We start from the raw sequence: 137,040 nt of genomic DNA on the forward strand, positions 1-137,040 counted from the left end.
GAAGGCTCTGTGGGGAGAGGAGGGTTGAGGGGACATTGCTGCTGGGAAAAGCACAATCCAGCCCTGATGGCAGAGGAAGGACAGAAAGGAACCTCCAGGCAATGCTCTTTATTTCCCCTGGTTCCACAGCACAGACAGAACTGAGCAGCATCACAGAGACACAGGAGGGCTCTGACTAAGGCCACAGGGCTGCGGCTGGCTGTGGCAGCATAGGGCTGGGTGGCCATGCCCCCATCTCTGGGCAAGCCTGCGGGCCCTGGGTCACCCTTCTGCCTCTGGCCAGGCAGTGGTGGTGCAGTGGTTACCCAAGGCACAGGCAGGAGGGGCTCTGGCAAGGATGGAGGGATCTCCTGGCTGTTGTTGGGGGAACATCTCCATTGCAGATTCTGTCTGGGACCTCTGCGGACACCGGGCTGCTGGGCATGGGGACCAGCAGTGCCCAGCCAGGACTGGCAGATGGAGGCTCCAGGCTCCTGGCAGGAATGACAGGCTGGGCACACGCTGGGGACCGGCACACCAGGCTGAGGTGCTCACACCCAGGGCTGCTGCATTCTGCTGGCACCAAGCAGAGCTGTCCTACAGGCTGAGCACCCACACCCCAGTGGGGATGGGGCAGGGGAGATGGGGATTTGCTCCTGCCTGTCCCTCAGCAGCCGCCCACACAGGATCGCCGGCGGGGAGGAGGAGGAGGAGGAGGAGGAAGGCTTTTTTGGCACCATCTGCTGGCTCTGCCTCTGGCTGCCTGGGGCAGGAACCACGTACCCTGCTCCAAGCAGTGCTGCTGTGGCAGGATCAGGCCACGCTCACGCAATGCAGACGTAACAGCCTGCCCGGGGCACAGCCTGGCAGGGCCACGCTCACCCTCCCCAGCAAGGGTGGACTTGCAAATCAACAACAGGGCAGCCCCGTTCCCACGGGGCCAGGGCTGCATCTGGCTCTGAGCTCGGGGCACAAGTTCTGCTGACCCTGCCTGCCCACAGCACTGCAGCTCAGGACTGGAGCCTGCCTTTCCTCCCCACCCAGCCTGTCCATCCTGCACACCCTGCAGCTGGAAGGGAGCTTTCCCCACCCAGAGAGCGAGCGGGGCTGTGTGACACAGGCAGGATGTGCTGGGCAGGGCAGGGGCACTGGGCAGGGCAGTGCCAGGGACGTTGCAAAGTGCTTTGCAACGAGGGTTCAGACTATGTACAAGAGTCCCTTGGTGTGCACCAGGATGTGGCCCTACAGCGGGGCATGGCAGCTGCTCAGCCACTCACAGGACACGACGTGACAGCGTGGGACAGGACGTGGATGGATCTGCAGTCTGGGCAGTGTCAGCGGTGCAGGGCAGGGGCTGTCGGGCCCCTCTCGAACCCTGGCATGGCCTGGGGGTGCCACACGCCGGGTGTGGACGTGCAGCAGCACTCATCAGAGCTTGTGGTCCAACGAAGGCTGAGCCAGAGCAGGCTCGTCCTGAGGGCAGCTGCTTCCCTCAGAGCCAGCCTGAGAGGCACTGGGCTGCTGTGACCCCTCACAGGCACTGCTGTCCTGCACGGGGAGCTGGAGGAAGTCGGGCAGGACCAGGTCCTCCTTAGAGAGCAGCCCACGCTGGTCGTTGGCCCGGCAGCTCTGGGCACGGTTCAGCAGCTCCACCAGCCCTGGGGAAATGCAGATCATGCACCTGAGCCAGGCACTGGGGCTTTGTCCCAGCACCTCAGCTGCCCCCTCCACCTGATATGACCCTGAACGTGTCCCAGGCACAGCACTGGCACCTTCTCCCCGCTCCACACCAGACCCCAAGTTCCCACAGCCCATTCCCATCTCAGTGGGACCCTGCAGCCGTCCCCAGCACACCAGGAGGGGCTCTGCATCCCTCAGCCCGTGCTTTGCCCCAGCCCCTCAGCATTCAGACATGCCAGCTCTCACCTTCCAGGTCGTACGTGCGGCGGTTGAGGTTCATGGCAGCTGAAGATTGTGGCCTGGAGAAGGAGGAGGGCATCTCCCATCGTGTGTCAGGCTCTGCTCCTGTTGGGCTCCCCTCCTGCAATGAGCAGCCCAGGCCTCAGCCATAGGCAAGGAGGCACCACAGCCTGGGCTGTGTCCCCATCGCCCTCCCACAGCCTGGCTCCTGCCCTGGCACCACTGCCCAGCCCTGTGGCAGGTGCTGGGGCCACAGCAGGGCCCAGCTTCCCTGTGGAGCATGACAGCAGTTGAGAGGGCATCTCTGACCAGGGCTGGTGGGATTTGATGCTCACCTCACTCCGGAGCAGAGAGCAGGCAGCCGCAGCCTCAGCGCTCCCCACCACTCGCACGTCTGCAAGGGAAGGGATGCTCAGGGCCCCATTCCAGCATCCTGGTGCTGGCCAGGCAGGGACAGGATGGACCCTGTCCCATGGCCAGCAGAAAACAGCCTGACCCTCTGGGTGCCCTTCAGGGTGATGTGGCTTAAGGGGACATAGTTTGGAGGACACTTTACCTGCTGGTGTTTCCAAGACAAGTTTCTGAGCAGACACTGTGCTGACCAGCTTCTCCAAGTCCAGGGTGGCTGGCTCACCTTGCTGCAACAGGAACAGCAGCCAGTGTCACACTCACTGTGGCACGGAAAGGCAGCCAGGCTGAGCACCCGTCTGGCCAGACAACACCCCCTGGTCCCTCCCAGCACAGAGCAGGATGTCACAGCCCATCCCAAAACAGGGCTTGTAGGAGCTCACAGGCACACAGCGCTGCTCCCCACTGCCTGCTGAGAGCCAGCAGCCCCTGGCCTGACCCCAAAGGCAGGGTTCCCCCAAAGCAGGGGGCTGGCCGTGCCCCCAGGCTCCTCACCCTGCGCAGCAGCGCCTGCTCCACGCTCACACCGTACTTGCCCAGCACGGGCTGCAGCGCCTCCCGGATGCGCTTGGTTGACTTGGCTGTGATGCGGATGGTCTTGTTGAGGGAGGAGATTTCCAGGCTGCAGAGGGGGACAAGAGGTGGCTGCAGGCAGGAGCAGAGCCAGGGCACACGGGACTGCCTGGGGGACTGGGTTTGAGGCACTGTGCGTGGCCAACAGCATCAGCCCCAAAGCTCCCTGTCACAGACATCTTTTATGAAAAGTCCTTTCTTTAGGATTTTTCCTCCTGAGAAGCTGAGAGGCTTCAAGAACAAAATTTAAACAATGCTTATCTGCTGCTGTGAAATGCAACAAGTAGATCTTTGATTAGCCCATGTTAGTTGTTTTTAATTAACAGCTAATCACAGTCAGCTAGCTCGAACAAAGAGTCCAAGCCACAAGCATTTGTAATCATTCTTTTTTCTATTCATAGCTGGCCTTCTGATGAAATCCGTTCTTCTATTCTTTTAGTATAGTTTTAATGTAATATATATCATAAAATAATAAATCAAGCCTTCTGAAACATGGAGTCAGATCCTCATCTCTTCCCTCATCCTAAGACCCCTGTGAACACGGTTACAGCTCCCACTCACTCAAAGCTTATCCTGTTCTCCAGCTTCACCTCCTGGTCTGCCAGCACGGAGCACTCCTGGTCCAGCACCAACGCTTTCTGCAGGACACAAACCATCAGGAGAGAGCCAGCACGGTGGTCCCGGCACAAGGATGGCTTGGCTGGCACAAACCCTGCTCCCCCCTGCCGGCCCTACCTGCTCATTGCCCACCAGGAACACCTTGATGTCGGGCAGGCTGAAGCCGCGTTTCTCGCACAGCCCGGCCAGCATGTCCCGGATGGAGTGGCCGGGCCGGACAGAGGCCAGCGAGGCCGTGCCATCGGGCAGGTACACACAGCAGTACTTCATGGGCTTGCCTGGCAGCTCTGCCTCGCTGCCCCCCAGGCTCTTCTGCTGGCCCTGAGGGAGGGATGTGGCAGGATGAGCCCAGCCAGCGGCAGCGTGGTGCCCTGGCAGTGCCGTGGTGCCCACTCACCTCCGTGCAGGGGCTGGTGGCTGTGCTGGCCGAGGACAAGAAGCCGAGGTCCAGGCTGGCTGAGGAGTTGAGTGAGCCCTGGGACTCCCTCCACAGCATGGCGCTCCTGCTGCCTTCTCCCCCCTCTAGGACAGACAGAGGGACGGTGGTGGGGACATGAACACCCCTGAGGCCCCTCTGTCCTGCTGAGCAGAGCACCCACCTGCCCAGGAGGGCTCTCGCCGCTCTCCCTTCCTGAAGGAGCGCTGCAGGCTGCGGCTGGCACTGCTGCCCGCCGTCTCCACGCCCATGGGCAGCGACTTGCCCAGCTTCAGCTTCGTCTTCTGGGGTGAATTGAGCAGCATCTCAGCATGGCAACACCTGAGGGTCCCCCTTCCCTTTCCCTGGTGCCCTGGCTGCTTGTCTGTGCCCAGCCTGGGGCTGAGCAGCAGGGAGGGGACCCAGCACCTTGGGGATGTGTCCCCATTGCCCTTTGCCCCTGACTCACCTTGCTGAGGTCAGGAGGGGGGCTGCTGCTGCGGGAGTGGGGCCGCAGGTCAGGCAGGGGCTGGCCCTGGCTCTCTGCCTGCAGGCAGGCCTGGTACAGGGGGGATTTCACAAAACGTGTGTAGCTGTCAAACTTCATCAGGTTGAAGATCTGGAAAGGGAGGATGTGTGTCCTTCAGAGCCCTGCACAGCTCCAGGCTCCGGGCACTGCCCCATGGCACAGCCCCACGGTGACAGCAGTGATGCTGTGTGACGTGTGGGGTGGTCCCACAGCCGCCCCATCCTGTGGGTGCTGCCTTACCTGGAGCTGCTGGATGCGAAACATGTCTGGGGAGGGGGTGGCCAGCATGTCCTCCCCAATCCAGGCCTGCTTGTCAATGTTCACAGGACTGACCGAGTGGCTGGAGAGGAACTCATCGTAGATGCGCCGTGCCTCCTGGGCCAGCTGGGGGGACAGGAGGCCAGGCTGGGACCAGCAACCCCCTCCTCTACACCACACCAGGGGAGCCCCTGCTCACCCCACAGAGACACCTGAGCCCTGAAGAACCAACCTGCCCTGGGACCAGCTCAGTACCTGGATTTCAGGACCGAGCTCTGGGCACAACACAGCAGTGTCTCCACAGAGGCACAACCTGAGGGAGGAACCATCCCCTGCAGCTACCTGGCTCTGCCCCATGGTCCCCTGTCTAGCTCTGCCCTTGGTCTTGTTTGTCTCCCCAGAAACACTCTCCACCCTCTGGCAGGGGAAGCACATCCTGCTCTGTGGGGCAGGCAGTCCCAGCTGTGGCTTTTCAGATGCACATCACATCCATCTCCTTATTCCTTCTGCAAGAGCCCCCAGCCTGCTCAGGCCCCCAGAAGAGGGGACTGCCAGGACCCCTGGACAGCTCTGCCCACATCCCTCCCAGCAGCTGTGAGCAAAGCTGCCCAGAGCTGGTACCTGCTGCGTGTCACTGGCTGGGATCTGCTGGAAGCGCTCACATGCCTGCCAAAAGTAGACATTTTCAGCACTGAACTCCTTCTTGAGGAACTCCTGCAGGGCAGAGAGAGCTGCTGGCCTGGTGGCACCGTGCCTGTGGGACAGTCGGTGTCCCAGGGTGGACGGGGCAGGGGCTGAGCTCTGGGCTGTGACACTCACAGTGAAGTAGGTGACAGCCACACGGTCCTGCAGCAGCGTCTCGAAGGATTCAGCCCAGCTGACCACAGAGCCCTGGGTGGATCCACACGAGGCTGGTGGCCCTGGCAGGCTGTTCACACTGTGGTTGCTGCCACGGGCCCGGGAGGCATTCAACTCTAAAAGAGAAAAAGTGTCACTTCTGGCTGTCTCCCTGTCCCCCCTGTGTCACCCCCCAGCACCAGCAGCCTCCACCTGCCCCATCTGCATCAGACCTGGTGAGTGCTGGGTAGGGAACATGAGGAGCACCACCGTGGCATCCTTGGAGGATTGAGCACCAGGATGACACAGTTGGCACTTCCTGGCATGACAGCCCTCCCTGCCAGGGCTGGCAGTTGTGCCCACCCTGGGTGTCACTGTGACTCCACCCGTGACTCATCTCCTGGGGTAAGACAGCCATGGGGAAAGCAGAGTGGAAGGGGACACAGAGGGCACACAGAGTAGAGGGAAGCTTGGAAGATGGGCAGAGGTGCCTGAGCCCACCTTCTCTACTCCTCTGGCCAAGATGAGGGACAAACCCAGCATGTGGAGGGCACAGAAAATGTAATTTCCAGCTCCCAACCCTGAGGAAACCCCACTTTGGGGAAACCCAGGGTGGCCATGTGCTCACAAAGATGGAAGTTCCCAGGGGCAAGCCCAGCTTTGGAACTGGTTTGACTGGTGTACAGCTGAAGCAGGGGGTCATTAACAAGAGAAGATGAGGCTATGGAAGCAGTGCTGTCCTGGCAAAGCTGGCAGGAACAGAGGAGGTGTGTCAGGCTGCTCCTCTGCCAGGCCTCCTGTACTTATCCTCCTGGTGGGCTAAACCACGAATAAATGGGGCCAATACAGCTAAATAAACCATTTGAGATATCCAGTGCACAGTCAGACCGACAGACAGACAGAGACTCCCTTAGGGAACCTGGGCCTGGCTGGTACCCAGGTTCTCCTTGCCCCAGGAAGCCACTCAGCCCCCTGCACCCCAAAGTGCCAGCTGAGCATCCAGAGGGAGGGACAGGCATCAGGGGCCGTGTGGGAGGGATGGGGGGACATGGCCAGTGCTGGGCAGAGGGCTCAGCCCTGCACCCTCCCATGGCACAGCCCGTGCTGACACAGGACCTCGCTGCCTGCTGGCTCCCTGCCCCTGGCACCCCCTGCCTGTGGGCTTCCCCCTCCCCTGAAGGTGATGCTGGGCTCCTGTCCCAGGGCAGAGAGCAGCCTTACCTCCATCTGACACGGCCGGGCCCTGTGGGAGTGGAAAGAAGAGAGGTCAGAAGGGCTGCGTGGCATTGCTGGCCCGGTGGAGTGGCAGCAGCACCAGGGCAAGCCCAGCTGAGCCCAGAGCGAGAGGCACTGCCAGCAAACACTGCTCTGGTGTTACCTGCCCTGTGGCAGGGGCAGACACAGCACTTCCAACCCAGGGCAGCCAGCAGAGACCTACAAAGGGGGCACAGCCTTTCTCCTACCCCTCCATGGCCCAGGGCCAGGCCAGCAATTGGGGAAGGGCAGCTGCTATCAGATGTAACCTGCCACCCAAACAAGAAGGGAAGAGAGAAGCAGCCTCCACGGCACAGGAAGAGGAGGGGAGGAGGGGAGGGAAGGAAGGAAGGACAACCACAGCCCCAAGCAGGCAAACTGCCTGTTCCCTCCTTCCCTGGAGCCTGGAGCTACAGGAGGAGATGCCCAAAAGAAGGGACCAGGTGCTGACAGTGCAGGGCACAGCAGGACAGGGTGTCTGGGCCACCCCAGACAGCAGCCCTGGGGTGGAGCGGCCAAACAGAGAGATGGGCAGAGCCTCCATGGCCAAAGCCCAGCCACGCACTCGCTGCAGGGTGCTGTGCCTCATCCCCTGCTTGGGGCCACTGAAGGGGTGCCCACATTGCAGTGATGCCCCTGGAAGGGGTGCCCACATTCCATGATGCCCCTGGAAGGGGTACCCACATTCCAGGATGCCCCTGGAAGGGGTGCCCACATTCCATGATGCCCCTGGCCCAGCTGGCCGTGCCCCCCACACAGCTCCCAATTGTCTCCATCCCAGACCCACCATCCCAGCCCTGCCTCTCGCTGCCACCCCACCCCACATTCCTCTGCCATGTCCCTTACCCCGGTCCCACGTCCCTCTCTCCTGCCAGCTCCTTGCTCCTCCCCATCCATCCCTGCTGCCCGCATCCACACGGACACCAGCGCTGCTGACTCCTGTGACCCCATCCCCATCCCCCTGTCCACCACCCAGTGCCACACATCCCCTACAACGCTGCCAAGCCTCACACAGCCCTGCTGCTCACCGCCCCGGCCCCACACGCGTTACCCACCCCGGACACCGCTGCCTGCCCTAAACCCTACACAGCTCCGCCTGCTTGGGATGCCCATCCTGCCCTTCCTGCCCAGGAGCCCCACACCTCCCACCTGCCGGTTTCCTGACTCCACACATCGCTCTGTGTGCCCGTTATCCGCTCCGCACCCTCTGCCCGCCCGCTCCGCACTCCCGGTACCGAGTCCCCGCCGCGCCGCCGGCCGGGGCAGCCCCGGGGGATGGGCACGGGCGCCCCGGGCACTCACCATGCGCCCGTTGTGGACCACCAGCAGTTTGCCCTTGCCCTGCATGCCTGGCTCGGCCCGGCCCGGCCCGGCCCGGCGCGCTACGGGCGCGGCCCGCGGCCCCGCAGCATCCCCGGCCGGCGGCGCGGCTCTCCCGGCCCGGCCCGGCCCGGCGCTCCCGGCACCGCCACACTACCGCTTTCGGCTCCCACAGGAAGTGTCACCATGGGAACCGAGACCGCAGCGGGGGAGCGGGGCCGCCCCGCGCCGCCGGCCCCGCCCCGGCGGACACCGGCCCCAGCCCCGGGCCCGGAGCCGCCGCGGCGCCGCTGCGCCTCCGTGCCCGTCCCCGTCTCCATCTGCATCCGCATCCGTTATCCCAGTCCCATCTGCATCCCCGTTTCCCGTCCCCATTCCCATCTGCATCCCTGTTTCCCATCCCCATCCCATTCATTCCCCATCTGCATCCACATCCGCGATCCCGTCTCCATCTGCGTCCTTGTTTCCATCCCCATCCCTGTCCCTGTCTCCATCCACATCTACATCCGTGACCGCATCCCCATCTGCATCCCTGTTCCCAAACCCATCCCAGTCTCCATTCCCAGCTCGGCTGGGGTCACCAGCCCTTTGTCCCCTCCCCGCAGCCTCCCGGCCATCACATCACCCCGGGGAAGGGGCTGCAGGGGCAGGGGGACATCAGCAGGCCCAGCCTGGTGCCACCAGCCTGGTGCCACTTGCCCTGGTCACAGAGGGTGTGGGGCTGGCCCCAGTGACAGCGTTTGGGGAGGGCTGCCTGTGGTGTGCGTGCCAGCAGAACCTGGCAGGGAGGAGCAGTGGGCATGCAGCTTGGAGTCACCAAAGTGATGCCTAAGCAGTTTTGCCCATCTCCTAAGGCTGGGATTCCATGTTGATCAGCAACCACAAACCAGTGGAGGATATTTTGGGTTATTTGTTAGGAAATCTCAGTAACTAAGAGCGCAGGATAAACCACAGAGCACCATGGCAACCTGCTCAGGGAAATGCTAATAACGGGGATGTAAGGTGGGTGATTAACCTAGCAAAAGCAGAACCCTAACATTAAGTTGGATGCAGATCTGTGCAGAAAAAAATGAAGCTTTCCCACTGTGAGCAGGCAGAAAAGCAGAGCACTACAAGGAGCCAGAGGGCTGGCAGGGTCTCTGGGTGAGGGGAACAAAGGGTGGCACCTCTGGCTGCCCCTCTGCCTCCTGCCATGCATGGAGCAGCAGCGGGATGAGGGGTGATCGTGCTGCTCCCCTCTGCTTTGTTGGAGTGTGGCTGTGTTGTTTGGCTTGGCTTTGCCACCAGAGTTATAAATAAAAATGTCTCTCCAAGAGTGCGTGACTCATGGTCCTCACCACAAGGACAACCTCTCTGCTGGGAAACCTGATCTGAGGATGGAACTGCAGCATGCAGGAATCAAAGACATTGCTTAATTAATGCACTTAATCCAAACGGAGAACAGATGAGCCCCTCACCCCACCTGGGCTGGGGGTGGGCTGCTGGAGAATGTGTCTGAGCCCCTCTGGTCTTGTGTCATCCCCAAGCTCCAGCTGCTGCCAAGCCAGCCTCAACCTGCTCCAGGGCCTGGTGGTTTCCCTTGGGCAGCACTGGGGAGCTGTGGCAGGCGCTGACGTGGCCCCAAGCAAGCTCAGCAATTTCCTCTGCCACCCTGCAAGGGGACAGCTTGGTGTTGCCTCCATGTGAGGTATCCCAGCGTGTGGAGCTGTGCCAGCCCTGTGCCTGGGCACGGCATCCTCTGTGGGGAGAGGGATGGCCTGTGCCCCAGCCCGGGGGCACCTGGCTTATCCCGGGGGTAGGCGACGGCGGGGCGACAGCTGGCTGGAGGATTTGCCGAGGGCATTATTTAACACTGTGGGTAAATGGAGGAACAGCAGCTAATTCCGGAGCCCGTAATCCTCTTCCTCCCCCGGGAACAACGGGGAGCGTGCCAGTCACGAACCCACCGGCGGGCCCCGGGGACGAGCCCCCGGCAGCTCCCCAGGCGGTGCCGCGGGCCGGAGCCACTCCCGGACCATGGGGGATGTGCAGAAGGTAAGCGGGGTCCGTGACATCCCCCCGGCTCCAGGGGGGAGCACAGCACCAGCACTCAGTGCCGCCAGGAGGGGCTGCCAGAGCAGGGCTCTGCCTGGGGCATGGCCTTACTGCGTGCCCAGAAGCTGGGAGTGGTCCCACACCCGGGGAGGGGGGAATTGGGGCTGGGCAGATCTGTGGGGCCACCCCGAGCCTGAACACCTTGGGAGCCGGGCCTTGATGCTCGCTCAGGCCATAGACACAAGGTACCCAAAGCCAGCAGCGTGCCCAGCTCCCCCCTCCCAAAGAAGGGACCCAGCACCCCAGAGGGCTCCCCCAGCACCCCCTGCCCCCAGGGGCTGCTCTCCGTCATCCAGAGGCTGAAGGGATCCCCGGAGCAGGAGCTCCGCATCGTCCTGCTGGGGCTGGACAACGCGGGCAAGACCACGCTGCTGAAGCGCCTGGCGTCTGAGGAGGTCAGCACCATCACCCCCACACAGGTAGGGGCTGCTGGGGCCACGGGCAGGGCAGAGGGCGCAGGGCACACCCATCCCTTGGGTGACACTGGGGTTTGTGTCCCCATGCAGGGATTCAACATAAAGAGCGTGCAGTCCCACGGGTTGAAGCTGAACGTTTGGGATATCGGGGGGCAGCGCTCCATCCGCCCCTACTGGAAGAAGTACCTGGGCAGCACAGACCTGCTGGTGAGTGGGGCAGCACCCCCAGGCCTGTGCAGGCTGTGTGGGCCCCACAGAAGGGCTGTGCAGCCAGGCAAGGAACCCCTGACTGTCCCTTTTGTCCCCACGGCAGATTTATGTCATTGACAGCGCTGACCAGAAGCGTTTCGAGGAGACAGGGCAGGTATGAGGGGTGGCTGTGGGGTGCTGGGGCTCAGATCTGTATGGCACCAGCTCTGCGGGGATGAGGGGGAAGCAAAGCTGCTCTGAATTATGGGGCAGTGCTGCAGGAGGACTGTGCTGTCCTCAGAGCTCTGAGGGAAGACTCAAGATCTCAGCAGGCAGAGATGCCCCACTCCATGGCCCTGAAGCTCCCCCTGAGCTGGGATGCTCCAAGCACAGGGTGACAGTGCCTGGTGAAAGTGACCCCTCAGTCCCCAGCCCTCACCCTACCCAGCACCCAGTTAGTGATGCGGCCAAACAAAGGTTTATGAGCAGCAAATTCAGCTACAAACGCTGGGATTGGAGCTCTGAGAGGGGAAGGTGAGACTCCAAGTGCCAGCCCCGGCTGTGAACAGCCGGCCGTGTGGGTGTGCCAGACAGCTCGGCACTGCCAGGAGCCTCCTGCAGCTGCCCTTTGCCCAGGGCTCTCAGGGCTGCGAGGATTTCAGTGCTCAAGCAGCCCTGCATGGGGCTCCTGGGCTGATGGAGCTGCAGGAGGTAAAGCTCCTTTGGGAGCTTCTCTCCCTTGGAATGTCAAGATTCCTTATCTGCCATGAGCACCAGAGAGGAGGAATTTGGAGGGCTGAGGTGTCCAGCTCCATGGAGGGGGACAGCAGCCCTGGGAGAAGCTTCTCTCTTGGCAGGAGCTGGCAGAGCTCACGGAGGACGAGTCCCTGACGGGGGTCCCGCTGCTGGTGTTTGCCAACAAGCAGGACCTGGTGACTGCAGCACCTGCAGCTGAAATCGCAGAGGGGCTGAGCCTGCACACCTACCGGGACCGGGAGTGGCAGATCCAGGCCTGCTCGGCCCTGTCTGGGGAAGGGGTGCAGGTAGGGATGGGGCCCTGTGGGCTCTGCAGAGCTGGGCCCAGGGCCTGTGCTCACATCCTTCTTCCCTCCAGGATGGGATGAACTGGATTTCCAGCCAGATCATGAACAGGAAGAAGTGAGAGCTGCCAAGTGCCAGACGGGACTGAGCTACAGGTCCCTACGCCACGGCCAACCCCTCATGTCCCTCGACTCCCCCAGAGCCTCGGCTGGGCCCTGAGCCTTAGACTGCCAGGCCCGGATGATTTTCCCACCCAGTCTTCCACAAATCAATCGGCTTCCCCTCTCCCTGCCTCTTGGGCTTCCACGGGCTCCTCACAGCCCCGATCCCCGATCCCCTGCAGCCCCCGTGCTGTTGGAGGGAAGCACGTGTCCCACCGTGCTGAGGGCGTGCACACCTCCAGCATGAGAACCTGCCCAGGACTTGTGCATCCACGCTGCTATCACACCCCACAGGGGCTGCTGTGACCCACACACTGCCCCGGGCAGCCCGGGCACCCCAACACGGCGCTGGCTGCACCGCCAGGCACCCGAATGTTGTGTCCCCTGTGCTCCCGCAGGATGGGACCGGTGCTGCCCCAGGAAAGCCTCAGTTCAGCATTTCTCGCTGGCCAGGGGAGCCCCATGTGCGCACAGGACTCGGGACAAGCATAAAGACAGGACCAGCCACCACCGGAGGGATGTGCCCGGTGCCGCCCAGGGGTCCCCGCACCCTGTCCCTGTTGGTACCACACGCGTTGTGTCCCAGCCGGGGCTGCTGTCGCCGGGCGGAGGTGCCCATCCGGAGGGCCGGGAGGTTCCGCTCCACGGCTGCTGTGGCGGAGGGACGGAGGGAGACCTGCGGGAGCGGGGCGGGGGCTGCCCTGCAACCCTCAATAAAGCGGCTGTGACCTCCTCCATGCTGCCTCGGCCTGTCCTTCCTGAGCCCATTGTTCCGGTTCCCCGTGCCCATTGTCCCCGTTCCCCGTGCCCATCCCGGGGCCGTTCCCGATCCCATTGTCCCCGTTCCCCGTGCCCATCCCGGGGCCGTTCCCGATCCCATTGTCCCCGTTCTCCGTGCCCATCCCGGGGCCGTTCCCGATCCCATTGTTCCCGTTCCCCGTGCCCATCCCGGGGCCGTTCCCGATCCCATTGTTCCCGTTCCCCGTGCCCATCCCGGGGCCGTTCCCGATCCCATTGTTCCCGTTCCCGGGACCCGTCGGGGCGGGTCACGTGTCCCGTGTCCCGTGGGAGGCACGAGCCGCGCACGTGAGGCGGCCCGGGGAAGGCGGGCGGACTACACCTCCCGGCACGCCCCGCGCCGCCGCGCACGCGTAGAGCACGCCGCGAGGCCGTTCGGCCCCCTGCTCCCGCCTCCCGCCGCACTACGGGACCTTCGCGCCCCGCTAGCCCCGCCCTCCTCCCCTGCCATAGGCGGGCAGTGATGCCGCTCACGCCTGGGGGTGGGATCGCAGTGAGCGCGGGTTTCTAATTGGCTGCTGCCGTTGCGAGAAGGGCCTGAGGGCGGGGCGGGGGAAGGCGGAAGCGGAGCATGGCGGCGGGTGCGGGCGGGTTGGTGGCGGCGGTCGCGCTGCTGTTGACCCTGGCCGGGCCGCGCCCGGTGCCCGCCGAGCTCACGGATGGCAACAGCGAGCACCTGAAGCGGGAGCACTCTCTGATGAAGCCGTACCAGGGTGAGCGCGGGGCCGAGGGGACGCTCGGGGCGCCCCCCGAGCAGCCCGGGCTGATCCGCGCTCTGTCGGCCCCTTTGCAGGCGCGGGCTCCGCCGCCATGCCGCTGTGGGACTTCACGGGCAGCACCATGGTCACCAGCCAGTACGTGCGCCTCACGCCCGACGAGCGCAGTCGGGAGGGCTCCATCTGGAACCGCGTGGTGAGAGCCGGGGCGGGACGGGCGGGGGTCGGTGCGGGCCGGCGCCTCCCGCCTGACGGGGCTCGGTGTCTCCCACAGCCCTGCTTCCTCAAGGACTGGGAGCTCCACGTGCACTTCAAGATCCACGGAGCCGGCAAGAAGAACCTGCACGGGGACGGGCTGGCGCTGTGGTACACGCAGGAGCGCCTCACGCCAGGTCGGTGCCGGGAGCCGCTGGCCCGCAGCACACGGGGCCCGTCCCGGGCCGCAGCTGGGCAGGCACGGCTCGCAGCTCCCCGCTCTGGTTTCGCTGGCCAGGCACGGCTCTCAGCTCCCCGCTCTGGTTTCGCTGGCCAGGCACGGCTCGCAGCTCCCTGCTCTGGTTTCGCTGGCCAGGCACGGCTCGCAGCTCCCCGCTCTGGTTTTGCTAGGCTGGGCTGACGTGTCCCGTGTGCTCTGCCCGGGCAGCAGGTGCCATCAGCCACCTGCTTGGCAGCCAACAGCTCGTACAGCTCAGAACTCTCTGAGCACAGATTCTCACTTCCTTCTGTCTCTTCCTCTCTCCACTCCTCTGCCCTGTTCCAGGTCCTGTCTTTGGCAGCAAGGACAACTTCCATGGGCTGGCTATTTTCCTTGATACCTATCCCAACGATGAGGCCACGGAGGTGAGTGCTCCAGATAGCTTGTGCAGTGTCTAGCAGGCTGTTCCCTTCCTGCTCCGAGTGCTTCTCACCTGATCCAAGGAAAAGCCTCTCCCTAGTTGGGCATGGTCTGCTCTTCCTGTCTGGGAGTTGGGAAAGAGAGGAGTTTGTGTGCATTGATGGAGATAAGAAGCTCCTTGCTCTTTCTTGTGCTGCTCTTGGCTACACAGATGTTTCCAAGGCATCTTCTCTGCACCGGAGAGCAGGCACAGAGCTGGTGTAAACCCAGCACCACCTGCCAATATTCATCCTGAGTGCTATTCCCTGACCTCTGGGCTTTGGATACTCATCCCATGATGTTTCTGCCCTTATTTTCTCTTTGCAACCTGTGTATGTCTGAAAGAAACTCCTGGGCTGCCTTTTTGCTCCCGAATTCTCCATGGCCACAGGACAGATCAGTCCTGTGAGGGCTGGGGATCCTTTTCTTGTGTCCTGCTCTGTGTTTGTGGATCCCGTTACGACACAGTCAGAAAACAAAACTCTGCTTTTGGGTCTGTACCATCAAAACCATGATAAAAAAAAGTAATGAAGCATCTGGAAATGACCCATCTCCCTCTTGTCTTTATGCTCATGGGAGGTGAATTCCTGCCTCCAGTTGTCCTCTCCTGGTGTAGGTAATCCACTGATCACAAAACCCTGTGTGGTTTTGCTGCTTATGTAGATTTCTGTCCATTCTGGGTCTTGTGCTCAGGGAGCAACTGGATGTGGCAGTCAGGGTAGCTGACAAGGTGGGGATTGGTCACAGGTTGGACTGAATGCTCTCAGAGGTCTTTTCCAACCTAAATGATTCTGGGGTTTTTACCCAGCCACTCTGCACGTGTGGGACACTCTGGTTGCCCTGGCCATGGAGTACAGGGTGGGTTTGTTTACAGAATCACAGGATGGGGCTCTTGAAATGGGAGCTCAGGAAGGGAGGCTCTGCTTTAGGCAGCTCAGACTTGGTTCAGAAGCAGCTTTAGGTGGAGCAGCAGCCGTGCCCATCCCATGCTCCGTGCCTGACCAGGGCTGTGGTGCCGCGTCCTGCTCCCACCCTGCGGGCTCTCTCTGCGCCCCAGAGCTCCCTCAGCGTGTCCCCTGTCTGTCCCCACAGCGTGTGTTCCCCTACATCTCAGCCATGGTCAACAACGGCTCCCTGAGCTACGACCACAGCAAGGACGGGCGCTGGACGGAGCTGGCCGGCTGCTCGGCCGACCTGCGCAACCAGAACCACGACACCTTCCTGGCCGTGCGCTACTCCCGCGGCCGCCTCACGGTGAGACCACGGGGGGAAGCTGCTCAGGGGCAGGGCTGGCTCCACCAGGGGCTGGAGATGCTGTTCCAGGCTCAGCCAGTGCTTCTGTGGCACTTCCATCTCCAAAAGAGGTGCAGCCAGGCAGGATAGTGGCGTGCCAAAAGTGATTGATTGCCTGGAGAGGGTGTGCAGTGTCCCTCGCTGGAGATGTTAATGAATCATCTGGACACAGTCTCTGTGATTTGGGGTGATGGTGTTCGCAGGGGTCTTAGGATGAGGGAAGAGATGAGGATCTGACTCCATGTTTCAGAAGGCTTGATTTATTATTTTATGACATATATTATATTAAAACTATACTAAAAGAATAGAAGAAAGGATTTCATCAGAAGGCTAGCTAAGAATAGAAAAGGAATGATAACAAAGGCTTGTGACTGACTGAGAGAGTCCGAGCCAGCTGACTGCGATTGGCCATTAATTACAAACAACCACATGAGACCAATCATAGATCCACCTGTTGCATTCCACAGCAGCAGATAATCATTGTTTACATTTTGTTTCTGAGGCCTCTCAGCTTCTCCGGATAAAAAATCCTAAGGAAAGGATTTTTCAGAAAATATGGCTGCAATTTGGGATGGCCCTGCTTGAGCAGGGAGGGTGGAGCCTGTCCCATGGTTATGAACATTCCTGGTGTGACTCTCATGGTTTTGCAGGTGATGACTGATGTGGAAGACAAGAATGAATGGAAGAACTGCATCGACATCGCAGGGGTGCAGCTGCCAACCGGGTACTTCTTTGGTGCTTCTGCTGGCACTGGAGATCTCTCTGGTGAGAGGGGCTTTGCTCAGGGGAACACGTGGTGGTTGGAGCCTGGATTAGGTGGCACTGTCTTGGCAGGGGAGTTGGATCTCCAGAGGTCCCTTCCAACCCTAAAAATGTAATTCTGGGATTGATGCACTGGATAGTTTCCATTGATTCCTTGCTCTGGATTGCTCACCGGGCTCTTGAAACCCTTTTGGGACCTATGGCTGGGGAAAGGAGGCACCTGAGAGCTAAGGAACCTCTTTGGATTGCTGTTTGATACCTGGGGCTGAGGGTGGCTTGAGAGGGAAGGAGACTGGACCTGGCAGAGGATGCTCTGAGGGGTGCTCTGAGTGTGTGGACATCTCAGAGCTTCTGATGGTGTTTGCTGCTCACGGTTGTTCCTCAGACAATCACGACATCATCTCGATGAAGCTGTTCCAGCTCATGGTGGAGCACCCTGTGGAAGATGAGGCCGTTGACTGGACCAAGATCGAGCCGAGGGTCAGCCTCCTGAAATCTCCCAAAGGTGAGCCTGTGAAACCTTTTGTGGGGGATTTGGAAACCTTCCGTGGGCGATTGGGAGGTCTGGGAGGCACTGAAGGCGTGACACCTGGCAGAACTGCCTGGGACCCGAGGTTCTGTTGGTGTCTGTAGCTGTTCTTTCCCTTGCAGACAACGTGGATGACCCGACGGGGAATTTCCGGAGCGGGCCGCTGACGGGCTGGAAGGTGTTCCTGCTCCTGCTCTGTGCCCTGCTGGGCATCATCGTCTGCGCCGTGGTGGGAGCCGTGGTCTTCCAGAAACGCCAGGAGCGGAACAAGCGTTTCTACTAGTGGAGCACCTGTGCCCAAACCCATCTTTTGTTATGGGGAGCTGTAAAAAAAAAACTGTGGTTTCTAAATGCTGTTTCTGAGAAATACCAGAAGTATTTTCTTACCTGTCTGTTTGGCTGTAACCCCTGCCTGGCCCTTGGCCTCCCGCGGGTTGGACTGAGGGCAGTGATGCCCGCTGGCTCCCCAGAGCTCTGGTGAGGGAGCCTGGAGGTTGCTCCCCGGTTTTTCCAGCGCTCCCCCCGCCTTGCTGGGACTTGCTGTGCTGCCTGGGGCAGGTGTGAACATGAGGGGCTGAGGGGAGGGGGTGCGAGTGGGGCATTAAAGGACTGACACCACCCGAGGCTCTGGCTCTGTGTGCTGAGGAGAGAAGGGAGCAGGGTGGGCAGTGCTGAAGGGACTGGGGGGATGGAGAGAGGCAATCCTGGGAGGATCCCCAAGGCTCCGCGGGTGGCTCTGCGCTCTCGGCATTGGCGGGGTTGCGGCGCGGGGTCCCCGCGGTTTCCGGCGGAGCCCCGGGAGGGGGTGGCGGTGGGACGGGGCGGAGAGGATGGCCCCGGCGGCCGGTCCCGCCCCTTCGGCGGAAGAGAGCGGGGCCGTGTTTCCGGGGGAGCGGGGGAGCCGCCAGCGTGTCCCGGGGCCGGGGGCGATGGGCCCGGCCCGCCGCAGGGACGCGCTCCGGCTGCGCGGCGGAGGGTGAGCCCGGCCGTACCGGGGATGAGAGCCCGGCCGTACCGGGCGGTACCGGGGGCTGAGCCCGGCCGTACCGGGCGGTACCGGGGATCGCACCGGGGGCTGGGCGGGCTCGGGGGATGCTGTCCCGCTGCAAGGGCGGGGGTCCCACGGTGCGCTGACCCCGCTCCATCCCGCAGGTCCCCGCCGCTCCTGCGGCTCTTCCCCGGCCGGCTCTCCGCCTTCCCGCTGTTCCTGCTGGCGCTGCTGCTCGGCTTCGCCTCGCTGCTCTGGCTCCAGCTCAGCTGCTCGGGCGAGGGCCCGGCACCGGCGGGGCAGCCCCGGGGCGCTCCCCGGCAGCCCTGCCCGGCCCCGGCCCCGCCGCTGCCGCCCCACGAGGAGCCGTCGTGGGCTCCGCACCGGCTGGCGCTGCTGGTGCCCTTCCGAGAGCGCTTCGAGGAGCTGCTGGCCTTCGTGCCCTACATGCACCGCTTCCTCAGCAAGAAGAAGATCCGCCACCGCATCTTCATCCTCAACCAAGTGGATCATTTCAGGTATGGCGTCTCCCTGTGCCGAGGGGTCCTGCCCGAAGCTCTGGGAGTGCTGGGAGGGTGCTGCAGAGAAGTGTAGGACCGGAGCAGCGGGATGTCAGGGCAGTGTGTGATGCACTCCCCAAAGCTGCTCATTCTAGAGCTCAGAGATGGACAAAGTGCTGGTTTGCTTCTTTCTTGCTTAGCAAGAATAGAATCTGAGCATAGAATCCTTTATCCTCGTGTATTTCAGCTTTCTCCCCAGTGTCACAGGTCTGCAGCGGCAAACATATGGGGACTGTGGAAGTGAAAGACAGGCCATGGGGTGTTTGGAAGTGCTGTCACCCCCAGCTCACTGTGCAGGATGCAGAGCTGTGTTTGCATGTGTCCCTGTTTGGGGACCGGTCAGACACTGAGCATTGATGATTGTGGCAGGGGGATGTGGGGACAGTGGCTGCTCTGCTTGGTGGCACTGAGAGCCCCCAGTCCCTGGCAGGTTTAACAGGGCATCCCTGATCAACGTGGGCTTCCTGGAGAGCGGCAACGACACCGACTACATCGCCATGCACGACGTGGATCTCCTGCCCCTCAACGAGCACCTGGACTACAGCTTCCCCGAGGCAGGGCCCTTCCACGTGGCATCCCCCGAGCTGCACCCCCTCTACCACTACAAGACCTACGTGGGTGGCATCCTGCTGCTCACCAAGCAGCACTATGAGCTGGTGAGCTCCTAGGTGGCGTGTCCTGGACAGCTGGGGCAGGAGCTATAACATTATCATGGTCAACTTGGGACGTGGGGACAGGAATTAAAATGGTTTGGGGAGAGAGGCTGTGGTCTGAGCTGCTGGGGGCTGGACAGGGGAGGCTGGGCTGGTGCCAGCTCCTCTGAGGCTGTGGAGCTGTGCTGGGCCTTGGCTGCTATGGTGCTGCTCTCGTTGCAGTGCAATGGGATGTCCAACCGCTTCTGGGGCTGGGGACGGGAGGACGATGAGTTCTATCGACGTATCAAAGGAGCTGGTCTCCAGGTAAGGGGTCTCTGCACCCTCCTGCCTTGAAATTGCCCTTTTTTACATCTCTTCACCCGTCCCTCACTGTGACCACCCAGTTTGGGCTGTGGGCAGCCCTGCGCTCCAGCAGCAGGTGCAGGAGTGTTCCAGTAGCTGTAGGGAAGCTCTGCTCTTCTCCCAGGTCCGTCGTCCCTCTGGAATCACAACTGGATACGAGACTTTCCAGCACCTGCACGACCCAGCCTGGAGGAAGAGAGACCAGAAGCGCATTGCTGCACAGAAACAGGTGAGAGCTGTGGTCCAGGGGAGCCACAGGACCTTGGGGCTGTGGTCACCATGTGCTCTGAGCCCTCCTTGCTCGTGTCCTTCTCTGCCAGCTCTGGCTCCCTCCCCGGGCCCTGGGTGCTTCTCCCTTCCAGCCTGGGCCGAACAGTCTCTCTCTCCCTCAGGAGCAGTTCAAAGTGGATCGGGAGGGAGGCCTGAACAACGTGAGGTACAGAATCGAGTCACGCACAGATCTGAGCGTGGCAGGAGCCCCTTGCACCGTCCTCAATATCCTGCTGGACTGTGACACGAACGAGACCCCGTGGTGCACGTTTGGCTGAGCCCATCCCCTGTGCCAGTCGTGGCTCTGTGCTGGTGCCAAGGCTCCCTGGCTGCCGTGCAGCTGCCTGGAGCAGGCAGGGGTTTGCAGCGGATGAGCGTGGCAGTGCTGGCGAGACACAGAGGAGCAGAAGAGGCTGAGAACTGGACTCTGCTGGGAGCTACAGAGAGGAGGCTGAGAGTGGGACGCGCTGGTGCTGCCTCCCAGGGCAGTGCAGGACGTGGCTTTCCTGTGCTGGACATGGCTGAGCTGCCACGCAGCTCTGAGGACAATAAAGAACTGTCAGGACACCTGTGAGTTGTGAATGCCCTGGGCTGTGCTGGCATCACTCCATTTTCCTGTTCCCTTCACCTTCCTTCAGCACACCTGTCCTGGCTTGGCCCCAGCTCCTCTCTGTGTGACAGGTGAGCCCTGAGCTGCTCTGGCTCCGAGGCCAAGCCAGTCTGAAACGGGCTCTGAGAGAGATGGTGCCTCTTCAGTGCCCCCAGGGCTGGGCTGTTGGCATTTCAGTGCAGGAAGTGGTTGTGGTTGAGCCGTGCCCGAGCCCCAGCATCCACAGCCCTGCTGGGCGTCAGCACTTGTAGGCCAGAACCTCTCTGGGGTGAGGAGGAGAGTTCTGGCTGTGCTTCCCTTGCCTGCCTTCCATGTGTGTGCTCCCTCAGCCTTTCTGGGGGGTTGGAAAATCGGATGTCTCCTCTGGGGTCTTGGCACAGGTTGTGGGTGCTGCTGCCTCCTCAGGCTGGGCAGACCCAGCTGAACAGCCAGTACCTCTCTGTTCAGCCCCACCACTAGCACTGGCACCAGGCCCTCTGCGCTTCCTGGCCCCTTCTGTCCTCATCTCCTGCCTGCCACTTCCTGGAGTGGTTGCTTTGCATCCTCAGAGAGAAGCTGTTGCCATCCTGGGAAGACGAATAGCTCCAGAGAGGAGGGAGGGAGGGAAAAAAGCATCAGAGCCAAGTGCAGGGCTCATGTACCCTGTAGGAGCTGTGGGATGGGGTGTCTGGAGGGATCTGGTGCCCCCTTTCTGTGCTGCTCTGGAGCTGGGAGAGGAGTCTGGAGCCCTGGGACAGGGTGTCAGGGTGGTGCAGGATGGTGAGGATCTGCTCTGCAGCATGGAAGCAGCAGGCTCAGCCTTGGGGCACTGTGGGGCTGTGCTGTCCAAGAGCACCTGATGGCCTCTCCAGCCTGCTGGCTCCAAAGCAGTGCTGGTATCTGGTATCAGGTATCTTTGTGCTGGTACCTGGCATGAAGGTGCTGGTGAACTTGGACAGCTGGTGCACTTCTCCACAGGTGTTCCAGGACCAGCCATGCCCTTGCTGTGGGCAGCCAGGGGGAGAGACTGGCCCAGCAGCCCCACTCTGCCTGTCCATGGCACGGCTTTGGGATCAGCCATCTGTGTGGCAGCGCCTTCCTGGTGCCTGAACCGCAGCCAGGGCTGGTGGAGGCACATCAAAGTATTTCTCTATGCCATTCAAAATAGATGACACAAATCGGGGCAGGTTTCATGGAGACGTGGCTGTGCAGAAACAGAGAGCATATGTGCACCTCGCACTTGGCTCAGCGCTCCAGGCTCCTCTCCCGCTGCCTGGCAGCTTTTTCTCAGCTCTGCTCGCAGCCCCCTCATCCCCCGGTTGCTTTTGTGGAAGAGGCACCCTGCTGGAGACCCGGCTTCCTTTTATAGCCCTGAATGTGACTCGGAGGTCGCTCGGCTCTGCTCCCCCCCACGCTTCGGTTTCGGCAATGGCCCAGCAGGAGGGGATGGAGTTTTCCCCATTGCCTTTCACAGATATATCACACCCTGCCTGCCGTCCCAGGAGCCCTGCAGAGCCCAGCCAAAGCCTCCCGGCGTTCTCATGCTCTCAGCAAGCCCGAGGAGAACATCAGGATGATCAGGGGCAGAGAGGGCCCCTGAAGGGCCAGCCCTGCCCCTCTGTGACCCCCCCATTCTGGGGTCCCAATTACTGTTCAAGCAGGGGCAGCAATCAATGGCTTTTATTGCCAGGTTGTTATAAAGTGGATTGTTCCAGAGCTGTTTGCTGGTGGACTCGTGGAATTGCTGTAGTATCTTAGAGGGGAGCACAGGGTGGGTGAGGCGAGCAGAGAGAGGGGACTGGGGGAAAACTCAGAGGAAGCTGAAGCATCTCTGCCTGGAGGAGGTGCCATCCCTGGCTGTGCAGTGACCCGGGCAGGGCCAGGCTCCCTGTGGAAATTCCAATCCAGGCAGACGTGCTCGGGGTGTGCAGCCCGAGGAGGAGCAGGAAACGGGGCAGACGGGCAGAAGGGTGCGGCCGTGAGCAGCATCACCCTGTGAGCCTCTCGGCATCGCTGAACCCACCCGGTCCCAGCCCGTGGGGCGATGCCAGTGGGGCCCTTTCACAGCTGAGCTCCCGGCAGAGGGCCAGGGCATGGCAGACAGCCCTGAGGCCAGCAGGGTGGGACAGGGCACCGCTGGGAAGGGCTCCCGTGTTCAGAGGCCGCGCTGGTGCCACAGGAGCTGCGGGGAACGGGGGCTGAGGCCCGAGGGAGCGGAGCGTGCCTTGGCAGCGCACCGAGCACGCTGCCAGCTTGTGAGCCCGGCGAGCAGGGACCGGGACAGTGTGTGCGTGTGGGAGAGCACTGGCAGCACAGCTTGAGGACTCGGGTGTGCGGCGGAGGGAGCTGGCAGCGAGCGGGGAGCGGGCACGCCGGGCTGGGGACGGGGCGGTCCCTGCCGGGCACAGACGGCACCGGAGCAGGGCTGCTGCTGCAGTGTCCTTCTCCCAGCGACACCGCTGACCCGGGCCACCCCGTGCCGGGATCCTCGCTCCCTGCGGCTGCCAAAACCGGCTCCAGGATGTGATTCATGGGGATAGAGCGTGTCCCGTCTCACTGGCGCCAGGCCAGCGGGAGCCCCACGGGGTACGCCGTGTCCCCGGCTTTGTGAGGCTCCTGCCCACCCGCGGGTGCTGCTGCGAGTGGGGGACACGGGGTTAAACCTGCTGGAGGACGGCACAGATAGTGTCCCGTGGAGTCGAGACCCCTCTCCACGCCGCAGGTACGAAGCAAAATATTTCTCTCCGCCCTTGGTGGGCGATACTCGGGAATACCAGCCCGCCTGTCAGGGGTTACCGGGAGCCCACCGGCGCCGGTGCTGCCGGTCCCGGAGCTGCAGCTGGGGGGATTTGCGGGGCTCTCCCTGCCATTGGGAGGTGGTTCCGCGCAAGCGGCGCCGCACGCAGCCAGCGCGCCCTGCCCTGCCCCGCCCCGCTGGTGGGCACGGCCGGGCCGTCCCCCTCCTTCCTCCTCCTCCTCCTCCTCCTTCCTCCTCCTCCTCCTCCTCCTCCTCTTTCTGCTGCTGCTGTTGCTGCTTCCCGCCCCTCCCGTCCCGCCGCCCCCGCGCCGCGATTTGCCGGTGCCGGCTCCGCCCGCCGCCCCGCGCGGCCGCGGCCGAGGGGCGCGTTCAAACGCGGCGAGGGAAGGAGCGCGGAGCGGAGCCGAGCGGGACCGCAGCGCCGCCGGCATGGTGAGTGCGGCCCGGCCGGCCCGGCCCCATCCCCCTCCCCGCGGCCAGCGGGGCTTTGTCCCGGGCTCGGGCCCGGGCACCGGCTGCCCCCTCCGCCCTCTCCGAGCCGGAAATTCCGGCGGGGCTGCGGGAGGCGCGGAGGGGCTGCGCGGGACCCGCGCCCGCCTCCCTCCAACCCTGCCGTGCGCTCCCGGGTGGAATGGGAATGGGAAAGGGTAAAGGTTTGTGGCCGTATCCTGCCTGGGCACGGCTGGGATCGGGAGCAGAGCGCGAAGGAGCCAGGCTGGCCGGACCGGTGTTTTGCCGCCTGGAGGGTGCTCCCCTCCCTGCCGCGGGCAGGACACCCCCGGGCTCCCCCGGCGCTTCCCAAACCTCCCACAACCTGACCTACTTCCTCGGCCGCCTGTGCCGGGAGGAGCCGCTGCGGGGCTCGGCCGAGCTGCTCCCCAAAGCCGGGGGCTGGATGTGCATCCTTCCCCCTCCCCAGCACGGGAACATCCCCGTCCCCCATCCCCGTGCACGCCCGGTGGCGCCGCAGGCAGCCCCGATCCTTCCGGAGGGTCCATCCCCGGTGCCCTTGGTGGGGTGCCGGTGCCCGGAGCAGGTGTTGGGCTCGCAGAGGGAGGTGACAGCGCAGGCCGGGAGCTGTCAGACAGGTTTGTGCGTGGCAGCAATTAAAAGCGGGGTGTTTGTTTACCCGGCGCGTGGTGCTGAGAACCAGGGCAGCTTCCTGGGTGTAACCCGGCCCCGGAGCCCTCGGCGAGGCTGGGAGCGGTGCTGGGGGCTCTGCCTCGCCCCTGCCACACTCTCTGTGTCCCCTGCACTGGTGTGAGGCCATCGTCCCCTCCCTAGCGCTCCCAGAGCCGAAGGCATCCTCTCATCCTTTCTCCCCCGGCCACCTGCGCAGGAAGCTGCATTGTCCCGTCAGCATCCTGCCCCTTCCCACCGCCCTCCCTCGCCATGTCCGGCCGCGGGGTCCCCGGCACGCAGCAGCAGCAGCTGGGCTGTGGCCGCCTGCTCCCTGCCCGGGCTGGGGAGGGAATGCTGTGGATGGAGGATGGAGGGGGCTGTGTGGAGCTCCCCTGCGAGCTGCAGAGCCCGTGCTGTGCGGGAATTGTCCCCGTGGTGCCGCAGAGTGCCCATCCCGGGGAGGCCAGGCTGGTGGGCATCCCAGGGGCATTTTGGGGCGGTCTCCAGAGGGGGTCCGCAGCCGGAGGTCCCGGCGGGGAGGTTGGTGCCGCCGGGCCGGGGCTGGCGCCAGGCCTGGGCAGGTGCTGCCGGATCCCGAACCCGCCCGCCTGGCTGGGCGGCAGGTGCCTGTTCTGGTGGCGGCCCCGGCCGCGGGCGGGAGGTGGGGCTGGGTGTGGGAGGAGGCGCTGCACCGTGGTGGGGGCAGCGGCGGGGAGCCCCCGCCCCGTGCCGGCTGTGCCCTGTCCCCCGGGAAGCCGCACGGGGGGTGGCAGATCCATCCCGGTGCCAGGGGCCCGTGTGGGCCCTTGGGGCTGGCCGGGAAAGGGGGTGCCGGGGGTGTGTCCCGGCTGCCCGGCATCGCTGACTCTGTCTCTTCCCCGGCAGCGCTGGTTCTGGGCTTTTCTGTAATTCTCCATGGCAGCAGCACAGGGTCCTGTGACCTGTGAGCCCGACACGCGTGTCCTCGGCACCTACCTCTCCTCGGAGCCCGTCGGCGTGGTTGGCAGCATGGGCAGCGTGGGCAGCCTGGTGGAGAAGCAGGATCTGTCCCCCCTGGAGCTGCGGGCCCCGCTGGGCGGCTCGCGGGGGCTCCGGCAACCCGACGGGCTGCTGCGCAAGGGGCCGAACCAGCGGGAGCTCTTTGGGTACCTGCACGGGGCCAAGAAGGAGACGCGGGCGGAGCGGAAGCACCAGACATCGGGCGCCTGCTACAAGCGGGACTACGAGAGCGACCGCGAGAACCGATCCCCCGAGCGCTGCTCCCGCGAGCATCACCGCGGGGCCGACTTCTCCAAGAGCTCCCTGCCGGAGCGGGGCCGCTTCGACAAGGTGAGGCTGTGGGGCCCTGAAATACAGCCTGGTCTGCGAGAGGGTGGGGGATGGAGCAGGATGATCTGCACCCTCGTGGATGGGACGTGGGGATTTGAGAATGCTCAGGGATATGAGGCTGGGAGTGTGGGGGTTCTCTTTGGGTGTAGAGGCTCATGCTTGACCTTGTTCTTGTTTTTCAGTGTCGGATCAGGCCCTCAGCCTTCAAGGCAGTGGCTGGGAAGGGGCTGGTGTCCATGCAGGGCTTGTCCTCGTCCAAGGGGCAGAAGCTGTCCAAGAGCAATGGGAGCCTGCACACGCTGCTGTCGCAGAGCAGCACCGCGGCCCCGCAGCACGGCCCGCTCCGCACCCACCTGCTCCACGCCATCAGCCTGGACGAGGCCTCTGACTCCAGCCACAACTCCATCCAGAGCTTCCCCTCCTACGGCTCCCGCCTCAAGCCTGCTCAGAGCCAGTTCAGCGCCTCCATGGGCCACATCAACCACATCGGGGGCTCCCTGGACAGGGTTTCCCGGAGCCCCAGGGATACCCTGGCCCCTGAGAAGATGCCCCTGTCCTGTAAAAGCATGGCCACCCTGAGCAGGCTGCAGAGCCCTGGCGAGCCCCCGCCGCCCTACGAGTTCTCCTACTCGCTGGAGGACGCGGTGAAGCAGCTGGAGGACCGGCTGCAGGAGACGGGAGGGGAGCTGAGGCAGCTCAAGAGGAGTCTCAGCGAGACTGAAGACCCCTTCACACAGGTGAGCTGTGCTGGGTGCCCCACGCAGAGACGTGGGGGTGGAAGGAGCAGTGAAGGAGCTGCCGTGGTGGGTGATGGGCTTGGAATGGCCCAAGCGTGGGAGGATCAAATATCACAGGACCTCTTGGGATCCCTCCTGGGGCTACAGCCTCTCACCAGTGTCCTCCTGTGCTGGCAGGCATTTGAGGACAAGCAGCGGCTGTGGCTGGACGAGCTGGAGGACCTGAAGCAGATGTACATGGCCCGGCTGCAGCAGGTGATGCAGCAGGCGCAGCGCGGGCAGCGGGCGCTGCAGCTGCAGCTCTACAAGGCGCAGCAGGAGAAGAAGCGGCTGCAGGAGGAGCTGAGCCTGCAGCAGTGCCAGTGCGAGGAGAGCAAGCTGCGGCAGCCCCAGGGCGAGCATGGCAGCCCCAAACTGGAGGAGACCAAGTGGGAGGTGAGTCCCCTTCCTTTCCTTTTCCTTTCCTTTTCCTTTCCTTTCCTTTCCTTTTCCTTTCCTTTCCTTTCCTTTCCTTTCCTTTCCTTTCCTTTCCTTTCCTTTCCTTTCCTTTCCTTTCCTTTCCTTTCCTTTCCTTTCCTTTCCTTTCCTTTCCTTTCCTTTCCTTTCCCTTCCCTTCCCTTCCCTTCCCTTCCCTTCCCTTCCCTTCCTTCCCTCCCTTTTGCCACCCTCCTGGCTGTGTTCCCTGCTCTGGTGTTACTCGGGGTCACAGTACGGGAGGGATGAGCCACGTGTGGTGCTTGTGGTCTCCCAAGAGGACAACTTGGGGTGCTGCCACCTCTGGGGTCCTGCTCCCCCAGCCCTTCCTCACTGCTCGCTGTGCCCTGCAGGTGTGCCAGAAAGCAGCAGAGATCTCCCTGCTGAAGCAGCAGCTCCGGGACACCCAGGAGGAGATGGCTCAGAAGCTGGGGGAGATCTTCAGCCTGAAGACGCAGCTGCGGGAGGCCAAGGCAGAGGTCCAGGCCAGGGACTCGCAGCTGGCACAGCTGGCAGACTCCTTCCAGAGCCCCCCCGAGCCCGGCTCCTCGCTGCCCCTCGGTGATGACCCCATGCCGTCGTGCCAGGACTTCCCTGGCTGCGAAACTGATGACTCCAAGTGCCGGGGCCTGCAGAGCGACTCGGCCGAGCCCCTGGAGCGGCAGGTGGAGTGGCTGTGGGCAGAGCTGCTGCGGGAGCGGCGTCAGGGCCAGCTGCAGGCCGTGAACTTTGAGCTGGAGAGGAAAACGTGGCAGGAGGAGAAGGAGAAGGTGCTGCGGTACCAGCGGGAGCTCCAGGCCAGCTACATGGAGATGTACCACCGGAGCCAGGCGCTGGAGCGGGAGCTGCGGCAGCTGCGGGCGGAGCCCAGGGATGTCAGGATCGATTCCCCCTGGATCGAGCGGGTGGAGTCCTCCAAGATCTGAGGGCCGGGACGCCAGTGGGACTGAAGGGGGAAGGTCTCTTGCCGCTGCAAAGGGACGATCTCAGGGTGTGCACAAGGACTGGCCCCGCTCGGCGCTGCCCTGGCCTGAAGGACCCATTGCCACAGGGGAGCTTCTCCTTCTTGCAGCACCTCAGGCCCTCCTGGTGGGGTCTCTGGAGGGCAGGGGGGTCATCTGTGCCAGGGTGGGGGTCTTGCATGTGCCCCCTGCTCTGACTCCAGGAGTGTTTGCCCTGTGATTCCTTCTGCCATGAGGGCAGAAACCAAGCACCCTGTGAGACATTCCCTGTCCCTCCTGCTCTGCTGCCCCCGTTTCTACAACCCATAACCTAATGTGAGGAGAAGCTGAAGCCCTATCCCCCACCCCACTGCCTTGCTGCTCTCTTGTCAGCAGGGCCCTGGGGCTGGTGGTGCCTCTGGGCAGGCAGAGGAGGAAACCCCGAGGAGTTCTGGTGCTGCTGGGAGGGGGCAACTGCCCCCAGGTGTGGAGCTGCTCTACAGTGGAGGTGGTTGGTGCAGCTTTCTTCAGGCTGAGATAGGGGAATGCCTTGTGCAAGGAGGGATGGGAACTGGTGCTCTGCCACACTGGGAGGAACTGGGGTGGGAGAGAGGACTGGGGCATGTGCCTGAGGTGGGGCAGAGCTGGGGTCCCCCCTCCCAGGGGATGTGAGGGGGAGCTGGGGAGCCCAGAGGCGCTGGAAGGAGAGCCCCACACTCTGTGTGTGTTACAGCAGAACCACGTGAAGGCCGGGCCTGGCCCCACACTCCGTTCCTGCAATAAACTCGTATTTCTCTCTCCCAGCCTCTGCTCTGTTTCCCTCGGGGTCGGGGGGCTCCTGGTCATGAATGTGGGATTGAGGGGAATGGTGTGGGGCCGGGCTGGGCGGTACAACGGGCGGGGCATGGCCGTGAGTCACGGTGGGGCTGGGCGGGCTCCCAGAGCAGCCTCACCCCTGTCCCCGCTGTGCTTTAATCCAGCCTGGATTCCCCAGCCCTCCCCCGAGCACCAGGACCACTCTGTACAAACCCGCAGACCTTTATTGACCCCACAGCGCTCAGCATCCCCCCATCAGTCCTCTGGGCAGAGTCCCCAGAAGCAGCCGCGTGGGCCCGGGCAGGGGGACAGGGCCCCGCAGGGCACAGCCCGGCCCCGGCTCTCACAGCGGCAGGGGAAGGGCCGACACCTCCTCCAGGCACTCGTCGTAGGCCTCCTGGTACTCCTCGTGGGGCTTGATCAGGATGACACAGGTCGGGCGCTTGGAGCCGGCTGCAGCTCCCAGGTCCTGAGGGAACACAGGGAGACAATGAGGGGCCAGCTCCCTTCCCGAGGTGAGAACCTCAGCAACCTTTTCCCAGCTTGTCTCCTACAAGCTGGGCTGGCAGAAGGGACTGGCATTTGGCTCATGTGCCATAATTCTTCCCCAGAGTGGGTCTGCAGAGCTGCCTGCACCGGGGCTGGAGCTCCAAAGACCCGACTGCCCCCCCCAGAACTCCCTGTCTGCAAAAGAGCCGGCCCCAGCCCACAGAAGCCTGGCAAAGATGTGCTGGCTCTGTCCCGGAGCTGCTGCAGGAACTCGATCATGACAAACAGCTCAGTACACCTCGCCCAGTCCCTTCTGCGCCTCGTTCAGGGACAAACACCGAGTTCTTTATTCAAGCACCGAATGTGCACCTCCTGGGAAGGCTCCGGCCACAGCCCGGGCTCCTCACCGTGCTCCCTGTCACCAGGGCTGGTTCCTCCCCCGCCCCACACTCACCGTTTTGGAAGGGACGTACGCGTACGGGAGGCTCCTGTCCTCGCACATGATGGGGATGTGGCAGTACACATCGATGGGCAGCGTGTCCCCGGCCAGCACCGTGATCCTGCGGGCACAGCCGTGTCAGCGCCCGGGCCGGGGCCGCGCGGGCCCAAGGGGCCAGGGCAGCACTTACCCCTTCTCGCCCTTGTTGATGAACTTCTGCACCTCCTTCACGCCGCGGCGGAGCTGCTTGTGCTTGGTCGCTGCAAGAGAAGGACGGCGTGAGGGGCTGAGTGAGAACCGAGCGCGCGGCACCGCACCGCGCCACCGCCATCACCCGGCCCCTCCCCGCCGGACCTTTCCTGATGCACTTGAGGAGCTTTCGGGTGAGCTTGCGGGACGCGAGCGGCTGCGCGATGGGGTTCAGGAAGTCGAGCTGCTCCCGGTACGAGAGCTCCGGTGTCGCCTCCGCCTCGGCCGCCGCCTCCGGCTTCTCCCGCGCCATGGCCGCCACAGGCCGGATCCGCTTCCGGGGCGCGCGCCGCGCCGCGGCCGGGACACACGCCGGCGAGCTCTCCGACAGCCAATCGGAACCGCACTGGCAGTGACAGACAGCCGGGACGGCCAATGGCGAGCGGTGTTTGGAGCATTCCCGGCCGCGCGCTCCATCCCGCGTTGCCCACCCCCGGTCCCGGTTCCAGTTCTGGACCCGGTCCCGGTTCTGGACCCAGTCCCAGTCTCAGTTCCAGTCCCGGTCCCAGTCCCAGTTCTGGCCCCGCTCCCAGTCCCAGTTCTGGCCCCAGTTCCAGTTCTGGACCTAGTCCCAGTCTCAGTTCCAGTCGCGGTCCCAGTCCCAGTTCCACTTCTGGACCCAGCCTCAGTCCCAGTTCTGGCCCCAGTCGCGGTCCCAGTCCCAGTGTCAGGCAGGCCGGGGCAAGCTTCAACACGGGCCTTTATTGGGTGTGGTCAGTGCCGGTAACGCCGGACCCACCCGACCCAACACAACATCAGACCAACCTGAACCTGGGAACGCTGCAGTGCCCGATGTGCAGCCAGCCACCCTCACGGGCTGTGCCCGCCTCATCCACCTGGCCACATGCAGGATTCTCTCCCTTGCTTTTCATCCCAGGGAACTCTTCTCCCTGCAGGGCTACATTGCTGCTTTTCCCAAAAACAATGGAGGCTTCCAACAGGGTACCCTCCCAAAAACTGCTCTGAATCAACCCATCACCCCAGCAGCCAGCACTGGGGATAATGAGGTCTACCCGAGGCCATGGCAGCACATCCCCTGAGCCCAGGAGATGCCCTGAGCCACGGAGACATTGCTGCTCCAACTAGAGAGGCTTCAGGCAGGGCTGGTTACCTTCTGCCTCACTCCAGCCTGTCCCTGGACAACAGGAGGGCTTCAGCCAAGACTTGCAGTTGCTCCAAGACCTCTCGCTGCATCTCCACAGCCACGTGGAACACGTGATGGTCGGAGCTGTTGTACATCACAGCGTTCTGGAACATGAGCATCAGGTCACACTGGAACTGCATCACGGACTGAATGTGTCCCTTTGAGAGCCTCCTCTTTATGCTGCTTAAATCCATGGGCCTACAAAAGACAGAGAGAAGAAGAATGAAATTGCAACCCAGGCCCTGGCATCCTTTGGGATCTGCATGAATGTGCTTGTTCTCATTTCAGGGTGGCCCTGAAAGCACAGCTATTTTCAATCAATTTTATTGCTCAAGACACACAGGGGGAAGTGAGAAAGGCTTTTCTTCTGAGCCAGACAAAAGTGAGTTCAGCCAATGCGACACTTGCCATCCAATCAACTTGGCAGGTCATTAGCAGTCACCTCTGGAAAAAATGGGATGCTGAGCTCCAGAGCAGGCAAGCAGTAATTAGTCTTCAGGAAGTCAGTCCAGGTCTTAGTGGAGAAAGAAAAGTTACTAAAATAGGTATCTATTAAACCCCCTAAAGATCGAATGGTGCCACCAGCAAAAATAGCAGTGCTGGTAAGGGGAACATGATAGGGAATAAATATTACTTCCCTTACTTTGACAGAATGGGAAAAAGAATGGCTGCAGAGAGGACAACTGTGACCAGAATAGAACATGATTCAGCTCTGAAAAAATGCCATTAATCTCTCTGGGAAATATTCTTATGACCCACTTCTGTGCTGGGAGTGAAACATCTGGGGCGCTCGCAGCGGGTGAGGAGGGGGCACCTCCTGAGGCACATTCCAGGCACGGGGAGAAGGGACTGCAGAGCTGCAGGGCCTGGATCTGCCCAGGGACTGCCCCTGGGATGAGCCAGCCATGCAATGCCTGCACAGGCCAGGCACAACTCCCACCAGCTCCAGAGTCAGTGCAAGCTTCCAGAAGGGAGTTTTACTGAAAGAAATCAGTGGGAGATGCTGGTGACAGCCAAGCTCTGGAAAAGGAGGAAGGAAACAATCCCACTGGCCCTTTGGAAACCAGAGAAGGCAGAAAACAACCTGAGAGAAATCAGCCAGTGAGCACTTCCTCCACAAACTCACCTCTTTACCACATCCCTGTATCCAGGGGCTTGTTTCTCTGACACTGGCTTCAGGAACGGGCTGCTGAACCTGCAGGGACAAGGACAAGGACAAGGAATGCTCTCTGCCTGCCCCTGCACCACAAACATGGAGCAGGGCTTGCCTCTCCCTGCTGGCCCTGATGCCACAGCCAGTGTTGTGCCAGCTGTGTAGGAAAGCAGCATTTGGGCTCTGCCACATTAAGCAGAGGAAATCAATATGCAGTGTTCTCTCCAGCTCTGCAGCAGGCAGCTGTTCCCAAAGCAAAGTCCTGGAACAGCTTTGGGAAGCTCCCCTCCCTGGGAGGGGAGGGCTGGGACAGGGGACACAGGAGCTGGGACTCAGGGCAGAGTGTTCAGGACATGCTGATGCAGCCCTCTGCTCCCACATACCTGTGGCTGGCTATCATCCTCCAGATGGACAGGAGCTTTTTTTTGAGGATCAGGTGCTGGAGGGGGTTATTCCAGCTTGGCTGCAGCCTGTGGAGTGAAGATACTGCCAGATCATCACACTCGAGACAAAGTAGGAGGTGACAATTCTGCTGGCTCCCACCACATCCAGGTGGATGAAGCTACAAAAAGCCTCTGAGTGTGATGGTGGGAGTGCTCTGCATCACAATGCACAACTGAACATCCAGAGTGCAGGAAGATGCAGGACAAGGGTAAAAGCAAAGCTGAGATAAGGAACAGGACCAAATTGGATAGAAAACCTCAAGCTGCTCTGCAGTTCAGAACTTTACTGAGGTGGTTTTTATGAAGTTTCTCTTCCCAAAATCCCACGTTTTCCCTTGAAAGGCAGTGCAAGTTATCACATGTGTGGCAGAGCCTGCATGTGACTGACACACCTGCACCTGCTCAGAGGGGTTGGAAATGCTGGGCTGTGCATTGCCTGACAGAGCCTGGTGTGCAGCTCACACCAGGCCTGTTTGACTTGAGAAAACATAAAACATGTATTTTCCATTTAATCTCTACTCTTCTCACTTCACCTTAGGATCAATGCCCTACAATACCAGCAAATCCAGAGACAGCACAAGTTACCTCCTTCCCTCCTGCTCTGCTTGGCTCTCTCACCTTTCTGGATGTGACCTGGCCATGCACTTGTTCTCACGTGTGCCAAGGGAAAGAAACGACTCTGTTCTGCTGCATCTGCCAGAGTGCAGAACCAGCTACTTACAGGTGCACGTTGGGAGAGCCTGTGGAGTCCAGCACTGAGGCTGCAGAGCTGCTGTCACTGCCATCTTGATCCAGGGCCTGAGCACTCATCTCAGGTGAATGCAGCTCATCTGAAGGGGGTTCTCCAGATGAGTCTTCAGTCTCTCCCTGAAGAGCACAGAGGACACATCTAAAATGGCAGCACAGGACCTGAATCCCTTATCTAGCAGCCAGCCTGCTGTAAATCCCTCTCCTGCATCCAGGCTCAGCTGGGAGCTGCCTGCTCTGTTACTCAGAGGATGCTGTTTGACCTCACTCAGACCTTCCAGCAGGAGCTGTGTCTGATCTCCTGGATGCCATCCACCCCTAGCTGACACAAACCTGTGGAGATGAGTGGTGCCCAGTGTTGTGTCTGCTCTCTGGAGGAGTCATGGATGTAGAGAGGGCAATCAGGAGCTGAGGTAAGAGCGCCTCAGGCTCGTTAAAGCTGCAGATACAGATAACAGGAACCCCCAGAGTTAACAAGGTTGTTTCCTCACAAACTCCCACGTTAAAATGACAGGGAATAGACTCAGCCAGGAAGGAGAGTGGTGCTGTTGTTGTAGTGGTTTGCCAGTAAAAAGCTCAGTGGGATTTCATGCAGGAGCACCTCGGAATCCTCAACAGATCTGAAGCACGTGCAGAATTCTCAGAAAGAAACTGAACACTGTGTGTTTGGCTGTGAGCACTGGGAGAACAGTGAGGGAGCTGCTGGGAGTAACAGCAGCAGAGAGCAGAGTGACTGCTGGGAATACACTGTCCTGGCTGAACAGTGAAGTCCTGGGGGTTATTTGTCTCCAGTGTCCTGAGTCTGCAAGAGAACAAGTGTGGAAAAATAGCCCTGTTCCTCCAGTGCTGTGCTGCTTTCCCAGGAACACCCAGCAGGCTGGTGGGAGCCCACAGCCCCCAAACACAGGACTGATGCAAACCCAGGCTAGACAGTGCCTGCTTCTAAGACATGACAGTCCCCAGGGGCAGATGGTTATTGCTGGCACAGCCACGTGGGCCTGAAACCAGCCAAGCTGTGCTGCAAAACACAGCAATTAGAGCCAGGCAAGTATTCCAACCTTGCCTTAAACCTGAGAGCAGCCTGCCAGCTCTCATGAGTCACCTTTACACTGCCAAGGAGCAATTCCTCCAACTCACATCTGAGGGTTTCATCTGTAACAAGCTTCCTGTTTATAAAGATACACAAAAAACACCCTTCCCTCATACATTTTTCTGTGTTCCTCATGTGTTTTATCTCCCCTCTCAGAACCTGGGGCTCCCCATCTCTTCTAGAGCTGGTTTCCTTCATTGTCTAATCTCTCACCCAGGGCTCTTTCAGGCCCACCACTCTCCTACCTCTCTTTCCAGGAAGAGTTCTTCCTCATCTTTTGCCAGGATGTCCAGCTGACTTTCCCCTGCTCCTGAGGTCTGTTCCTGGCACCTCTCTTCCTTCCCATCACTCTCCTTCCCCCCAGAGGCACAGTAATCCCACGGAGTCTCTGGTGACTCTGTGCTGCCAATGCAGCAAGATTCCAACATCTGGGTTACCTGCAAGACAGGGATTTATTACTTCAAATTGTGAAGGCAAAAAGGAGAAGAAATAAACAGCAGAGATGCTATTTTTGCAATCCCTCACGAATGCCTTTCCATTTTTAGGAATCCTTGCAAAATCAGAAGAAGCCCTGTGTTATTATTACAGTGTCAGTTCACTGACATTTCTGTGCTTAAGGGTGAGCTGGGTTTTGGCAAAGCAGCTGCTTGAATGCAGAGGGAGCTCCAAATGGGAGGAAAGGCTGGGGGAGAAAGTGAACCCAGAGCTTCTGCTGTGCCCCCAGACTGTTTCTCTTGGTGTGGATGGTGCAGGCCCTGCAAAGCTCAATGTTTCAGGAGAGCCTGAACTATGCTGCCCACCCTCCTGTAATCCAAACTGCCCTACCTCCAAGAGGAACTGGAGAAGACTGTCGTTTTCACATGGCTCCTCTGCCTCGTGGTTATCTTCACTGTCATCCTTCCAGAGGGGCTCACTCAGCTCCATCTCAGGATCTGCTTCTTGGCTGCTCCCCTCCAGCCTCCCCATGGCCTCCTCTTCAGTATTTCTCCAGCTCATCACATCCAGATCCAAGCTTGAATCCCAGTCAGGAAGGGACTGGAAATCACTGCTCTCTGACTTGATGGGAGATTCCAACTCAGACTTCCAGGCATGGCCCATCTGCAAACAATGAAAATACAACAATTTCTTTGCACCCTGATCCAGAACTGCCAAGCCCAGCTCATTTCTTGCCACCCTTGGAGAGCCACAGCATGGGAAGGACTCTGAGGTGAGCAGCCTCCACCTGAGCTCACACACAGCACATGGCAGGGCTGCTACACAAACTGGATTTCAGGTTTTCTGCTGCTTTTGCTGTGCCCTGGTCAGTGGGTCACTCTGCTCAGGGCATGCTGAGCTCTCTGGGAGCCTGGCTTTGCTGATGCTCCATATTTCAGGGGCTGAAGGCACCCAGCAAGCTCAGACCGAGCCCTGCTGGGGCTCCTCAGCTGCTGAGTGTTGGGAACAACTGGTGACTCCAAGGGCAGCTTACTGAAATTCCACTGAGAACTTTTTATACTGGAGATAACTTACTCCAAACCTTACAGAGAGAGTTTTGAAAGTGACAGGTGGGATTTATCTGGATGTGATATCTCATGTACCTGAGCAAGAAGAATTATAACCACACAGTCATACCAACAGGCACAGTTTATCCACTGCAGAAAATAAAAGTTTGTATTCTCTTAAGAAGGAAAAAAACACTCATTTAATCTCTGTTCATTAGTCCATGCCTAAATAAATGTTTTCTACTGCATGAGTACACTCTGAGTCCTCTAAGCCTGGGGAATTGATTGCAGAGCCACAGTACAACAGTAAAGGATGTCACAAAATCCTCATCTTGCCACTGAATGGAGTTGCCTAGATGCTGCACCTATGGAGAATTCTATGCATTAATTAACACTGGCTTTAGAGTCAGTTAATTATGTACAACCTGATTTTTTCAGAGTTTTGAACATTTCTCACTGATTGTCTTTTCCATTCTCAGGACTGCTAGCACAGCTCTGAATTCAGCTTATGGTGCATAACAGGGAGAAATACAGAATCCACCGGGTCTGGGATGAGAAAACTGCTTTGCTGATTTTGTGAACTTGCAAGCAGAGCTGGGATCTGCAAGTCTGTCCTTCTGAAACCTCTTCCAAAGTTCACTTCAGTGGCAGCAGATAAAATCTGATGAGGCAGAGATAACATTACCTGCTCTCAGCTTCCAGGTGAGGGAGTTGGGCAAACTGAGATTCCATCTGAGGAGAAACCCTGTGCCTGGAGCTCTCTGCTGCAGCCTCAGCAGAGCTGCCACACACAGAGGCACAGCAAAGCCTCAGCCTGGGGTAATCTGATCACTTCTGATCATCCTTCTGTGCTCCAGAGGGATAAATGTAGAAAATCAGGAAGTCCTGGGAACTTGGGCATAAGATTAAAGAGATCTTCAGCCTTATGTTCAGTTTTACCAAATCTTGGAAGGCTCAAGATGCCAGAGAGCAGAACAGCAGGGTTAGTGCAAGACATGATGAGTGAAATAATCACAGACAGCTCAGCTCTGCACCAATTCCGGACAAAATGACACAGGCTTGAACTTTTAATTAAGAATTGCCTGACAGTTCTTAATTATGTTGGCTAGATAAGTCACCAGCAAAGAACCTCTCTCAAACTGGAAAGTTTTAGTTCACTTTGCAGAGATCAGACACTGCACAACCCTCGCTGTTCTGGGAAAAAGCTGTTAGAAATCAAAAAGACAGCCTTTAAAAAGAACTTACATGTCAAAACAAGAAAAATGATAAAAGCCTGAACTCTAATAAATGAAATGTAGAATCCACATAAAGTAGGCAAAAAAAAAAAAAAAGAAAAAGAGAACAATTTGCTAAAGACATAAAAGCAAATAAAAACAAAAAACCTCATCAAAAACATCAGAAGCAGAGAGCTGCCAGATGATCAGTGGGGATGACACATGATCAGTGCCAAACATCTCAGTGGAAAATAGGGCCAGTTGGAAAAACCAAATTAATCATCATTATCAGCAGTTGCCACAGAGGAGCTCACATGAGACCTTCTCTTGGGATGGGTCTGAGAGATATCTAATTAAAATGTCAACAGGGGAGACTTTAGAACAATTTGAGACAGTGAATAAACCTTAGAACCCATTGGGATTCATTTGTGAGCCCTAAAGAAGCTTAAATATAACGTGACCAAGTCTATGCTGTGTAACTTGTCATTTAAGAAGAAAACCAGAAAGGGGTGACAGTTTTATCTGTCTGTAAAAGGGTGGGTGCTGGGAGATGCAGCACAGTAAAACATCAGCTCTGTACTAGACAGATTAGAACAAAGTATTAGGAAGAAGAGAATTAGTAAGTAGTCAGAGCAAGAGATGATGAATTGGGGAAGACGGAATGAGGCTCCATAGGGAAAATCCTATCTTGGAATTTTAGAGCTCTTAAACATCATTAAAGACTATTAAAATGTCATGGGACAAGAGAAAAGGCTGAGAGAAAAATACCTGGTTAGGAGAGGAAACCAAGGGTAGGAAGGAGCAGCAATGATTGCTATGATGAAAGCAAATTCCCAGAGGTCTGAGAAAGGTTTTCTCCTGTGCTGCACCTCCAGTGTCCCAGCAGAGACAAAGAGGTGTCACAGAGATGGAGCCAGACCCTTCTCAGAGCCCAGCAGTGAAAGGACACAGGGATGACAAGCTGCACCACAGGAGATTCTGACTAAGGTAAATATTTGAAGCTGGCCCTGCTCTGAGCAGCTCAATGAGTAAAGGAATGCACAGAGGTTCTTTCCAACTCAGAATCATGGAACAGGCTGGGTTGGGAGGGACCTTTAAAGGCTGTCTGGGTGCAGCCCCCCTGCCATGAGCAGGGACACCTCCCACTATTCCAAGTTGCTCAGAGCCTCATCCAACTTGGCCTTCAGCACTTCAGGGATGGGGCACCCACAGCTTCTCTGGGTAACTGTGCCAGGGCCTCCCCACCCTCACTGTAAAAATAATCTTCATCCAGTCTAAATGGGCCCTCTTTTAGTTTAGAACCATTACTTTGTCTTGTCACAACAGGCAATGCTAAAATGTTTGTTCCTAACTGAAACCACTCCATGAAATGCATAAAAAACAAAGACCTCTATAGCTTTTTGTGCTATGAACTGAGAACAATAAAAATTCAAACCAGAAGTTTGCTCCCGGGTTTAGCAGCAAAAGACAAGGAACCAATCACCAATCCAAGGGAGTTTCAGCATTTCCACATCAGTAAGGTGACTCCTGGTGAAAATTCACCTCAGCAATACACAGGACTTGACACAGCAGGCACGGCCAACTTCAACACTGAACTTGTGAAAATTGAAAGCTCTTACTGGATAAGGGAACAATGCCTCTGCTCTTAATCCCAGTGACTCAGTTTCCTGAAACCTGTCTACCAGAAAGCTGCACCCTGGATATGCTGCACGGAGGGCAGAGCACTCCCAGCTGCTGCAGCAATCAAGGATGGTGTCATTCTGTTGTTTTCTTTTCCCCCATGAATGGTTGTGTGGGCAGAAAACAGGCAAGTTTCATCTCAGGTCATATGAGCAGAAAAAGTGACTTGGAAATTCTTGCAGAGAACTTAAACCTTCATGTTGCTGAGGAAAAGGACTGTAATTCCCAGTAGGAACAGGGCACAAACTCAGATGTGAAACCAGGTAATGGCAATCCTGCCTACAGCTGCTGGGATCACAGATTTTCACTCTGACTAGTGCAGCCTCCACAGATCTCTGGGGAAACAATGTCAAGTCCTTTGCAATGCATTTTCTCCTAAGGAAAGCTCCACCAAGACTGCAGTATTTAACTTCTCAAGGTTTGATCTCCAGTGTCACCACAGTGGTGCTGTATCCTCACACACTCAAGCATGGAATCCTCCTGTCCTTGCAAGCACTGTGCAGCATTCCTGTGATTTATGGATTGTCTCTAACATCAGAGCTATAGGGATAACTGGAAAATAATTATATTTGCAGGTAGTCCAGGTGGGGATCCAGGCTTGTAGCACAGGGCTCCTCCCTGCAGAGCTGTGATGCTCAGTACACTGCACACGGGTTTGTTCCCAGATTTTAATATACATCACATTTACACATCACTAGTAAAAATCTGTACACTTCACATTACAGTACGTACGAGCCACCAGCTGCTAGCTAACACCAGAACACTGATGAAGCCCAAGACAACTGCCCTAAAACAGGCAGGGGGGCTGGCCTTCCCCTCCAGGGAAGTTTCTTTGGGTTACATATTCTGACAGGACACTGCTTTCCAGAAGGGCAAGCCAAGGTGGTGAACCAGGTCCCAGAAATGGACCTGCAGCTTTTCTTCCTCCTCCAACAGCTGCTAAGAGCTGCTTGCTCACACTCCAGCTCCGGATGCCTGGGATTCTGCTGGGATTTTGTGTCTGCAGCATCATTTCTTCATCTTCATGTCTGCCTCGATGGCGCAGCGCCGCCCTCTGGTGCCTCCGTCCTGCTCGCAAGGCAAACAAACAGAGTTACACAACCCACAGGAACGGCCCTCCGGCACAGGGGAGGGAGGGACACAGGGAAGGACAAAGGGAATTCTGCATCTGGCAACAATTTTTCATGCCTTCCCATCAGGAGAAAGGGAAGCCGTCCCTGCCAAGGCCTGCCTGCAGACCTACCTAAAGTTGGATGTGGATGCAGCAGGGTGCTGGGCTGGGCAGCATCTCTGCACTGCTGGAGCCAGGGCACAGACAGGCAGCACCTCTGGCCCACACAGAGGCTTTTGGAGCCTGGACAGTGCAGGCTTCCTCCTAAGCAGCAGATTCTAGCTTAAGGTGGGAAAAGGAAAACTGCTGACTAACCTACCTTATCAGCTGCTGATCCCTATGGAAGTGCTGCTCCAGCTGAGTGACCCTGGCACTAGCTCCCTAGTTCCTCCACACAGCTCCTTTCCACGAGCAGAAGGTGAGCTGAGAGCTTCCTCTGATCCTCTCTCTGGCTGATCTGCTGCCTCTCCTGGAGTACTCCTCTGTCTTTAGATAATGTGAGAGATAAGGACAGCTCTCCATCTTCCTCCTCTCTCTCCTCACAGTAACTCAGAGACTTGGGGTTTCCCAGAGGGAATATTTTTCCAAACACTTCCAGATCACCACGGGCACAGAGCAAGATATTTCTGCAGAGTCTTTTTTGCTTTCTGAACCAGGAGCAGATAAAGGACACACAGCTGACTCCTCACTCTCCCAAGACCTTTTGTACTGCCTTGGCCGTGTGGAAGGGGCAGCTGTATAAACATGAGAGATGTAGGAACTACAGGACTGCACCACTTGGGTTTGTCTTCCCACTTACAAGGAAAGAAAGCAGGAGAGAAGTCATGGAAAAAAGCAAAAGCAGATGACAAAACAAAAAACACTTGGAACCAGAAGAGAAGAGTGAAGCCCCACCCGCTCACCCATTTTGAGAGGAAGGGACTGAGATGTCTCCTCTCAGCTCACAGTGGTGCAGCCCCCAGGTCAAACACACCCTGCTGCAGTGCTAAGGATGCTGTGACAGTGCAGGGATCACCCAGACAAGGAGCAGAGCACCTGGCAGCAATACTGCAGAACCTGCTGGAGCCTTTCAATACTTACAAAGAGAGAGAGAAGGAAGGCAGGAGAGCCCATTGGGACACTGTCCTGTTAAAAGGCCAAACAGAAGGACTCATCAGGCATCAGCTACGGAAATGCACACACCACACAGAAGCACTGAGCCCACACATGAGCATAGAGGAACATGTGCCCCACTCCCCTTCCTGCAGGGCGTCAGTCTTGTGCAGCAGGAACATAAAAACAGACAAAAGAGGGATACTGAGAGAGCCAGAATGCCAGGAAAGGGATATTCCCTCCACAGCCACAGCAAGTTTTCCTGGTCTACCAAACAATTCCTGCTCAGTCCAGCTGTCACTAGAACTCAGCAGGCAGCCCCTGCTGTCACAGTGTTGTGTGCACCAGAGAGTACCTGAGATCACTTCATCAAGTTTGCATAGGTCTTTATAAAAGTAAAAACCACAAATCTTCATTGCTTAGATCAGCGTGGAATTCAAAGGTTCTCTGGTGTATTTTACACAGCAAACCAGAGGTGACTTGATTCTCTAGCTCTAAAAACCTGACTAGGAAGTGAAGGATATGGCAATTCCCTTCACCTTTCTGCCATACCATAGAATCACAGAATCTGTGGAGTTGGAGGGGAACCACAGGATCATTGAGTCCAACTCCCTGCCCTGCAGGCCCATCCCCAAGAGTCACACCATGTGCCTGAGAGTATTCACACCTCTTCCAATACTCTGTTCATTTCCCTACAGTTTTTATCACCTGTTTTTAAGAACAGGTAATAGAAGTGTTTGTATTACAGAAAAAACTCATGAGACCCGCCTCTGGCATGCTGTACAGAACTGAAATCTAATCAATAGAGACATTTAAAGCAAAGTTGTTCATATGAAGATGCTGGTGTGAGAACTTTTGCTTCAATGTGTGGGAACTTCATGCAGTATCTTGGGATTCTTCAGAAGATCCCAAGCGCCCTTGCACAGGGTGCAGCATTCTCACCTTCTCTGAAGCATCCTGCTTGCGAGTGGAGTCTCGCCCCCGCAGGCTCTTTGCACTGATCCCTGACTCTGATGTTTGCATCATCAGCTGTGTGGCCAGAAATTGCTGCAAGGAAACCACACTCTGTTAAGATTGTCAAGCAAAACAAGCTCAGTAAGTGCATGTCAGTTACCTATCACAGACCACAGGCTGGGAATGATTGGGTCAGAGGCAGTTTCAGTTCCTTGTGCGCTGCTCAGAATAAGTTCCCCAATTTACCTCAGAAGCCACAAGTCCTGAGGAACTACAAAACCCCGATTCAAACTCAGCCCTGCCAGCTGGAACATTCTGCTTCAAAGGATATTTTAAATAGCATAAATTCACAGGGCAGTTTCATGTGCACTTTATATCAACATAAACCAGCACAGCCACCCAAAGGAGCCGTGGCGTCCCCTGTCATTCACTGTTCTTGTTGCTCGTTTCTGTTCCTGAACCACACCCTGGTTCTTGCTGGCCTAAGCATTTCCCTGAAGGAAATTACATCTGACATTGGTCTGGGATGAACATATAAAATATTCTGCTGTGTTACTTTTAACTCACCCACAATCTAGTTCCACACAAACACCTGAGCTACCATGAGAGAGAAGCAGGGAAGGGCAGGACCCACTGCATTCAAACACACTGGGAGTGAAACTGTGGCACAGCCAGACCTATGGACCAAGGCAGATCTCTGTCCTGCACTGGCCTCAGCTCAGTACTTCACCTGGATCTGCTCCAGGACATCTCTCTGCATCTCCACAGCCATGTGGTACACGTCATGGTCAGAGCTGTTGTACATCACTGCATTCTGAAACATCAGCATAATGTCCCGCTGGAACTCGGCCGTGGTTCGGATCAGCCCGTTCTCAATGTTCTTTTTGATGGTAGATAAATCCATTGGCCTGTGAAAGAAATGCAGGCAAAATTGCAACAGAAATGCTTAACTCTTTCCCATCTCCTTTAGAAACAGCCCTGGGTCTATAATGTGCTTGGTTATAGTGTCTATTTTATTGAGCTGAACAGGTTCTCCCTCATGGGCTGTGCTCCCCAGTACCAAGGCCTGGGTCTCAGAAGACCCAAGGTGTCCAGCAGTTTCCTGGAATAGTAACAACAGCCTCAAAGATCTCTCAGGAGAGGCATCTGCCTTCTCCAGGCACCACTGACAGAGAAACTAAGGAGCTAGAGCTGCAGCCACTGAGCTTGAACTGTTTACAAGAGATTTCAGCAGCTAGCAGGGAGTTCTGGTAATTTTTCCAGAAAAGTCCACCATCTGGGACAGCAAAAAATACTCATTAGAGAACAGCTTTTAGGAATTTCAAAGGTTAAATCCTACTCTTGGACAGAAACTGGGAGAAACAGATCAGTTTCACTTTACTGATAAAATGTTCTGCGTAAGCCAGTGTACTTCACTCAAAGTCAGGACTGTGTACAGACACGTGTCTGATGATGACTGCTCTTGGGGAAACCTGCTTCTGACTGAATCATGTCAGAAAAAGAACACTTTTCCAAGTCTGCACAGCAGGCAAAAACTGCATTGTTGCCAGAAATCCCTACAAATATGCAAACTGAGTTCTGATGACAGAAGACTGCTGAGACTCACCTCTGCACGATGCTGTGGTAGCCTGGTGCTATGTCATCAGTTACAGGCTGTAAGAAGACATTGGCATACCTGCAGAGAAAAACAGTCCGCTCAGTGCCTGCTCTTGCTGGTAAATATTTGTTTCATGCTCTCCTTTTAATTTGTCTGTAACAATATGATTCATCATCTCCCAAGAGAGATAAGCCTCTGAGATGGGAGAGTGGAGACTTGTCTAGGATTAGTCACTTCTTTCTGCCAAGACATCAAACTCGCCTGTGATTAGCTGCTGCTCTCCAAACCAGCATGATGGCTTTCTTCCAGATCTTCTGAGCCTGTATTGCTTCCTGGTCCTCACTGCACACTGAGCTGGGAAGAGAAGAACATAATTCCTTCAGGAGCCTGATCACTGCCTCAGAGCACAAAACTCGTGGTTTGTTTTGTCCTTGACATGCCCATGCTAACCCACGCCAAAGACAGATGGAAAAGGCGGGAGCTGGTACTGGAGTGCTGTCTGCACACTTGTAAGCAAGAACCAAACAAATCACCAACAAATTCTCCCTTAGGATCCACTCAGCAAGCCAGAAATGGGGATCCTGCAGTCCCTGCTGTGTGCCCTGACACTCACAACTGCGAGGAGGCCGGGCTGCTGGGGATGGAGTCGGCGAGCGCGTGCGACTGCAGGGGCGCGTTGTGGACGCTGAAGCCGTCGTCGCTCTCGCTCACGGGGGGCTCGTTATCCATCTCTGAGAGATACCCCTCACCCTGGTCTTCTTCTTTGGGCTCCTCCAAACTGGCAGCCTCACTGGCACCGTCCTCATCATCCTCCTCACCCTGCCCATCCTGAAACACAGAGTCCATCAGCTGGCACAGACAGCTACAGCAGCCACTCAGCGCCTACAAAGCAACTACGGTTCTGTGAGCAAAGTGGTTTTTTTGTGAGGCTGCTGACAACTGCACAGGCACTTCCACAAAATCCCAGTCTCTCCAGCCTGCCCAGCTTGTCCCCACAGACCCAGAAGCACAAACATAAACACCTTTACATTCTAAAGCCATCTCCCCTTCAGCTGCAGACTGCTCAAAGTGCAGAAAGCTGAACACAAGCTTTGCCTTTCAGCAGACAGCAGCAGCAACATGCTGCTAATTAACTCAAGATGACTAAAACCAACAGGGAATTACCTTCATCTGACTCCTAAACAGGGCTTGGGCCTCCTCCTTCATTGATTCTGTGAAAGAAAGAAATGCAGAAAGATTGATTCTCCCAAGCAGCCTTTCCTACAAAAGCTCCTGCACCAACGCCTACTGTCCTGCAGTAATTACCACTGTTCCTACAGGAATCTTTTCTCCCTCCTCCCCAGAAAACCTGAACCAGATAACTAACAACTATCCAGCTAATAATGTTGCATGTAAAAGATTTCCTAGCTTAATTAAGTTACCTGACAGCTCAAATTTGTGCTGAACATCAGCCTGTGAGGAGTCTTCACTCACATTTGGGACTTGTGGAGGGGATGAATCATCATCAGGTGGGGTCTGGAGGGAAGAGAAATGCACAAATCTAGATGTTTGTGTCAGCTTACTTCAGTGAAGGTGTGGGCACATCTCACTCACCCTAGCCTAACTCCAGGCAATGAGGTTCACTGAGCACCTTCCCAGCAGCAGTTCTGCACATGGGTGGGGGGAAATACACAAAGGTACTGCCTAAAGCAGAGCTGCTCTGCACATCAGCAGCCTGACTCCCAGGAAAACAGTCAGTCACATTCACTGAAGGGTCACTTCAACCCAGCACTCATCCTTCCTCTAAACTTTGCTCCTACCTGCCACAACTGCTCCTCTTTCCCCACACCAGTTCCAGGCAGCCTCTGTGACCACATACCTCTGCCTTCACTGCATTGAGCACTGCATCTTCTCCCTGGGATGACTCTGTTTTGACTTCAGGAGTCTCTCCCGATGTTACAGCTGCTCTTTGATCTTCTTCTATCTCTTGGTTTCTAAGCTCTGGAGTTTCTGTCACTCTTGCAGTTGCTGGTATGGTTTCTTCAGGGCCCAGCTGACTCTGGTCCTGCTCTGCAATCTCAGTCTTTATTTCCGACCCCAGCTCACTGATGCCCATTAGGTCTCTAATTCCTTTTGCCTCTGGCTCCTCACACTCCAGTCTCTCCTGCTTCACAGTCACAGACACTTGTGGCATCTGGGCCTGTTTCTCATGCTCCTGACGAATTGAATGCTCCCACGGGCCAGGAAGGGTCTGAGGGTCATCGGTATCTTCACAGAAAGAAGACAGAGCAGCTTCAACAACTGCTGCATCCAGGACTTCAGGGTGGTCGTCTACCTTTATTGTCAAAAGAAACACACAGCAGTGCAGGACGAGGTCAGAAACAGGGATTAAAGAAAAGTTCAGGTTATTTGCTACTGAGACAATTGTGGAAATCCCAGTCTATTCCATTTACAAAGTTGCCTTTTTTGCAGCCAGATTTGTATCACTCCCTGTGAGAGTTTCTCCTGAAGCTTCAGTTTCAGAAATATGGCACTCCTGGAAAGGATTCTGTGAGCAATGCTCAGCTGTCTGCCAGAAACATGACCCAAACCCTACTCTCCAAGGAATAAAGACATTTCTTTTTGTACTCTGAAAAGGAGCACCAGTGTCAGACAAGCAGCAGTGGTGTCCTGTCCTGTTGATCTGGAAAATGATGGTGAGAATGTGTATTCTGGAATAGTTATTTCTTGTTCGTTTAAACTAAATTGGTGAATAGCAATCATTTGAGATTAACCCAACTGAATGTGCAGCAAAAGGCACTGGCACTCTGCTTTCCCCATTTACCTTGTCCTCAATGATGGCTATAATATTTCCAACCGTATCAAAGTCCAGCTCTTCCCCCGTATAGGACACTGCAATATCCATTTTTTCAGCGAAATCCAGATCTTCTTTCCCATCCATGCAGTGATCTTTGGAAGATCCTGCAGTGCTGCCAGCCCCAGAACCCAGGCACTCTTTCTTGATGGAATCAATGATCATTGATATTTCACTGCTGTCCATGGACACTGTCACAGTGTGGGAATCAGCCACTGCCTCCATGGAAACACAGGCTTCAGGCTGGCTCACTGCACAAAGATGAGAGGGACAGTCAGAGACCAAGCTGGAAAAGTCCCCACATAAACAAACACTGCAGTGGGTAACACCAAGCATCAAACACAACTATCCCAGGCCCATCCACCCCACCACAGCTTAGATTAATAAAAGACAAATACGGGTTTGCTTTCCCACAGGAGAGACAAAGTGAGATTCCAACCCTTGAACCGCAGTCAGCAAATCACCAGCACCCCCCCCAACACCCAGCAAACCCTGTTTAAAACCATCTGTTTCCTCCAGAACCCAGCCATAACCATCCTTCTTGGCCAGGATGGCGAGTCTGAGGTGACAAAGCCCAGCTGAGAGCTCGCAGGGCGCTGATCCCACGGGAAGTTCTGCCTTCCAGCAGGACGTGAGCTCTGAGTGCGTGGTTGGGGACGCACCTGTGGCTACGCTTTCTGCAGCTGCAGCTGGTGGCACAACGGCTGGTGCTGACAGCGTGGGCATCATGACAATAGTGGCCTGGGACACAGGCTCTACGGGGGGTGGCAGGAGCTTAGCTGGAGGCTCGCTGGCAACAGCGGAGAAGGAAGCAAGAGGTGAGGTGAACTGTGCAGGACCAGCTTCTAAAAGCCGGGAAAGCGTAGGAGCACCTAACAGAGAGTAGAAGGGAAAAGCACATGAGCAAGAAGCAGCCACCACTGAAATCCACAAAGCCACCACTGGGCTCTTCACTGCCTGGTGGCTTCTTCTGGGAAAAGACACAGAGATACCTATAAAGAGTCCCAAAAGCTGTACAGAGAACCTGCACCAAAAAATGCACAACTCCCATTGTGTGTGGAGTCTGAGGCAGAATCATGCAGCTACAGAACACTGTACCCACTGTAAGGGCTGGACAGACTAAGCCACACATGCACAGAGATGCCCTTCCAAAGGCTCATCCCAAAACAATGATGGGAAATCTGAAAAACAGTGCTGAGAGAGCCACACAAGGTAAGCCAAGACAAACAGTCGTCACAGGAGCTGGGAGGGAGCGGAGGGGATTTCCTTGCAGGTTTTTCCTGGAGAATTCCTTTTACATCAAAGGCTGCCATTCATCTTAGCTGTAACTTCCAGTCTGAATTTACTAAACTGTCTGGACTAAATTAACAAGTCTTAAAAAAACAGATGTGGATAAGAAAAGCCATATTACTTGTATGGAAGTCTGTATGAATGAATAACACATGATCTCAATTGCAGACAATGTGATTAAATCACTGGTCAGCAGGAGCTGAGGGAAAAAAACTTCCTTAGGCAGGTTGTTCTAAAAGCCCAATACAGAGTCTTGTACTGTCCCCCTTCCCCCCACTCTGTGGAACTTCCTCTGGAGCTCAATGGACGAACTCTCAACAAATCTCTAAGATACAGCAGAGGGAAGGCACATGAGTTCTCCAGATCCACAGGGAGCTGTGTTTGACATGTTGGGGATCAGATCTAGACCACTTTTTCCCCAACTCCCTGTGAACAAACCCTTTCATTCTACATTCAGATGCCTGGTATTAGCCAGTGTCCAACCCAGAAAACCAGACTGCATGGATCAGGACTGGATCAGACCAAATTGTTTCAGTCATTCTTTTAAGGATTAGGGTCTTCTTAAAAAGTAGGGGTGAGATGGACAGGGCTACATAAATAGGAACACAACTGATAGAGAAGTCCCCAGACCAGCCAGGTAGGCATCATCCTTCCCCCAAGAAAATCCACACACCAGTCTGAAGGTAAATCTTAAGGGAGAACTGTAAAGGAAAGGCCCAAGTTACCTGAAGCAGCTGGAGATGCAGGGACAGCACCAGGTGCTGACTGCATTTCCCCACTGTGCAGCACTGGAAGGACACTTCCTACCTCCAGCAGCACTCCAGAGCTGTTCATGTGACCAGAAGCCACTGCCATTTCGTTTTCACCAACCTGTCAAAGGAGGATGAGACTCAAGTTCCTGGAGATACCACCACACCAGTGATTCTCTGCCAGATGTGCATCTCCATGAACAGCACCAGCATCTGGTGTCCCAGCATTTCCTCTGCAGTTTTTATTCAGGTTAGTCCTTGCCTGAGGCCCCTCACACAAGTGCAGAACATGACAGTCTGAAACTGTTCCTGTTCTCAGCTGTAACACAGCTGCAGGCCAAGTGCATCTTTTGCTCTATCACAGTTCTTCTCTTCAAGGACCTCACAATCCTTTACACATATGAGTCTCCCTAGACCCTGAGATGGCACACAAATATCCCTTGTTTTGAGTTGAGAGAAGCAGAAATACCAAGATGGAAAGTAACTTGATCAAGGTCACACAGTGAACCTATGATGGACCTTGAAACAGATGCAAACCCAGTCCTGTTCCTACAAAGGAAACTCAGCCTTCCACAGCCAGGACCTTTCCCTGCCCCACTTTATGTTACATCCTGCAAACACAAAATCCATGGAACATTTACCCAAGCTAGCAAATAGAAAAAACCCTATATCTGACTACTATGAAGAAAAAAGTCAACAGCAACACACCTACTCCATCACACAAGCACTAACCCAGGGAATCTGTGTCACAAGCAGCTGATGGCTGCTGTTTTCACACTGGACAGTGTCAGCATCTCCTAAGACTTCCCAAGTCACTAACACCACAAGTGGGTTTTCATCACAGTGATTTTAAGAGCTGTCTACAATTAGGAGAAAACTGAAGCAGTTCTGTATAGGTCATAAATGCCATTTAAGGATTCCCTACTCTTGTACACATTAAAAATACTGAAACAGGACTTCTTGACAAGGTGTAAAGAATTGTGAGCCCAGTGTAGGAATCACCAAGAATGTCACAGAGGCTTATGGGGATGATGCTGACTAACAAATTCCCTTCCCTGGGGAGAACAATTTCCCCTAGCAAACCCTGCAACTCCAACTCCTTATGACTGAGGGGACAGCCAGTCCTAAGTGCTGCACCAGCCCTGCAGTCCTGCTGGAAAAGGGGCTGACCTCTGCAGCTCACAGGGGTATTTATACCTCTCAGATTATCACTTCTGCTGGGACTCTCACAAAACTGCACATTTTTAAAAATTCTTTGCAGATCCCCCTTTTTCAGTGGGAAAGTCTGGAGCAAATTGTTTGTGTGCTTGCATATATGAGCAGAGAGCTCCATACCAGCCTGGGGCTTGTGGGCAGGAGACTGCCCTTCTTCAGCAGCTCTGAGAGCAGAGGGGAAGGAGGCGGAGTTGCTTTTTGTCCTAGCATCTTTTTCTGGGGTGAATCATCAGTGACTGGGGTCATGGGGGCATCCAGGGGAGCAGAGCCTGGAGGGGTGTCAGGGATTCCAATGAAGGAGGCAACTGGGGTGCTGGGCAATGTCCCTGGCGTGACCTGAGAAAGAGAAAAACCACACTGTTCAAAGCCACACTCCACCACACGGACCAGCCCCGCTTGCTGCTTCCCCCAAGAGCATTGATCCAGCACACCACAGACACCTACTCCATTCACTCACTGCCCCTACTCCAGGCATGTGCTTTCACCCTTTCCCTGCCCTGCAGAGCCAGCTCCCAGGCACTCACAGACTGCCTGGCCAACCCACTGATGCCCCTACAAGGCCTCTGATCCAGGCACTGGATCACCACAGACAGGGAAGAGGAGATGGATCTCGAGCAGCACTGTCACCAACCACACTGCAGCACCTGAAAGCTGCACAGCAAGGCAAGGGCTTCTCCCCAGGCCCCTCCTCTGTGATGGGTGCAGAGCCCCACGTCCCAAGCTGGGCTTTCCCTCCTACCCAGAGAAGGATCCTCACCCCTGGGCTGGCCTCATCCCCAGCAGGCTGGGACAGATCTCCGAGGGAATAATCCCCGCCCGGGGAGGTGGAGCCTGCAGGAGAACGAACCATCACCCCCGTCAGCCTTCGAGGGGGGTTCTTAATGGCCTGGCGAGCTGCAAGAGAACAGAAACTACAGTGAGAGTCTGTGACTCCATCGTGGACAGTCCCCAGGAGTTACCTTTGACTTTAACCTGAAGGATTTTAAGAGAACAATTTATGTTATAGGAATTTCTTGCACCCCACTAGGCTCAGTTCCCAAGTAATACTGACTTTGGGTAATGCCCTCCAGCTGCAGGTTTCTCTAGCAGTTTGGTGTTCACCACCTCCCACCACCACATTAAATGCCCCAAGAGTTATGAAGAACTAAACATTCAGAATAAAAGTTTCTTCCTCTTATCTTGAGTGACCAAGGGAAACTAAAGGTGTGAAAAGCCTGACATTCTAACACAGAGCTCCTTACCAACCCTGCTTTCCCTTGGATACACCTTTCCTGAAGGTTTTATTCCTTTTTCAAAAGCCTCTGCCTTTTACCCTGTTATAAATATAGTGCTGGAAAGAGAATACAGCCTCTCTCTCCAACCCTAGGGTCAAGGAATTCCTCCTGCAGGTCTTAACAAGAATTCAGTATTTTCTAAATGTTCTTATGAATATATGCATTGAGGAAAACGAAGGCACCTCATTTCCAGCTCACCCTGATAAGCAGCATCTGTAGCCTTCCTCTTGACCTCTGCTTCCTCCTCTTCCATTTTTTTCTTTCTGTAAAAAGTACAAAAACCTGCTGTCACAGGGTGTCTCAGTTCTCCTTAATTCCCCCTTCAAAATTCCCCCCTTTTACTGATGCCCACCCTGTTATCTCCAGACAACATCAAACCACTCAGGCTCAAACCCCCCAAGGCGAGCAGCAGAGCCAGAGAATGACACACAGGGCAGGAAATTTCACTTCCAGATGATTGCCAGAATGGAGGCTGCAAACATGGTTCTGCAAGCCATGGCCAAGCTCTTTACTGAGCAACTCCAAAGGATGTTCCACACCAGCTGCTCTCCCCCAGTGCAAGCTCTCAGAGGCCAAAGCATCTGCCCAGCTCCATTTCTCTTAACCCAAACTATGTGGAGCAAGAGATGCTGCCAAACAGAGTGTCAGGAAACCACAATCTGAGAAGAAATAATGAAATAACCCACATCATAATCTCATTGCACAGCTCCTCCAGTCTGTTGTCCATGTGTCCGGCCTGGATCAGCTCTGCATCCTTCTTGAGTTGCCTGCAATCATAAAATCTTTTTACATTCTGATCACTGAACTGGACACCTTAAGCAGCATTTTCACCCCAATCACCCCCAATTTTCATCCCACTTGGATTACTTTTTGAGGACAGGACTCTCAGGTGTGCAACATTTTAAAACCTCTGTCATGTACCTGTATTTTTCCTGTGTTTCTTTAATAATTTTCTTCAATTCCTCAACCCTCTCAGCAGTCAGTTTCCGCACAATAACATCTTCCACTGTCTCCACAACTTCTCCCTTCTCACCACGTTTTCTTCTACAGAATAAGAGAAAAGAGAAACTTAGACACAAACCACAAGAAAACTCAGTTCCTCTTTCATAAATGGCTGCTTTCTGTCACTCATGACATGCTCATCCAAAAAAATCAACTTCCTCCAATTCCCTTAAATTATATTGGGCAGCACAATGTTCAAACAATCTCTTCAGAAAATTTCACTCATATCACAGAGCTGTAGTGACAACACTGATAAGAAAACTGTAAGAAACCATTGCAAAATAGTGACAAATACAAAACATCTCCCATCTCAATCCTTCTCTTTTCTACCCCTACTCTGAATGATAAATTTATGTGTAAAGTTTCTGACCAGTAAGGCAAATATGCAGTGTTTTATTCCAGCCAAATAAATATTAACTTTCCCATCTGAAAAACCCTGATGCCACTGTCCCACAACAGCTATTCCAGCTGAATTTTCTCATTCTGAAATGCTCCTTTTGGGAGGAATTGGTTGGAGGACAAAAAGTAATTAAAGAGTGACAAGGACTTTGCTGCAAGAACCCAGGAGTGCCCCCTGAGCTGCTGCAGGCTGTGCTGAGGTCACACTTTGTACTCACTTTGGGGTCTCTGTGGTCTCCAAGAGCTCTGAGTACTGAGATGCACAGTGCTGAAAAGAAACAAAGGAAGTCAGAGGACAGTCTGCTTGCCCAAACAGCAGGACACACCAAAATACATGGACACCCACAAATTCCCAAGGCAAGGAATTTCACAGCTCAATCGCACGCCTGGTGAAGGATCTCATTAGTTAGCCTTACTTAGTAACTGTGCACTGGATAAAGCATGGAACAATGAATCCTAAATTCATTCTCAGTCTGGCTTTTCTGATTGTGCAGAGATTTTGTGTCCAAGATTCCGATGTCAGTGCCTTACCTTTTGTGAAAACCAGTCAGGTGGGCGTCCTGGCTCTGCAAAAGGTTTGATGGCTCTGCTGACTGAGACCCTGTGGGAGGGAAATGACAAGTCACCATCAATTTACCTTTTCCCCCAATCAACATGCAGAGAAAAGATGAAAACCTCTCTTTACCTCATTGAATAACCCTGCTACACATGATAATCTCACCAAGGATTTACAAGTCTCAAAAATATTTACCTGCTTCTAATAAACCGTAATTTCACTCCTTTGCTTTGAAAAGCAAGTTTCTTGTATCTGATTATGTGACTACATTTCCACAAAACCCTTACTTTAGGGAGCATAAAAATATAGTAAAACAGAGCTATAGGTTCAGTGCACATGAATCTGTTACCAAATATCTTTGTTGTCCACAACTCACCTCATCTAATTATGAACACAGAATCATAGAATGGGTTGGGAAGGACCTTAAAGATCATCTTGTTCCAATCCCCTGCCATTGGCAGGGACATCTTCCACTATCCCAGCTGCTCCAAGCCCTATCCAACCTGCCCATGGACACTTCCGGGGATGGGCAGTCACAATTTCTCAGGACAACCCTTTCCAGTGCCTCACCAGCCTCACAATAAAGAACTTTTTCTTAATCTCCAACCTAACCCTCCCTTTCTGTGTCTGAGGCCATTCCCCCTTGTCCTGACACTCCATGTCCTTGTTCAAACTCCCTCTCCAGCTCTCATCGTTCTTTATCTTGATTACCACACCTCTGGGTTCACTCAGTAGTTATGAAGCCAACAAAATGCCTGTGCAGGTACACCCTGCACACCTCTTACACCCCATTTTTGTTCTGAACAGAGGCAGCGCGGTGACAGCCCCGTGCCGTGCCCGGGGCTGTGCAGATGCCGCCCGCCTTTCCCGCTCCCGTACCAGTTCTGGTCGCCGCTGCGCATGACGGAGGAGGCCAGGCAGAGCTTCTCGCGGATGGACCAGGGCTCGGTGGGGCCGGCGCTCAGTAGTTTGTGCTCTGCGGGACAGGGCAGGAGTGTGGGGACAGTCCCGGCCACATCGGAACTCGAACCCGCGGCTCTACCACCTGGCCCCGCCCCTCCCCAGACCCATAGGCCCCGCCCCGCGCCCCCGTTGGTTCTTCCCAGGAGGGTCCTCCGGAACCGCTCCGTTCTCCTCGGGCCATTCCCCTGCCCCTTCTCCTCCCCAGCCCCGCCGCCGCTCGCTCCCCGCCGCGTCTCCCGCCCAGCCTCGCACTCACTCCCCGGCCCCGCCGCCATCTTCCCCGCCCGGCCCTGAGGGCGGCAGGGGCGGCACCGCGCGCAAAGCCCGCCGGGAGGTGGCCGAGCGCCGCCACGCCCCCTAGCCGTATGCGCGCACGCGCGAGCGGCCGGTTGCCCGGGGTCCCGCCCCCTCCGTCCCAAGAGCGGGCGCTGATTGGTCGAGGGGCTCTCATGCCGAGCTCCCATTGGCGGAGCGGGCGGGCGGCGAGGTTTGAAACGCCGAGCGAGGGGCGGCGTGAGCGGCAGCGGGGCCGGAGCGGCGAGAGGGGCGGCCGGTGGTGTCGGTGGGTCCCTGTGAGTGCGGCCGGACCCGTGTGGTGCTGGGCTGTGTGTGTGGGGGAGCGGCGACGAGCTGCGTCTGGGCTTCGGGGTGTCCTGTGTGGTGGTTGGTGTGCGCGTTAGGTCTGTTTGGTACCCTGTGTTAATGGGGTGTCTGTGTGCATGTCACCCGTATGGTGTCCGTATGTCCGGGAGGTGGATTTGGAGTCCTGGTTGGTGTTTGTGTGTGCACGGGCTGTGTCCGGGGTTCTGTGAGGTTTCCCCGTGTTCAGGGGCTGTGTGTATATGTGTGCACGTTGCAATGCCTGTAGGGAGGGCTCCACGTGGGGACCGATGGATGTGCAGGGGTTGCTGTAACACCACCCTGTCCCTTCCCCTTTTCCCCAGGAGCGTGTGAGGCACCATGGCACAAGCACTCGCCTCCCCAGGGCTGTTTTCTGACGATGAGGCTGCAGCCTCCCCTGTGCTCGAGTCCACAGCTACGGGCTTTGGGGCTGACCTGCGCAAGGACCTGCTGCCGGAGTTCTCTGCCATCTCCCCGAACCTCGAGGGCTCTCAGGTCGGCTTGGAGCCCTGTAACAAACAGGGCAGCGTTTTCACTCGTGCCTGCTGTTCTCTGTACAAAAGAGGTGTGATGCAAAAATAACAGAGACTCTTCAGAAGAGGCAGCAACAAAATACTGAAATTAGGGGGAGCAGTTCCTGGGAGAGCAGTGGGCAGTGAGTGCTTCTTGGGGTGATGCTTGGTTTTGGTGTTAGGCCCTTGGTGTTAGGCCCTTGGTGTTAGGCTTGTTGGTCTGATCCATTAGATAAACAAACAAAAAAAATAATGCTGGTGTGCTTGGAAATGCCTAAGAACGTTTCTGGCATTGTTGGTGATTTTGGGACCAGGGAAATTCCTCAGCACTAGCAGCATAGCCAACATGTGTGCTCCATATTGTTGTTCCTGTTAAGTGTTCCCATGGGGGGTGTGTGCTGCCTTTCTGGCTGCCATGTTTAACTTGTGCTGATTCTTACAGGCTGTAACTGAAGACAATAATGGAAAGTTAAAGGTTTACCTCAGAGTTCGACCTCTGAAATCTACAGAAGTAGACAAAGGAGAAGACCAGGTAAGACACTGAAGAGTCTGAGCTGGCTGTGTGCCTGCTGGGAGATGCTGTTGTCCTTCGCTGTCTATCCTCCTGTAAGCCACTGCAATGATGGATTTTATGTGTTCTTTAGGGCTGTGTCTGTATTGAGAACTTGGAATCCCTTATTCTGAAAGCTCCAAAGAATTCTTTCACCATGCGGAGCACAGAGCGAGGAGTGGGACAAGCAGTGCACAGATTCTCCTTCACCAGGGTAGGTAGCTGGGACAAACAACCCATCTGGAAGTGATTTCAGCTTAAACCAGCCCTGCAGCTTGAAAAGCAGCCTTATTCACATCCACTGACCCCAGGCCACTGCCTGAATTCTGCAGTCTCAAGCAATCAGGTTACTTCAGGTTTTAGTTGCTACTTTATTAGTTTTTTAATTTTAAGCTGTTTCTGATAACTCATTTTTGGCAGCAAATGGCAAACTCCTGTTCATGAGGCTCTAAACAGGCTGAGGGCTGCAGTGATGTGAGATGTTATTGGATTAAATAAAGAAGCAGCTTGTTTTTCTAGGGAGCTCAGCTGGAATTGCTGGTAGGTGGCTCATGGCTACTGCAGGGAACAAAGGACCGTGTAATATCACTTGAGCAACCACCAGCAAAGGATAGGCAAGATCTACATGAAGCCATTTTTCCTGTGTCTTGTAGATTTTTGGACCAGAGGTGGGTCAGAAGCTGTTCTTTGATGAGACAATGAAGCAGGTGGTAAAGGATGTGCTGAGTGGGCAGAACTGTCTGGTTTACACCTATGGCATCACCAATTCAGGGAAGACTCACACAATTCAGGGTAAGGACAGCACCAAGTGTTGTGGGGCCTGTTGAAGGAATTATTTTCTGTCTTCTGCCTCTGAATCCTCAGCTTTGCTGCTGCTCTTGCTGCAGGCACTGCCCAGGACGGGGGGATTCTGCCTCGCTCCTTGGCCACCATCTTCCACAGTGTGGGGGACCGGCTGTACCAGGCCATGGACCTGAAGCCTGCCCTCTCCAACGAGGTGACCTGGCTGGACAGCAGGCAGGTGCGCCAGGAGGAGACCAAGAAGCAGATGATGCTGCAGAGGGGACTCTGGGAGGTAAGCACAGGCCTCTGGGCGTTCAACAGCAAGAGGAAAGGGGTGGTGTCACACTACCTGCATGCTCCTGTTCCTTGTTTCCTTCAAGGAGGAACTGCTGACGCCCATGAAGAGGAGTCACAGTGCTGAATCTCAGCTCCAGGCCACCACCAGTGGCAGCTTTGACAGTGGAGTTGCTGGGCTGTCTTCATCCAGCCAGCTCACCAACCGTTCAGACCTCAGCCAGACAGAAGGTATTTCTGGAAGCCTGTTGGGTGCTACCTGCTGCTTTTTGCTGGAGGATGGGGGAAGAAAAGGGTGATGGCTGTTTGGATGCTGTGTTCTGGGTAAGGGAGCAAAGGTGCTGTAGCCTCAGATTTTCCCTTTGAAAGATGCCATGTCAGAAGAACTCTGCATATATTTTGCCAATATCAGAGGAATTCACCACTCCATAATAACCAAGCCTTATGAAATGAAATACTGCTTGACATTGTCACTTCATTCAAGGAATGTGGTTATTGAGCAGCTGATTGCTGTGAGATGGGGGTTACTGGGAAGCAGGATGCCAGAGTGGCAGGCTGCACTGAGCACTTGTGCTCTGACTGTCAAAGCCAGGAACTACCAGCTACTCAGGTATCCAGAAGCACGGAGTGATGGAGATAACAAGGACTAAAACTTCAGTTATGCTGGAAACAGTTCATGTTTGAAATATCTTGTAATTCTGGAATCAAAATTGAGTATGTAAAAATCCTTACAGAGAAGGTGATACTGATAAAGGAAACTTTAGACTGTCTCACTGGGGACAGGCATTAGAATAGATGCAAATGAGAGGAAGGAAATGAAAGGATTTGTGCTGGGGTGGTTTTGCTGGGTGATGGAAGTATCTTACTGTAGGCCTAAACCATTCTGTTGAACCCATGAAAAGCTGCAATCATGATTTGTTTTCCTTCCTTTTTTTTTCTTTTTTCCCCAGAACTAGGCCCTTGCTGGGCTGACCTGGAACGCATTTCACTCACCAGCCCAGAAGATGTGCAGTTCTCCATCTGGGTCTCTTTCTTTGAGATCTACAACGAGTTAATCTATGACCTGTTAGAACCAGCTCTGCCTGGGCAGAACCGCAAGCGGCAAACGCTGCGGCTCTGCGAGGACCAGACTGGCAACCCCTATGTGAAAGGTGGGTTTGCCTGCAGGAGAGGGGTGGAGGCCTGCTAGGGAGGTTTTAGGACTGAGTGGGTGGGTGGCTTGGCAGTGATGTGCTGGAGAGCCCCACGGAGAGCTCTGATGTTGGGATTTACAGGATTGTCAAATTGGTTGATGTCAAGGATATACAATAGTGAGGTTGGGGCTGAGATAAGTTTTCTGCCAGTCTCCCAACTGCTGTGCCCAATGCATGCTTGCTTTCCAGATCTGAACTGGATCAATGTCCGGGATGCTGATGAGGCCTGGAAGCTCCTGAAACTGGGTCGGAAAAACCAGAGTTTTGCAAGCACCCACATGAACCAGAACTCCAGTCGCAGGTCTGAAGGGAGAGAGATTGTTTAGGCAGAAATACAATTCTGAGAGGCTTTTAAAGTTTGTTTTTGTTTTTTTTTTTTGTAAATATTTGCATGTTTCTTTACAGTCACAGTGTGTTCTCTATTCGCATTCTGCACTTGCAAAGAGGTGCCAGAGAAGTTGTTCCAAAAATCAGCGAGTAAGTTTCATGGTTTTTTAGGATTTGGGTGTAATCTCAACTTTCTTGTCTCTGTGATTGAGGGCCTGGGGTATGGGAAGTATCTTGATGATGGTGGTGTTGAAAGTATACTTGGAAGGAATGAATGTTAAGTCTTGGAATTGACAGGAGTTTGAGAAGTACTGCAAGGTACAACTTGAGGTAGTTCTCAGGCTTTTTGAGTGAAGGTAAATGTGAGCATCCTTACCCTTTGCAGCAGGCCGATTGGAGTGCTGCTCTGGTGCCTGTTCCTGGGATGTATTTATCTGGAAAGTGGCTGTTCTGAGGAATGGCAAAGGATCTCAGAAGTTGACACTTCAAAGCTCATTTTGCTGTTACTTTGTGTGACCCCTACACTTAAGGCAGGCTCTTCTATCTATCAACAGCCCAGGCACCCCAAAAGAGTGGTCTGTGCCCTTATGGGGAAGCTGGGAAGGTGACTGCAGGATGTCTGAATGGTAAGCCTGCTATGGCAGGACAAAGGCTGTAAGAGATGTGAGTATCACTGTGTTTCCCTCAGGCTGTCCCTGTGTGACCTGGCGGGCTCCGAGCGCTGCAAGGACCAGAGGAGCGGGGAGCGAATGAAGGAAGCCAACAACATCAACACCTCCCTGCACACCCTGGGCCGCTGCATCGCCGCCCTCCGCCAGAACCAGCAGGCCAGGTGAGCAGCCACTCCTCCAGAGGGAGGGTGTGGGGGTTTGTTTTTGCTTTCCCAGCTCACTGGTGTCTCTCCCCCAGGACAAAGCAGGCAGTGGTCCCGTTCCGGGACAGCAAACTGACCCGCGTGTTCCAGGGCTTCTTCACCGGGCGCGGGCGCTCCTGCATGATTGTCAACATCAACCAGTGTGCTTCCACCTATGATGAGACTCTGCACGTAGCCAAGTTCTCAGCCATTGCCAGCCAGGTGAGTAACACACACCAGGATCATGGCATGGTCAGGGTAGCTTGGGTCCCTTCCCACCACAAGGAGAGGGGCATGCTTGTACCTTGTCCCTATGCATCTCCAGTGGTTATTGCTTTCAGATTCTGCTAAACTGAAATGGCTAACAGGTTGCAGAGAGGGGCTGGCTGTGTTTAAAGACCACACAACTTCCAGGCTTTGCAGATAGAAAATAGAGGTCTTTTCTCTTTCAGCTTGTTCAGGCACCTCCCACAAAGCTGGGACTTCCATCCTTAAAGTCCATCATCAAAGAACACAGCAGGCGAATCAGCCAGGGTCCAGAGGCAGAGCCAGAGGAAGATGTGGAATCAGAAGAAGACACAGAGGATGAGGCAGATGTCTCTATGTATGAGAAGAAGGTGGGTTGTGATTTGTTTTACAGCCTTTATGTGGATGCAAGGTCAAGAACATGAGTGTTAGCTTTGGCCTGGGGAGCTGGGATTGGAGCTCAGAGAGAGCCAAGAGAGATGACACAACCTCAGAAGGAAAAAGGACCCAGGAAATTGGGAATCCTTGACAAAAACATTCTGCAGTTGGTCTAAATCTGATACACGTGCTGAATTTGAAAGCACTTTGTCATCTGTGGAAAAGTGGCAGTAACAGTGCAGGTGCAGACCTGTAATTCTTTTTCTGCAAGGGAAATCTAGAAAATATGCAGAACAGGAATCTAAATGGGGGAAAAATAATCAGACTTTCTAGATAAAGCAGGCAGTGGGGATAGCTGAATGCTCAAGATGAAGTCATCTCTACAGAGACTCAAACTGTCATGTGCTGAGGTAGCAAACCCTGGCGACTTTTCTTTCCTTAAATCTAGATCCCTGCATCCTGCAGACATGGCATCACTTAGTTTACTGCAGGTCTGAGCTCTGTAGTGCAGCGTGGGCAGCAGAGCTGTGTCTCTTGCAGGACCTGCTGCGTGCCGTCGAGGCTGCGCGGGAGCTGCTGGTGCAGGAGCGGCAGAAGAAGCTGCAGCTCGAGATGCGCCTGCGCGAGGAGATCTGCAACGAGATGCTGGAGCACATGCAACAGAAGGAGCAGTGGTGGAGGTACAGCCTGTGCTGCTCTCCCTCCCTCTGCTCAGGATGAGCTGCAGCACCCAGGACTGCCAGATCCTGATGTGGGATTGGTTGTTCTCTTTGTAGCCAGCACGTGGATGCTCAGAGAGAGCAGCTGGAGGAACTGTACGAGGGTAAAATGAACATCCTGAAGGAGTTACTGACTGACCACTACCAGGAGGAAATGCAGGTTTGTTCAGGACAATCAGGAAAGCAGCAGTGGGTTGGGAAGGGACTCGGGGTACTTGAGTGCAAGGAAGATCTTTATGCAAAGTGAAAAGAAAGATTTTGCTTTCTGAGGTATTTTTGGTGATATTATTTCATCCCTTGGTCCAGAATTTTTGTTTCTTGTCTCCTACTTTATGTAGCCCACGAGGCTTCTTAATTTTGAACAGTCAATCTGGAAGCTAATGTACAACCATCTTGATTTCTCCATTTGTTCAACACGATTCTCTTCCCCCCTTACTCCTTACACTAGTGGCTGGATTTGGGCTCTTCAGATTCACACAAGATGTGTTAATTTCTCTTCTTGCTCTCAGTTGTGATGATGGGTATGGACCTGTCCATATTTTTATGCCTACAGCATTTGAGTGACCTCTGGGACTTCTTGCAGACTACTCTGAAGATACCAACTCCCAAAACAATCCCTCTTCTTTAGAGCCTGTAAAAAGGTGGTTTAGGCTCCCAGGAAGTGGGTTTGCTGTACTCACTTAAAAGTAACCTTAAAGGCTGGGTTCAATGTGTGAAGTGTAGGATTGAGAAATTCTCCAGGAATAAAGACACAGAACGTTTCACACAAGTTGTGCTACAAAAATCTTGTTGACTCTCTGAACAAACTTCCTTTCTCAGGAGCGTGACGAGGAGATTTCGGAGCTCAAAGCTGCTCTGAAGGAGACCAAACAAAAGCTGGAGAGCCTGGATGCCAAGCAAAAGGAGTCAGAGCAGAGTGTACGTCGATCCAAGCGAGCGGGCGCCTCGTCTGCTCTGCAGCAGGAGCTGGCAGACACCAAAGCCAGGCTGGAGCAGTGTCAGAAGGAGTTGAATTCCACAAGTGCAGGTACAGCAGCAATGCTGCACAGGTTCTGAACCCTGCTGAGAGCTCTCTGTGCAGGGTTAGAGAGACTTCCTTCAGGGTACATTGGATTTAGGCACCCTCAAAACATGATTTGACTTGTAGGTGACAGGAATAATGTGCTGGATGGGCAGTTTCATTTCATTTTCACAGGAAAATGGACTTTAGCACAGGATAATCCTTCCATTCAAATTCTTAAGCCCCTTTCTCTAAGTGAATGGGAGAAGCCTGGAATGTGTGTGCCTTTCTGCACAAACTCAAAAGCTTGTTCCAGCTTGCCTGTGGCAGCTTGTCTCAAGGGAAGTCCTGAATTTCAGGAATACTGAAAGCTGATCAATGTCCTGTTTCTCACTACTTTTTGTCTGTTCCTAGAGTTGCACAAGTACCAGAAATTAGTGGAACCACCTCCCTCTGCCAAACCCATTACTATGGATGTGGATAGGAAGCTGGAGGATGGACAGAAGGTAACTCCAGTTCTGTGTTACAGAAAATAACATTTGCAGGGCCAAGTGGTTGCCAGCTTAAAGAGAGTTTGGGGCTGCTGTTTCCAGGTTTTTAAACAAATGAAATGGGTTTGTTGAACTTAGAGGAGTTGAAGATTGTAGTATCTGATCCTCCCTCAGTGCTGCATGTCTGAATTACCTTGGGGTGGCTTTGTTTGCAGAGCAGTGCCAAAACCAGCTGTTGCATTAAACCTCTCTCTTCTAGAACGTCAGATTGCTGCGTGCAGAGTTACACAAAATTGGGGAGTCTCTCCAGTCTGCAGAGCGAGCGTGCTGCCACAGCACAGAGGCAGGGAAGCTGCGAGAAGCCCTGGGCATGTGTGATGACATCCTGGCAAGACAGGTGATGTGTCTGCTTTAGTGTGGGCTGCAGGGGAGAGAGGGGTCCAGTCTGTGTGCTTTGCCATAATCACAGCAACCAAAGTTCTTGCTGCTGCAAATCAAATTATTTATTTGAAGGGAGCTCTATGACTGATTTTTTTTTCAATGGCTGAGTTGGTTGTGTATTTACCTCTCCACAGGAGACTCAAATTGTTCCTGTTCAGTAGGAGAATTCAGAGTTCTCATTTCCTTATCCACTCCATCACAGTTGCTATGGCAGCATATTTGCAGCAGGATGGAGTCAGCTTTGTCCCACCCTTACTGTTCCTATGTGCTACTGAACTGCTACACTGTTGACAGTAGAAGCTTTTATGCATGGTCTTATTTAGCAAACAGTGAATTTTGGCAAAAGGCTGTTTATCCTCCTCAGTTCACAGTAACCAGGGAGTTAAGACAACTTCTCATTGTACCTGATGGGAGCACAGAAGAAAGCTGGAGGGACTTTTTGTACAAGACCAGGGGGAATATCTTCATATTGAGGTTTAGATTAGATATTAGGAAAAAATACTGTTAAGGGTGCTGAAGCACTGAAAATACATTTCCTAGAGAAGTTGTGGCTGCTTCGTCCCTAGAAGTATTTTAAGGCCAGGATGGACAGGGCTTGGAGCAAGCTGGTCTAGTAAAAGCTGTCCCTGTCCACAACAGAGAACACGAGGATCTTTAAGGTCTGCTCCAACTTGGAATGGGCTTTTATTTCTATGGGCTTTTATTTTGATATTTTTATATTTTAAAAATATATTTGTATCTTGTCTTCAGGACCAGACCCTGGCAGAGCTGCAGAACAACATGATGCTGGTGAAGCTGGACCTGCGCAAGAAGGCCGCCTGCATTGCTGAGCAGTACCACACGGTGCAGAGGCTGCAGGCGCCGCCCACCTCCGCCCTCAAGAAACGCTTCTGTGCCAACAGGGAGAACCTGCAGCCCAATCAGCCCCCTGGCAAAAAGCCCTTCCTGCACAACATCCTGACACGTTCAGCCACCCGTCCCGCGGCTACCAGAGGCTGGCAACTTCGTTCAGTTGCTCTATGACTTTTCAAAAGGAGGTCCCTACCCCGCTGTTACTGGAACAGGTGGCAAATCCAATATAATAGCATCTGGTTTTCATTGTGCGCTTCTTTATTGTTATTGTAGCTGCTTGAGACTTATGTAAACATCTCTGGATATGTATGTTTAAACTTTCAAACAATACCAAAGTGGACAAAGTGACCTTATGTGATTTAAACACTATACTGAGGAAAGTCTTCAACTGTAAAATAACGCAGATGATCAACCTGTTTAACAAAAGAACAAGATAAAGGTGTTCTTGTCTATGTTGGCACACAATTCAAAAAATAAGTTCATAAGTTCCTCCTTGAAAGATACTTTGCCTTCCTTGAATTATAATCCTTTATTGAAGTATACACGTTCTAGGCCAGGGTAGCTGGCTCGGATCTTGGCTTGCAAATCTGGCTCCAAGCGTGACACCGACATGGAACTGAGCAAAATAAACAGACAAGGGGTTACACCAAACAAGCACCAGAGGGAAAACAAGATGGACAATGTATCTGTCAAAAGAGTTTTCAGATCTTTTAAAATATCTTATCCAGGAAACAGGCTGACAGACCAGGGCACACGAATCCCTGCTCCAAGGGCAGTGGGACAGTCCATGGAGTGAGGAAATGGCTGTTGCTATTACCATGAGGGTAAGGATCCACTTCCTTGCTCAGGTTGTTGCTGGCAATTAAAACTTACCTTCCTAAAATTATTTTTATTGAATAGAATATATTTTCCTATTTAACTTACTATGTCATTTTATTCAGTTGAATAAAAGGTTTGTTTTTATGAGAGCTGGTTCACAGTAAAGTGAAGTAAGCTGCCAGGTCATTTGAACAGCTGCAATTTCCTGAACACAGTTCAAGGTCTAATCTTCCTCTGAACTGGAGAGCCCTGGCTGAAATCAAGAACTGTAGCACGTGTGCTGGGTTGGTTTGTCAAGTCATCTCCAGGTAGCCTAGTGACACTTGTTTACCAGAGTTCCCTGTCCTAGGCCAAGCAGGGAGACAGATGGTGTCAGCTCTGTTGTACTCAAACACCACTGAGAATTGGCTATTGTTTTCTGGAAGTCAAAAGCTGCCTTAGTTCAGCATTTTAATGGACTCAGCTCCAGCTTGGGCTGTTTAAGGTACAGCTGGGAGCTTGTTGAGTTTAGACAACCACTATTAAAATGAGAGGGACAGCTGAATTTAAGGCCCTGGCCATACTATGTACCAAATTGAGCAAAGTTTTTTGAGTAACTCATTCAGATTTCATAAGGATTTCAGCTATAATGAATATTGTTTCTAAGACTGCTTTCAGTACTGAGCTACTTCTGTATTGATGAAAAAGTCTGGAAAAATATTAACCAAATAACAAATGAGCACAGATATTCCAGTGCTGTTCTTTATAAATAGAAGATTTTTCAGCTGAAAATAAAATGGGCTCTGACTGTATTTAGTGCATCCATAACCTTACTGGACATGAATATATTGTACAGAACTCATCTTGAGCTGCTGGGGTTTGTAAACAACTATTATGTATTACTGATGAATAACATAGTTATTACTTTTCTGTATATTCTCTTGTTTATCACCTTTGTTATATGGGAATTAAAACTGCTTGAGCAGGCAATGACCTTGTGTTTGTGTCTGTGTGCAGCCACGACCAGATCTGGAATAACACTGAGGTAATAATTCACAGCAGTACCCACCTCTTCTGAGGAAACAATGCACAACACAGGGGAGTTGCAAACACGAGACTAGAGGAGACAAAACCAGGTTTACAATATTTAGGTGCTAAAACAGAATTCAAAAATCTTATACATGACTTAAGTAAAAAGCTTGTTTTCTGTACACAGTGAGGTAAAGTTCCACAAAGTGCTTTGTAACTTTTATTTCTCACTGCATTGTACCTTATGAAATCATTACCTACAAACAGCACTAAATGTTTCAATATAATGTTCCCAAATTTGTCTAAATTTACCATTTGATGTCCTTACAGTGCTTTACCTTTGTGTGCATGACAACAGAAAATGCCAGAACACAGCAAATTAAACCCCATTAACCAAATGTTTCCAGAGTTATCACCCTCCAGGATGAGATTCCACTGACTTGTTAGAGGTAGCAGCCAAAGCATCTTTTCTAATCAAGCTGCCACATTCCTTTTTTTGCCACTCCCTTTCTCCCCTCCCTCTGCTTTTCTTGGCAGCTCCTTCCCTGCTAACGGCTTTTTAGTTTTTAACATGATATTTTATCAGTTACAGAGATGGAAATAAATGCTGTGCCCTCAGTAACTCTCAACCTTTTTTCCTTAAAAAAAAAAAAGGCAAATATTGCTGCATTCTTAAAACCCCTACAAGTATCTCTTAAGATAGCACACCCAACCCAAGGAAACCACTTACCAGAATCCAACTATTCCAACCTGAACGGGAGCGTTCATCCAAGGAAATTTCTGTTGAAATAAAACCACACACAGTGAGTATGGACTCTTTTCTTCCAGCTTCCCACCTTCCTGGAATTCTTTTAAGAGACAGATTGCACCTAAAAGACTCTGAGATGTGAAGGCAAAGCCCTGACCAGTGTGGCTTCATGCTGAGCTCCACTTTGGGAGCCAAATCCCTTTGGAGAGCAGCAAGGAAATTCCCAGGGGGATCCATGTACACAGTGATCCCGAGGAAGTGTCAGAAACTCCAGTGAGTAAGCTTGTTTGACTCAGGACCTGCTCCTGGGCCTTTGCTTTGGGTCTCACAAGCCCACAGTAGCAGAGCTGAAATTTGGAAGTTTCCAGGTGGTGCTGCCCCACCTCTGCAGGGCACAGGGAATTCTGCCCAGGCATTCCAAGGAAGAGCTCAGTCTGGTTACAGCTCCTTCCCTTTGGTGGCATCAAATGGTTTTAACCTGCAACTGGAGCCACCAGCCATAAATAAAGGAGATGTAAACCTGCCTCTCTTAGCCCTTTCTCCTGTCATAGCATTTCCTCTGATGTGCAGGAACTCGTCCCTGTAGCAACACTCCAGTTCTGCAAGAGTTCACTTTTTATTGAAGAAAAGAAGGGTTTGAGGACTGGGAAAACCAAGCTGAAAAAGCAACACATAACCCACATGCCTCATTAATTCTGTAACTTTTGCAGAACTTGAATATATGCCAAGAATTTTTTTTTGCAGGCTTTTAAAATTATTTAGGAATCCACTCTCATTGGTAGAATTTTAGTTAAAATTCATTACCAATGAAGTAAACCCAGAACAGTTCAGTGGCCACTGCTGCCTCTTGCTCCATTAAGAGCAGAACAGACTCAGCTGCTGCCATAAAGACACAAAGGGAATTTTAAAACAAAATAGCTCATGATGTAAAAATCACTTGAGACAGTTGATGATATTTTCAGTGAAGATGGTGTTTCTGCAAGAGGAATTTCTCAAGATATAGAAGTTAGAGGGAAAAAATGGTGAACAAAAGCTGGGCACTGTTTGAGAGTAGAAATGGGCAAAGGAAATGTAGAAAGCTCAGGAGGACAAAGCTCAGGGCTGAGGGAGGTCACAGCAGTGTCTGAGGCAGGGAAAATGAGCCTGTGTGGAGCAAAACTTCTCCAGAGCCTGAGGGAGAAGAAACAATGTAGAAGACTGCTTCTCTTTTCTTTAATTTTTTTTCCTGGAGTCTGGAGTCAATCTGTAATGCAGAAATGAGTGCAGGAAGAACTGGGCAATTCAGCAATAACCTGCAACAAGAGATAACAAGTGGAGACAGAAAACAACAGCAAGAGTGAAGAGTGAAGGCAGCAGAGCTTTGCTGTTCTGGCATTCCCTAAACACCTCCATCTGACCCTCAGCTGAGATAAACTCACCCCAAATTTTCATTTTATGCCCTGGGAGAGTCCATGACAAGAGGAGGTGAACACGAGCCAAACCCTGCAGTGTCTCTGAGAAGGGAGGGAGGGGGATGCTGTGCATTGCAGGGGAGTGTGGCACCCAAGGGATTTAACAGAAAAGCCCCAAATACAATTTTATAACTGAAAAGGCTGTTGGAAGGTGCCCTGAGAGGAATAAATGGTTTTATGCCTTTGTCAGAGTTAGTCACTGATCTGAGAGAAGTGTCTAATACAGACTCCATAAAGAACATGGAGTTTGTGTGCTGGAACATTTTTTGCCAATTTGATCTGAATTCCAGCCTTTATTTTTCAAGAATGTTAGCAGGCTGCACTAATACAGAAAGATGGGGAGGAAAAAGTAACACTGGGAGGTCAGAATTAAGAACTGGAGTTGCCCAGGGAACAACATAAAACAATAAAATTCAAATGCAGGCTGCACACCCCCACAAAGAGAGAAAATGGAGAAACTACAAGAGAAAGAGCAGAAGAATTCAGTGTGTTAGAGAACTATCATTTAACTCAGGAAGAAGGCAGTTCCCAATGAATTAGGATTTCATTTCCAGATGTCTTTATGACATTTTAGTGGTTAGTGCAAGCAGAGAAAACGGAGAAATGATAATTAAGCAAACAAAAGCCATAAGGAGAATCAGCTTTTCTCTAACTGCCTCCTTTCTTTGTTGGATATAGAAATCTGTCAGCTTTCCTATGTCCGTTTTCAAAAAAATAAATAAATGAAATGACAGTGAAATTAGGAATGTGTGGAGGACTTCAGGGCATAAGACATTCAAGAACAATGCTTGAAGGAAAAGGCTCTCTGTTCTGGTTTTGTAACAGCTTTGAATACAGATTTTAGCTGCAGATTGAAAGATCCCAAGGAGCTTGTTTCAAGGATGCATGAGGAAACTTCTAGAATCAACGTGGATGTTAATACAATTTACAGAATAGAAGAGAAACTGTAGCTAAAGGTGTGTAAGAGTAGTAATAGAAACTAAAACTTTAGTGTTGATTGGAATTTTCATACGTTTATATGAAAAAAACCAATCAATTTCTTTAGGAGAAAAGTTACCTGTAAATAAAATCTATAAAACCTGTGCAAGGTTTTATAAAGAGGATGCTCTTTATGGATCCTCCTGTGCAGCAGGTAAAATAACCTGGTTCTGCACAGAGCTGGTCAGGAGTATGGCCACAGGGATAATGAAAATAAACATTCTGCAGCCCAATCAATTACTGCTATGCTGCATAATTACATAAACAGGCCCCAAAGCTGCTGCTGAAACCAATGGCAAAAAAAAACCTTCTACAGATAAAAATACTTCTTCAAGGCAACTTCTTTTTGAAGCAGTAAATATATGCTTGTGTTCCAAGAACATTCTTGAGGCATCTTCTAGCAGTAACTTCTGGGAATGTTGTTAATTCACACCAATGCCTTGGTGCAAAACCCTGTGGGAACGTGGGGGATGAGCTGGGCTGCATGACCTACATCTTATCCCAAATATCAGAGCATGACAGGCTGCTCTGACACCAACATCCCAGCAGCATTTCCTTCTCTCTGTCTTACTGCAGACCAGCTTTCTAATTTCTTTTATCATTTCACAACCATTTGCCTATTTTTTGGCCTTGTGTGTTGCTTAAGAGGCTTTGGCAAGCGGTCAGGAATTATTTCCAAGAGTGGTGGAGAAGCAGAGGCCGAGGGTAGTGAGTTAATAAAGCAGTGTGGGGATGGTGGTGGAGTGCTGGCATGGGATGGTGCTTCTCAAACTCCATGAGGACATGCAGAAGCTGCTTGTTAAAAATGCAGCTCATTCCTTAATGGGTTTAATGCTAACCTCTACCAGGTGTTACCACTGGCTACCTGCAGAGCAGTGTTTCACCTGGATTCAGTCTCTGAGGCTGAGGGACAGGACAGGATGGTACCAGAGACCACTGAGTAGTCACTGCAGAAATCGCTCATTTTGGCTGATCTGAAAAATTCACAACACCCTTATGTTGATTACACCACACAAAACCAACAGGTATTTGTCTCCAGACTCTGAGGATTGCTGCAACTTCTTCACAAATGTCATGTATTTGCCAGCTGAGGCAACAGCTTTGTGACATTTCTCACATGTCAAATACATACCAAATAATTTTTCCCTAAATTTTTTTAAACAAGGGTTAATTTTCCAGGCAATACATTCTCAGGAACATCACAGTATCACAAGTTGTGATGTGTTTGGATGCCCTGCAGGCTCACTTCTTCCAGGAGATAAAAGCAGCACACACTGATTCTTACCCTGAAACTCAAATGCCACGTTTCCTGTTTTTACACTGTGAGCAAAAATGTTTTCTGTTAAAAAGCGGGAGGGAAGCAAAGCACTTCAGGGAAAAAGAAGTTTTAAGATTGGAAGACAATCACAGAACGGTTTGGGTTGGAAGGGACTTTCAAGACCATCCAGTTCCACCCCCTTCACTATCCCAGGTTGTTCCAAACCCTTTCCAACCTGGCCTTGGACACTTCCAGGGATGGGGCAGCCCCAACTGCCCCAGGCAATCTGTTCCTGCCTTTTAAATACAGGAACACCTTCAAATGGGGTGTGTAACTGGGTAATCTCACTCTGCACAAGAGACACAAAGGCCAGAAACAGTCAGAGATAAAATTTAAACACTTTAGAAAGCTTTATCTTAGACCAACAAAACTATTCCAAACAAAACATTCCCCTGCTTGTCCTCCTTGTCCCCACACAAACTTTTCCAAGGCAGGGTCTGGTTTTTTTTCCTAATTTTTCTAACAGGAAGGAGACAGATTTTCTTGGGCTTCTTGGGTGGGTCTCACAAGCAGAGGCTTTGCCTGGAGCTACCAAATAATTAAATCAGTGATATCAGCAGTGAGGATGAAACTGCCTTTACTGGTAAAGAATTAAAGGGTTCCTCACCTGAATATAATTTCCCTTGTGTTAGACAACCCTGTAACTAATTCCATGATTGTTCTTTTCCCTCTCATGCTCACACAATGCAGAATGTTGATTTAAGTAATGGATTTATCAACACCAAGGGTTTGACTTCACACTACATTAGCATAAAAAGAATATAGGAAATAAATAATCTTTGATAAAGATTGCCCATTCTATGCCTGCCCTACACTTTACACCCAGTAAATTTTAAAGGATCATTTTCAAAAGAGATTTTTACCATCATTTTTGTTTGCAAACTCAGATTGCTACTACAGCAGATAAGCAAAGCCTCCTTATTGGTATCTTGAGAAAACCAGCATTATTAAAATGTTCTTTTTTTTTTCCCAATAAATTGTATTGCAAGACTCAGTACAAGGAAGGTTTATTTCACAGGAGGAAATGTGCATTCTAAGAACAACTATGACAGTAACAAGGATGTTCCTATTTTCTCAGTGTTACCTTGCACTGTGACAAAAGAACCAAGTTATCTCTAAGGCAGAAGGAAAGAGACAGCTGTTAAGCAAGTTCTACAGGGATGTCCTCCCACAGTGTTTGGGAGGCAAATATGAAGATTCAGGAAGTATTTAAAATTCATTAAAATATTAACTTAGAGTATGAAATACATAGAGATTGATTATCTAAGACTAACCTTTAAAAAGGCTTTCTTTTCCAGGGTATTCATTATGAATGGAGGAATTGCTGCAAATAAGATAAAAAAGGGCATTAACCTTGGAGAGAATGGCACTTTGTTTTCATTTTCTGTTTAGCTGAACTAATGCCAGAATACAATTTCCACAGCTTTTTGTCATTCATTCACTGAATTTTCATCTCACATTGCCAGCTAGATTGGTATTTACAAAGGTGAATAATAAAATTAATAAGTAAAACCTGCAATTTCACAAGTAACTAAACCTGAGCTCAGTCATTTGGCACTGGCAGAGCACCTAAACCATCTCCAAGCAAGTGGAATTTGCTCCCATTCCTTTGCTCTCTGCATATTTTCTGCAGAAGCATCCCAGGAGCTTCCCTGCTGCAGCTCAGTGAAACACACTGAGGATGTTCCCACATTTCCCTGGGGAAGTTCTAAACAGAAAGGCAAACACTGCCTGGGGAGCTGTAAGGGAATTTGAACCCTGAGGAAAATCTCTTGGATAGAACAGAATCTCCCTCTCACAGCAGGGACTGATGATCAGAGTGCACAGGATTTATCCTTACCCATGCCAGGAGCAGCCATCAGAATCCTGGATATCACCACCTGGGCAATTGCCTGCTGAGCTGCTTTGGATGACTCACCCACTCTTTTTCCATTCTCATCCGTGACAGGAATTCCAAACTTGATTTCCCTGTTGAATAAGGGGTAAAAAATTAAGCAGTGATGGATGCGAACTTATTTTTTCACCATTTTTTGTCACCTTATCTTTGTTCCTTAAAATTGTCAACTGTAAGAATTGGGTGGTTTATTTTATTTTCTAAGCGAGTCTGTTTGTAACATTCCTTGGCACAAGAAAAAAATCCAAAAGGCAGAGAAAGATCAAGGAAAATTATGTTGAGAAGTTACCAACTGAATATTTGTAACAGCAATCTGCTGCTTGAGTCTGGTCACAGCATTCCAAGGGGAAAAAAAAGGAGATGATTTTCTGTGTTCCACAGAAGGGAGAAGACCCTTTACACATTAATTCAGAAAAGTAGAATTTTCTGGACTGCTCTGGAAGTGGAGCCTGTCCTATCTGACAGCTCATGGAACACAGGAAGATTATTTTCACTGAGTTGAAACAGAAGGCTCTGTGAAAATTCCCCCCTGGCATTCTAGTCTGAGCTGTCATTTCAACCATGAAGAATATACTTGAAAGTATAAAAGGAGGCACAAACCAAACTATGTTTCTGTAACTGAACTATTCTCTATTAGATCTTTTGCTCAAGTGCAGGGTTAGGTGTTAAACTCACACTGGCAGAAAACAGCAAATATCCTCAGGACTGCCTTTATTCTTCTCTTCAGATTTTACAAAAGATAAAATACTACCACAGATCAACTTCCATTGTAAAGTCTAAATATTCCCTTTTCTGCCCAGAACCTTGTGTTTATAATAGGATGCTTTAAATTTGCTTTTCCCTACTACTATTCTATTCCTAGTCAAATCACAACACAGAAAAAAAGTTTGTTTCTGACAAGCTGCACATTTTTGTCACCTCAATGATTAAACAGAACTGCAGAGCCTGACTTCTATGACTAAGCTCTGCAGGTGGGATTTCAAGCACCATTTTTGAAATGACTGTTTTTCCCAAGTGTTGCTGCTATTCAAAGATCCATGTGATCAAAGTTTTGAAGGAACCAGTAACTGGTTTCTGAGATCCAAGACTGAAGAACTCTTTGGTATTTATCTGAAGAGAATTATTATATTCTATTTTATAGCTGTTACAAACAACCAGTCAAAACCTCATGCATGAGGTTTCTGCAAGGTTCTGAAACAAGCTAAAGATACAAAATGTGCTTTATTTAGTAACTTGCTGATCTACCAACTGAAAAACATCTTTTTTTCCAGCATGAGTGATCTTTGTTCTTTTTCCTACCTTTGTCTCATTAGTGGAATATTGATGCAGTTGGCAGCAGCAACAGCAGCAAAAGGAACAAACCTCCCTACAAGAGGCGAGACGCGCTGGAAAACACAGAGAGAGGGGAGAAAAAAGGAAAATAAAAATGTACATAATTATTATCTTTATTGAAATGCTTCAGCTGGTAGTGACAGACCAGATTTATTTCCTTTACATTAAAATCCAGTGAAAACTCACTGGTGGGGCAGAGGTAGAACAAGCTTCAAACAAGAAATAAGTCAAAAATGCTTCTCTCAGGAGCGAGCAGTGGCAGGAGAGTAACAAAACCATTCTGAGTTTAGTAGCATCACAGGGAAGTGTAATTAAAACTCCAATTAATTTCCCAAGTGCTATTAGATGCCTTGAAAGGTGAAAAAGAAACTGGAAAAAAGGCACCTTATCAGACAGAGTCTGCATGAACCTAACATGGGCTGTTTGATAGATATGCATAAACCCATCTTCACAGGGAAAAAATAAAGTTGGGATCTAAAGAAAGGAGCAGCCATAACAACTCCACAGTGGGAGCTGTGCATGACACAGATACAGCAGAGGAGAATGAGCTGTGAGCTCTTCACAGGACATCACAGTTTAGTAAGAATAGAAAAAAAATACCAGCAATACCTTAGCTAGGGAATTAAGTCCTAAAGCTGTAGCGACAGCACCTGTGGTGGCAGAAACATAGGCAGTTCCCAGCTGGCTAAAACAGAAATGAAAATGTTTGTACATGCACAGCTACATTGAAAAACAATTACATTTTACACACACAGTTATGCCCCCCCAGAAGTTAAATAGGATTTCCTGTGCTACTGCAATAAGGTGGGGATGAAGATCTAAATGGGACAATGAATTAAACACTTTGATTTCACTAGCAGTAAAAATCATATTCAAGCCACATTGTAATACTGAATCAGGTTCTGCTGGTTGTGCATTGCTGCCTGTTCAGCATTTTCTCAGGTACCTGAATGAACACCTTGAAGGGTTAGTTCTTTATTTAATTTCCTAATTGCTTAACCTAGTAAAATCAGTTTGGATTTCCAAGGCCATGTCTATAATAGTAATTAAAATCAACCATACCAAACCCCATACACCCAGACCAGCTGTGCTGCAAACACTCAAATCCAACCCAACCTGCCCCAAACCACACTTTACATACTTCCCAGCTAGGAGGTGTCTCTAGATGCTGGAATTCACAGTTTGCTCCCAGACATCTTTAAACAAGTCAGCCCCAAAACCAGAAAGTCAAGTACTGCAATTCCAGTTTTCTATTCATAGAATCATAGAATGGTTTGGGAGGAACCATGAAGTTCATTCCATTCCACCCCTGCCATGGGCAGGAACACCTTCCACTGTCCCAGGCTGCTCCCAGCTCCATCCAGCCTGGCCTTGGGCACTGCCAGGGATGGGGCAGCCACAGCTTCCCTGGATAACTGTGCCAAGGCCTCACCACCCTCACAGGGAAGACTTTTTCTGTTTATCTAACCTAAATTTCCCCTCTTTTGAGTTTGAGATGTCTTGCTTTCTGCATTTATTTAATCTCTTTCCCAGACATCAAGTAGAAACAAGCATAGCCCAGCTGAAGGAATCTCTTTTTGTAAATGAACCCTCAGTGTGGTGTGAGCTAGCACTGAGAAGGTTGCACAGTGACACAACTAAAGGCCCCCACAAAATATCAGCTTAGAAATATCCTGGTAGGACACCAAACCGATGAGGAAAACTTGCAAATGTTTTGAAACACTGACTTCTGTTAAATCCTGCTAAGTGCTCTTGATCCAAGTGCTCAGGCTTGTCTTTAATGGCAGAAAAAAGCCATTTTTTTGGCTCAGCCCTTCTCAGACTTCTCATCTGTGCATATCAAATTAATAATTACTACAGATTGAAAAACTTATCCCTGTCTCATCTCAAACTTTAATGCCCAACCATTTTCATGTACACCAGAGAGCCATTTCTACTCATCAGAATAATGAAGTTTAGTGCCTTACCCGACAGTGATGGGGGCATCCCCACTCCTGTTGGTGTAGTTCACTATAGCATTGAAGGACTGGTTGATCCACTGCCAGAAAAGCACTGCTGGTGTCGTTCTTAAAAAGAAAAACAATTGTTATTATTGTTATTAAACTCACAGTTGAATTAACAGCACAAGAAAATAATGACAAATCAAGAAAAGCCACTGCAAGCAGTAACCATGCAGAAGTTCTTGCATGTTTGAATGCAACAATACAGTCAGTGAGATACTGATACTTGATAGTCAGAGTTATTTTAGAAGAGGAATTAAAAATCACCTAGTTTTGAACCTGAATAACAATGCCAAGAAAAGGTAGAGAGCTTCTCTTAGTGTTATAGATAATAACAGAACAAACAGTCTGCAGGAGGCAGTGCTTGGGAATGGGCACCTGTCCTGGGGTTCATACTCTTGACAGCAATTTAAAGCATACACACATTTTATAAACACCATCCAAAACTGGGGGGTGTGTCAGGAGTTTGTACAATCTCAGCATTCAAAAGGCTGCTGCTGTTTCCTCTGACCTCCCACCAGTTCCTGCATCCTGTGTCAAAAATTGAGGCTGCTAGGAGAGCACTGGCTCTGCTTCAGAGGGCTTCACTGTCCTGGAGATTCCAGAACCACTGAGGAAATGCAGGGGAGCTGCAGAAACTCCACAACCAATGGCCATGTGTACAACAGTAATTAAAATCAACCATACCAAATGGATTGAAGCATTCCGAGTACTCACGGGGCAGACAGAACATCCTGCATGCCAGTAAGGCTGGAAATTCCCAGGGATCTCCTTCTCTTTGTCTTCCACACAGATGGGATTTTGGAACATATCCCAGTTTGAGGGAAAGTGGGATGGTGTAGGAGAAGGGCTAAGGACTTATCTCAAAACTACTTCTAGAAAGAACTGTTAATCAAGGTCAGGGAATGAGGAGAGAGAAGAGGAAAAGGAAGCAAAATTTCACATTTAAAAATATTCACAATAAATCTTTTGAAATAACATTGATTTTCACTTCTCTAATTCTCTCAGGCAAATGTTTTATGTGTTTTACTGCCCTCTCTCACCTGTAGAAGGTCATCATGCAGCCTGTGATAGTCATGTTCATGGGCACCTGGGCAGACATTCGGCCGATCACGAACATCTTCTCCCCAGTGTCAGGGTGAAAGGCTGAATCATAAATGTATTTTGCTCTCCACAGCTCATCTTCTGTCAAGCCAGGTGCCACAATACCTTGTCTTGGGACAGGTTAAGAGACAAGACAACAGCAAAAAGAACAAGTGTTATAAAATGCTGCAAATGCCCGTGAGAGGCATCAGAGGATTTGGGGATGTTCACCCTCAGTGAATGGAGACTCTCAGATAGCTTGTAGAGATTTGTCAGCTTTTATTGGTGAAATAAAAAGAATTTAAACAACCAGCAGTGTTGGTGCTGGCTGAGTCTATTTACTCAAAGCTGCACTTAGGTTTTAGAGCTAAAATGTGGAGCCAAAATCTCTGAGGTCATTAGTGTGAAAGGATGAAAATTCACTTTGAGAGTATTTAAGAAATCAACTGCTCCAAATGCTACACATAAGAGGAAGTTTTAAGCTTTGTTGTCATATTAACTACCTTCAGAATTAGACTCTTCTGTATTTCAGAACCCTTAAGAGGGACATAACTTCCCCATCCATTAGCAAATTTGATTAAAAATAAAAGGGTTTCAATCTCTGAAGTGGGAATAAGCAGTTACAATGAATACAGTGTTTTAAGTATTTCCTTTTAAATATTTCACCATGTACCTAGCATTGACTTGGACTATTTGGGACCAGTAGTAGAAGTAGTCAATGTCATACCTGTAATCATGCACAATTTTTCTTGCCTTTTCCAGTGTGGCATTGGATAACAAAATATTCCTGGGGTCTGTGACAGTGAAGAAGTGATTGGCTCGTCCAGCAAAAGTGCTTTGATCCCATCGAGGCTCCTTGATATTAATATTTAATGGGATAGATGGTGCCATCTTCAAAAGCTCTGCCAAGAAAACATCAACATTTGCAATTCAAAACACCACTCATTTCCTAATGTATTTAGAACCTGCGAGATGAAAACTGGCCACATTTAGAGTAAAAAACCCAGAGAACAAACACCAAAGAATTTGCAGAACAGGGGTTTAAAGGTATAAACCTGCAGAAATGCTTCTGTGTCCAGTGCCCCAAAATGTTTAAACATTATTTATTACATTTGTACAAATACCTGAGGATGAGGCAGATGTAAAGGAAGCACAGAAATTTATTAATAAATAGACATACCAAACAACAGTATATTAATCAGAAAGTGCTTTATTCCAGTGAAGAATTATTGTTTGTTGAAAATGATGTATTGAAGGGAATGAGAAGTCAACTGTTTCAAGAAATGCCTGAAGTCCTATAAAGTGCAGTGACAGATGAAATATTTAATAAAATTCAGTTAACTTCTCTGGAGTAGCAAAACAAACCAAAAATTAGGAAGCCAATTTATTTTAATAAATGTTGTTTCTCTAAACCCATGTTTTAACAAAACAGAGATTATATAATTCAACAATTGCTACATTAAGAACACATGACCAGATCTCCTAATGATACTTCAAAGATGGTTAAAGAAGGAAGGACACTGAAGAGTTGTGCATTTATGGGGCATAAAGCTCAAAAAAGCAAAAATTACTTCAGGATGACTAAGTTTACTTCAACATCTAATGAAAAAAGGACAGCCCCTCCACAGCACAAGTGTATGGATTTTAACTTTCTTAAAAGAAATTTCTGCAACATATTCAACCACCAGTGGAAAAAAAATCCTCCTCCAAATAATGCTTGTTTCAAATGGCAGAAAGATTTGGATCTACATAAGCAAATTTTTATATATTTATAAATAAAGATTCAATTTTAGATGAACTTTAAGGTCCCTCCCAACCCAAATCCTTCTGTGATCCTATGATATCAGAACACTAATAGATCTGGCAGGGGAAACTGATCTTTTCCCCTTTTCTCAGTGACATTTCCCTCACTGTTAAGTTCATTATTGTACAGCACAGTTTATTAGCAGAGTTATTTTCATGTGTACCTCTCTTAACCAGGCACGCTGCAGGATGAACACAGAAAAAAGACTCAGGACAGATTTGGAGAACAGATTTTTCATGCACAGAATCTCAACAGGACATGCTCCTTAGTTTCTTTTCCTTTTCTTAGAACTTTGCCATTAAACAACACCCTCCTGTGAGCAGTGCTGTGTTGTGAATTAATAGTCCATCTTCTGGTCTAAAATGGGAACTGCTGGTTTTGCAAAGCCCTATGAAGGCAAGTGCACTCATTTATTCACACCCTCTTTTCCACCAAAATAAAGATAAAAATCAGGACACTAGGGCTGGTAACTTGTTCTGTGACTGCTTCCTTTATTTGCAGGAAAGTTCAAGTGTAAATATTTTCTAATTAAATTATCCTTTTCATTAAGAAAGATTAAAGCTGCTTTAGAATGGCTTATGATAATCTGGTTAAAGCTGTCCAATGAATGCTGAATAAAACAGTGCATCCACAGAAGCTTTTTTCTTTCTTTTCATTCTGGATAATTCTTTTCATTCTGATTAGAATATACACTACTGGCTTCTCTGGGAATTCCCTTTATTTACTTCTGATACCTCTGTTCACAAAGCCAAGTCCCTCAGTAATAAGAAACCTAAACATTAACGATGTGCCTTCACTGCAGATGGTTCAATTCAGGATTGTTGCAGTCTGAAACAATCAGAAAAGGTGAATGTACAGAACAGGAGATCAAACACATCCTGACTTTATCCCCTCCCACTTTATCTACTCTGTGTCTGCTCTGATGATCCTTGACCCAGGTGTGCTGATGGAATTTACTATCTTGGCAGGAAACTAATGCAGCAGAGAGATTGTACTGGAGGGAAATAAACCCCTGCAGCTGTGTGATAAACCACCCCAGCTGGGGTGACCTGCTGGAGGCAGCTCTGGAGTCCTGCTGGACAATGAGCTCTCCACGACCAGCAGTGTCCTGGTGACCCAAAATGCCAACAGGACCCTGGGGTGCATTGGGAAGAGCATTTTCAGCAGGTCAGGGAGTGATGCTGCCTCTCTGCTCAAGCCTCTGAGGCACCTCTGGGCTGCTGTGTCCAGCTCTGGATCCTCAGGACAGGGAGCTCCTGGAGCAGGTCCAGCAGAGGCTGCGGAGCTGAGGAAGGGCCTGGAGCATTTCTGTGCCCAGGAAAGGCTGAGGGAGCTGGGGCTGCTCAGCCTGGAGAGTCCCTGGGTGTCCCTGGGTGTCCCTGGGTGTCCCTGGGACAGGCTCTGACCAGAGGAATGGGCAGGGACCGAGCCAGGAATTGCCCCTGCACCAGAGGCACAACTCTGCCCCAGGCAGTGCCTGAGCCCTGGGACAGATCTTCCAGATGTTTCCATGCCTCTCCTCCTGCTGTTACCCATCCTAGCCAGACTCAGCTACCAGAGACAGGTCAGCAAGGGTTTGGTCTCTCTTTCTCCTTGTAAATCTACAAAGCAGGCTTAGTGCTGCTGTAACAGCAAAAAGCAATCTAGCAGGAAAATGGAAAATATCCATTAATTCATGTGCTGCAACAAAAAATCATGCTTGAAATGTCTGTTTAAAAAGATGGGAACAGAGAACATGGAGTTCACTATTACTAATCTTAATAAAGGACATTCAATCCTGCAGAGGATGGGGAGTGGGACAGCTGCCTACCCTGCAAAAGGGTTGAATCTCCTGTAAAAAGGGGTTTAAACTTTAGGTGACAGCTATTTAGGTACACAAACCCATTTTCTTCCCTCAGTGATGTGGCTGACCTGCCCTTTTAGCAGATAAGTAGGAACAATGCTGGTCTAAAGAACTCAAACCAGACAGACCCCCAGTGCCCACAGAGAAAGAGCAGATACACACAAGGGAGTGTAAAAGTTGAGAATACAAGATTTGGAGACAGGTAAAATTTGCAGTGAAGTAAAAAAGGTGGCTGAGCTTGCCTGTCACGGGACTCTGAATCACAGACCTGTTACAACAGTGCCTAAGAGAACCAGGGAATTTCTGTCTTGAAAACTCAGAAGTTTTCCAGCAAAATATTTTTACAACAAAAGCCCCATGTCTTGTTTTAAAGAGACTGCATAATGCTACTCATGACTCATCAGACCCCATTAGTAATGTTGAAAATGGAAATAAATCCCATAAAGCAAAACCATAAGCTAATAAGTGCTGATAGACTTCAAAGGGATCCCTTGTAAAACAAAATGTCCAACTATAAAGTAAAAGTGGCGACTGCACAAAAAAGGATTCATCAATATATTGTCTAACAGCCATAGTCATCATCATAAATTAGATGGCTTTTTTTTAAAGTTTCATTTTTTATTTAAACTGTAAAACTGTAAGAAAGAGGTGCAACACCCTCAATTTAAGTTGCTGCAACACTATTTTTACCTACCTGTCACCATAATTTTCAGATACAATTTCAGAGGGGAGCTGCTGTTTGCATAATCCATTCAAATACTTAATAATAAAAGCACTGGAATAAAACTACTTAAGATTTAATTATTATTTTAACTACAATGCTTTGTCAAGGGTGGAACTCCACTACTTTCAGTGATCTAATTTTCCCTCTGTACTAAGTGTACCCAAGATTTAAGTTCTCATTATCTGTAATCGAATTTGGTACAGAAAAAATAAAGGACATTAGGATTAAATAAAACTTAAATAAATCCATATGAACCTTGAGATAAGCTGAAAGTTTGCAAAGGAACTGGAAAGCAAAAGCATAATAAAGACAAAGATAAAACTGTTTGTTTTGCTACAATCAACAAATGAAGGCAAACTACCCAACCACTAATTAATTAATTAAGGTGCCCATACATGTAAGTACCTGAATTTATTGCTGCCACCTGCTGCTACCCAGAAAATACCAACTAAATCTGAAATAGGATAAAATTTCAATCAGCAGCACCTTTACTTTTAATGTGGAATCAGCAAAATTGCCCAGGCAATGTGCTCTTCTCCACAAACAAAGCCACGAACAGAGGATTTGGGAAACAAAATGAATTTTACAAACATCAGTTGTTGTAATAATCCATACTGAAATGTCACTTTGAGGCTGTGCTCACACAGGAGGATCAGCACTACTGGAAAGGATAAAGAATGACATCAAAACACAGGCAAACAATTAACAACTCTTATGGAAAACGTGCAGTAAGGGAGAAGATTATCCCTATTTTCACTATTTCACATAACAGATCAATTAGGAAGGTATTTAACAGAACCACTTGTACCTGGAAACCCTGCAGCTGTTTTCCCCAGCAAATTAAATCAGCACTGAAGGCTGGACTATGCTCTCTGGCACATTCATATCTCTAAACCCTTTCAGTTTCCAAAGCAGAGCAGCGAACCCAAAGTGCCCGTGGAGCAGAGCAGCTAAACCCTGCCTCGTGCTGTGCTGTGGGATTGTCTGGCTGAGCATCAGCTGCGCTGGCCAAGCCCTGAACAATGCCAGGGGTGGCATTCTCGTGACCAGGGACATTTTTTGGCACTCTTTGTCTCCCCAGGACTCACACAGAGGTTTGATTATCTGTGTGTGGCTCCTCCTATGTACCACATTTTTAGTCATAACTGATGGTGATAAAGTTTTTCCTCAGCACATGGCTGTGTTCTCCTCCAGTGAGGAAAAGCTGAGAGACTTGGGAATGCTCAGCCTCATCGTGGCCTTCCAGTGCCTGAGGAAGGAGAGACTTTTCACAAGGGTCTGGAGGAACAGGACAAGGGGCAATGGCTTCAAACTGAAATAGAGTAGGGTTAGATTGGATATCAGGAAAAAATCCTTCCCTGTGAGGGTGCCCAGAGAAGCTGTGGCTGCCCCTGGTCCCTGGAAGTGTCCAAGGCCAGGTTGGACAGGGTCTGGAGTACCCTGGTTTAGTGGAACATGTTCCTCCCTGCCCATGGCAAATTTCTTGCCATCTCTGATCAGATGGAACCATCTGCCAGGCCACACTCTAAAGTTTAATACTAATATTAACAGGGGGGAATAAACTGGGGCTTCAGAATAAGTGAGAGTGGCCTGCCTTAACAAAATAATTACAGTCAAAACCTGCACAAAGTCTGATCAACAATTTTGGTACAAAGGCTACATTTAGATTTTCCACAGAACCAGCAATAACAGAAGACTTTAAACCTTGTTTAAAGGTTAACAGCAGCAGTTGCAACAATTGTACAAAATGCAGATTCAGGAGTTGTCGGGAGTTCAACTCTCTGCTGGTCCTTTACAAAGTTTGTCTTTTAAACATCTCATTTGAAGGTCATGCAACCACTTTTCAATTTAAAGCAACAGTGAGAAGAGTAGCAATGACTATTTAATTTATTTCACTCAATTTTGAACAACCCAGATATTTGATAACTTATTTTAAATTGTGTTGCATGGCTGAACAATACAGATGGGCAAATGATCTGGGAAATTCTGGGCAACTTAAACTCATGCAGCAGTGCACAAATGATGAAATGCAGCTTTGCCACCTTCCTTGGAACCATTTTATTTTCTTATGTTATTGACACCTTGTATTTTAACCTAAGCCTTGAAAAACTCCACTCCAAAATTATGAATTTTTGTCAGTTTCTTTACAGTATCAGCTAGAACTGGGACTAGAGTGACAGAAAAGGAAATTTCATGATGATGTAAGTGTGAATTCTACTAAAGAGAATTTCACATCCAAAAGCAGGGCAGATATAATTGTGATAATGCTCACTGTGACATTTGACTTCTTGGTGCCCAGCTCCCAAACTGCCACCTCCTGCTACAAAGCACGGGATGAGCTGAGTAATCCAGCTTAAAACAGAATTCCAACCAGCCTGAACAAATGCTGAAAGAAAGATGTAACTTTTGTGCTGTCCTTTACCAGGACTTAGACCCATAAGTTCTGGTGAGGGAACAGTGCTCAGGTCAGATAATGATTCACAAAATCTTCTAGAGACATCTAGGAACTATTTTTTTAAAGAACAAGAGTGAGGCTTTTCCCTGAAAACCCAGTAAAAATAGAAGATACCAGCAGAACCTCTGTTTTCACAGAATCCTTTAGAATAAGAATAGCTCAAAAGTTAGAGCCAGGTGCTGCTGATATTTCATGTGCACTGGGAGAGACAAAAATAAGATTTGAGACACTTAAGCCCCTACATCTCCATTCTTTAAAGCAGTGCCTTAACAATTTGATGTCCAGCTGTCAGTGCCTTGTTCTGGGAAATGAGAGGCAGCCTGGAAATCCTGAGGTAGAGAAAAGTACCTGCTGCTAGAAAATGGGGAGAACAGCTCCTCTTCTTCCTTCTCTTTGTAAATCAAAGTGCCCACAGCTGCTTGTTTTTGCAGAGCTGAGTTCTTCTGAAGCATTACCCTTGCCACTTTGATAGAGAAATACTCCAGAGTCCTGTAGGCCTCTTTATTCCTCAAGTAACACATTGTTCCCTTTTTGGGGCTCCTTTGTCTGAACAAACTCAAGATTTTTCTTTTCCAATGATTAATTTTCCACAATGCCCACCCAAAGGGCTGTTATGTTGGCTTAGGAGAAAAGACAGGAAATAAACCTCCCTCTGATTAGAAAAAAGTGACCTGTTCTACTTTAAAACCACAGAACATTGGCAAAGCAACAGCAGAAAGGCAAATCCATGTTTTAATTGCTCTGGCAAAGAAAGGAACACAAGGCCTTCTCCAGGGATGTCACTCATGGCAGTTAATTAGTTCAAATGGGAAGAACTAATAGACTTTCTGGGGAAAATAGCACTTTTGTGTGGTGGCAAAGAACACATGTGAGACTTATCAGGGTCTGTAAGCAGTGGGATTCCTCTATTTGCAGGACATTTGCTGCCACAGTTTGGAATAAGCAGCACAGCTGATGACTGGGAGTCTGATGCAATGTACTCACACCAAATGTTAAAAACACTTGCCAAGTTTTTCTTACTCAAGGCACCTTCCACCAGTAAAATGCCTATTTAAATCACCAGGGGAAAAAAAAATTTGCTTGCACTGTGATTTTTCCTACTGCAGTCCTAAATGGAATGCTGGAGAAGGCAAAGCATGGCAACACTACAAGATGCTTGGTTTTTCTCTTTTTTTTTGCTTATAAATGTACATCCCACTTGTAGCCTAGCAACAAAAGCAGCAGCCATGGTGAGACGAGCCTGCTGCTGGGGCTCTCTCCTCAAAACAGGAGCCATCTTTGGCGTGTAACTTGACCAGAGATTTCATCATTCTGCATTAAAGCCAGCTCCAGATGTTAGAGGTACCTGCAGCCAGCTCAGCTCTGTCAGCTTTGCTTTGCCACCTCCTCTCCTCTGCATGAGGCACGTCCAGAGACGCTGCATGTGTTCAGCTCATCTCCACATTCAGGAGAATAAACCTCCTTTGCTAACCAAGGTTAGTGCAACCTCTCACTTCAGTACTGACTGCTGCAAGCTTGTTTCTGCTCCTTGTGTTTTAACCCCCACTAATAAACTGCAGTAGCTTTGGCTCTACCCCAGGTGTGTTCATGGCTCTCTTATGTACTTTTCACTATTTCATTTATCTTTTTCTATCCAGGTGATATTTCAATTGTACATTGGTACAAAGCCAATCTTCACCCCGCCCAGTAGTATAAATAATATAGATTATTTATAATTCAATAAATTAAAAAAATATTAATACTCATATTTAAAATTCTGTCTCTGACTGCTAGGTGTCTGACCTTGGAGTTATCTGGCGATTTCCTCCCCTGGAAGTGATGATCCTGCAGCAGGGAGCCTTGTCTCTTGCAGGCCTGGAATTGGTGCCGCTGTCACGCAATCCCTGTGACACAGACAGCGCTGCTCAGGGGACAGGGACAGGTTTTGGGAGCTGGTACGTGTGCAGGGAGGAGGGGGCTGTGACAGACAGCCCCACACTGCCAGCATCCAGGACAGGGTGGCACATGGGGCTGGGACCCTGGGGAGGTGACAGGGGTGACACACAGAGCTAGCCCCGATGGATGCAGGGGATGACACACGGGGCTGGAGCTTTGTGGAGGGGACAGGGTGACAAAACAGATCAGGGGCTCTGCAGGGTAACGGAGGTGGGGCTGGTTTTTGTGGAGGGGCCTGGGGTGACAGACGGGGCTGGGTCCCTGTGGAGGGTTTGGGGTGACAGACGGGGCTGTTTTTTGTGGAGGGGCCTGGGGTGACAGATGGGGCTGGTCCCTGTGGAGGGGCCTGGGGTGATGGGGCTGGCTCCCGGTGCAGGGGCCTGGGGTGACAAATGGGGCTGGTCCCTGTGGAGTGGCCTGGGGTGACAGATGGGGCTGGTCCCTGTGGAGGGGCCTGGGTGACAGACCGGGCTGGGTCCCTGTGGAGGGAGGAGAGCTCACAAACAGATCAGGGCCTCTGCAGGGCTAACAGAGGTGACAGATTGGGCTGGGCTTCTGCGGAGGAGCCGAGGCGACACTGAGGGGGCCTGCTCCCCTGTGAAGGGGACAGAGCAACACGGGGCGCTGGGTCCCTGTGGAGGGACTGAGGTGGCAGATGGAGCTGGGTCCCTGCCTGGTCAGCACAGTACACAGCACTTAGGAGCGCCACCGGCTCCTCCGCCCGTCCCCGGCCTCAGCCCATCCGCGCGGGGACTGCCCGGCCCCGGCCCCGCTACTCACCCGGCCCCGGCCCCGCGCCGCTCTGGCCCCGCTGCCCGGAAGAGCCTCGCTCGCTCGGCGCGGCGGGCGAGGGGCCGGGAGCCGCCGGGGCCGCCTCGCTCCGCCTCGCTCCGCCCCGCCGGGGCCGGGCCGGGCCGGGCCGTGCGGGCAGCGCTTGGGGCCGCCCGCGCCTCCTTCAGCCCCGCTGCCCTGAAGGCCCGGGGGTGGATCGTGTTTCTCGCACAGTTACTGCTGTTAATTATTTAATGGAATATTTAATGGAATTTAATGGAATGGCGGGGACCCGCTGGGATCGGCAGGGTCCCACTGCTGACCCCCCACAGCCCCACCAAGCCCACCGTGTGCCGAGAGCACTTGCCAAACAAACGCTCCTTGTGAGGTCTCTTGGGATCCTCTGTAGAACCCAGCCACCCTCTGAGTAAAGAACCTTTTCCTGGTTTTCTCCCCTGACATAGCTCCAGGCACTCTCTCGAGTCTATCACTGGTCACAGAGGGCAGAGATCGGTTCTGCTCTTCCTGAGGAAGCTGTAGCCCATAAAATCACAGCATCACAGAATCACGGACTGTTCTGAATTCATGGGACCCTGGAGGACCATCGACTCCAATCCCTCAGTACGGCCCCGAATGGCCCATACAGGGACTGCGGTGAGGTCTCCCGTCAATCTCCTCCAGGCTGCACTGGATTGGGATTCTTGTTTCAGGGTTATTACCAGAAACCCAAGCCACACGAAGCCCCCAAACCTGACGATGAGGGACAATAAATTGCCACATGTGAGGACAGCACAGCTCAGGAGGCTGCTGTGAAGGGCGCTCAAGTACGAGGCTTGTCACAGCGCCCGCACCTGAGGGAGGAGATAACAACTCCATTAGCAGCCAGATAAGGAACATCCACATGTCACTGTCACCGCCTGCTCACAACATCCCTTCCCCAGCCCTGGTGTGTGCTGTGGGCACTTGGAATGCAGCAGCTCTCAGGGCAGGACGTGTCTTCATCTCTATTTCAGCAATTCAGAGCTGCTGGCACCCAGAAATGATGCTCTGGATGCAGCTGTGGAGGAGGAAACCTGCACAGGGACAAATGGTGGCCTCCGCACTGCCATTTTCCTTCTTCCTGTTATTCCCAGAATGGCTGGGCTGCTGTGACAGTGGAAACACTTTGAAACTTCAAACCTTCTGGTTTGTTTTTTTACTTCCTGTGAGGTTCACATCAGTCTTGTGCAACGTGGAGGAGTGGCAGCTGTGCAAGCAGAGCAATCCTGCTCTTCAGCTTATTGCAGGACACTGAATGGGAATTTTATGTTAAAAAGCCATGACTTTACCCAGTTATCAAGTGTTTGTGGAGTTGCACTTATTGAAGAAAGCTTTGCTGTTAATACTCAACTTCTATGAAATTATATATATCTATTTCATAAAATAGAATTGTGTAGGCTGGAGTTTGTTTTCAGTTTTTAACTGAAAGCCAGCTCAGTTCATGATTTTTAATAAAAAATTAAGAGTCAACTTTCATTCTGACACAGCCATGTCCGATCTCAGATGTCTCCTGTTCTATTTCCCCTGTGGCTCCACAACTTAAATCTTAGAGATATAAATGTGTCAATTGCAGCTGCAAATATACCAAGTGAGAGTCCATCATGAAAGAATAAAAATTGGCACTGATATCCTTGCACTGCACAATGAAATTTGTGCACAATTCATATATTTTCCTGCTAATGTCTAATTATTTTTAATCTTGTTGGTTGGCTCCCAGTCTCCATGACCAGTGACAGATCCAACACTGATACATCTGTGGTGGTATCAGGCCATAACATTTGTTGCTAAAAAACATGGCAATGACTGAACAGGAAAAACACCTTGTTCAGGAAATGGAAACAGCTGGATGTTGTGCAGAGAAATAAATTTGTTATTGTTGGGTATAACTGGGATTGTTTTGTATGGTTTGCATTCTGAGGACTGATGTGTTCTGCCTGTAATAATTTCCTTGTATCCCAAAGATGCAAACTTATAAATCTGATTTAAAACCCCATGTGGACTTTTCTTCATGTCACAATTGAAATTCTGCTTGCAGAGTATTTAATGCGGATATATGAATGCCTAAATTCTTTCTCTGAGTCACTACATGCAAAGCTGCAAGAGTTAATAGTTTGCTGTGTGCTCAGTGCAGATGGTTTTGAGCAGCCACATAACTTCTCTTTCACTGGACGAGTCATTTCTCCCATTGCTGAGTAACAAATCTGATATTTTGCCATGAATCCTGAGAAGCTCAAGATGGCTCTGAGCAATCATCAGCAGCTACTCATGAGCTACAAACTGAAAGGCAAATGGGTGAATATGTGTAGTCACAGAGAATATCTGACCTCTATGTCTTTCTTCATCTGCACTAATTTTCACACTAAAATGTTTTTGTCTCTACTAAAAATGTATGTCTGGATTAATGAAATAAACCCCACCCCAGCTCCTTTTGAAGCATTCCTTGCAGTTGCCTCATTTCCCAAGGGATATATTAATAAATCCTGCAAACTCCCATGTACATTTGTTGAACTAGGGATGAATTTGACCATCTGCATGTTTCCACCTGGAAGAATTCCCAGACTATTACAGGGCAAATTCTTCCCTACACTGCCCAGAAAAGGAGGATTTCTGTTCCTCCACAATTACTGCCTCATCTAGGAAACAAGCTTTATTGTATTTGCTTTCTTGTATTCCTAAATGAACACTGGTGTATTTTATGTTTTTTTCTCCATTTCAAATTAGCCCTGAGAATCAACTGAGTAAATGAAGAGCTGCTGCACATGCTTTTATGAACAGAAGTGTCCAGTAAGTGGCACTGCAGGACCAGGAATTTCAAACCCCGGGTTGAAAACAGTGCAGAATGAAGGGAAATGTGAGAGATGTCAAGACTTCTCTGTTCCATGAAAAAAATAGTGGGGAATGATGTGATGATGTTCCCAAAGGCACATGCAGGGATCTGGGCTGTTTTCAGCAGCTGGATCAGGAATATGATGTCAGGAGCTGGCCTTGGCACCAAGCTGGCTGTTATCAGGGCTTTGCCAGAAGAAAGCAGCAGCATTTCTGGGAATGATTCATTAGCACTCGATGGGAGGTGCCTGTGAAGGCTCTGTGCTGGGTTTTGCTCTCAGGAGCAGAATGCTGGGCAAGGTGAACCACGTATATCCAGCATTTCCTGTGCTTTCCTGACGTAAAATACATTCATTTTATGTAGAAGATCCAAACTTCAGACTGGGGCATCGGTACACACTGAGAGAGTTCAAGGATTGTTTTTGTAAATGAGCCAGTGATTTCTGTGAGTCTGTGGAAGTGCATCAAAAACCACCACCCTGTCTTCCCAGTCTCAGCTGATAAGGAATAAACGATTATCTTGGGAAATTTGATCAAACAGGGAAGTAACACAACATTTCTTGGCAATATAAATTGTAATGAAACTCTTATATAAGCTGATAGAGTGTTACTTACAAAATCACTTAAATGCTTTGGCTCCATCTGCAATATTTGAACTCAGTTCCAGGTTACTCATGCTCTACTGTGCCAAGCTAAATTAATGCATACTCAATTTTCCTCTTTCTCTAGATGCACAGTAATATTGGATAAGAATGGAAGGGAATGAAGATGAAAAACCAATCTGCATTTAGAAGGGACATAAAGCTGTGTTTAAAGGGATAAACCAGCCTTTCAAAGGGATTAGGAAGCCATTTCCTCTATGATGTGGCTATTTAATAAATGTCTCATGTGGGATCATTGCTGCCATGAAAGATCCATGCCAGCTCTCACAGCTCCTTCAAACAGACCTGACAATTTTTTTTCATCAGCATCTAGGGACCAGATATTGATTAATCCTTTCACTTTCACCTCCTGAGCCTTTCTTGTGGCTTTATTAAATAGTTAAAAATATGAGAACAAGGTATGTCAGCCCACTAATGACAAAATCTGTCATATATGACAAAACAGGACACCAGAGGACAAGTGGGCACATCACAACATGCAGATACACAACCAATATGGAAAAACCCTTGACACTGGGCCACAACCTGGTGGATACAACTGAAAGCTGACAGAAGTGCCTAGAGAGAAGTGAGAGATTCATAGAGGCAGGAAATTCCTGGAAAGGTATGGAAATGTCTAGAAAAAACACAGAAAAGTCCAGGAAAACTACAAGGAACTCATAGAAAAATGATGGGAAATCCTTAGAAAGGAAAATTGGATTCTTAGAAAACTGTGGAAGAACCCCAGGAAAGCAAAATGTGAGTTCTGAAAGAATTTCCTACAAAATCCCAGGCAGCTGGAGGGAATTTTGTATGAAGTGAGGAGGAATTGCTATAAGGCAGTGGAGAAATCCTAGAAGGAAATGCACAGCTCTTAGAAAGCTGTGGGAGATTTCTAGAGAGCAGAAGGGAAATTTTGGAAAGCAGAGGGGAATTCCCATAAATAGTACACAATTACTGGAAAGCATCAGGGAACTTTCTACTGACATGGGACTTGTAACTTTTAGCCTCTCCTAAATGGAGAGGGCTGGTTTGATGGACTGAGAAGCAGCTCTGGATGCCTGTCTTGGTGGAGCTGAGCCCTGATGAGCTTTGTGGGAAGGGAGCAGGAAGAAGTGGCTGCCTTGGAAGGCCCCTGACCTTGGGACAGATGTTGACAAGTGGATGATGAACCTCAGGGAACGTTTCCAGCCTGGGAAAGTACAGCCTGTTAGAGACTGTCTCAGCAACAGGGCAGGGAAAAGCCAAGGACATCAAAGCAGGATGCAAGGAGGGAGAAGTTACTCATGTTAGGGGGAAGAAATAGTTCTGCCTGATGTGGTGAGCCTGGCAGAAAGGCTGGGACAGGATAACAGATCCAGGTGAACAAGGGTGAGAGTGGATTTGGGATAACATCATCGTTTGGGGCAGTTGGATCACAGGGTTTTTCAAAAGAGTGAATGGAAGTTACATCAGGAGGAGTGAAGCAGCCCAAGGCTTAGACCTTGGTACAGATTTTTTTGTTTGGAATATTGTTCCAGTGTTTTATTGAGCTTGGTAGGATGTCTCTGACTGCTGTCAAGCCCAGATTATGTGGTTTGACTTTGACAAGGAGCCTTGGAGAGGAGTTTAATCCCAGAACCTGAAGGTGGAACTGCAATATCGCAACAACAGCAGGGCTGTGTGGGGAGCTGCAGGTGGAAAATGCAGCCTGAGACAGCAGAGCTGCAGGACTGGCACATTTGGAGTGGTCTGCTCCTTGCTGGATTGACCCTTTGTGCTGTGGCTGGACCTGCTGTGCTCTGTGGGCACCTGGCTGGGCTCCTGTGGTGCAGCTCTGAAATGATGGTGACACTCTTCACTAGGAGTGAGAAGTAATGCTTCTAATTTTTTGGTAAGTATTAGTTTAGTTATCTTTAATTCAAGGATTTGTAGCCTGCCAGTGGCAGGGCTGTGGAGCCTGACCACGCTGGATGTGTAATAATGTGAATTTAATAACCAAATGTAAAGCAAACTGTTGTCTACTTGCTGTGGGTACCAAGCACACACTTCATCATCACGTCCTGCACCAGAAAACCAACAAATCTGCTGTTAAATAGTTCTGTTAAACATTTCTCCATCCATCAATCAGGGGCTGGGCTGGAATATGGGTAAGGATCTATTTGATGCTGGCACACAGCTCAGGAGTAAATCTGTAAGAGCAGCTTAGGAGGGAGAGTGCCACCTACCAAGCCATCTGCTGAGAAAATGGTATTATCCGCAGTCTCATCCACTGCTGCTAGCAATCACTGTCACACTCATTGGTGAAGAGTTTTGCTGCTAATATATCTATTTGTATTATTTTTCTCCATCCCCTCAGAGTTAATTATTCCTCAGATTAATTTCATTCTAATGAATCATTCGGTATCGCTGGCTTTATTTCATCTCTGAGATGCTAATTAATATGTCAAAGCCATCTTTACCATGAAAAGTGCTGTCATTTTCTCTGCGACTTTTCTTTTGATTCACATATTCAGGTTTCTTTTTTTTTTCTGAGGGCCTAAAATGTCCAGTGGAGTGAAAGAATTAAAGCTGTATAGTAGTAAAAATATGCATATGCAAATAAAGCCTAAATTGAGAGGCAATGGCCCACTCTATATTTTTGTGCTGACTTACTACTTTATGAGCCATTTCACATAGTAGGCCCTTAGCAATCAGCTAAAGCTTTTATATACATGGACTAGGATATAAAATTACAGGATTACATCCAGTCTCTACACTTGTCAGTGAAATGATCAGAAATTTTGAGGTATTTCACAATTTGTTGGTGTAGATCAGGTTTTAAAGAAAGAATCCTGTTAGTTTGCTGTGGATTCCCTGGCACCGTTCTGTGCCGCAGGGATGAGGCAGTTGGAGGATGCGTTTTCCTTTCCTTGGAGCTCTCCTCTCAGCTATAATTTATTCTCATCATCCTCTGCAGTTTGGCTCTCTACCCACTCTGGAGGGAAGTGTTGGCAGGGCAGTAATCCCTCTCCTGCCCCGTATCTCTGGCAGATGGAAATCCCAGAAGGAAAAGGGGGGAAATTTTAGGTTTCCCTGCTTGAGTGATTTCCAGGGTGATTTAAGATCCTGTAAATGGCCTTTGGATTGGCAGAGCAGGTTGAGCTGCAAGAGGAAGGTCACTCCAAGTATTCCTTGTGGGAAAATTTTCCTTCTCTGATCCTGTGGGAGTGAGTGGGTGGAACTGGAAAAACCCCATAAAAAGTCACTGCATGAGCTCTGCAGATTGAATAACACAGTTATTGGCAGCATCACACTGAGTTTAAATTACCCACAGCTCCTGGGGCTGGGCACTGTGCAGGTGACAGCTTCTGCTTGGACCCCTGGCAGCAGGTTTGGTGCTTCTCTTTCTTTCCTGTCCTCCTCATCTCTCCCAAAAGAGCCATTTTGTTGTAAAGTCTGGGAGGGTTCCAGCTGAAATCTGCTCTGGGGAGATGCAAAGAGGGATCACTGGGGAGGGGGGGAAAGGGGAGCAGAGCTTGAACAGGCTCTGAGCAGGAGAGGGCTGGGAGGGGAAGATGGAACAAGCAGAGGATGGTTTTCAGCACTCCTAAAGCCTGTGGGTGACACGAGGCTGCCTTTTGAGAGGCTGCCTGATCTCCTGCAGAGCAGAAATCCTTTCTGCAGGTTCCATCTGCTGTGGCCCAGGGCTGCACTTGGGCTCTCCTGGCTGGGGATGAGGCTCTGCTGATGCATCAGTGCCTGAGAGGGGAGATGATTGCAGGGGAGCAGCAGTGCCTGGTCCTGCCCCCTGAGCACCCTGCACCAGTGCATGAGCTCCAGATCCCGGGGAGCAGCAAATAAAAGCAAATCCTTGCCTTTCATACCCTCCTGCACTACCCTGTGTGTCCAGCCTGAATGAGCCCCCTCAAATGAATAATTTAAATTCAGACTTTCATACATGGTGCTCCTCTCTGGGCTTTTTTTGATTTTCCTTTTCCCTGCCAGTGTTCAAATTTCCTCACATACTTCACCGTGACCTGATGCAAAGGGATGCTCTGTGGCTGCCACTGGAAAAATAGTTCACAAGTCAACATGTGCTGATGTGCTTTTTGAGCACTGATGTCCTTTTTGAGATCAGCCCTGCTGAATCTGCCAGGCACTGAGGGCCAGCTGCAGTGACTATAATGTATAGTCAAAAAAACCCACTGCCCACACTCAAATACTGAATATTTAGGTCTCTTGTTGTCTGCCTTTGGGGACTAGAAATCATTTCTCTCACTGATCCTTTCTCCCTGCTGATGGATCTTTATCATTCAAGAGTGAGCTTGAGATCCTTGGAGATGTTAGCAGTGGTTTTTTGCTCTGTGATTTTGTAGTCACTACTGTGGTTTTCCTCATGGAATACACAACGTTATATAAATTTAAACAATGTACTTCACTGATCTTTAAAAGACTTCAGAGCTGTTTGGTTTCCAGGAACACTTGACTTTTCCAAGAAGGTTACATTGAGGCTAAATTTATTTCAGTTTATTAGTATAACCAGTTATTTACAAATCTGACAGCTCTTTTAGACAGTATTTTTGAGAATATGCCTCAGCTGATTTCTTGTTTAGTAAATTCCATTCTTGCAGACATGAAAAGTCCTCCTGAGGGTGATGTGAGTACAGTTTGTATCCACATACTACAATATATTTTGTAAATTCAGCTAAGCTTTCTCCATGTCTAGTGTGTGCACTATTTAGGTTAAAGAATGTCCATCTCTGAATGCAAGATCTGGGCTTTGTTCAGCTCAGACTTGGTCTTCCAGTAGCCAATTTCTGCTTGAATTAAGATTATTTGAATCAAAGTGCTACGCAGTGTTTATATTTTTAAGTCTTCATAAGGTCTTGTCCAACCAGCATCTCCTGGGAGGAGCAGGTGGGAATAGAGACACAAAATCTCTCCTTTGCTGCCCATTGCTTTGATTCCAGCAGCAGCCAGTAGTGATTGAAAAACATTAAATAAAGTTAAGCAGCTGTTTTATGTGGGTACCCAGGGAGAATTTAACAAGCTCTGTGCTATTTTCTGAATCTCCAGGAAACACCTGCACCATCATCCTGTTGCTGAGAGTTTCAGGCAAGCTCAGAGCTGGACCAGAGCTGATTCTGCTCACACTGGCTGGGGACAGCTTGGTCAGAGGGCATCAAAAGGAAAAATGACCCAACACTTGTGAAACTGGCTCCCAGAGCTGTGGCAAACTGCTGCCTAATCCCAGCATTAAATTTACCTAAATAATAATAGAGGTTTTAGTGGATTTCACTTTTGTTCCTCACCTGGGTATGGCTGTCAAGTCATGAAAGTTTTAAAAGCTCATAAATTAGCAGAAGTGACAAATGAGTTCAGCAGGGTGCCCTGGATGAACTGCTGGTGTTTGAAACTGCTGAAGGGGCTTTGCAGTCAGGGCTGAGCCAGACCTCACATTCACCCCTGGATTGGTCACACAGACTTAGGGGAGAGACAGGAGAGAGGCTCTGGCTTCGGAAACTGATGCTTGAATTGCCAGGAAAATAAGAAAATTGCTGTGAGAGCCTTACAAGCTGCTGTGAGTAGTGATCCAAAAGGATTCTTTAAATGTCAGATTCAAGTGAAAGCCTCACTCATATCAGCAGCATTAGGTTCTTCCAATGCTGAGCCCAGCCTCTCCCCCAGGAAAGGCCACTCCCTGGTAAAAACGAACTGAAAAGAAGAGTTCACTGGATGAGCTGATGAGCAGATGCTTGAGAGCAGACTTCTCTCTTCTCTGCAATGTGTACCTCAGTATTTCCCTGCAAAATGCCTCAAAAATTTTGCTTTTCGGGCGATTGCAAGTTGTGATTTCTCCTGGAATAATTCAGGATGGCTGTGGTTGAAAGTTGATTTAGAAGAGCCTCTGGAAGTTATTGCAAATAAAATTAAGTGTGTTCAGTGGCTTCTTCTGCAGGCAATGTTTCCTCCAGCCCAGGGTTTCTCTGGAAAAGCAGGAACGTGCTGCCTTTGCAGCAAATACTTATCATGCACTAAACCTCACCTGTGTGGAGCTTTAAGAACAGGAGACAATAGAAAAAGGATCTTGAAAATAGAAAAAGAAAACTCACAGTGAATTTCATTAGAGATCTCTATTACCAAACAGCACAGGATTAATTTTCTTGTCTATTTTCACCCTCCTCTGGGGATGAATGATGATTAAAGGACAGGATAATGAGCAGGGGGAGGGCGGGATGAGAACTTGGTGAGAAGCAGTTAAAATTTATAAAAAAAGAAAGAGAAGGGGAAAGGAAAACAAGTGTTTCAGTTAACTAGTCAAGGTTAGCTTAGCACTGTGTCTCATTATGAGAAATAGATGGCTCAAAAGGAACTTCACAAGTGCTGGACTCCACAGAATTTATGTTGACAACTTATTAAGAGTATTTGTTCTTCTAGTACAAATGTGATGTCTTTTATATTTATCTCCTGTTTTTTTGGGGGGTGAGATTCCTGTGCAAAGGCTGCAAACCAGCATGCTCATCTTTCCCTGCCTGTTGCAGCTAAGGTAAGCAAGGAAAGAATCTGTTTACTTTTGTAAACAGAACGATTTGAGTAACAACCGCTCCGGTTTTGGTGCTCACTACCGAGCGGGGCGGGGGAGTTTCCAAGAGGTTTTGGAGGTTTTGGGTGTGCTCTGACTGGCTTTCCGTGCCCTCGGGGCAGTGTTTGTGTCCCGCACGATGCACTCGGGAGCTGTCCGTGGCCTTTCCCCGCTCCCTGCCCGCAGGACGCGGCGGTGTCAGCCCGGGGCCGGGCTGGCAGCGCCGTGGGACGCTGTCCCCGCTCCGTGCCGGGCTGGCAGCGCCGTGGGACGCTGTCCCCGCTCCGTGCCGGGCTGGCAGCGCCGTGGGACGCTGTCCCCGCTCCGTGCCGGGCTGGCAGCGCCGTGGGACGCTGTCCCCGCTCCGTGCCGGGCTGGCAGCGCCGTGGGACGCTGTCCCCGCTCCGGGCCGGGCTGGCAGCGCCGTGGGACGCTGTCCCCGCTCCGTGCCCGCCCGCTCCGCCCAGGAGAGGGAGCCCGGCGGCCGCGGCTGCGCCGGGAGCCGGGGGCTGCGCCAGGCGGGGGCGGCGCACGGAGCGCTGCCCCGGCCGAGCCCCCAGCCCCGGCCGCTGCCCTGCCGCGCCCAGAGCGGCTCCCGAGCGGGCTCCGCGCTCTCTCCGCTGCCCCGGCGGCGCCGCCTCGCCCCGCGGCCCCTCCCGAGCATCGCCCGTCGCGGGGGAGCGGGGCCGGTACTCACGGTCCGCAGCAGCGCACCGGGCTCGGGCAAAGTAATCCCGGCTGCGCTAAACTCCGCGGGAGCCGCTCCCGAAACCCCGCTCTGCCTCCGGCCCCGGCTGCCCGGGACGTTGTTCCCCAGGAAAAGCTGCCCAGAAGAAGCGGCGCCCGACAGAAGATGTTAGATGAGGAGAAGGGGGGTGGCTTTTTGCCTGCTGCGTGTCTCCATGCCTGTCATTCCCTTGTGTTAATCCTTTAGGAAGGAGTCGCCGGGCAGACAGAGCGTTCCTGGAGGGGCGATGCTGCCGAGCCCTGCCCCGGGCACAGGGAAGCAGCCGGGAGATGCGCGGCCCGGGGCGGGCAGCGGGAGAGTGTGAGGAGCTGCCTCCGCCTGCGCCTTTCCGAGAGGGAAACAGCATGGTGAGAGCTGGACCCGATCCCTGGAGCGCGGCCCCGCTGAGCGGGAGGTGGGATTATTCCGGAGTAGTTATGGAGAGCTATAACTTGGCAGCGGAGTGTTAAAGCGACTCGTTCCTGCTGGGAGAGGAACCCACTGCGGGTATCGCCGGCGTGGTGGCCGAGGGAAGGTCGCTCGGGTCCTTCTCCTCCTCCTCTCGCCTCTTTCTTCATCCGGCAAACGACCGAGGGAAAAACTGCTAATCGGCTCTTGCCAGCGTTGGGAATACCGTGCCTTTTGCTGGGATGATTTGCCCTGATGTGCCGCCTCAACGGGATGTACAAAGCGCGACTGGGACTGATGCGGCCAACAAAGTTTGCAGAGTGATCGGCAGGGGCCGTGGGATGGAGGGAGCTGGGCACACACCAGCAGGGTCCGTCACGCACGGTCCGACGGCACAGACCTGCTGCTCCCCTGAAAAATAACTCCTGGTGGTCCAACTCTTACTTCTCCCCTGCCAGTTTGCACTTTCAGGGAAAAAAACCCACATACACGATGCAATGCAGTGCTCCTGTGTTGGTTTTGTATATAAGATTTGCTATGCAATTCCAAAACTAAAAGAGGAGGAGAGACGGCCCTGCATCCCAGAGCAAGCAGGGAATCAGAGGTGAAAGGTAGGAGCCAGCATTTCTTGTTTAAGTCAGACTAAATAACCTGAGCTACTTCTTGCTGAAAACCTTTAAAACACACCTACTGTATGTTTATTTATTTTGTCTTGGAAATGTAAAACAGTTTGAAACAAAGTGAGGGTTTGCTTTCTGATACTGCCAAGAAACAGAGTGAGAACTGGTGCATTTTGTAACAGGAATGTAGTGAGGAGGAAGGATGGAGTGTTTCATCAGTGAGACATTTAGGGAACCAGAGAAAAGGCATCTTTTCTGATACGCTTCAGTAAATATGAAGGACTGGTGCAGTGGACACTGGAAACACTCGATCAATAGTCTATTGAAGTGGGAATAGATGCAAGCATGGAAAAGTGATTGCTTTGCTGTGTGTGGGGTGTGTTTGCAGAGGACGGCAGCAGAACATTCACAGGTGAGCTGTCTGAGTTAGGCTACTCCATGCAGGGGTGGTGCAGTGTGTTTCTGAAGGGATTGCTAAAAACCCTCTCTTTGTAGGGTGGACTGTGTTTGTGCATTTTCAGTTCCTGCCCACAGAGCTTTCAGGATGTTGTTAGGGTGATTCAAAGAGGGTGAGGTCTGTCTGGGGGCGAAGGGACTGTAGGAAAAGACCTTTGCTTTGTTTGGTGATGAGTAATTAATGGCCGTCTGATCTCTGTGATCTCTGCAAGGAGAGGAGTTGACGTCGTCATGAAAATCATGATATGATTTTCCCTCAGGAGAAACTATGACTTGGAACGACACCACTATGGACGGGGAAGGGCTGCTGGTGGAAAGGGACTCCTCTTCCTTTCGGATCCTCACGGGCTGCTTCCTCTCGCTGCTGATCCTCTCCACGCTGCTGGGGAACACGCTGGTCTGTGCAGCTGTCATTCGCTTTCGCCACCTCAGGTCCAAGGTCACCAACTTCTTTGTCATCTCCTTGGCCGTGTCAGATCTCTTAGTGGCAGTTTTGGTCATGCCTTGGAAAGCTGTGGCCGAGATCGCCGGTTTCTGGCCTTTTGGTTCATTTTGCAACATCTGGGTGGCCTTTGATATTATGTGCTCAACAGCCTCCATCTTAAACCTCTGTGTCATTAGTGTGGACAGATACTGGGCCATCTCCAGCCCGTTTAGGTACGAGAGGAAGATGACCCCCAAGGCAGCCTTCATCATGATCAGCGTGGCGTGGACTTTGTCCGTGCTGATCTCCTTCATCCCAGTGCAGCTCAACTGGCACAAGGCTACGACCACGAGCTTTTTGGACTTCAACGCCAGCTTAGAAGGTGTAACCATGGACAACTGTGATTCTAGCCTAAACAGGATGTATGCCATCTCCTCTTCTCTGATTAGCTTCTACATCCCCGTGGCCATCATGATAGTCACCTACACCAGGATATACCGGATTGCTCAGAAGCAAATCCGGCGCATCTCGGCTCTGGAGAGAGCAGCAGTGCATGCCAAGAACTGCCACAACCCGGGTGGCAACAGGAGCAGCATGGACTGCCAGCAGCCAGAGAGCAACTTCAAAATGTCCTTCAAGAGGGAAACCAAGGTGTTAAAGACCCTCTCAGTGATCATGGGGGTGTTTGTGTGCTGCTGGTTGCCATTTTTTGTGTTGAACTGCATGATTCCCTTCTGCGAGCCCACCCAGCCCTCCAAGGGGGCAGAGGCTTTCTGCATTAATTCCACCACCTTTGACGTTTTTATATGGTTTGGATGGGCCAATTCTTCCCTGAACCCCATCATCTATGCCTTCAACGCCGACTTCCGCAAGGCATTCTCCACCTTGCTGGGCTGCTACAGGCTCTGCCCCCTGGCTGGCAATGCCATCGAGACCGTCAGCATCAACAACAACGGGGCCGTGGTCTTCTCCAGCCAGCACGAGCCCAAAGGGTCCAGCCCCAAAGAGTCCAACCTGGTTTATCTGATCCCACACTCCATTATCTGCCCGGAAGAAGAACCTCTTAAAAAGGAAGACGAGGAGGGTGAACTGTCAAAGACCTTGGAGAAAATGTCTCCAGCACTGTCGGGTATCTTGGATTACGAAGCTGATGTTTCTTTGGAAAAGATCAATCCCATTACACAGAATGGGCAGCATAAAACCTGAACAGTAAGGTTTACTCTGCCAGACCTAATGGTGTATATTGTAATAATCTTTTTTGGGGGAAAAAAAAAAAAGATACGCAAGATTTTTTTGGTAAGAACCTAAGCTCTAAGGGAGAAAAATGCACATTTACACCAAGCCCAGAATTAATTTTCCTGGCATTCAGAGCAAATTTAACATTTCAAACAATAAAAAGAAAAAGATACTGGAAATTGGTTATAAAAAAGGATGCTGAACTGTACTGTTCACACTGAGGAAAATCTACAAATTTAGATACAGTGCAGTTACAAAGAAAATGTTGCTTCTTCTCTGTACAGAGAAACCAATTTCTAGGTAAAAGTGAGGCAAAAGATAAATGTTGAGTATTTAAAGATTAATGTTTACTAGAAGTTAAAAGATCGCTTTGTCTTGTGATAGTGGGTGTTAACAGGTCCTAATTAATGACTGAGGGATTGTAAAGGTAGGTAGATGCCTTCTTTAAATTATTTCTGACAAATAATTGAGCCTTATAACGAGAATGGTTATTTTTAAAGCTTTGGGAGGTAATATGTTGATACTGGTTTTATTTATTTATTGTTTTAAATTGATATTTTTCATATGTTACAACAGATCTAGCTTTATTTATGTTATTTAAGATGTTTAAATAATGGGATATTTTTGGAGTGTCATAACTGCATTTTGACCAGTCAACCAGTCAGCACTTTATTACAAGCTCTGATAGTCTGGAGAGCTGGTGAGGAGAATGGAGCAGTGTTAAGGAGCTAAGCAAGAAATGAAGGAATCAACAGAACTGATGCTATGTGGAGTTGGTTTGCTTGTGGGCTTTTTTTATTTTTAAGTGGGATTTCTTTCAAAAGATAGGACCAGAGTTGACTGAGTTGTGAATTTTCTTCCCTTATAGAAATAAAAGAAATTGCTGCTATTTATTTTTAAAAAGTTTCATGTTACAGAGACTTTACTAGAATGTCAAGTTTGTGGATCTGTAAATACCTTAAATATGACTACAACCTTAAGAAGGATCCAATTTGGGAAGGAAAGCTTCTTAGATAACAATTCTTAGTATATAGTGTTTTGTATTTATGTAAGATAAACAGCTTTCTCAGACTTTTCTTATTTCAAGTCTTGGATATCTTTTCTGAACAAACACACTGGGTTATAATGGCAGCTGGGAGGACATCACAGTTTAGAGATTGCCATGTCAATACTCCAATCTATAAAGGAATTGTGGCCTCATTACCATTTGGGATTAAAACATTTCTAAATCCGGCTGGAACTGCAGCCTCCATCTCAAAACCCTCCTGTGAACTCCAAAAAAGTTGCCAATTTTTAATTAAAAAAATCCTGCTACTTTGCCACTGTCCTTCCCTGCTGCTTTCCCTCTGTAATGCCAAAAGCAATCAGTGAGCATTAGCAACAGGAACGTTGGGTGTTAATATTCAGCAGCATTCAAAGGAATCCATTTCTTTTCTAAATGGGAGAAAATACCCTTTGGAGCAACTTTTTCGTAACATATATCAAAAGAAATGTGTTGTCAGGAAAAGAGAACTGAGAGGAAAAAAAAATTTAAAGTCTAACAAACTATATACATCCTGCATCAGGTCTGTGTATTTATGTATTGTGAATGTTTTCATAATTTTATTGCCTGTATGCTGCTTTCATACATATAATAAAATTATTTTGTGAACAGAAGGTCAAATAAAGCAATCTACATTGCATTTATTAAATACATGCTGGTTTTTGGCAGTTGTATTGGTTGTGTTAAAGGGAAGGTTCATTCCTTTATTTTCCCATTTGCCCTTTTTTGGGATCACACCCATGAGGCAGATGGGAATTTCTGTTAAAAGCAGAGGAAAACCTCCTCACTAGAGACCACTGAGCCCCTGCTCTAAACTAGGATTTGAAAGCAGTAAAAGCAATTTGGAAACAGCCACTCTCCGCTTTAAATGTGTAAAGCTTGCCCTACTGGTGACTTTTATTTAAAAGATTATTTTTTGCCTTGGAGTAACAGCATAGTGAATGGGCTCCTTGGGGAAAATGTCCTAATGCCTGATTTTTTTAGGGGGTACTTTTGAGGAATGAATTTCTTAAAAAGAGGAGGTTCTGTGGTTTCTTACTTATTCTCAAAACTCCCAGCAGTCTGATAGAAAAGCAAAATACAAAATATGATTTAAGGAGAGCGTGTAAAGCAAGGTGCTGTTTTTGCAGGAGTTCACAGGGGATGATTTGTGTTCTGTGATAAATGTTTGCTCTGCTTGACCAGGAGCTGTCACAGAACCTCTCTGCTTGCAGAAGGATCTGAGTTTCAGGGGGTTCTGTGAAGTTTGGTGAAGTGCTGCTGTTGCTGCTGGGAGTGTCCCCTAGGTGTGAGAGGCTGGGGAGACACTTGGATGACTTTATTTTATTGCTTTATCTCTCATTTGATTTAACTAATTTTTGCTTCTGGCTCCTTTTCCTTCAATACATTTTCAAATAACATGAATTGGCCTTGATCCTCATTTACCAGCACACCCCATTTATCCTTTGTTTTCTTCCCAGCAAGTGCCTCTACCTGTCCTCTCTGCCTTTCCTCCCATTACTCCAGGGCCTTTCTGTTGCCTTTTTTGGGCTTTATTTGCCCCAATTACCCTTTGCTTGGAAGAAAGCCCAAATTAAAATCCTTCCCCTCAGCACAGCCAAGAGTCCCCATCCCACACCCTGCTCCCAGAAATGCCTCCCTTACCTGCTGCAGAGCCTGGACACCGTGTCAGGGGTGGCTGGCAGGGACAGCAGCAGGCACCTGCTGCCTGCCTCTCTATTTATGTGCTGAATTAACTGCCCAAAGCTGCATTCATTACCTGCTCTGTGCCTGCTCCCCAGCTGCTCAGAACCGGTGGTTTGCTGGAGCTGCTGGTCACAGCAATGTCAGGGGGCACCCCGGGGGCTGGAGCAGTGCCAGGAGTGCCTGGCTGGGCTCTGGGGCTGATAGCAGGGAGCTGACTGATGAGGTTTGGCTGAGCAGCCTGGGAGGATTGCTGCCTGTTCCTGTACCCTGGCAGGCAGCTGGCTGCTCTGGAACTCATTTCTGAGAGTTCTGCCTCCCCTGAGACAGCTTTGGCTGCTTTGGTGGAACCCCTCCCCAGGAAAGTCTTTTCTCACTAGTGCTGCAGTGAGTGCTGGGCAGAGGCAGGGACACAGAGGAGCAGTGAGGTGCCAGGGCACTGGGATGTCACTGCTGCCACCAGGATGGTCCCCACGTCTACTCCAGGGCAGTCAGGCACTCTTCTACCTGCCCTGCTCATGCTTTTCTCCCTGCCTTGCTCACACTTTTCTCCCTGCCTTGCTCACACTTTTCTCCCTGCCTTGCTCACACTTTTCTCCCTGCCTTGCTCATACTTTTCTCCCTGCCCTGCTCATACTTTTCTCCCTGCCCTGCTCACGCTTTTCTCCCTGCCCTGTTCATGCTTTTTCCCTGTCATGCTCATGCTTTTTCTCCATGCCTTGCTCGTGCTTTTCTCCTTGCTTGTGCTTTTCTCCTTGCTCTGCTCACACTCTTCTCCCTGCCCTGCTCACAGTTTTCTCCCTGCCCTGTTGATGCTTTTCTCCCTGCCTTGCTCATACTTTTCTCCCTGCCCTGCTCATGCTTTTCTCCCAGCCTTTCTCCCCTCCAGCAGCATTTCCTCTACAGAGTGCACCTTGCTCTGTCCCTTTCCCATGACAGGACACGAATGCAAGTTTACCCAGATAAACCAAGGAACCTTTTTTTCTGTTTATGCTTCCTCGTGACTGAAGTTATTTTTTCTGTTTGTGGATGGAAGAGGTTAATAATTCACCTGGTGGCCTTGATGAAGGAGCTGTTGGCAACAAATGAGCTGCAATCACCAGATTAAATCTGAATATATTTCTCCCCTTCCCTTGTCAAGAATTTTGTGCTGATTTGAGTTTCTAACTTAACAAAGCGTGCAAGAGATAGAGGATAAATGAGGAAATGCTTTTGCTGAGGTACAGCTATCATGACACAGTTATTGGGAGCCAATCCTGGATTTTTTCAAATCAATAGCTTTCAGAAGCAACCACATCTGATTGAAATCTCAAAAACCTGCTCTGATTAGTATCTTGAAGGGCAGATTATTCCAGCAATTGTTTTGGTTTCTGGTGTAATGAGAGCAAAGTGTGTTCCTAGAGATGAGCACGTGGCCTGTGTGGCCACACAATGAATGTGACTTAGGGAACATTGTGGTGTTCATTTCACAGCTTTTAAAAGGTGGGAACACAAATCCAAGGTGTTCTTGGTCTGTGAAGCAAATGTTGGGCTCCAATCTTGGTTCAGGTGATGATCCCATCTTTGAGAGAGAATCTGGTGCTCCTGCCACAGCCCAGATCTCAGAGCTGGGGTTTCATTGTGGCACCAACCTTTCCCAAGGGATCTGCTGAGCCCTGGGCTGGCTGCTGCTCTTAATGACTTGGATGCCTCTCTGTGTCAGTACCAATAATCTGTTTTCATGGGCATGTTCATTCATCATCCATCATCCTCAATTAAAGGATTCACAGAGCATGTGGAAGGGACAAATGGTGAAGTGAAATGAAATTCCTTTGTTACAGAAGCAGGAGATGAACCAGGCCTGCATCATCTGCATTAAAAGGACAAACCTGTCAGGACTGAGAGATCAAATGTTTCAAAAAATATTGAAAACACATTTTGAAATTGCATCCTAAAAGTGCTTTAAATAAAAATTAAAAAGATTTAATGATACTTAATAATGACATATATATATATTATAATAATATATATTATATGGTATAATGATATTTACTTTTTCGCTTTCTTGTTTACTAATCTTTTGTGGCAATCACTGTAATTATTTCAGAATTGTAAGTGGGACTATCCAGTTTCCTTCTCTTTACTCTTCTGTGCTGGTATCAGAATTTGATGTGGATTTGTGTTCTCAGCTGAACAGACTCTGCTCCAGCAGCTCCTGCAGCCTCCTGATCCTTCCTGGAACCCTGGATCCCACCCGGTCTGTTGGGAACAGTGAAAGGAACCCCCTGCAAACAGCTGGTTTTGAACAGCGAGAAATTATTTTTGAGCAAAAAAATGGCATTTTCTGTTGGTATCTTTTTTGTAAGTCCAAAACCTGATCCATTTTCATGTTTTTCTGGATTTGTTTGCAAACAGTTTGAGTTAATTTTTTCAAAAGAAAGATTATGGATTAAATAACAGCAGTATTTTTGAAGTGAGAAAGATTATAATAGTTAAAATTTCAGAAAAAAATGAAATATCATTACAATACTTATAAAGTAGAACATCTTCAATGCATTTTATTCATGTCTGGACAATCTTAAAAAAAACCCCAAACAATTTATGATTAGAACAGTTCAATGCAGAAACTTCCAGTCATATTTCAAACTTGCTTGAGAGGATAAAATACAGTGATAGGGAGCTTTGGGATAAGGTGTGGCACGAGTAAAAGCCTTTCTAGCAAAGAGTATAGGCAGTTACATTTAGACATTTGGTAATTTCAGTTGTGCTGTTTAGTTCCCCTCATTGTAAAATATTGATTATATTTTAAAAATTGATTAAATGAGTATGTGAAGGTAACTTTCATTATAATAAGTGTGATTAATTGGCCCTTTGCTGGGAGTCTCTGTGGACTTGTACCTTTTAAAGTGGCATTTTTGTACCCAGGCTACAGCACAGGAATTCCTGCCCTTTGGGACTGTCTTGCTGCTTTTCAGCAGGAACAAATTCCTTCCTGCCCCTTCCCTGTCTCTAATGCATGTTCACTCCTTCAGCCTCTTTATCCTTTACTTATTGGGATAAAGTAAATTGTAGGGATGTGATTTGAAGGTGATTTTAGCAGGTGTTTGCAGCCCAGCCAGGGCTGTGACCTGTGGGACACTGTGTCACTGTTATGTCAGATGTGACACACATATGTGATTAGGGTCTAAGAAGAAAAAAAGTTTATTATTCTGTGTGTTTTCCAGTTTATATACTCTTAACAAAGTGTGATCTTAAGTCATTAACTACATCACAATAACTTATTCATTGGTGCAAAGCAATTAGGTTCAATGTAATTAGCAAAATTTTACAGAAATTTAATAAGGCACATATACACATCTACTTTTGCACGTAGTCTAGATTATAAAAATTTTCATGTATCTTTTCTAATCTTTTTCCATGCTGACAGCTTTGTCTTCTTCCTTGCTATGGATACACTCAAAAATCATCAATGTTATTTTTTCTATTAACTCAGCTTTGCTTGCAGGCCAGCTGTCAAACCCCTCCATACTCTCAGACCTGTGTGCCCCAGGATCCTGCTGGTTGGGATCCCCCCATCCCCATCCCCAGGGAATGCTGCCCATTCTGGGCAGGGACAGGGAGAATCCCTTGAGGGAATTCACTGAGGCATTCTCAAAAAAATGCCAAAAAGTCGATGAGCTCACACCCCTTGGTAAACTCAACCCCTGGCATGCTGCTCTCCAGTGCTTCCTGCCCTTCCCAGCTCAAAAACCACCTGCAGAAACTGTTTTCATTTTGCAGTATTTATCCAGCCTTTCTGTGCAAACACCCTCAGTTCTGGCATGTGGTTGAAGTTACGACCCAGCTGCACGATAAAAGCAAAGAGAACATAAAATTATCAATCCTGACCCTCAGGAAAAGAACCCATCAGCAAAGGGCTGGATTCCCACCCCACTGAGGGGATGAAAGGCAGGAAAACACCACAAAACTGTGCAGGGAAAACACCACAAAACTGTGCAGGGAAAGCACCACAAAACTGTGCAGGGAAAGCACCACAAAACTGTGCAGGGAAAACACCACAAAACTGTGCAGGGAAAACACCACAAAACTGTGCAGGGAAAGCACCACAAAACTGTGCAGGGAAAGCACCACAAAACTGTGCAGGGAAAGCACCACAAAACTCTGCTGGGTGTGAGTGAGGAGCCCCAGCAGGATCTCCCCCATGGCACTGCCCATCCATTCCCACTCCATGAAGGGAACACTTTGCACACCACAGGCTGCAATCAATGGAATGTTCAATATTTCCTTCACTTCCCTTTCCAAAGGGACTGGTGATTCCTCTCCACGTCCATTTGCTGCCTCTGCTCAAAGTTAAATGTAGGAAAGAGTCACCAGTAAAAGCCTCAGGTGTTTACAGTTCAGCTGGAGGTGTCTGAGGAGAAAATACACTTTTCCCTAAAATGAAAGAGCTTCACTGCTATTTAGCTCATTATTTAAGTTTTTTAGTCTATTACATTTTATAATGTGATTTTATTTTACTGCTTTCCATTGCTCACAACTGACAAAAAATCAAAATGCTTTCCATTGCTCACAACTGACACAAAATCATTCCTGAATGCTAATTTCCTCTGTGTCTTATGTAATACTTTTAAACTACAAATACCTGTAGATAATGAAGTTCAGCTCACTTGTTAGGGTGAGAAAAAACAATGCTCCAAAAACACTGCCCAGGGAAACCTGCAGTCACAGAGCTGAAGAGAAATGTAATATTATGAAGAAGGACTTTCCTCTCTGAGAAGCTGTTTCTGCCCTCTGAAGTGAGGATTCCCCTTGTTTGGATTGAATATCTTGTTTAATTACAAAGGACTAATTCAATTTGCATTGTTTTGTAACACTGCTGCTTTTTTTAGCAGCGAGTCTGTGTTTGGTTGTACCCATAACTCAAGGGCACTAAATAGACTGTAATTGTTTCAACAGTTGAATTAATCAAAATGCTCCTTGTGTTTTAGTTCCTTCAGGAAAATAAAAGGGTGGCATGCAATGCTGCAGAGTAGTTTCTGAGGGTTTAATTTGCCTCTCAGGCACTTGTGGGTCAAAGCCTGCACTGCTGTGTGGGCACAGCTCAGGGTGTTGCTGATATTGACAGCCCATGGAAAAACCATATAGGAAAAACCCAAATGAATGGGCCTCATGGTCACCACAGCCAGGTCAGGGGATATCCACGGGCCAAGGCTCCAGGGCCGTGGTTTGTGGTTGTTATTCCATCTGGGAGGAGCTGGGCTGCCAGGGAGGAGCTCCTGCAGGCTCGGGGGTGATGCTTTAATTCCTTTAATTCCAGCCCGTTCCCATCTATCACATCTGTCCTAGTGGGAAGCTGAGATGGGAGGAACATCCATGAGGAGGTTTAAGTGCTGCTCTCAGAGAGTCATTATCATTTGTCAGTGTTGGAGGAGCTGCTGTTGTCACACAGGGCCTGGGTTTGAAGGGTTGGGAGTTCAGTTTGGTCTGAGGATCACCAAAATACCCCAATTTATCCTCATTACAGCTGTCGTGCTGTGCCCCTTGCTTGTTACATGGACAAATAGTGATGGGAGAATAGTTTTAAACTAAAAGAGAGGAGTTTTAGATTAAATGTTAGGAAAAAATGGTTCCCTGTGAGGGTGGGCAGGCCCTGGCACAGGTGCCCAGAGCAGCTGTGGATTCCCCATCCCTGGCAGTGCCCAAGGCCAGGATGGACAGGGCTTGGAGCAGCCTGGGATAGTGGAAGGTGTCCCTGCCATGGCTGCTTCCCTCAGCAGAGACCCCTGATGGAGAGAGCACCCACAGCCCCTGCCCCAAAAACTGTCCAAACTCCCTCCCTGGTATCTCCCTGCCTGGGATTTCAGTGTAAGCCTGGATTTTATTCATTCTGCAGCCAAAATTAGGCCAGCAATGCTGCCAAGAGGCACACTTCTTTGGGTTGATACGTGGAGAATGCATTTTTAATGCTCTAAGTGCTGTTCTCTGCCACTGGACTCCCATGTGATGCAGAGCTGCAGTCAGAGCCCTGCAGTAAAACAACGTTTTCTTCCAAGCAGGATGGAGAAAAATACAGCAAATAATATTTTTTCATTAAAAGTGAAAAATATTACTTTTAACTGGCCAGCTTCTGAGCTTTCTCAGATCTCAGCTGCCAAGTGATAATTCTGTCTTGTGAGGTTAAAACTGGAGTAAGAACAATTTTCTAATCAAAACCAATGTTTACCTACTGCAGGAAAATTTGTGTGTCTAGACATGGGCACCAACCTTTCAGTTAATATTGCGAAACATTATTTTATTTTCTTTCGTTGTGGTCATGCTGAGAATTTCTCCTTAATTGGAGAAAAGACTTGTGATTAAATGTGCAGCATTCAGAAATCTTCGTTCTGACCTGGGCAGAGGAATTTCAATACTGAAAACCACCCTCCAAAAAATCCCAAACTTTCTCCCCACCAATGCAGAATTTGCTGTGAGGTGGAAACAAATTTGATTCGGGACATTTGTGATTCCTTTCAGGTTTCTTCCCCTGTTTTCTGCTTAGGAGAAGAAACATTCCCTCCTGTGGGGATGCATTAGCAAGGAGGGGACTGCACACACAAGGAAGAAATGCTGGAGTCACTCAGGGAGAAATGTTGATCTATTTCTGCTGAGTAAACCCACAGTAATATAACTTACTCCCTGGGATTCGCATTGGATTTATGCTGGCATATAGGAGATCACAGAATCCCCCTGCTGATTAGCACAATGTGCTTGGGGTGAGACCCAGACCACCTCAAGACTGTCTGATCTTTCCCTTTTTTCAGACCCTTTTTCCAGTCACTTATCTCTTTTGCTGAGCCTCATCCTTTGCAGAGAGATTTTTCTGTGCTGGATCTGTGCCTCAGGCAGACCTACAAACTTCTGAAGTGTCAGTCACAGCAGTGAAATCAGTGCAGCACAAGAGAACAGGAGAAAAGCAAAGTTGTGTTTCCCACATGAAACAAAATTTGGGGCTGTTGAGAGGTGAAGCTCGAGGGTTGCTGGGTTTGGAGTGAGGACAGACAGTTCTGCAGGTTGGGTCTAGAGGTGCCTTCTGCTGGATTTTGCTGTTCCACCAGGGAAAAATACACCTGAATTTAGGTGTCCCTGGAGCTGCCTCACCTCCTGTATGCTTGGGACTGTGTGGGCACCTCACAAAATCCTCATCACTCCACCAAATGTTCTCCTTCTCCCACCTGGACCCACTGAACTTACTCCACTGGAGTTTTGAGCTTCACCTAAGACAAGCTCTCCAATTTTAAGGATTTATCATTAAACAAAAACAAAAAGGACAGGTTTCCTTTGTGATTTTTAGATCTTTAATAAAAGGATACAGTAGGATGTGAGAAAGGGAAGATATTGCTGATCACTTGCTTTAATGAACATTTGTGTACCCAAGGTGATTCCAGCTCTGTCACCCAGGAAAGGAGATCAGGAGAATCCTTCCTATTAAAGCTTCCACAGCTTGAGAGGACTTAAACAACAGAAATAAAAAGGAAAATGAGCAGCTGGAGGCTCAACTCACATTGAGGCAAAAAGCTGGGAAGGAGACATGAGAGATTTGGTGAATTTGTAGAAAGAAAGGAGCCGCGTCCCGCTCACAACGTGCTGCTGACAGCACAGACTGGTGCTGCTCCCACTTGCGATGCCCAGACCTGGCTCCAGGAGGTTTCCTTGGGCAGAATCGTGGGGGACACCAATCCCCACGGGGCTGTCAGCCTGCACTGCTGGAGTTCACACCAGTTCTGCCTCACCAAGAACAAACCCAGCTCGTGTTCACCATCAGAGTTTCTGCTGTCTGGCTTTAGGCCTCGCACAGGCAGGAACTGAAGCAGGAGTTGCTGGCAGCAGCTTTGCAGGATTGCATGGTCGTGCAGAATGTTGTGTATTTAAAATAATCTGTGATATTAAGACTCAAAATCTGCCCTGTGTGTTATGAGTCTCCCTGAACAGGAGCTCTGATGATGAGCACTGTACAAAGTGTTCTGAAATAGAAGCAAGCTGCATTCTGGCTCTGTGCTCCAATTAGATGTGGCCTTTCTGAGGTACTAAAGTGAGTGTGGAGAGGGTAAAGAATTATTCTTTTAAAGTTATTTTTATGCCTGTAGACATCATAATTACTTTTTTCCCCCCCTTAACTGACTGAAAAAATCCTTTTACATGTTTTCCTAATGGTCCCATCAACTTTCCAAACCCAAGCTTGAAGAAAGTAATTAAATTGCTGATATTTATCTGAGCCTAAAAAAGCAGAATCCCTTACAATTCCTGTGTCATAGGAATTGAGAGGCAGCAAAAAACACAGCAGCTCCATAATTTGGTGTTGCTGACATGCTCAGGCAGCGAGCATGACATCTTGCAGGATCAGAGAAAGATTTTTTATTTCCAAAACTGAATGACAAATCCAGAGCTCCTTTACAGGATTCATTTCCATTTCAAGTATCCAGGGCTTTTGATGGAGCTGATGGAAGGGAGAAAGACAGGACGTGCTCAGATTGAGGATCTGAGCTTGTCTGAAAGAATCTAAAAATGGATTAATTTTCATTTCCTGGAGAATCTCAGGAGGAGCAGGCATCTCAGTGCACAGAATCACAAACCACAGAATGAGCTGAGTTGGAAGGGACCCACAAGGATTGAGCCCGAATCTTAGCCCTGCACAGGACAAACCAATAAATTCCACCTTGTGCCTGAGAACACTGAGTTTTCTGTCTCTAGATCCTGAAAGTATTTTTTCTGTTTTACTGATGTATTTTACTTTCTTCCTTATGAATTTTCCCAGTGTTTGAAGATTTCTACAGAGAAGAAATTCTGGAAGATCTGCTCCACTGCCACATGTGCAGAGTGACCTCACACAGCAGTTTGAGCAAATCAGACATGATTTTCTTCTCTAGGCTAATGCTGCCTTGTTTATTTCATCCTAAAGCTCGGGGAAAGCTTGGGAAGGAAGGGAAAAATCCCATCTCTAGATCCTAGAAGTATTTCTTCTGTTTTACTGATGTATTTTACTTTCTCCCTTACGTATTTCCCCAGCGTTTGAAGGTTTCTACAGAGAAGAAAACTGGAAGATCTGCTCCACTGCCACATGTGCAGAGTGACCTCACACAGCAGTTTGATCAATTCAGACATGATTTTCTTCTCTAGGCTAATGCTGCCTTGCTTATTTCATCCTAAAGCTCGGGCAAAGCTTGGGAAGGGAGGGAAAAACCCCATCCAGGCTGATGGAAAAGCTGCAGCTCAAAGGGAGAGGAGTGAGAGGGCTCTGTGGGAGCATTTCCCATCAGCTGGGGTGAATTTCTGAGTCCCACCCCGTGCTGTGGCAGCTGTGGAATTTCCTTTTTTGGGTGATTTGGGTGAGGCACAAAGCCTTGGCCCCCTCCCCTGGTTCCCCCAGCAGCAGGCACAGCCCTGGGGCTGTTTGTGCTTTGCTGTCCTGCCTGTGCTGGGAGCTTTGAATGCCCTGGGCAGAGCTGACAGGCTCCAGATGGTTGGGATGGTACCCTCCAGAAGAGTCAAAATCATTATTTAAAAAAGCCACATGAGTGATTTTGAAAGCAATAAGGTAATGCTGCCACAGCACCAGGGACCTGGGATCAGAAAAGCAATCACTTTTGGATAAGTCACTCAACCATTTAACCTTCTTAGCCTCACAGAAATCCCCTGTAATGGACTCGTGGTTATTTAGTGCCTCCCCCATCTGGGAGGCAGACACTAATATTGTAATTGTTTTATTCCTCTTCATTCTGCTGTCAGTTAAACACTGTTTTCTCTGCTAGGTAATGATAAAGCTGATGTGAGTTTTACTGTGCTCTGATACATTGCTCCCCAAATGAGAGCAGATAACTTCAGCTGAATGGCAGGCTCCAGTGAAGGAAGAAATGAACATGAAAAGCAAATAGCCCCTTGAAAGAACAGCTCCAAAATCAGAATTTATAAGTGCACAGTGCCTGCCCATTTTTCACCAGTGTTTTGTACCATCACGGTGAGTTAGATTTAAATTGTCACTTAACAGCACTGCACTTCAAACTGGCACCTTGTGTTGAAATGCTGTGCAATGAGTGATATTTAAATCTGGCTGTGAATATCAAGAAATTGCAGAAGAGAGCCTTTTTGCTGAGGCTCTTGAGCTTGCTGCCACATCTTCTGTCACTCTTCACATTTTCCTGACAAAGAGAAGCTCTGTTGAGAGTTTGCTCCATTGCCCAGCTGCCCCTGCAGACAACATTGCCTTCCCTTCCATATTGTGTTTTTAAATTATTTTACTGTTTTAACAGCATTGCTACAGCTGCTGGGTGGGGATGAGGAGAAGGTTCCAGCTTAGAGACTGACTTTGCTCCTGCTCTGCAGCTGCTGTGGTTCCTTTTCTCTCCTAATCCTCTCCTGCTCCTGCCCTGGCCCAGGGAAAGCTCAGGAAGGGTTGCCCTCAATTAATGCAAAAAAGACTATTCTGTATTCAGAATTTCAACCTGTATTTTCACTTTTCTTGTTCCAATTTTGTGTGCCCCTGCACCCTGAAGTTGCCTAACAAAATGTGTCTTGCACCTCTGAATTTAGCTTGTACTTTCACCTTAGTCTACTCTATCCATTATTCAATAGAAATAGATAATTCTTCAGGGGCTTTAAAGCAAAATGAAGAAAAGCAAATTCCCTGATTGGAATCAATTGCCTGTTGTCCGTTTATCTCTTCAAGAAATGGCTGAAATATAAATCTTAACATAACATATGTAGACTAAGAGAAACATCTAAAGGATGTGGCTGGGCACAAGCAATAAAACAAATTTCAAATTTAGCATCCTATTTTCTGTAATGTGCTTCTCCTTTTCACTCGTGCTGTGATCTGTCCTGGGGGCTGAGTGCACTGGCTGAGAACTCCAATAACCGCAGAAGGGAGAATTTCACCACAGGACAGTCCAGGATCTCTGTTCTGACATGGATTTAAGGAGCTCAGATGGGGCCACAAGCTTCATTTTTCTCCAAAATACTCTTCTGAAGCCTTTTCTTCAGCTGGTGCACAGCTGATGGATGGCTGTCTTCAGACAAAACTGAGAGCTTGAAAAGCTGACTGGGATATCTGCTGGAAAAAACCCTCAACAAAACCCAGCAATTTGTCTCTGGAACAATTTGGTGTTTGCAGTGAAGTCCACTTTGTCCTGGAAATCAGAGTAAAAGACAGGAAAGGAAGCTGGAGAGGGACTCATTATTAGGAGCTGTAGTGATACCACAAGTAGTGATGGGTTCAGACTGAAAAAGGGGAAATAGATATAAAAAATTAGATAGCTAGATATGTACTTAGATAGATATAAAAGAGAATTTGTCCTGGGAGGGTGGTGAGACACTGGCACAGGGTGCCCAGGGAAGCTGTGGCTGCCCCTGCATAGCTGGAAGTGCCCAAGGCCAGGTTGGAGAGGGCTTGGAGCCACCTGGGACAGTGGAAAGTGTCCCTGCCCATGGCAGGGGTGGAATGAGATGAATTTTAAGGTCCTTAACACCCCAAACCATTCTGTGATTCTAATAACAGAGGAGAGGTTTAGTTTTGTGTGTGTAGACACAAAGATGTGTTCACAAAGGGCTCAGACAGCTGAAAATGCAGGAAATAGCAACATGCAGTGAAGGAATTCAGCAGGAAGAGAGAAGTGGATCAAGACAAAAGAAGGTACTACATTTTCCAGAAAGGGGCATGGGCAGTGAATCTTGAGAGAAATTAGGAAATGGCCTGAACCCAGAGGAGCCCAAGGGGGGATGTGTGAGTCACAGGCTCAGCCACAGCCCCAGAGGTAGAAAGGGAGCTCAGAGCTCCAGCCACCCTCTCCAGGCAGGAATGAGTCAGGCAAGGAGACATTTGAGGATGCTCATTCCAGAGAGGAGCTGGAAATTCGCAGCAGGGAGAAGAGCAGCAGCCTGTGAGCAGGGCAGGGCATGGGGAGAGCTCAGCCTGGGGCAGACTGAGGGCTGAGGGCACAGCTCTGCCTTTTCCAGGCTCTTATTAGGAGGGCTGGGATAAAATCCTCATCCAGATGTGTTGCTCTGGCCCTACAACAATAATTGTGTATTGTGTAAATAAAAATAAAAAAAGAGCATTCTTGTGTGCTATTACTTGCTCCGTGCTCTGCTCTGGATCTTTTGGTGTTGGTTTGGAGCTGATTTACTTTGTGGCTCTCCCACATTTGGCACTGGGGATGTGTGGGGGTGTTCACAGGGGTCCCAGGACGAGGGAAGAGACGAGGATCTGACTCCATGTTTTGGAAGGCTGATGTATTATTTTATGATATATATATTATATTAAAACTATACTAAAATAATAGAAGAAAGGATGGGCTGAAAAGGAGAGCTCCAGGCTAAAGCAGGCAGATGTGGCTCCCCATGGAGGTTTGGAAGGGGACAAGGTCACACCCAGCAGGTGCACAGGGTGCTCAGGGACTGTGCCCCTGTCCCTGGCACTGCCAGGCCCCCAAACTGTGAGGCTGTGTAGGGAGAGTTCTGCAAAGGTTATAAAGCAAGCAAAACCCTCTATCTCAGCCCCTGTTTGGTCCCAGGGCTCTGTGCTTGCTGGTCTCAGCATGGGGAGGTCCAGCCCCACCTCTGAAGGCAGCAGAGGAGTGAGGTCCAAGCAGAACCAGAGCTGTGTAACCCCTGAGATGCCTCATTAACACACGCAGCAAATCCTCCAACCCAAACCACTTGCAGAATTTTCCCTCATGTTAAAATAAAATAAAGGTTTAAGTTTCCTTTTAAGGTAAAGCTTTTCTTTCCTTTTCCTTCTTTCCCCCCCCCCTTTATCTCTTTTTGAGTGCCTCAAATCTGCCACATTGCATAACTCCTGCTGGTGTTTTTTTCAAATATTAAAAGCCACCAGGCAAAGTGATGCTGGTGAGCTGGGACTGGAGAGATAATTATGTTCTGAATTAGGTGATGCCAGGGCTGGGGGTTGATGTCCCACCCCAGGCTGGCAGCAGCAGGAGATGTTCCCTTTTGGGCTCTGAGCCTGAACCCCCTGGTTCTGCAGGAGCTGAGGCATTTTCTGCTCATTCCACATCTGCTCCTTCCTCCCCTTTGATAAGGACACATCCAACACAGCTGGATGGGCTCAGGGTGGTCTCAGCAATCCCTGGTTTTCCTCTTACACAAGCAAAACAACCATAAAAACCATAATTTCCTATGTAAGCTACCCTTACCCCTCTGGAATTTCTTATGAGATTCCAGGCTCTGAGTCTGAATGAGGATCTCCTCCCACAGAAAATTTAAAGATAAATGATTTGATTATAGAAGCACGAATTCTTATTTAGTGTGAATATTCTCCTGAAATAGAAGGGAGAATTACAAAACCTTTTGTCTTACAAAATGAAAGTCTTTTCTCAAAAGAAGAAAAGCTTGGGATTGTTTTTTTTTTTTTTTAAGTATGTCATGGAAAGCATGTGGAATGCATACAGAAAAATGTAAAATACCTGAAACATGAGCCTTTCTGAATGCCCTGAAAATAGAAAGCAGGGCTGGTTTTGTGAGATTTGCAGTTGGAAGGTGATATTTTCCAAGCAATGCTTTCACAGGGCATTTTTTAACCTGTTTGTGTGTCAGAGTGGCTTTTTGCCCAGAGCAGAGATCCAAAGCTATATCAAGCAAAAGTAAAACCTCCAGAAGTTGAATATGTATATTTAAAAATAAAAGAAAAAGAGCCAGAACTGAACAGTGAAGAGGCAAAATCTTGCAGTTTCAGAGCAGTGTGAGATTAAGGTAGGTTTTATCACGTTGGATAACACCTAGGCTATTCATACATCAAATATAAAAAGTGGGCTATTTTAGAGGCATCCTGAAGGCTTGTTAATGACAGCTTTTTTCTGAACAACAGCATCTTCTCAGCCCAGCTCCTTTGCTTGTGTTGCCACATCTATTAAGCTTCCTCAGCCAGACCTTTGCTTTGCCGGCCCAGAGCTCTGCTGTGCACACACAGCTCCCCCCTTCCCTTCCCTTCCCTTCCCTTCCCTTCCCTTCCCTTCCCTTCCCTTCCCTTCCCTTCCCTTCCCTTCCCTTCCCTTCCCTTCCCTTCCCTTCCCTTCCCTTCCCTTCCCTTCCCTTCCCTTCCCTTCCCTTCCCTTCCCTTCCCTTCCCTTCCCTTCCCTTCCCTTCCCTTCCCTTCCCTTCCCTTCCCTTCCCTTCCCTTCCCTTCCCTTCCCTTCCCTTCCCTTCCCTTCCCTTCCCTTCCCTTCCCTTCCCTTCCCTTCCCTTCCCTTCCCTTCCCTTCCCTTCCCTTCTCCCATTGGATTCATGCCCAGGATTTGCTGGAATTGTGTTAATAAACCCATGGAGCTCCTCTGAGTGCTCTGCTCAGCACGTCCAGCCACAGCCCCATCCCTCCTCGGGTTATATTCCAAGGCTGATTGAAGTATTTGTTGGGGAGGACTCAGCTCAGACAAAGGACATGGCTTTTAGTGACATAGGTCATTAAAATCTGGACAAGGAGCAGCCCTGTCAGGGTTGATTTATTTCTAAAAAACCCAGTGACTCCTGAATATACTGAGTGCAATTTTGTCCTCTTTAACTGAACAACCAGTATCACAATATGGGTTTTTTTTTAATCTCAGAACATCTTGAGGACAAATTGCATCATAATATACTTTTTTATTGTACTTTCCAGTGTAGTTTTCTAAGAAACTGTCTAAAAAATCATCCTTTTATCCACCAGCTCCTTGCAGCCCCTCCTGGGCTGAAATAACAGCATTTTTACAATGTACATCCTTCACTGCAAACCAGCTTGGGGCAAGAAGGGAGAAAATATGCTGTATCCATTACCTTTGAAGGAGAACTTTAGGCAGAAGGCAGTTGATTGCTCATGCAAATATTCTTCATAGCAATTGTTGGATCTTTTTTATTTTCCTGAATTGAATTGCTGGATTTTTACTCAGCAATGAGAGCCAGCTCTTTGCTTCTCTGTTTTGCTCACATAAAGCAGCCTAACACTGCCTGCCACTAAGATAAGTACGTGACTGTCACTAATTTAAGCAGTGAGCAACAGCACAGAGTTTACCCTCCCCAAACTGCAGCTCCAGGAATTTTCTTTTGGAAAGGATCTCCAGGATCCTGCTGGAGCTGAGGGATTCAAAGGAATCAGAGCCTGTTGTGAGGCTGTAATCAAATATTCAGAGCTGCCAATAATGAGTGATGCCAGTGATGGCAGTGATGATACCGGAGTGACAGTGTAGAAATGTCACCATCTTACAAATGAAAGCCAAGCTGCATCCTAACAACTTCCATGAAGATGCTTTGATGTATATTTTATTTTTTCTATTAAATAAGTGACATGCACTCTGCTGCCTGCAGTTCCCCAGCTCCCCCAGGAAGGCTTGGAGGATGTAATTTCTCAGAGAGTTCTTCTGAGCAGGTCAGCACACAAATGAAGCCTGAAGTTAATATGTCACCAGACTTGCTGGGATGGCTGGTTTGCAGTAAATGACATTTCTGTAGGAGAGTCACCCATCCTGTGAGCAATTCATGGGGAGAGTTTGGGGGCATTCCCCAGCAGCACCCCTGGGACTGAGCCATGAGATTTTCATTGATGAAATTGCAAACAATTTTCATTGTTTTCATTTGGCTCTGGTGTGCCCAAAGGCATCTTGACTGCAGAGACCTGCCCAGATATTTGGGAATTGCCACTGTCCTGTTATTAAATGCCATGCCTGGCCATTCTCTGGATTTATCTTGCAAGGCTGATTCACCTCTGATTTACACCAGTGTGTCTCTGAAGTCTGCTAATGATTTCCTTGCCCAGAAAGAGCCTTGCTCCTCATCTGTCACCTGGCATGAGCTGACACAGGGGACCTCATAATCACCACCTGCAGCTCCCCAAAAGATGTATGTACACAGACACTGAGTGCACTCATTTTTCCAGAAATAATGTGTGGCCAGTATGAACTGGGGAGCAAACTCACTATTTTGTCTCACCTGTGATCAATTTATTTCTAGGGAAAGGTGGGATCATTGCTGTGAGTGGTTGAGTTAATAACCAGCCTGCCCTGCGCAGAGTGATGCTGTCAGATTCCAATATTGCTACACAGATTGATTTTTGCACATTTTATTTTTAAGGCAAAGTGCAGCCAAAAATGTTTCAGGAATGAAATGTTTCTGCTGCAGAGGAACCAGCTGGCTGGGCCAAGCTGGGAGTGCAGGATGGGAATCAGGAATTGCAGCCATGACTGTGAGGGTGCCAACAGGCTCTGACCTCATGGTTTGATTTGCAGTTCCCCATGACTTTTGTGGGCTCTGGACTCTCTCAGCTCCTGTCAAAGCACTGGGAGGCTCCATCTCCTCTAGCTGGAGGTGCTGCCCTGCTGTCATCCTTGGTCCTGCTACCCTGTCCCTGCAGAACCATCTCCAGTCCCCTCCTTGGCTCTGCCATCCCCCCTCTGTGTGCAGCCAGGGCAGAAGGAACCCTCAAATCCTGGGCCAACAACAGCAACAACAACAAAATCCATGTTTTCCAAATGCATGGCTCCTCCAAGTGCAACTTCTTCCTCCGCACATATGGCTGGAAGAGATGGGCACAGAAATTTAAGAGAAAGCACAGGTTAGAAATGTGTTAGTCCTGAAAGATGTTAGTCAGTTCATAGCCAGGAAAAAGGAAATCTATAGCCCTTGTCTTGCTGACAGTGTTCTTGGCAAGGGAAAAAATGTGCATCAAGAATGCTGTTTTTAAAATCTGCCCCTGTGAAAAAGAGATGCAGAGCAAGCACACGGCCATAAAACTGGGAAAATGTGATTTTTTTTTTTTGGGTCTTTGGGAAACTTAACACCTTGTCCAAAGCATTTGGATGTCCCCATTTCATCCAGGGTGTGTTGCATGGCTGGGTGATCTGGCAGCACAGAAATGTGCTGTCAGGGACAGGGAAGCAGCAGGTGGCAGAAGGTGCTTACAGAGGGTGTGTGAGCAATAATTTGGGATAAAACCAGGAAAAAGCTCTGGCCAGGCTGCAGGGGCTGGAGGATCTTCCCCTGGAGCTGCTTATCTGTGGTTAGAGAAGCCAACAAGGCAGGAGAAATGAGGCCTTGGTCTGTGATTTTCAATGCTTTGCACCTTTGGGAGGTATAAAAATAACCTGTGCTTTGGCAGCAGGCAGGAGAGAGGGAAGATGCTTCAATATGAGATTAGAAACAAAGGGCAAGTGAGGAAACAGAGCTGTGAACAGTGCGGGGAGCAGAGAGGGCATTGGTGTGGTGGGTTTTGGTTGGAGAAGGGGAAAAGAAGCCTCATGGAGAATTGTTCCAGGTAAAAATGTTTTCTTCTTCTGCACTGAGTGAGTCTCTGGCTCTTTTGAGGAAACCAAAATAGGTTTCTTCTTCTTCTTCTGTGTCTTTTCCTTTGACATTCCAGCCTAAGGCGTAGATTTTCACGGAAGCCTTTGCTCTGGGGGAGGCCGGAAGGCTGATCCAGACCCTCCTCCTCCTCACTCCCCAGCCTTCCTCCCCCTGGCCCATCCCTGCTGCCAGCTCCTCTCCCTCCCCACGGGCAGGGTGTGAGATTGAGCAGAGCCTTCCAGGCAAGCAGCCCAGGAAATGTCACACAAGAACACCAACATTCTTCCCAGCAGAACTGAACGTTTCAGGCAGTGTTGCAAGAAAGAAACCAAAACCACCTCGAACCAAACAAGCCATGAGGATGGTTTGCTCAAAAGAGAGAATTCTTGACCCAGGGAAGTCTGTGGGGTGAAATGGTGGGAGGTCCCTTTTAATGCCATGTGCCTGAACCTGCTCAACTTTCCCTTTTCTATTTGTTCCCTCAAGCAATGGAAATTTTTCTCTTGAGTGAAACTTGAAAATGGAAAAAAATAAAAGAAAAAGAAAAATAAAAAGAAAGAAAAAACAATGTTAGAAATATGCTACACCATCACTGTCAGAAATATTTCACTTTTTTCCCTCAAGGCCACCACAAATCCACTTTTTCCATTTGCTTTTGAAACATCTGCATTCAGAAACTGCTTCAGCTCAGCTCTGTCATTTCAGCTATTATGTGCAAATCATTGCTTAAAATGTTAACATAAGCTAACTTCTTTTTTGTTAATCATAGTTAGAATTTTTCCTGGAATTTATACATGGATTCTTTACTTTGGGAAGAGGTGAGCATGATGGAAAGGTGCAAAGTCTGATCAGTGAGCAGAGGGTCAGAAAATTCTCCATGTGTTGTTTTACCTGATCAAAGGGATGTTGGAAGGTGGGAAGCTGCTGGCAGTGGGGAGTAATTTCACAAAACATTCACTTAAGTCATTGAGAATGTGAATTTTGACAAGAATTTCAAAGGAATTTGGGGCTTATAAGAATATCAGGAATATTCAGTTTCCATTGTTGATTAAAACTGCAAGTTTGGAAAAGCCTCTCAGCTTTGTGCCTTTCATTGCTCATGACCCAGTGGTTTTCAGACACTTATTCACTCCCTGAGCTGTAAACTAACATTAAATCCATGTGGATTCTGTCCTTTCTGACCAGTTTTCAGATAATTTGAAAATCTGTTTTTCAAGCAATAAATAAACACAGTTAAGATGTGATTTGCCCACTTACACTCAGAGGTGATGGTTCCCAAATCCTGTCCAAATCCTGTCGCTCCTCTTGGGTTCCATCTGACCCTGGTGAATAAATGAGCTCTGAAAACTTCAAGCTGCTGGAAAAACTTGAAATTTTGGGTGGAGAAAGATCCTGAGCATCCCAGTCTGCTTTGGATTTCATCAGAGCTAAAGCAGAAGGTGCTGGAGGAGCAGAATTGACCCCAGCATTTCAGGATTATTTCAGCTGCTCTGCTTGCCCATTGACAGCATGTGGCGGAGAGGATAGAGAACAAAGAGCTTCCCGTTTATCTCAGTGGAATTTTAACTTTCTCACTATCTTGCACAATCAACCCTTGGAGAAATTCAGTTTGATGACATTTTGTGTTGGCATAGACAAGGATTTCTCAAGAGCTCCATAACAGGAATTCCTGGAAATTTATCACTGTTCCAGTCCTCTCATCCTTTCCTCTGTCCCTTTGTTCCTCAGTGAAAATACAATTTTCTGCAAATAATTTCTTTTCATCAATCTGCAGACATGCAGAAACACCAATAATATTTCTTTTAAGGAAAATCTTGGCTTGGAGAGTGGATCCTTCTGTAACCCTATCAACGTGGATCTTGAGTGTCTGAAACCTCACCTCTCACTAAAGTAGTAGCAAACACGCACTGAAAATTTGGGTGGCATCAATACACTTATTTTTATAGCTCAAACTCGATTATCACTTGTTACAAACAAGCTCCCAACTTTATATACCTGATGTAAGTGAAAATGAAACCATCTGTTGAATGGCTTCCCACTACAGAATAACAGATGCATAAAACATGTGCTGGTGGTGCATTAAATGGTGCTGGTGCCTTTGAACCTCCTGTGGGAGGCCAGATTGTTTTCAATCTCCTCCCACAGTGATTGATTACCCTGTGGCTATTGCTCAAGTGCCGTGTTCCTCTTCCACTCCTTGTCAGGCACGAGGCAAAATCGTGGAGATGCTGGGAAAAACTTGAAATTTTTGACCAGGAAAAATTCTCAGCATCCTAGTTTTCTTTTGCTGTCATCAGTAATAAAGGACATTAAAGGAGAATGAAGGAGAATGAAGGAGAATAAAGGAGAAGGGGCTGTGTGGGAATCCACAAAATTAGAGGTTTTTTGGGAAAGCTGCAAAAGGCAGGCCTAGATACAGCAGAACTGTGAGTAGAGCCAAGCAGCAGCCATGAGATAGGTCAGCAGAAAAATTATTTAAACTGTAGAAAAAGGAAGGGCAAATAGAACAATGACCTGTGTATTAATGTTTGTATGAATAGCTCTCTAAGCTGCAGAAAGTTTATCTAGCAAGATATTAGGAAGGTTAAAACTTAATAATGGAGCTCTGTGCTTTGTGTTTTAAGGCTTACAAGTAGATATTGTATTTGAAGTAAACAAGCATTGCACAATCAACCCTTGGAGAAATTCAGTTTGATGACATTTTGTGTTGGGATAGACAAGGATTTCTCAAGAGCTCCATAACAGGAATTCCTGGAAATTTATCACTGTTCCAGTCCTCTCATCCTTTCCTCCGTCCCTTTGTTCCTCAGTGAAAATACAATTTTCTGCAAATAATTTCTTTTCATCAATCTGCAGACATGCAGAAACACCAATAATGTTTCTTTTAAAGAAAATTTTACAGTTTTTAAAATATGTGAATACATGTAAGGGATTTCTTTGAAGATCATTTTTGGTCTGCTGAGGCTCACAAAAACCACTGAATATTTATAACAGCCACCACAACAAAAGGAAAGGAGAAAGATATCAAGTGTAGACTAGAGAAACTGTTTAAAAAAGATCTCCAACTCTTTGGTAAATGACTTTAATGCAGTTGTCAGAGAAGCCTTTGGGAGTTAGGTGCTCAAATTCCATTAAACTTCATAAGAACATAATAATCTATCCCCTTGGTCTTCTAAACAGATCCAATACATATTCTGAATATTGGTACAGAAAGAAATATTTATAAATTAATGATTTGAAAAATACAGGATGATTGGATTTCCTCCTCACGGGGAAGATCAGTTGTAGCTTGATCAGGTTTGCAATGGAAAGCTTCGTGCAATGCAACACCCCTCTGTTCCCACCTGCAAATTTGGGAAGAATTTAAGGATTTTAAATGGAACTAAATGGAACTCAAGCCTGCAAGGCTGAGGAGAGCAGAGGGGCTGCAGTCCAGGGTCCATCAGAGCTGCTGGGCTTGGGAAGCAGGAGAGGGAAGAATGTGTGGGTGACCAGGTGGAAAAAAAAGGAAATTCAGGTGATGCCAGGCAATGGATGTGGTGACAGCCAACCATGGGTCTCACTGCCATGATTGTTTTGGGATAAATCACAGCCTGAAAAGGCCAAGTCATCACACCCCAGTTCAAGGATCCGTCCTTGTTCACTGGCAGGACCAGGGCTGCAGTTGGCTCCTGATGCTGAACTGACCCAAAGGAATGAAGTGACTTTCTGAATGGAGCTTGTCATGGTGCCAGCTCATCAGCCTGGATAAATCCATTCATTAATTACATTATAAATACGATTTGGATGGAATCAAACCCAGGGGAATTAGGTTCGGATTGAAAAACTGCCTCCCATTTGACCCTTTTACAGTGCATTCATTTTAAAATGTATTTAAGTTAAAATGTATTTAAGTTAATTTCTAAATGCAATGTTTTTCACATTAAAAAGCCCCTAGACTTTTCACCAGAGAAATGTGAGGACCAATTCTTTTGTTTTGTAATTTCTGTCTCTGGCTTTTTTTAGCTAAACCAATGAATTTGCCTCTCAGACTTGTGACTGCTTTCAGCTGATGTAAATGAAAAGTTTTTTTCTTTGACTTGCTTTGGTGTTGAGTGGCAGATCTTGTACAACATGGTCTTGATCTGATGGGTTGGGCAATTATCATTCCATGGTTTCACCTTTCATGTTCCCACATGGGATTTGGCAAATTTAGGGGGAAAAAATAAATAAAGGAAATGGTTGATAGCAAACAAAAGGCAATGCCAAGCACCAGTTCCCTCATGGAACAGTGACCTCTCCAAGAGCCTGGGTGGGTGATGCTCTCGAGATGCTCTATGTCAGGGCTGACTGGCTGAGATGAAATGTTATGTGTCACAGTCATCTGAGATGAAACAAAATAAATCCTTCTCTGCTGTTTAGTTGACTTCTGTTTTGCTTGTTCCCATCATTTTGTGACAAATTGCATGATGGCAGACATTTCTGTCAGAGCTCAGTGCTTTCAGTCGTGCACATGGATCAGTTTTGGCTTCCTAATCATCCTCTGACCTTTGTGCTGCACAGAATAAACAAACAAGACCTCTGAAAGTTCAAGATTACATAGATTTATAATATATATATATGTATAGATGATAACAGAACAATTGTATTAATCTGCTTTTTTGGACTTGCACAAGGCTGGTGTTTGAAATTCTGAGTGCTGCATCCCCTGGTACTTTCAAACCAGGATTTAAATTCTCCCTGTGATCAGCTTTGTTAAAAAATCTGAATCTTTCCCAATTAAACTTAAGAGAAACTTGAAAGCCAGTTTAGTGGAAGTTTTAAACTTTAGATTAAAATATTTCATGTTCCAAAAGTTCATTCTCTGAAAAATTGTTCCTCAAATTGGAAAGGGAGTAGGAGCTGTCTCCTATTTAACTTTCTGTGGGTCTGTCCCCATGTAACAGACATTATTCTTCTCACAAGTATAAATTACTTCTTTTTCATCCTTTCCTCTTCACCCCTGTCACTGAATTCATTATTCATTTTACTGACATCCACTAAATGAGCTGAGCCCTATTATGATCAGCTTCAAAATATGCTAATCAAAAAGCCTACAGTATAAATATTTAAATTTCAGATTTTAGTAAACCTACCTTATCAAAAGTAGAAGAAAATGAAGCAACAGAGCACGCTTGTTATGTATAGTATTATTATAGAGATGTATGAGAAAGCCTCCACAGAAAAACCTCATATTTTTAATTAATTATTTTTTAAAATAAGGGTCCTGTTGAGAAATGTTCTTGCTGTGAGTGGGTGGGCAGGCTGTACCTACGCAGGGATGGGGATGAGATGGAGCCTGGTCGTTCTGACAGGCAGCCTGGCTGTCCATCCATCCATCCATCCATCTGATCAGCTGGAACCAGCCCAGCAATACTTCCACACTGAACTGTCAATTCCTTTAAAAATACATTTCACCAAATCTGCTTTTGGGTGACTCTCACCATAAGTTCTCAGAATTGCAGAATCATTTAGGATGGAAAAAAAAAAACCTTGAAGAGCACTGAGTCCAAGGGCTTTGTCAGTGGTACCAGAGCACCGAGTGCCACCTCCAGCCCTTCCTGTGGTCATGCTGGAAGGAAATGCTGCTCCCCCAGCACACTTTAAAAAGTCCTGGACAGGGCAGAAAAGTCTCTTGTTGAAAAGATGCAGCCTTCAGTGTGTTTGGTTGGTTGGTTTTGCCTCCAGAACTTCCCAGAGTTCAATATTCAAATGTCCATTGATTTAACAGTCCATGACGTACAGCTTTTGTTCACAGCGTGTTTTGTCAGCTCAGTTGTTGCTCAATTCTTTATGTTTTTCACATAATCAGTAAACATAAATCCCCTTGGTGTGTGGCTGAGAAGAGACTGATTCTGAACCTCTGTTTAGTCTCATCTTTTGCAGTTCCAAAAAGTTTGGGGTCTTCACGCATTGCTATTTTTGAATAGACAGAGAGGAGGAGGAAGATGATGCCAAAATGATTGAATATTTTTCTTAACTCTAAAAGAGAAAATTCCTATAAGGAATAGGAGCTCTGTGTCCCTTGCTGTTGGTGAACAGATGGAAAATGTATCTAGTAGAGGTTTCATTTCCATCAGATTATTTCCTTAGGAACTGCCATTACTGTGCAGATTAATATTCTTTGATGCTGTGCATTTTTTATATGCGACATCAAAGGTTCTGCATATCTGCTTGAAATTGTTGAAAGCATTACAAGGAAACCAAAATCCACTCTGATTTTATTTTCCAGGAGTATTTCTACAACCAAGAGCTGTATTTTAAAAGCCACTAAGCAGCTGGTTCAACCCAGAAACACGATGTGCACTGTGTTAATATGCTCTGTTTCTTCCAATAAAATTCTTACTGGTATAAATCTTTCCAGAGCACACGAGAGAGCCCAGAACCCCACATCCCTACCAACCTGAAATAAAAATATGCACAGTATGAAAATACCAGCAATCAATAATTCCCAAACTGGCTTCCATCAGTGACTGTCCAGGCTTATCAGACTGCCTGAGGACAATTTCCTGCAGAAAACCCAGTCTGAACCAAGCAATTACATGAACGAGTGATGATAATGTGCTTTGAAAGTTAAGCCAGGGGTGATTAAATGTCTGTGGGTAATAAACAGAATTAAAAGTATTTAGGAAACAAAGCATGGCTCTGAACACAACCAGAGCATAGTGTATCATTAGAGGATGCAAGCAAAAAACCCCCATTCATTTGTGGGACAAGATAATGGTTGGATGTGAGGATCTGTCCTGGTTTCTGCAGCCTGTGAGCTGAGTGCTGCTATCAGCATTTAGCGTGCTCGATGGTACATTTGTGTGTTTCATAAATCCAAGTTGCTTCAATGCCCTCAAAAGACTCTTTGGAAAATGCTTTTTGGAAAAGGATAGCTCAACACAAAGAAAATTGGGCTCTTTGCAAAATGTGCAGCATGGATGGTGGTGATGCTTGGGAGATGCCCCTGGGAGCTGGAACTAGAACATATCAGCTCACATTTTGATCCATTCACTTGCATCCTATTTCCAGGATAAAAATTTCTATCCTATTTCCAGCATAATAATCCTATTCCAATAAAGGATAATAATGCAAGATTTAAACTTTGATGGCTTCAATTGCTTAGCAACAGATTCACCAAACTCAAATTGTTTCAACTCTGAAATTCAAAGAACTTCTGGAATCTGGAAGAAAAATGACACTTCCATCTGCCTAATTTCATGATTTCTTTTGCCTTAATTGCAGGATAGCAAAGAGGTAAAATCCACTACAAGTAGTGAAAAAGGGAAGGGATTTGACCTTTAGTGAGCCATCAGAAAAAAACATTTCTATTTTGAAACAAAAAGGTTCCAGGAAATCATCCTCAGAGCTTGAGTGTAGTTGTGCAGAGCACAAGGTTTCAATCAACAGGTCCCAATTGTTGTCAAACAGATTCCCTGATTAGTGCTGAAAAAAAATAACGAAAAAATTCTGGTTTGTGCCACTAGATAGAGTCAGTTGGAGCCTGGGGATTTTTGCTATAAATATTGATTCGCCCCCGCAATCACTTTTCTGACTCATTCTCCTTCTCTTTCCTGCTCCCCTCCTTGGCTCCGCTTTTCACGCTAGCGTTGCGCTTCTTACTCACCGAGTGCTGCAGTCACTGCTGCCTCCAGCACGGCGCTAAAAGCCTCCTTCCAGCCCCGGGGAGGGAAGGCACAGTCTGACAGATCACCTTTTATTTATCCTGCCTGCTCGGGAAGCCTCGGCAGCCAGGCTGGTACTGCAGCAGCACCTGAGCCGCAAGGCTGGGGAGAACTCCCCTCCCTCCCAGTGTGGGGATGTGGCTGCAATTGGGTTTGTTGGGAGATTTCCCCTTCCCTCTTCCCCTCCTGTCCCTCCCCAGCCTTGTGCAGGTGCTGTTGGAATGGCCAGATGGAAAGATTTCCACATGGCAGAGCTTGCCTTTTCTTCCTCTCTGAAGCAGGATGCTCTGAAAAGGCCCAAAAGCAAACCCCAAAGAAGCCAGCAGAGCCTTCCCACAGGTGTTGTGTCACCATGATATTTTCTGAAAAATCCTTTTGCCAGGATCTTTTCTCCTGAGAAGCTGAGAAGCTTCAGCCCCTCCATGTTTTGCTGCTTTGGAATGTGATCTGGAGAATTGTTCACCCAGCATGTGAAATTGTTTTTGCTTGATGACCAATGACAGGCACCTGTGTCGAGGCTGTGAGCAGCCACGAGATTTTATTATCATTCCTTTCTATTCCTTGCTAGCCTGCTGATGAAATCCTTTCTTCTATACTTTTAGTAAGTTTTAATATATAATTTTCTTTTAATATAATGTGTATCATAAAATAATAAATCAGCCTTCTGAAACATGGAGTCAAGATTCTTGGCTTTTCCCTCATCCTGGGACCCCTGTGAACACCACCACAGTGTTGGAATAGGACAAAGCCCTGTGGAAAGTACATTTTTAAATGCGGGTTCAGTGACTCTGCTTGTGACCAAAGGCTGGGCCAGCTGGGGCTGGAAGGGATCTTGAATTCTTTCAGGAAGGACCTGAATTTTTTGGATAAAGGCATGCAGGGATCTCACAGGGCTGTGGCTGATCCCTGGTGACATCTGGAGGGCTGCAAAACCAGTGGCCACTCACTTCTCCTTTCCAACTTTAAATTTACCCTGCAGGTTTCCAAGGTGCTTCAGCCAACATCACCATTCTGTGGGAGATGTGAATTACCAGTCTTGGCTTTCTGCCTTCCTTTGAGTCTGATTCCAGGTTTGCCGAGTTAAATTCTTTTCACTTCTGTACTGAAGAACAGAGTTCTTCACCAGTTTTCTACCAGAATGGTGCTGTCACCTTGCATCTCAAAATACTCAGTTTTATTAATAACATATTTCGATAGATGCTTTTCAAGGAGACCCCAGATTCTCTTATCACCAATTTTTTCTTTTCATTCATTAGCCAGGTAACTTCCCTGGACTAAATAAGCAGCATTCTCCAACAAATAGCTATTGTGTTTCATTTGGAGCTCCTTTTGTTTCTCTGGTAGTTTTATTATTTTATCTCTTTCTATATTTTCAATCAACATTTTTGTAAACTAAGTCAAACTCTATTATAAAAATTCCTGTAATCAAAGTCCTTCCCTTCAAAGGAAAGTTCCAGCTCTTGTGTACAGTTTCCAGTTTCAGCATTTTTACTGACATTGTCATTAACTCTTTTTCAAGATCCTTCAGATCTCTTGCATGAATAATCTCTGATCTAATGACCCCTGTCTGGTCTTTAACTAATTTATGTCAGTCACTGCCCCAAGCCTTTTCAGTTTATTACCTTGCTTCAATTGCTTTAGTCAACCATTTATCTCTGCTAGTGAAGTGACTTTTTAATTCTGTATTTGGAAGAAATTTGTCACTATAAGACACTGGCACAGATTTCCCAGAGAAAATGTGAATTCTCCATCTCTGGAAGTGTCCAAGACCATGTTGGACAGGGCTTGGAGCAACCTGGAATAGTGGAAATTGTCCCTGCCCATGGCAGGGGGTGGAACAAGATGATCTTTAAGATCCCTTCCAATCCAAACTATTCTATGATTCAATTTGTAAATAAGAAAGAAGGATGGCTTTGTTTTATAATTGAAGTGTTATTGTCTGTTCTTGGAATTTAAAAAGAGTTTAAAAATAAAGCAAGAGCCTCTCTGAAATGAGATGTTAAGATATTCAAACACAGCTGACAATCGAATCAACCGCTCACAGTCTTGAAAGCAGGCAAGGTTTCCTTCCCAAAAACTTTCCCAAGGTTTCCTTCCCAAAAATGTGACTGGGGAGATGGAACCACTGCAGGCTGTGCTGGGTCAGGCTTGAGAAGGTTTTTCAGGTTTTACCATTTCCCCTTGATCCCTGCCTTCAGGTGAATTTATGGCAAATGTGTTGCTCTGTGCTGAACACCACCCCTGCCCCACACTAATTGCTGTATATCATTAATTATCTTCCCTCCTAATATCCAATCTAAACCTGCTCTGTCAGTATGAAGCCTTTCCCCCTTATCCTGTCCCTCCAGGCCCTTGTAAAGTCTCTCTCCATCTTTCTTGTGGCACTGCAAGGCCACATTTAGGTCACCCCAAAGCTGCTCCGGGCTGAACAATCCCAATTCTCCCAACTTTCCCTCATAGCAGAGATGCTCCGTGATCCCCCTTGGGCTGTGAGCACCCAAACACACAAGTGACAGAGTCTGACCATCCCCTTTTCCATGGGCATCTCTGCAGGGAGAGCAGGACATCCCAAATCTGCTGCTCCCCAGGCAAGGCAGGGAAGGGGGAAAGCAGGGAGGACATCTGGGCACGTGCCTGCCCTCCTCCTGCCTCTGTTTTCCCTGCTCCTCAGCTATAAATAGAGATGCCAATCTCCAGAGCTGTCAATCCAACACCCTCCACCCTCATGAAGGTAATGTTTAACAAGTGACACAGATTGAACATGTAAAACGCTCTTTAATTTTCATGTAAATTCCATCTCTGCTCTCCTGAGTCTGGAGGTGTCCAAAATTTGAGAAGCAGAAAATAGAAGACTTTGAAAGAAACATTCAGCTATTTGCCCGCTTCCCTGTATAAAAAGCATTTAAATGTGCAGTGTTCTGAGTCTTTAAATACCAAGAACTGGGCTTTATATTCTCTCTGTTTTTCATGTTCTGCTCGTGATTTGGGTGTCAATAAGTTGAGCTGTTTGTTGTCTGAGCACTTTTGCTTTCTGTTTTGCAGAGTGTTGTCCTTGTAGCAAGCAGCTCTACCATTGCCTGGGTTTGCCAGCTCAGCAGTTAATTACTGGTCACTGCTTGTGCCAGACTGGTTTCTGTGAAGGTGGTGAGGTCCTGGCACAGGCACCCAGAGCAGCTGTGGATTCTCCATCCCTGGAAGTGCCCAAGGCCAGGCTGGACAGGGCTTGGAGCAAGCTGGAATAATGGAAGATGTCCCTGCCATGGTGAAGGGCTGGAACAAGATATCTTTAAGATCCCTTCCAACCCAAACCATTTTCTGCCACCCAGCTGAGGTTTGAGCTGGAAAATTTGCTGGAATATTATTTTAAAGTGCTTATTTCACTGTATTTTAAGAGAAAATGCACAGGGTACTGTAGGACAGGAAGAAGAAAATCAACTGATGCCCCTTTTTAGTCCATCCCTGTCACAGCTCTGATCCTGTCCTGTGCCTGTCTCCCCTCAGCTGACATCACTGCAGCAAAGCTGCTGTTCCTGGGAAGAGTACTTAGAGGAGATACAAGAGATCTCAGCAGGCCTTAGCACTTGATTCACATACTTCTTGTTGAAAAGAAAAAAAAAAAAATAGTTGCACCAGAGAGCAAAAAGATCAAGGCAGAGGCAGGCTGTGAGTGCCTGCAGGCAGAGCAGCAGAGACATGCCAGACTTATTAGAGGTCCCTCTCAGGTTTCCAGAAATGAAGATGAAAACCCATCCTTTTATCGTCCCTGAAATATTTTGTTTTATCCTTAAGGATCCCCTGGTGTGCACACACACCCTTTGCCTGGGTTATGAACAGAGATCCCAAATTATGCTTCATTTTTGCTCCTGGCTTAGAGAAATATTGAAACAAGATTAAGGCTGCTTCCAGTCAACTGAGGATCTGCTTCATTCTTGAATAATGCAAGGTGAAACTATTTACATGGGCTCAGAAGAATGAAACAATGGTGTGGAGTGGACTAAGCCTTGTGTTTGATTATGGGATGCACCAGGGACACTGAGATTAAACAGAACTGTGCAGGCTGATGTGTTTTCCCCTCTGTTCTTCAACATTTAAATACAGGAGGAATTTCCCCTTAGAAGTTTATTCCTGGTTTTTCAGTGAGACACAGAGGATGTGGGGATTTTGCTGTGACAGGGCAGCTTTGGGCAGTCACAGTGGCAAAGTGGGGCTGGGGAATCCACTCACAGAATGGAATACATCATTATTTATTCCAGCCTTTCTCCACTGACAGCTGATGTGCAGCTCCTTTTCCACATCATGCTCAGTACTGGGGGCTCCTCTGGGGTTTTCAAGTTGCCTAAGGGGCCTTTGAAATGAAAAGGTATTGCAGTGAATTTTGTCTTTTTATTCTGGCTGCAAACTGTGAGTAAGGAGCTTATCTCAGATCTCTGTTTTTTTTTTGGTCTTTGCCTACATTAATTGAATGATTTCTGGAAGCAGGTTGGGTTTGTGACACCCTGTAATGATCTTTAACTGACGTATGATATCAGGTGGTAAAACACTGCTCTTCTTGCTGCACATTATACTCACAGAGTGTATTTTTCTCATTTAAATGGATTTATAAATATGCAGAAAAGCTTCCTGGGGAATATCATACCATCCTAATTTTACTTTTGTTGAATGATGTCCAATCTCTGCTTAAAATTCCCTGTACTGATGAGTATTCCAGCTGGCAAACTAGAGCAGTCAGAGTAAATTCATTTCAAAGTGCAAATTAATATTTGCCAAGATGTACTCACTCTCTTTGCAGCATTCAATCAGCTCTCCCTGAAGCATAATGGGTGGAGAGTGAAATGGATGAGATACCTATTGCAATTCACATTAATGTTACTAATGGGAGTCGTAAATGAGAGTTGGATCAGGCACTAGATAAATTCATATGTCTCTCTAGTACTTAATTAATCAGTCAGTTTATCAGTAATTATGAATAAAGCACTTGATCTTCAGGAAAAAGCTCATCCCCCTCCCAGAAGCCATGCACAGATCTGATTTTCATGGCTGAGAAGTGAACATTTATGAGTTGCTCACTACAATTCTGTTTTGTTTGTGGTTTTTTTTTTTTGTGTGTTGTTTGACATATTTTCTTTTGTTTTGTGATTTTGTTTTTGTTCTTCCCAACTGAAAAATTTCTTGCTTTTTTCTGGTTTTACTAATTGAGCATTTCCATGGAAAGCACACATTTCCACTGGAGAATTTATGTAAAAGCAGACTTTTAATCACCTTTTGTCAGAACTGTTTAAAATATAATCCAGCAATTTGCTGAATTTGTACATGCTGAGAGTCATGCATCACTAGAAATGTTCGTGTCCAGATGTTTTGAGATTACATTAATTTATTATATCTAAGACAGATTTTTATACTGGTATTTCATCAGATAGTTTAGTAGATTTCAAAATTAGTGACAAATTAATTACACAGAGTTTGTTTTGTCATTTGAGGGTATCAATCAACCTCCCCTGTTTTACTGGCTGAAGAAGAGAAACAATCCCTCAGCACAATGTGCTCGGATCTGCCTCCTCTTCCATTTCAGGTGCTTCCTTCAGCTGGGGCTCATCTGGAGAAAGAGCAGCCCAAAACACTGATATTTTGAATTATCCTTGAAATTCAGAGGCAAAGGCACTGCAGGAACCTGCCAGCACAGTGGGAGTGGGAACTGTGGCAAAGCAATGTGGGCATGAGGAGAACATTTGGGTTTGTGCCCAAAAGCTGCTGAGGTGCTTCAGCCCCTCTTGTGGCTCTGGGGACTGGGGGAATTTGGGGTTTGGAGGACTCAAAACAAGAATTTGCCTTGGAGGGATCTTGGCCTTGGAGCAAAGTTTGTGTCCTGGTGCTTTGGCTTTCTGAACTGTGGTGATTGTATTGAGAACCCTGAGGGGAGGAGGAACGGAGAGCTTGGGCAGCTTGGAATTGCTTCTTTTTCTGGGAAAGATGTTGGGAATGGAGCAAATGAGCTTGAATGCAAAATGGAAAATTAATCTGTGGAACTGATTTTTTTTTTTCAGCTTTTAAGTCTGTGTTTTCCTCACCAAGACATCAAACCATAAAAACCCTGAATGTAGCAAGGCCAAGATAATTCATTTTTAGGGTTTTGTTTCTGTGGTGTGGGATTGTGGGGAGATTTTTAACAGTGTCTTCATCTTGGTTGATTTATGCTGCAGATCTGTGCTGGTCTTTGTTGTGATGGGGTATAAATCAAGAGCAAGAAACCCAGGAAGGAGTGGATTACAGTGTATTGGATTAAACTCAGAGCTTGTCATCAGTAACTCTCTCTTTTGTGGGTGATTAGTGGAGAATTAAATTACCCATGTGGATAATTTGAATAAACATTCTGGGAGCTGGCAAATTGACATTTTTGGTTTGGCATTATTTTTTCCTTTCATTTTGTTCTCTCTTTTCTAACTTTAGTATGCATTATTCACTTACAAAGATGACTGTATTTTCAGTATCAAATATATATTTTCTAAAAAAGGAGAACAAATTCAAATATTTGTGTCGTTTGAAAAGAGGCATATTAGCTGTTTTTTTCCTAAACCTTTTGTAAAGTCAGCTCAGTTTCAAACTTTTGAAATATATTTAAAAGATTGAACTTAAGGAAGCTAGCAGGATATATATATGTGTGTGTATATATATATATATATATATATATATACATAAATTCAATCTCTCCCTCAATTTCCATCTGTACTGAGTTTAAAGTAGGCTTGCATTAGGTAGCAGATTTTCACACACCACTAACCTCATGGGCCATTCTCTTCCTATAAATATTGAAGATCATATTGAGTTTATACTGGAGAGCACGAAGATTTCCCAAGGTGATAACTCCAAGGTGATTGGTCCATGCACTGATTTTCTGGGAATGTGGGGGCACTAAAATATTTTGCTGAAGCCATCCTAGTCAAGCTGAACTGTTAAACACGACAGTCAGAGTTTTCTTTCCTCCTTCTTTACATCCTTGGCTGCCTTTTGTGGTTGTAAATAAATAACAAAATAATTGCTCATAGGGAGCAGTTCATTCCTGTGGTGGTTACACCCCCTGATCAGGAGGGTGAGGGCTGGATTTTAGGGTTTTAACCATTTTCCTGTGTATCTCTGTTCTTTTTTGAGTTGCTGGGCAGGGAAGGTGCATCACTGCACGGAAGGTCAGGAGCTTCTGAGGATGAGGAGGGCACAGTCCTGTCCTGCTCCCAGCTGGGCTGGACTCAAGGATTTTGTGGTGGGATTGTTCTCCAGATGATTCCCAGCATGGAGAAAAGGGGATTTTCCCCCTCTGGTTGGTGCAGGGAGCCCGGGCAGAGCCTGGTGTACAAACATCCCTCCCGGGCTGTGTGTGCGCGCTCTCAGCTGACACTGGAAATGTTCAATCGATGTTTTCCCAAGGACAGCTTGAATTTTTGGTTGGTGATGGGGATGCAGCAGCGTTTCTGACCCCACAGGACCTTTCTCTTGTGAGCAGTTAACAACCATTTAATGACTGAGCAGTTCTGATGTTCTGCTAATGCTCCTTCCCTTGTAGAAGCTCTTTTCCAGTTCCTTGAGCTTCCCCTGCCTGCCCGAGCCAAGAGCTTTGCCATTTTAATGAGAAAGGAATGGCTCGCTAAACTCGGGCATAAAGGTATTTATTTGCATTGCACATCGTGCAGGCTGGAAGGAAATCCTTTAATTAAAGACCTGAGAGGTCGAGGAGACAAATGGGATGAGTGAACCCGACTCATTTATCAGTGTGTGTATGAATATGTATGGGTTCAACGAACTGGTGAAAGCACAGGAAGAGTGATCCATGCAGTGAAAATTTAAATAACGGAAAGGAAAATCCACAGAGGCTTTTCTGCCTAAATAATCGAAGTGAGAACAGTGCGGGGATCAATTAAGAAAACCCATACATGGCCAGACTAAGCCCATACATGGCCAGACTTCCCTGTGTTAAAAACACCTCCAGAATCACTGTTCAGTCATGAGAAAGGATTTGAGAAACTCTGAGAATGTTTCAATAGTTTTAGAATATTTTTTATATATATATATATTAAATACAATAAATAAGAGGAAGAGGAGGAAGGCATAGTTACAGAAGTATGTGGTGGATGGTGGAAGGTCCTATTTACAGACTAATGATTTTGGATTTGGCTATTTTGGAACCACCAAATCTGAATGGGATTTCATTAATGAGGGATTCAGCATGTCACAGGATCCGTGGGTCTCTCTGACACCATGAAATGAAAAATTTGCAGTTGAAAAAAAGCATTACAATATAGGAAAGTTAAGAAAGAACTGACAATTTTAGTAAAGTTAAACAAAAGACTGCCTAATTTATAATTTGATTTTTTTTGTTGTTTTTAATGAATTTTATTTTTGTAATGGAAAATTCAGGTTCTTTCAGCTCACCAGTTTCTGACACCAGGTGCCACTCAGTGCATTAAGGGAAGACACGTCTGATCACAGTGGGGAAGTTGCAATGTGGATGGAGAAATTCCAGAAGAGCAGAGCTGCCCTGAAGCCTCCCTGCAATGAGAATTTGAGCCCTGGGACAGTGGAGCAGCTGTTTGAAAACATCCCTGTGTTCAACTTGGAGATAAAGCAATGGGAAATCCTGGCTGCAGGGAAATCTGTGATAAGGAGTGTACACTGTGATAAGGAGTGTACTGAGAGAGGAAAACTCCCTTCTGGAGTCTAACTTGGGTATTGCCATCTCTTTACCAGCCCAGGTTTTGGTCATCTCTGCTAAAGGAAGACTGTGCTTGGTGGTAAAACCCCCAGAATTCCCCCCATGATTCAGATAATCTATATTAATCCCTTGGTTCTTTTATTTCCCTGCCATTTTGGCCCCAGATCCATTCTGGTGTGGATATTTTCTTTCAGTGTAACCAGCATGGTGCCGATTCCTGCATCTACAGAAATTTGGCCCATCCTTTACCACTGCCTGAAAACTCTTCAGCTTCTTTATATCTCTCCAAAAATACTAAGTGAATCCTTTGTGTCCAGCCCCATTTCTCGCCTCCAGGGAATGTGCTCTGTTGACTGGGGCAGCCTTTCCCTGGGGCAGATTTTCCCTGGCTCTGGGAGGCTCCTTGTGCTTGGAGCATCCCCCTGTGCAGAGGCTGAGCCTGCTGGCCTTGGTGCTGAACTGGGGCTTTCCTTCCTTCATTTATTTCCATGGAATTCAAACTACTTTGCATCAAAAATAATGACTAACTAGGGCAGGGAGTTAAAAATAAGCTGTGACATGCTTCAAGCATTCCTTCATGTCCAGTTAGATCTGGTTGCTGAGCTGCTGCAGTGACCACTGTCACAAACATTTCCCTGAATCTAGAAAAGAGTGAATGCAGCATCTTCCTGACTGCTGGGCTCCAGGACTGGGGCTGCAGAGGAAAATGCAAAGCTGCACTCTCCCAGCCATGGCACTTGATGAGAAATTGTCTCTCCTGGCAAATCCAGCTTTAAAACCCTGTACCAAAATCATTGCTCCATTATTTAAGGGTGTGGGTGGAGCAGGCTGATCACCAGCCACTGCTATTTCTCTGTTACTGATGCTCTAAAGGTTTTGGAAGGAGACAAGCTGGAGTTGTTCAGTTATTAACAGAGATGTTATATTTTATTCATTCTGAATGAAAAAAACATAGGGTGTGATATAAGATTCCCTGAAGTTGAAGGGCCACATGTTTTCAGTGCATGGAATCATTGGAGAGAAGTCAAGTGAGTGACATAAAAACCTCAATTCTGAGGGAATCTTTTTATACAAATCTTTCACTGGTCTCCTCACAGCATCCAACCAACCATACCAGCTGCTCTTCAGGTCCTCTCTCCTTCATGGGGACTCTAGCAAATGTTCCTGCATCCTGTATTTATACACTGTATTTACTGCCCAAATGATTTAAGCACAGCCCTGCACCTCTGCACCACAGAAACCACACTGTGGGATTGTGATTTCTGTCCTGCCTCCTGCCTGGGTGCACCAAAGCAAGCCAAAAAATTCAGGGCTGAGTTTTTGGGTGCACATTTTGCCTTTGGTTTAGGTCAAGGCTCTGAACTCTGTGCCAGCATAGGGTGATGAAGGAAAAGAGCAGCACAGAGTGTTCTGTCTGAGCTGAGAGCAGGACAGGCTGGGTGGTGTGAGTGTGGGGAAGAGTCTGGTGTGTCCATGAATTCCCCCTTGTCCACAGGTGTGGATGTCTTAGGTTGGAAATAGGGGTGAGTATTCTATTACCATCTGTTATAGGTGGGGCAGTTATCTTCTGTTGATTGTGCAGTT

At 49.1% G+C, this 137,040-nt stretch overlaps 11 protein-coding genes across 11 annotated transcripts; 6 read left to right on the plus strand and 5 right to left on the minus strand.

Annotated features, from left to right (window-relative positions):
- Positions 1–336: 336 nt before the first annotated feature.
- RGS14 (regulator of G protein signaling 14) lies at positions 337–8,248 on the minus strand. The gene is made up of 15 exons (XM_058815364.1): positions 8,094–8,248; positions 6,759–6,780; positions 5,520–5,674; positions 5,322–5,414; positions 4,683–4,826; positions 4,383–4,532; positions 4,098–4,218; positions 3,896–4,020; positions 3,616–3,819; positions 3,442–3,518; positions 2,803–2,929; positions 2,456–2,537; positions 2,235–2,293; positions 1,906–2,020; positions 337–1,637 (listed from the first exon to the last, which is right to left on the minus strand). The coding sequence occupies exons 1-15, from the start codon at positions 8,136–8,138 to the stop codon at positions 1,408–1,410; spliced, it is 1,749 nt and encodes a 582-aa protein (XP_058671347.1). The 5' UTR covers positions 8,139–8,248; the 3' UTR covers positions 337–1,407.
- Positions 8,249–10,127: 1,879 nt separating this feature from the next.
- LOC131564845 (ADP-ribosylation factor-like protein 3) lies at positions 10,128–11,972 on the plus strand. Its single transcript, XM_058815444.1, has 6 exons — positions 10,128–10,145; positions 10,481–10,624; positions 10,712–10,828; positions 10,935–10,985; positions 11,668–11,853; positions 11,925–11,972. The coding sequence occupies exons 1-6, from the start codon at positions 10,128–10,130 to the stop codon at positions 11,970–11,972; spliced, it is 564 nt and encodes a 187-aa protein (XP_058671427.1).
- Positions 11,973–13,369: 1,397 nt separating this feature from the next.
- Positions 13,370–17,586, plus strand: LMAN2 (lectin, mannose binding 2). Its single transcript, XM_058815332.1, has 8 exons — positions 13,370–13,523; positions 13,604–13,722; positions 13,801–13,918; positions 14,287–14,366; positions 15,493–15,654; positions 16,344–16,458; positions 16,841–16,960; positions 17,107–17,586. The coding sequence occupies exons 1-8, from the start codon at positions 13,382–13,384 to the stop codon at positions 17,265–17,267; spliced, it is 1,017 nt and encodes a 338-aa protein (XP_058671315.1). The 5' UTR covers positions 13,370–13,381; the 3' UTR covers positions 17,268–17,586.
- A 290-nt stretch (positions 17,587–17,876) lies between these two features.
- B4GALT7 (beta-1,4-galactosyltransferase 7) lies at positions 17,877–20,357 on the plus strand. The gene is made up of 6 exons (XM_058815459.1): positions 17,877–17,960; positions 18,137–18,490; positions 18,963–19,188; positions 19,408–19,491; positions 19,655–19,759; positions 19,923–20,357. Exons 1-6 carry the CDS (start codon positions 17,914–17,916, stop codon positions 20,076–20,078), a joined length of 972 nt encoding a protein of 323 aa, XP_058671442.1. The 5' UTR covers positions 17,877–17,913; the 3' UTR covers positions 20,079–20,357.
- Positions 20,358–23,455: 3,098 nt separating this feature from the next.
- N4BP3 (NEDD4 binding protein 3) lies at positions 23,456–28,453 on the plus strand. The gene is made up of 5 exons (XM_058815446.1): positions 23,456–23,579; positions 25,155–25,598; positions 25,781–26,335; positions 26,513–26,770; positions 27,163–28,453. Exons 2-5 carry the CDS (start codon positions 25,185–25,187, stop codon positions 27,733–27,735), a joined length of 1,800 nt encoding a protein of 599 aa, XP_058671429.1. The 5' UTR covers positions 23,456–23,579; positions 25,155–25,184; the 3' UTR covers positions 27,736–28,453.
- A 319-nt stretch (positions 28,454–28,772) lies between these two features.
- NHP2 (NHP2 ribonucleoprotein) lies at positions 28,773–30,037 on the minus strand. The gene is made up of 4 exons (XM_058815496.1): positions 29,849–30,037; positions 29,685–29,754; positions 29,510–29,615; positions 28,773–29,035 (listed from the first exon to the last, which is right to left on the minus strand). Exons 1-4 carry the CDS (start codon positions 29,994–29,996, stop codon positions 28,910–28,912), a joined length of 450 nt encoding a protein of 149 aa, XP_058671479.1. The 5' UTR covers positions 29,997–30,037; the 3' UTR covers positions 28,773–28,909.
- Positions 30,038–30,862: 825 nt separating this feature from the next.
- LOC131564627 (bromodomain-containing protein 8-like) lies at positions 30,863–35,418 on the minus strand. The gene is made up of 6 exons (XM_058815142.1): positions 35,146–35,418; positions 34,566–34,757; positions 33,205–33,350; positions 32,424–32,576; positions 32,014–32,082; positions 30,863–31,085 (listed from the first exon to the last, which is right to left on the minus strand). The coding sequence occupies exons 1-6, from the start codon at positions 35,416–35,418 to the stop codon at positions 30,863–30,865; spliced, it is 1,056 nt and encodes a 351-aa protein (XP_058671125.1).
- Positions 35,419–39,361: 3,943 nt separating this feature from the next.
- BRD8 (bromodomain containing 8) lies at positions 39,362–54,018 on the minus strand. Its single transcript, XM_058815318.1, has 21 exons — positions 53,987–54,018; positions 53,647–53,743; positions 52,743–52,812; positions 52,430–52,479; positions 51,732–51,854; positions 51,497–51,577; positions 51,009–51,073; positions 50,294–50,430; positions 49,657–49,872; positions 48,298–48,442; positions 46,945–47,154; positions 46,253–46,533; positions 45,308–45,763; positions 44,871–44,964; positions 44,614–44,660; positions 44,063–44,277; positions 43,711–43,803; positions 43,459–43,527; positions 42,583–42,760; positions 41,841–41,945; positions 39,362–39,763 (listed from the first exon to the last, which is right to left on the minus strand). The coding sequence occupies exons 1-21, from the start codon at positions 54,003–54,005 to the stop codon at positions 39,704–39,706; spliced, it is 2,811 nt and encodes a 936-aa protein (XP_058671301.1). The 5' UTR covers positions 54,006–54,018; the 3' UTR covers positions 39,362–39,703.
- A 672-nt stretch (positions 54,019–54,690) lies between these two features.
- Positions 54,691–64,760, plus strand: KIF20A (kinesin family member 20A). Its single transcript, XM_058815623.1, has 18 exons — positions 54,691–54,846; positions 55,306–55,395; positions 55,508–55,627; positions 56,067–56,205; positions 56,301–56,488; positions 56,577–56,721; positions 57,441–57,641; positions 57,873–57,984; positions 58,089–58,160; positions 58,699–58,842; positions 58,920–59,085; positions 59,316–59,480; positions 60,028–60,167; positions 60,264–60,366; positions 61,026–61,233; positions 61,621–61,712; positions 61,957–62,094; positions 62,889–64,760. The coding sequence occupies exons 1-18, from the start codon at positions 54,691–54,693 to the stop codon at positions 63,159–63,161; spliced, it is 2,652 nt and encodes an 883-aa protein (XP_058671606.1). The 3' UTR covers positions 63,162–64,760.
- Positions 62,884–85,262, minus strand: SFXN1 (sideroflexin 1). The gene is made up of 12 exons (XM_058815624.1): positions 85,163–85,262; positions 84,230–84,330; positions 76,349–76,523; positions 75,582–75,752; positions 74,506–74,604; positions 73,148–73,223; positions 72,506–72,591; positions 71,153–71,280; positions 70,587–70,636; positions 65,548–65,597; positions 64,858–64,905; positions 62,884–63,606 (listed from the first exon to the last, which is right to left on the minus strand). The coding sequence occupies exons 3-12, from the start codon at positions 76,510–76,512 to the stop codon at positions 63,510–63,512; spliced, it is 969 nt and encodes a 322-aa protein (XP_058671607.1). The 5' UTR covers positions 76,513–76,523; positions 84,230–84,330; positions 85,163–85,262; the 3' UTR covers positions 62,884–63,509.
- An 11,297-nt stretch (positions 85,263–96,559) lies between these two features.
- On the plus strand, positions 96,560–100,714 carry DRD1 (dopamine receptor D1). The gene is given in 3 exon segments (XM_058815329.1): positions 96,560–96,931; positions 96,934–96,949; positions 97,675–100,714. Coding segments are annotated over 3 exon segments (1,482 nt in total). The 5' UTR covers positions 96,560–96,835; the 3' UTR covers positions 99,045–100,714.
- The last annotated feature ends 36,326 nt before the right edge of the window (positions 100,715–137,040 follow it).

Source organism: Ammospiza caudacuta, chromosome 16 (genome assembly GCF_027887145.1).
Source record: "Ammospiza caudacuta isolate bAmmCau1 chromosome 16, bAmmCau1.pri, whole genome shotgun sequence".
Classification (NCBI taxonomy): domain Eukaryota; kingdom Metazoa; phylum Chordata; class Aves; order Passeriformes; family Passerellidae; genus Ammospiza; species Ammospiza caudacuta.

Excerpts from the sequence above, each read along its gene's own strand:
- RGS14 (XM_058815364.1), bottom strand. The coding sequence starts at position 8,138 with ATGCAGGGCAAGGGCAAACTGCTGGTGGTCCACAACGGGCGCATG. Across the intron at positions 4,827-5,321 it reads CAGCCAGTGACACGCAGCAG|CTGGCCCAGGAGGCACGGCG; the intron begins GTACCAGCTCTG and ends CTGTCCCCCCAG. Across the intron at positions 4,021-4,097 it reads GCGAGAGCCCTCCTGGGCAG|AGGGGGGAGAAGGCAGCAGG; the intron begins GTGGGTGCTCTG and ends TGTCTGTCCTAG.
- LOC131564845 (XM_058815444.1), top strand. Across the intron at positions 10,829-10,934 it reads TGGGCAGCACAGACCTGCTG|ATTTATGTCATTGACAGCGC; the intron begins GTGAGTGGGGCA and ends TCCCCACGGCAG. Across the intron at positions 11,854-11,924 it reads TGTCTGGGGAAGGGGTGCAG|GATGGGATGAACTGGATTTC; the intron begins GTAGGGATGGGG and ends TCTTCCCTCCAG.
- LMAN2 (XM_058815332.1), top strand. The coding sequence starts at position 13,382 with ATGGCGGCGGGTGCGGGCGGGTTGGTGGCGGCGGTCGCGCTGCTGTTG. Across the intron at positions 13,723-13,800 it reads GCTCCATCTGGAACCGCGTG|CCCTGCTTCCTCAAGGACTG; the intron begins GTGAGAGCCGGG and ends TGTCTCCCACAG. Across the intron at positions 13,919-14,286 it reads GCAGGAGCGCCTCACGCCAG|GTCCTGTCTTTGGCAGCAAG; the intron begins GTCGGTGCCGGG and ends GCCCTGTTCCAG.
- B4GALT7 (XM_058815459.1), top strand. The coding sequence starts at position 17,914 with ATGGGCCCGGCCCGCCGCAGGGACGCGCTCCGGCTGCGCGGCGGAGG. Across the intron at positions 18,491-18,962 it reads AACCAAGTGGATCATTTCAG|GTTTAACAGGGCATCCCTGA; the intron begins GTATGGCGTCTC and ends AGTCCCTGGCAG. Across the intron at positions 19,492-19,654 it reads TCAAAGGAGCTGGTCTCCAG|GTCCGTCGTCCCTCTGGAAT; the intron begins GTAAGGGGTCTC and ends CTCTTCTCCCAG.
- N4BP3 (XM_058815446.1), top strand. The coding sequence starts at position 25,185 with ATGGCAGCAGCACAGGGTCCTGTGACCTGTGAGCCCGACACGCGTGTC. Across the intron at positions 25,599-25,780 it reads AGCGGGGCCGCTTCGACAAG|TGTCGGATCAGGCCCTCAGC; the intron begins GTGAGGCTGTGG and ends CTTGTTTTTCAG. Across the intron at positions 26,336-26,512 it reads CTGAAGACCCCTTCACACAG|GCATTTGAGGACAAGCAGCG; the intron begins GTGAGCTGTGCT and ends CTGTGCTGGCAG.
- NHP2 (XM_058815496.1), bottom strand. The coding sequence starts at position 29,996 with ATGGCGCGGGAGAAGCCGGAGGCGGCGGCCGAGGCGGAGGCGACACCG. Across the intron at positions 29,755-29,848 it reads CCTCAAGTGCATCAGGAAAG|CGACCAAGCACAAGCAGCTC; the intron begins GTCCGGCGGGGA and ends CTTCTCTTGCAG. Across the intron at positions 29,616-29,684 it reads ATCAACAAGGGCGAGAAGGG|GATCACGGTGCTGGCCGGGG; the intron begins GTAAGTGCTGCC and ends CTGTGCCCGCAG.
- LOC131564627 (XM_058815142.1), bottom strand. The coding sequence starts at position 35,418 with ATGGGCCATGCCTGGAAGTCTGAGTTGGAATCTCCCATCAAGTCAGAG. Across the intron at positions 34,758-35,145 it reads TTCTCCAGTTCCTCTTGGAG|GTAACCCAGATGTTGGAATC; the intron begins GTAGGGCAGTTT and ends CCTGTCTTGCAG. Across the intron at positions 31,086-32,013 it reads TACAGGGATGTGGTAAAGAG|GCCCATGGATTTAAGCAGCA; the intron begins GTGAGTTTGTGG and ends TGTCTTTTGTAG.
- BRD8 (XM_058815318.1), bottom strand. Across the intron at positions 48,443-49,656 it reads TGCCCACAAGCCCCAGGCTG|GTTGGTGAAAACGAAATGGC; the intron begins GTATGGAGCTCT and ends CTCCTTTGACAG. Across the intron at positions 44,278-44,613 it reads TGTTTAGGAGTCAGATGAAG|GATGGGCAGGGTGAGGAGGA; the intron begins GTAATTCCCTGT and ends TCTGTGTTTCAG.
- KIF20A (XM_058815623.1), top strand. The coding sequence starts at position 54,691 with ATGGCACAAGCACTCGCCTCCCCAGGGCTGTTTTCTGACGATGAGGCT. Across the intron at positions 55,628-56,066 it reads ACAGATTCTCCTTCACCAGG|ATTTTTGGACCAGAGGTGGG; the intron begins GTAGGTAGCTGG and ends TGTGTCTTGTAG. Across the intron at positions 56,206-56,300 it reads GAAGACTCACACAATTCAGG|GCACTGCCCAGGACGGGGGG; the intron begins GTAAGGACAGCA and ends CTCTTGCTGCAG.
- SFXN1 (XM_058815624.1), bottom strand. The coding sequence starts at position 76,512 with ATGGCACCATCTATCCCATTAAATATTAATATCAAGGAGCCTCGATGG. Across the intron at positions 71,281-72,505 it reads ATTCCACTAATGAGACAAAG|GGAAATCAAGTTTGGAATTC; the intron begins GTAGGAAAAAGA and ends CTTATTCAACAG. Across the intron at positions 65,598-70,586 it reads AAAAGAAAGCCTTTTTAAAG|AAATTTCCTTGGATGAACGC; the intron begins GTTAGTCTTAGA and ends TTATTTCAACAG.